Source organism: Amblyomma maculatum, chromosome 11 (assembly GCF_055883805.1).
Source record: "Amblyomma maculatum isolate TAMU_Amacu chromosome 11, ASM5588380v1, whole genome shotgun sequence".
Lineage (NCBI taxonomy): Eukaryota > Metazoa > Arthropoda > Arachnida > Ixodida > Ixodidae > Amblyomma > Amblyomma maculatum.
Genome location: NC_139354.1, coordinates 10,302,033 through 10,417,591, shown reverse-complemented (window position 1 = coordinate 10,417,591; position 115,559 = coordinate 10,302,033). Strand labels below are relative to the sequence as shown.

At 43.7% G+C, this 115,559-nt stretch overlaps 5 protein-coding genes across 6 annotated transcripts; all 5 read right to left on the bottom strand.

Moving 5' to 3' along the window:
• Positions 1-32,351: 32,351 nt before the first annotated feature.
• Positions 32,352-33,053, bottom strand: LOC146172843 (uncharacterized). Its single transcript, XM_084584411.1, has 2 exons — positions 32,879-33,053; positions 32,352-32,431 (listed from the first exon to the last, which is right to left on the bottom strand). The coding sequence occupies exons 1-2, from the start codon at positions 33,051-33,053 to the stop codon at positions 32,352-32,354; spliced, it is 255 nt and encodes an 84-aa protein (XP_084440537.1).
• Positions 33,054-45,001: 11,948 nt separating this feature from the next.
• On the bottom strand, positions 45,002-56,040 carry LOC146172842 (uncharacterized). Its single transcript, XM_084584410.1, has 4 exons — positions 55,983-56,040; positions 53,568-53,754; positions 46,667-46,808; positions 45,002-45,176 (listed from the first exon to the last, which is right to left on the bottom strand). The coding sequence occupies exons 1-4, from the start codon at positions 56,038-56,040 to the stop codon at positions 45,090-45,092; spliced, it is 474 nt and encodes a 157-aa protein (XP_084440536.1). The 3' UTR covers positions 45,002-45,089.
• Positions 56,041-69,748: 13,708 nt separating this feature from the next.
• Positions 69,749-83,139, bottom strand: LOC146172841 (uncharacterized). Of its 2 annotated transcripts, none has more exons than XM_084583380.1 (4): positions 82,834-83,138; positions 80,908-81,061; positions 78,111-78,243; positions 69,749-72,513 (listed from the first exon to the last, which is right to left on the bottom strand). In XM_084583380.1, exons 1-4 carry the CDS (start codon positions 82,976-82,978, stop codon positions 72,439-72,441), a joined length of 507 nt encoding a protein of 168 aa, XP_084439506.1. In that variant the 5' UTR covers positions 82,979-83,138; the 3' UTR covers positions 69,749-72,438. The 2 variants fall into 2 exon arrangements, with proteins under 2 accessions (XP_084439506.1, XP_084439507.1); XM_084583381.1 differs by lacking the exon at positions 69,749-72,513 and adding an exon at positions 74,170-74,244 and having other exon boundaries at positions 82,834-83,139.
• A 9,527-nt stretch (positions 83,140-92,666) lies between these two features.
• Positions 92,667-101,183, bottom strand: LOC146172840 (uncharacterized). The gene is made up of 4 exons (XM_084585086.1): positions 101,090-101,183; positions 95,548-95,731; positions 93,988-94,135; positions 92,667-92,802 (listed from the first exon to the last, which is right to left on the bottom strand). Exons 1-4 carry the CDS (start codon positions 101,181-101,183, stop codon positions 92,713-92,715), a joined length of 516 nt encoding a protein of 171 aa, XP_084441212.1. The 3' UTR covers positions 92,667-92,712.
• Positions 101,184-105,880: 4,697 nt separating this feature from the next.
• On the bottom strand, positions 105,881-114,593 carry LOC146172839 (uncharacterized). Its single transcript, XM_084584409.1, has 4 exons — positions 114,506-114,593; positions 113,663-113,846; positions 108,221-108,368; positions 105,881-105,970 (listed from the first exon to the last, which is right to left on the bottom strand). Exons 1-4 carry the CDS (start codon positions 114,591-114,593, stop codon positions 105,881-105,883), a joined length of 510 nt encoding a protein of 169 aa, XP_084440535.1.
• Between the last annotated feature and the right edge of the window lie 966 nt (positions 114,594-115,559).

Below are 115,559 nucleotides of genomic sequence, written 5' to 3'. Positions count from 1 at the left end.
TTCGACCGCCTGGGAATCTGCCATGCACTGGCATCTACAGTACACGGACACTTATCCGATTTGTTTCCGTCGGAAAGCAGCCGTCAGTGAGCGGGTCACATTAACCAATTTACAAATGAAGTGTAGATGTCCACTGAAAAGTGAGACAATGTCTTTGCCCCAAAACAAACCTATGTATTAAATTACGCGAAAAATCTCAGAATGAAGATGCTGTGTTACAGACGCAAAAACGTCTATTAAGGCGAAGGCTGAGCGATCCTCATGGTGAAAATTGCGTGGGTGAGATCTGTCCGCGAGATTCCGCGTGAATAGGCGGAGTTCCTTTAACCTTTAAGAAAAATAGTGACAGTCAGCGATGGTAAAGACATTTAGTAATGATGAGAATAGGGATAATGACGATGGCAGTGACAATTTATGATTACAGTGGTGGTGGTGAGAATAATGACCATGACAATGATGACAATGCGACTTTGCCCGACAGTCTCGCTCTACATAGAAAGAGACTCCCCTTCTCTCCCTCGAGGAATCAGGGGTGTTCCAAGCATTGCAGGAGTGCGGGTGACCAAAGTGTTTCCCTGATTTTTTTACTTATGCTTTCTTTTAAGGCTTTGACAGTAACGTAAGTTACTGAGTGCTACACATGGCGAAGCGCTGCAGCTCAAAGCATGGTACGTGACGCAAACATTTGCTCTGCTAGTTAAAGTCGTACGCAGTGAAGGAATGAACGAGACGACACGAGCCCCATGAAGCAGCGATTGTACTGTTTTTCTGAAGCTATATCTTCTGATCCTGGACCGAAGTTTGAAGAAAGAAGACAAACTGATCCTGGAGAGTGCAAATGAAAATGCGGTACCAAGTCGTCGCGAACGGTTAAGCGGACAGGCGAAGAAAAATGCGCAGAGAGCGAAGTGGTTGTTACCTGGGGCCATTCAAGCTCTCGCTAGTTAGCCGTCCCTGTGTGATTTTTGTTTGCGAGACTAGGCAGCAGCTTCTCAAGCGGCGGTTGCTGTGCGGACAACTTCAAGTCGCAGCCCTGCTATGCATGATGTCAGGAAGGATGCCTCTGAGCCATGGAGGAAGGAAAGAACTTAGGAGAGGTCCTGACGTCATTTTTTTGAAGTCGACGCGGCCGCGCCGCGACCGGACGCTGCAACGTCTCTCCTCCTCGTTTACCCTCCGCATTCTCTTTCTCCGCGACGCTCACGTACCTAGGGCTCTTAGCGACGCTGTTGCTAGTGGCCCGAGTTTTCATAGCAACAGCGTCGCCGTTGCTAATGGCCCGACTTGGATAACCCTAAATTTTGACGTCACTTCCGCCACACTTTCTCTAATGCATTGGGAATGGCAAGGGCCTCTCCTAAGTTGTTTCCTTCCTCCGTGCCCTGAGCACTGTGTCGCCAAGAAGCTCTCGCCGCTTGTTTTCTTACCACTAGACCGTATATGCGATTGCGAGTTTTGCAACTGTGCCAGCATCTTTGCTGACGCGGGCGGCGCCGGAGCGGCTTGTTTAAAGACTTCTCGAATTATTCAAGTCATGTGCCCGCATTGCTTTACTTGCTTTCCTGTGAATACAATAAAAATAATAAAAAGAAATGGAATTGCTCTTCTAAACTGTAATGATTAGAATTTCGCTCTGTATGCGTTGTTCCGTGTTCTTACTTGAGCACCACTTGAAAGAAGCGTTGCACTTCCCTGGTCGGGTTTGCAGTCAATATTTAGAGATTATGCTTTTCGTCTGCGATGGGAACAAAGCTTCCGTTTTGGCGTTGCTATAAGTCTGCATTGTATTAAACGAAATAGCATTTCATTATAGCGCCGAACATTTTGATCTGCCTTTGCTAAAACTGACTTTAGATTATTTGTGTGTGTGTGGGGGGGAGGGGGGAGGGGGGGAGGTGGTGCTATGAATGTACTGGGTACAAATAATTCGCTTTGTAGAATAATGAAACCTAGACCCATTCACCTCAAATCGCGTATTGTTCAGGCCTGCGGCTTGCAAAATTGCAACATTAAACTGGTAAGCCTTACTGGTAAAAAGCACGGAACTGGCGAGTACAGTGACATATAAAAGGTAACATTTTGTTTGCAAAAACACGGTAACTAACTTGTAATATGTGTAAAAGAATACAGCGTAGTGCAGTATACTCTTCTGAAATAATTTGAAAACTAATCTTGTATTTTTTTTTTGTAAAGATAACACATATCTTGTTCTAATGTGAACATTTTTTATGTATAAGATAGCTTACAATATACAAGTACCAAACCCATAGGAAGGTGCATGAAGCCCTCGACGCTGCTGTGTAGTTCTGAAGATATCCGCCGGAAAAAACATTGCTTGAGAACAAAAAAAAAGAAAAAAAAAAAAGCAATGCTTTTGTATGCCGTTGCTCATATCCAATCTGAGCCGATTATTCGTGACCTTTCGAGCGTTTGAAATACACGAGAAAATAAATATTTTGAATTAAATCTTCCATTATTGTGCGGTATTCAGTTCGTATGCGAAGTTTTCGAATATTGGCGTAATAGCGCTAAAATCCGGTTCTTCAGCAAATTCGACATGATTGGCGTTGTCGAAGTTGTGAGCGAAAACTCATGAGCATGCCAGTCGCAGGGGTAGTTGGCTTGTGACATCACTGGCCATTGGGTTGTGTGGCATCAGCAGAACACATGACGAGGCCGAGTGGGCAAGAATTGCCAACCTGTGCATCTACTTTGAGATCTGGGATGGTTAACTGGGAATTATGCACGCCCCTTCTAATACGCGCAGACCTTTCGTATGCCTTGGTTCAAGCGGGGCTTGTGCCTATGTTAGGTGATTTAATTTAACGAATTTAAATCACGCCTTCTGCACCGCAGATAAGAAAACAATACTTGTTCAAGTGAGGGGGAACTGGCATCTACTACCGGCTCGCATATACCATTACTGCGAATTTCAATTCTGCAATCCGTGCAAAATTTTAGAGGGAAATACCGTGCTCCGTTTGCGTTTGTCCGCACCGGTATGCGAACTATACTTAAGGGGATCCTTCTTAATTAACGCTGTCTCGCCAAGCACACCCTGAAATGTGCAGTTTAGGTGTCCCCCAAAATTTTGCATGGGGATTCTTTTTTCTTCTTTTATTTATCGCAGATTTGTAATGCAGTGCTTTAAACTGAGAAGTAGTACCAGAACAGCATAAAAACGCCCGAAAGATGCAAGAAGAGTAAACAAAAAATGTACAGAAAAAGCAACGAGAAAGTTTTACCGTTTAGTAGCATAATGTCAACATGCAACCGTTGTACTTATTGCCAATCCCACCAGAGTGCTTTTATGTGATTTTGTGATATGTTCGCGTTCTTACATGTGCGCAAGACTGGAATCGCTGGAATCGTAGCGAGAAAACAAACTGAAATGGTGCTTGTTTACGAAAATACCTTCCTCTAAAGTACCACCCGTAAGAAACTTGCAGAGTCAGCAACGTTTCTATATCCACCTTGAGCCATCTTTGTTTCACTCCGAAAAGGTATCGTCTTCGGATCACGGAGCTACCATCACTGAAACTTTCAAGTCGGTGGCTTAAGGAGCACGGTTTGTTTTGAAAACCGGGCTTGCTTGAAATGCTTTAGAATAACACGCCTCGTGGAAAGACTGCATAAATGCATTATCATAGCAGATATTCGCTAGGAAGTGGAACACGTGTATCTTGAGCCACGCTTAGGCGCATCGCAGGAAATCGTTACGTATACGTGCGTAAATATTTCTACTGGATCCTTCATGTCTTCTCTGTGAGTTCGTAAAGGTGACCCTAAATGCGTATTTGTGAACGAGGGAAGTTGCTTGCGGGCTGTGAAAGTTCGTTTTGCTCTTGAATCATTATTTACCGAGAGTGCGCAAACAGAGAAGGCGTGCTTTGCGTACTTTTTTTCTCTTTGTTTCACATTTCTCTGTAGTGCCCTCCCAGTGTGCGCATCAACATACCCCTCTTTGCAGCGGACGGGGGTTTCATAACTCCGGGGCAAAGTTGCTACCATGATAATTACTCGTGGTTTAACCTTGAATGTACCGTCAAATCCACACGAAAGCATGTAGTTCGTAGGTCAAAGGTGAAACCAGAGATCAAAAGTAATTTCCTCTATTGTGGGCAAGGTCCCGCCTATTAACTATAGGTGATGGGCAGGAGGTGTACCATGATACGCAGTTGGCGACGGGTAGACTGAAACTATGCGAAGTTTCACCAAGGACGCCCTCAAGGCCAAGTGTCGCACTAGATTCAAGATCAGGTCTCACCGTGTGGAGTATGCTTCCGCACGGAAATCACAGCCGATCTCGCCGTGGCCAGTACGTGGAAGCATGAGATGAATTGTAGGAAAGGCGTACCTCGCTCAAGGGCACCTTAGTTCGGCTTGGGCACGTCGCCATGACAACGCATTTGCGGCGTACACAGAGAAGTGACATAGTTTTGAGTCCTTCAGTTTTGCGAAAGGTTTCCTATAGGTTTGCCTTTGTATCGATGATGTGTTTGAGTTGTTCATTGAATAGAACCTTTGCGCCTTTTCACAGTTGCGCGGCGAAGCTGGAGTGAATCAAAGGAAACTATGCTGAGCCACAAAATCGTTGACGGAATTTCCTTGTTCGGGGTAGGACCACTGGATGAGTTCATTAGAAGTGATACGGCACAAGAACGAAAGACGCTCAGAGCGCCAGATGCATGAGTACGACCTCAATAGGCGTGACCCATAGAAAGCAATTTTTTTGTGAGGTCTGAATGTTATTCATGTATTTGTACCTAGCTTCCGCACCTTCCACCACTCTTTTCTCACTAAATTTCAAAATCAACATGCGGAAAGGCTTTGCGTAGACTCGGTGCTCTCGCTGGGATTTTATTTTTTTTTAGTAAACCCCGTATTGGCGCTCCTCTCGTGCCCTTATTTGTGATCGTCTTTGTCCTATCAGCCTTTAATTCTTACCACCACCTGCCAACAAGCAATAATTACCTCTTTAGTTTGGTTTGCTGGTGTTCATTGTAATCGTTCTTTGCCACCTGTTCTTTTGAGCGGGCCGCGTAACAAGGAACAAAATAACAAAACTATTTTCAACAGTAATAGGATAACGAGGACTCGTGCATCGCATCGTTAATGCGCATTGAAGGCAGGTACATTTACACTAGCTGAAAACCTTGGTTATTTGTTTAAAGAGCACTTCTAACGAATTTTGTACTCAGAAAAATCGCATTTGGGCTTTATGTGGCTTGGATGACGGACTTTCGGCGAAAAAGGGAAACCATCGGTTTCCAAATAGCACAAAGTGGGCTATGAAGGGGGGGCCCGCGCTCGGCTCATGGGTGCAGCCCGGGTCCCATGCGGGATTTGAAACTCGTGCAAAAGGGGCCCTACATGGGCTGCCCGATTCTGCAACGATTGGTCCCAATTCGTACCCGTGTGGGCAGTCTCAATAGGTCGGCCTGCTTTCATCCCAGGCAGCCAAACGTGGTTAGCATACCAAAATCACTAATGGGTCCTACGTTTGTACGGTGTCTGCCGCTCCACTGATCAACTTTTAAGTGCTAATGTTCGTTAATCCCTCCAGTACCCGAATTGTACCGACGCGGGTTTTACGGAGGCCAGTCCGATTTGGGCTGGTCCACTTGTTGCCCTCATGGGTTAAAGTTGGTATTTTGGGGGCTGACCAAGTACCATAATCTATAACCTGTGAGACATTCAGTGCTATTCTTTACCTGGCATTCTATCCTCAGTAACATAGGAGAAATTAATTCCGAACTCTATAATAATGTTGGCTAGCCCAAATTTTCCGCAAAATATAAGGTTCAAAATTTATTTCAGCGCTCTGTGCCGCATAATAATGGCGCAGGGAAGATTCGAGTGTAGTTCAGTAAATACTCGTACAGCGGAACAGTTACTGCTGCGTATTTTCTGCCAATAATGCATAATTAACATAATTGCCTGAGCAAGAAAATAATGCTGAGAACAGTTATGTTAAAGCTCCAGCAGAGGCAATTACCGGCGCGTGTAATATGAATTACATAATTAAAATGGCACCCTTAAAGATACGATAGAGAAGTTTCGGAGTGCGAAGCCCCCCGACGGCCAATTTGGTGCACACTGCGGTCTTCCATGGGCAGCCCCATTTTTTTTTGTACGCAAGCTTGCCATAAGAAATATTATAGAAACTCATGTAAATGGTTTTCCGTGAGGAACCGGAGCAGGCTCTCGCTCTTAGCGTTGTCGGTGAGCCATTTAAAAAAGTCCTCTTCCCTTGTTGTGGTTAGTCCCACTTCGTGCAGAATCTGTGTCCTTGATGCCCTTGTCCCTGCACAAGTCCATAGCAGGTGGCGAACATCCACTTCTACAGCTGGTGTGGAACACTTCGGGCATGTGGTTGGTCCGATGGTAAAAATAAGATGAGCCCCAATTGGGCTCATCTTATTTTTACCATATATAGAATGAGAATGCATCTTGAATTTGCCTGAAAATACCCCAAACAGGGTCCGTGTGTGTAGCCTAGGGACATGCCTGTTTTTCAGCCCGGCCACGACCCACGCGGGACCAATTCGGTTTTTCAGAGGGCAGCCCCATTTGCGCTAGCCCATATTCTATTTGCTTATTTATTTATTTATTTATTTATTTATTTATTTATTTATTTATTTATTTATTTATTTATTTATTTATTTATTTATTTATTTATTTATTTATTTATTTATTTATTTATTTATTTATTTATTTATTTATTTATTTATTTATTTATTTATTTATTTATTTATTTATTTATTTATTTATTTATTTATTTATTTATTTATTTATTTATACTGCTATCTTGTTTCTAAGACCTCGGCAGGGTGGACACAGACTGACAAAAAAAAAAAACGAAGTACACAAAATGCAGCAAAATGATTTAGACCCACATTTGCGTTGCATCTGCCTGTAGGGTGCACCGTAAGAGGCCAATGTGGGCAGAAGCGGGTAGAAGCACTTTTCAGTGCCGCCACAGCCCATGTGGGAAATATCGTGTTTTTTTGGTGGGCAGCCCCATTTGTGGTAGCTCAGGAGTTTTCTGCATGAAGCCCACAGTTCCATCGGACCACTCCTCGAGTATCCTTTAAGGGACCCACGTAGGCAATGTGTGGGCGTGCCCGTTTTAGTCCAGCTTTGGCCCGTGCGAGACCTATTGGGCTTTTGGGTGGGAAGCCCCATTTAGGTTAGCCCAGGCTTTTTCTACATAAAGCCCAAATTTGCTTTGCATCGGCCCTAAAATTCCCCTTGATGGCCGGATGTGGGAATATGCTCTAACATATGCTTATTTGCTGACGATTGTGTTGTGTACCGTCCTATAATTACTCACAGTGATCGCCTGCTTCTTTAATCCGACATAGATCGCATTTTACCTTGGTGCAGTATATAGCTAATGTCTCTTAACGTGAAAGAAAACTTCTTTACTTTCGTTTTACAGGCGGCCCTCTGAACCATCTTCAAAGTACCTAATTGTTCCCTTAGAAATTGTAGCTGTAATTGTACTTAACACATAACACATGATATTTAGTGGACATATCACGTAATACAAATTTCTAAACAAGCAAATTGAGTTTTGGGGTATTTTCGGTGAACAGCACCACCATCGTTAAAATCACTAGCCTATGTAACATTTGCAAGGCCCAAACTAGAATATGCATGCGCTATTTGGGACAGCAACTTAATCGTTATGACATGCTAGAAGCAATACAAAACCACGCCGCTAGGTTCAGCTTCTCTGCCTATTCTTATCATGAATGTGTCACCAAACTAAAATGCTATGCTCATCTATCAAATTTAGCTAACCGGCGTAGCATCTATTTCATAAATTCTATTATCATGCTCCGCACGAATCTGTTATCATCCCTGCATACCGCACCTCAAGCCGCACGAACCACGGAAAGACTGCCCATCATCCGCAAGCCGGTACATCTGCGCATCTATATTCATTTTTCGTGCGCACAGTAAAAGACTGGAATGACTTGCCTGCTGACGTCGTGCTCGAAATCATCACTCGAAGCAATATTATGCCGTGAAACCCACTCCCTCATGTAATGCACCTTAAATGAGGCATTTGAGGTTGTTATTAATAAATAAATAAATAAATAAATAAATAAATAAATAAATAAATAAATAAATAAATAAATAAATAAATAAATAAATAAATAAATAAATAAATAAATAAATAAATAAATAAATAAATAAATATTTATTAATAAATAAATTTACTCAGTTCTGGCCACGCATATATGATGCCCAAATGGGGAAAACATGGGACTGCCTGATTTGGGCTCGCCCGCTTGGTCCCTTAAAGGGTTCTCAAGAATATTATTTTGGTTGCCCCAGCCCAACTTTCCCATACGAGTCTCAGGGGTGCTCCGTATTGCGTGCTACTGGTTGGTGAGAAATTTGCAGTTCAAAATCAAACATTTTTAAACACCCGCTAGGAAAAAAAGTCTGTAAGTGAATGGCGATATGATTAAGCCTCAGAGATCCGGAGCAAAACGTTATTTGACGTCATCGTATCTCGCGTATGAGAACAGCCGGGGGTGACGACATATTCGTTTTATCTTCGGGCCTTTCTGTGCGGGAAGAGTTTGGTTTTTAGCGAACGCTAGCTCTGTGTCACCAACGATACAGGTTTCTTGTCTTTGTAAGCGTACGGTATAAACAGAGATAATGACCGAAAAATAAAACAGGTGCGATAATCACGCAGGCCATTGAGTACTGAAAGATAACTATCTTCGTTAGAATTTGTTCCATTGGACAATGACGATTAAACAATACTGAATGAATTAGTGTGGCAAGATATTTAGGTCATATTTTATAAGCGATTCAGAAACCTTGAAATAAAATGCTGACCATAGAGACATCAGTGTGAGCCTGCATATGGCGCGTTCCACTCCGTTGTGTCGTATAAGATTGGGAACAAGATGCCTGTCCTTTTGGTCTTCACTTTGCTACTGGTGCTCAATGTGAGGAAGCGGCTTTGAGCGGTCCCTATACGACTGCATGTAACCATAGCATATGCCGTATCTCCTAACGCCTCCCACACTGATGAACAACCCAATAAAGAAGAAAGACCCGAGACAAACAAAGGAGCGTTCCGTGTGCAAAACACGACACGAAACTCTCCGGATTCCCGATGAACGCGCTAGCATTCATTGATACGTGATGCCATCCGCTGTGCAGTGCTGAAAAAATACACCGCATGGTAACAAAGGAAGACAGTGTTGCGCCTGGCTCGCTGGATACGTTGTGCTGGCTTTATGGTTGGCGGTGCGTTTGATGCTACGCACGTGAACCAACTTGACATAGAATCAGTTTGGAAGGATGGCCGGTCAATGTTTCGAGGCTAACTAAAGAACCTGAGCAGGCGGGGATAGAGGACAAGCAGCGTCTGGTAGAGGAAATTCGAACCAATTCGAAGAGCAAACTTGAGCTAATCTTAGTTCCTTTGAGTAAAGCATGGTACCGGGCTGCTAGTTGGTTTAGCATCTTGTAAAATTGGAAAAATAAACACCCTGCATAAGAACAATGAATACACCCAAAAGAGAGACGACGAGACAATGGATGTCAGTTGTCCCGTAGCCACTATTTTGGGTGTGCTAATTTTTTTGCGCCAGGGTGTTTATTTTCCCAATTTTACAAGCTTAATTCAACTGAAACAAAAAATAACAGATGGGCTGGCACAGGGAAATTAATGAGAAGAAAATATACTTATAATATCCTCCAAAGACAGCTGAATGAACTGAAATTGGAAGGAAGCGTTGCTGCAGAGGTCAAAATACCTAAAGCAGGGGCTAGTTGTTTAGCCACGGTAAACTTGAAAAACACTATTTGCAAAAAGAGGACAGTATGGGCGGAAAAAACAGAAACTGGAAGAAGCGCTGCTCTCGGGTGTCCATAGCAACGAATAGAAGATGTAGGTATGCCGAGGTGTGACAATCTGGTAATATTGTGACTGCTACTGGTTCAGAACTGGGCTGATTGGAATCAAGTGCAGGAGGTTGTCCTCCGCAGTGAAGACAATCTGGTGTACATACTGCTGCTCCTGTTAAGGTGATGAAATATTGAATTCTTGGTGGAGTGATGTGACAGGTGTGTAGGAAACAATCAGTAAAAAATAAATGTGCTTTCATGCAAAGTATCAACACTGTATTTCTCCAGTAACACCGGAGTCAGCATTAGTCGTTACTGAGTGACTAGGCTTCTCAACAAACATGATGTCTCAGTATTTGAAATATCACGACGCACAATAGGAACTCGTAAGCTCCAAGCACGCCTTACGACTTAGAGATACATGACGGACGCTTTGGAAATAAGAAAGTGTATTACGCTGAAAAAGACTTGTATTAGATATTTACTGGACGCCGTCTGTACGCGGTAAAGTTGAGTGCTTTGATGATTGTACTGTAGAATACTACTTGCACGAAAGCCATTTATACGAAGTATTCAGTTGTACAAAGTTTCTTAAATCTCCCATCGAAGCCCCATTAAGCGCTATGGAAACGTCTTTAATTTCAACAAATTTCACTTATTGCTCATTTCAGTTAAACAAAAAAATTCCGCTGAGTCATTCTGTGTTTTTTCACATAGTATGGGGCACTCAACAAGTATAACCCGCACTTTTAGTTTCATATTTTAACGCTGAACCACGTTTCATTACCGCGTGACGAAAATTATCCGTCATTTAGCTTTAGACTGAATTCGCTATCTAAAGAAGCCAATCCATAGCTAGCTTTGCATGCTTAATGGGCTCCACAGCCATAGGCAGAGATTCAGCCCTACTAGGCATTTTAAATCCAAGAAAGGCGTACGCAGCATGCTGGTTAACCATTATACCCTGAAGCAATGATCTGATTGGACAAAGGGAAGGCCTTCGCTGCCCAGCACACCGTTGCGCCGGATAAGGTTCACGAGATCTTGGGCATGGTGACTAACATTTCGAAACCACTGCAGTCCTAAGTTCAAAAGGATATGCTTAAGGTTGCATTCATCGTTTGAAAATGAGCGCAGTGACAAATGAATGGGTTGGGATATGATTTGAACATCCATTGTTTCTTGGAGCTAATTAAAAGAAGCTTCCACTCAGTTATTTCGTTTCAGCAAACTTTCACTTCAACGTTTTTCCTAAGCTCCTTTGAAGTTCATTGGCGTGAAGTTCCACTGTGTTTGGTTGCCCACCTTGGTAACTGAATAACCACTATGTTTATGGTGAGGTCCCACAGAGTGCAACGTGACAGAAAGTAATTCAGAACAACCGTTGAAGAGCAACCAACCTTCATTTATTAGCTCTTGGATTGTTCTAAAGGAGGTGGAATTAATGGTCTCTCTTAGCAACAACCTTATTCGTACGCTGTTATGTATTGGTCTCAAAGGCGGCCACGTTTAAGGCCATTTTTTTTTTTCTAAAAAATTCTTTCTCCTTGTTTTTTCTTTTTGCTGAAATATTTGCTAAGAACCTACAACAGGTATACAAATTTCCTGAAGCTTAGCTGCACTGACGTTTTGGTCTGACTTTATGCAATCTTGGGGATATTCACCAGAAAGAAACTAGAGCTGTTTGAAGTTTAGTGACCAACTACTTTGGCACCGCATTTGCGAGCCGGCGTATAATTCTCCCAATTAAAAGCCCGGCGCATGTCATCATTGTTAGACGACTCAAATTCTCCCCGTTCCCTTTTGACAAGAGAAGCAGGCATTTGCATGCGGGTTCAGTAGCAGGATGCATAGCCTTGAACTGAGGTGTCCAGGGCGGGTGGTTTCATTCTCAGCTGTAGAGCGGAAGACTTATGGCGTCCCTGAAAAATCTTCTAAGGAATGGTTAATATACAAGTAATCATGTTCTAATATTTATTATTTTATGTTCGGATTTATTCAATATAAGCGTGTAAGGCTATCATGCACCGAAGATGAGGGTAATTGTGTTTGCCTCGTGGAAGCTGATGTAGTGAAATTCCGCCTTTGAGACGCTCCAGCTCCTTTTACCTTTCGGTTTTAGATGCTCAAGCAAAATTCAAGTTGACTGAAAAAAAGTAAATTAGTTTTGATTTCAATCAAGTTCACTTAGAGCGAGCGCCGCATTGTGGAACACCACAGCTCACTTTCGCCCACTATTTTATTTGACTTATTTTCGGCGAAACATAATTCTAGAAATACCTTTTTTGTGGGGCCTGAAATTGAAAAAAGTGCGAAAACATATTAGTAGTGAACCTTCTCGGAGATTCGGCGCGTCGAGCCATGTACGACACCGTGTTTACCGATTGGGGCTAAAGGGATTTTCACTACCGAACTTATTTCGCAACGACCATAGAGCCAAATATCAGGATGTAACTCAAAGTTTTTTGCCCCTGATTCCCCCCCCCCCCCCCCCCCCCCCCTTTCAACTCCCCTCTTCCAACACACACTTTTTTTGCCGCTGAGCTCAGAGCAACAAAATGTTTCAAGTTCTTTTTTGATGCCTCTTTATTTCATTTTCCACACCTCGCTTTTCTCTAGGTTCCTGGCGTGAACTACGCTAGCTTTCTTGCTGAGGCAACCACACAGCGAACCGCTTTGTTTACATAAAGCGTCTTAGCTTCCTAAATCTTTACTCTGCGTCACCGGAGTTGAGAGCTTAGGGCATAATCGGCTTTCATTCTGTCGAACCCGACCGCGCCGCGTAACCAGGTTTCAATGCTGAACAGTTGGCTTTTTATTTCTTTTCACCTCTTCACGCCCACTTACACCATACTGGTACGATTCGAAGTTGTCAGTGAGAACATTTCTTTAATAAAATAATTTTTGCTCGCCCACTTACCTCTGATTCTACTATGCTTATGATCATGAGAGCGTGTACTACTTGGAAACATTCTGCCTCTTTCCTCTCTCCTCTTCCCCGAAGAAATAATAAAATATCGAGAGTTGTTACGCAAAACAAGTAACCTTTCTTGAAGGTTAAGACCATGTCGTGAGATGGCAGTGAAAAAAAGAAATGGAGATACATTATTTTTTGTTTCTACATACTGTAACCTTACACGAGTCTACGTAATTGTAACATGTGTTTGAGGGGAATGCTTGTATGTACGTGACACTTGCAATTGCAAGCTGGAAGCCTGAAATCAGCATTTTTCCTCACATTGGTCTGATCTGACATTTCGTTCATATCGAGCTTACTGGAGAATACATTTGTGCTGGAGACCATTTGGAATTTAAGTGAGATTGCTTTTCTGTACGGAATTAGGGCATGCATGGACTGAAGTTGTTTATTTATTTGGCTTTGCTGTACGGATTAATCGAGACAGCGCGGAGGAGTTTCACTTTTCATAACCTGATGCGCACAGAAGACTTTTGTAGAGTGTGATAGAAAAAGCCGTGCTTCTTGTAATTGTCTAGAAATGAAAAAGAAAAAAAATGAGAAAGCTGCTGAGAAGCTTTTGGGCCAGAGAGTGTTGTTGTTCAGATCAATGCAGGAATGAAAAAGACACCTCTTAGATGCCGCTCTTTTATTGAAAGCTCTATTGTTATTATATTTTTTATACACAACCCCGCAGCGACTCTGTTTGCGTCAGTAACGCTAAGAAGCTGCCCAAAAACCTTTCTGTTTCTATAAACAGCTGTTTCAGATTCAGGATTACATTGACGTCGTAAAATGGCCTAGCTTTAATTTTCCATCTATATATCTTTTTTTGTTGGTTTCTGGCATTTGGAACGCACAGATATCCTCCAGAAATATGTTACATTAGTGTTTGTAGCTTTCGAAATTGTTCCCCCTTGTGTATTTTATTTTTCTTGCCTCTGGTCTTGACACTCGCTTTCCAGAGTACAAGTCTCAACGTCCCAAAGCAACTCAGGCTATGAGAGACGCCGTAGTGGAGGACTCCGGAAATTTCGACCACCTGGGGTTCTTTAACGTGCACTGACATCACACAGTACACGGGCGCCTTGCTTTTCGCCTCCATAGAAAAGCGGCTGCCGAGGCCGGGATTCGATCCCGCATTCTTGGGAACAGTAGTCGAGCGCCGTAACCACTGCGCCACCCCGGCGGGTTTGAAACGATCTTACCTTGACGTTTCCCTGGTGAGTGGAATATGGCAGTTCCCTCTAACATGGCAATGAAGAAAACATCTTATCTTGACGTTTTCTTCATTGCCATGCTAGTGGGAACTGCCACATTCCACTCACCAGGGCTTCAAACGCTCTTTCCTTCATCTCCGCTTACCATTAATGAGAAGTGTGCGATGTATATACTTTGTTCCAGAACACATATTTGCAGTCATCGTAAACGACTACATTTCATCGTTTCTGGCGCGTCATCTACCCTCGGTCAATTGCAACCGCGATTTCATTATAATCCGCGAATGGTAATGACTGCGAAACTGGGAAATTACGTCATTATTTCACTCTAAGGCATATTAAAAGTATGGTGCTCACACATTGTCGTTTGCACTGCAGAATCTGCGTTGTTCTGGCACTTTTTTCATTCTTCACGGCGATGATCGCCATGCCCAAAACATATCGAAACTCAGATATAACGAGAACGTTCGTTCGCTAAATCATCACGGACAGACTGCTGCTGATGTTGCCGCCTAGTTAATCCCCTTTAGTCAAACTGTCGAAAATTGGAGGCGTCTTTGAGATGGTCACAGATCACAGAAGATGGCAGCTGACGTGAGCAAGTCACTAAATGCTGCACAGGATTCGGGATATGTTGTATTCTTGAGAAACCTACTATACGCCGCAAGGAACAAAGTAAGGAGCAAAGTCGTAGAAAAGACAGGATGGAGGCAAGGCGACAACACGGGGTGGTGCTGACAGCCATCGACGGTATTTTCATAGCCTTCATGACTATTAAACAACACTTATCGAAGTGTAGAATCTTGCGATCACGTTGGATATTTTTCGGTCGCTTGAGCTGTATAAAGGGTCCACCGCATAGGATTCGGGAATAGGATTGGATTGTGTTCTCTTGTCCCGTTTATCGCGCTGTAGATATGGAACATCGTCACCAACTCGCCCAACAACTGACCTTGATTCGGGAACATTATTTTCGCAGCGGGAGGTATAGTGCTGTGATCTAGAGGATTTACAGTAGTCCGTTTGTATAATAGCTATTAGTCGGCCTCGACCCCAGTACCCTCTAACCAAGGTCGTAACATTGTTCAACCTTCGAAAACAGGTTCAGGGTTACTCCGCTTATCCCCGAGAAAACTTGGCAGCCTCATGCCCCGGACCTCACGGCCGAAGGCTTCGTTGTGCGCATGAAGGACACGTGGCGCGCGCGGGGGGCCGTTTGGCACGACCCAAGGGCCGACCCCGTGACCCTTGAGCTATACTCATCGTTGTGCGCTTTTCCCCGAACCCATTCTCCCTCACCCTCGACCAGGACGCACGACTGAACCTCTTTCCACAGGCACATGCATAGCGGACACACACGGACGCAAACCGCAGCTTGTCCCATCACGGCATTCGTTCCCTGCTTCGGCCCTCGCGCTTGTGCCCCAGGGCTCCCCGCCACCACGCCCGAAGACGAAGAAGCTAAAGCGACACCAACGGGCAGTCATTAAAACTTGGCCTCCAAGATTTATGACCCCCAAAAAAACCACACTCGCGTCACGGGTCCGAATCACGCGACACGGTCGGCACAGTAGGAGGAGGAAGTGCACGCCGCGTTTATGCGCGAGGGCGTCTGGGAGGGAAGTCCCCCCTCTTGGGCTGCGGAGATGGCGATGACGCTGGGATGTGCGTTAATGACCCGGAGTCATGCGAGTCGATCGCCGTTGAGACGGACGCCCGGCAGCGTCCGAAGGAAAGCTTTCTAGCGCTGCTTCAAGGGGGGAGGGGGCATCCGGCTGCGAGTGGCCTAGAGCAGGAACGAGAACTAGGGGAACAGAACATGGCCGCGGGCGGCTGCGGAGAGCCGACGGACGTGAAAAACTGGGAAGAAGCCTTATCGCAAAACAAACTTATGATACCGGGTCGGAAAGGTAAAAATAAGCGAGGAGTTTGGGTACTTTTTAATTACTGCAAATTTGCACGCCTTCATTAGAAATCAGCAGATGAACAGAGACTCTGCAGGCATGCATTTAACGGTTCATGCGATTCAAACACCATGGATTAAAACGAAGCGGTTAGCCGCTACGCCCGGTACACACAAACCAATTGATATGATTAGAAAAAGAAAATATTACACTTTCCCCACCAGCGCCACCTTTCCCCTGTTCATCCTGTCGCATCACGGGTCCGAATCTTTCATTCTGTATTCCACCTCCATGCTCAACAGCTAAGTCATTACCTGAAATTTTTTTCTCTGAGACAGCCATTTTTAGTGGCGAGTTGCGAATGAAATATCCCTTAAGATTCAACATTGTATGAGTAGAGGTGTATACGTAACACGCATGAACACGCATCCTCTTGTTTTTGTCTGTGGTTGTTGCGGACATCTTTCTTTCTTTCAGTGCTCCCAACGTTCTCCCTCGAAGATGCGCATTTTCCCCGATTCTTCTTATAGCAGATAGAAGTCCTCGCAGAGAGTGAGATTTGAGGCTGGCAAATTTTCAATGATCTTTTTGAGGATAGAGCGGTAAATGGAAGCGTCCACAAGCAACTTCAGGTATTCACTAAAGTTGCTCGGATTTACTCAATAACGATTGGCTTCAGATTACGAGACCGAACTTCGTTTTTGCCAGAGCTACGTCTCCAGAGCTTTATTCTAATTTCAGCCATGCATACACAATTATCGGCACTGCACATGTAGTCGGCCTATTTACTTCTCTGATAATGACTAGCAAATTCCCCAGAATTAGTGTCCTCGTCCGTGCTTATGACGCACGCTTGTAGTTCGCCAAACACGACTCTTTCTTTTACTGCGCCTTCAGCTGCCCTTTGGTGTAGCCCGGTGCGTTTATGACACCGGTGGATGCACCGAGCGGTGTCAGCGCTGCATTGCCTCATGACACTGGTTCAGTGTCATTACGTACCACATAAGCTGCGCTTATTGAAGTCATGATAACTGAGTTGGTCAGTTCAGTTCAGTTCAGTCGTTCAGTCGTGTCCGACTCTTCGTGATCCTATTGACCATGTCACGCCACGATTTCCGGTCTCTCACTATCTTCCTAACATCACATAAATTCATCTGCAGTGCCTCGAGGGTGCCATCTAACCATCGCGTTCGCTGCCTACCCCTGAGTTGGTCACTTATAGAAATACATACATCTAGAGCATGCGTCACCACGCAGATAGCGACAGGATTCAGGCTAAGGCGAGGCCCCCAAAATTTCTCAATAGACAGACCTCATGCTTTCAGAAAGTATTCGATAAGGAACTTGTGATGAACTCTTCTTTGAGTCATGTTTTTTTTTTTCTTCACCACAGGTTCTAGCCACGTCCCTAAACTCGGCTCCATGTATTCGTCAGAGCAATTCAATGCGTAAAGCTCTTACCTACAGGGCAAAAAATCATATCTTAAACTTTTTTATTCAAGCTTAATTATCTCAACCGCCTTAGCTCCGCAGAACTCGATATGACACGACACGACAAACGTTTCTTGTGGGTCGCTGGTTTATCTGTATTAAATGGCCACACACATACCAGTGAATTCTCCGTTGTGTTCATCTACGGCACAGTACCACGAAGACTCGAAGCTATTTGGATAGAAAATCATTTGGGGCTCTTGATTTTATGTTATAAGGGAGTAATTTCTCACTGACAGCTACCCAAGGGTGGCCATATCGCCACAAAGGAAAGCTATAAAGCTTTTTCAGAAACATTGTAATTAAATAAAATTCGTCCTGGTCCGGGGATTGAACCAGGGACCACCTCCTTTCCGGGTAGTTACGGGTAATTACTCGCTTATTATAAATCTACTCCGTCTTCGGGGATTTTCCTAAATATTTGACGAAGAATTTCTTGTGGTTGCATACACCTGCAGCACCACGTATGGGGGAAAGTATGTTGATCATAGCTCATTGTAAATGGATATAGGAGTTCAACTACTGCGTAAAGTAATGTCGAGGCAGCTGTGTAGTCGTTGCGTAATCATAGCCGAAACGACCGACGCTTTCGTAGAACAGCTGAACCTTACTTGAGACTTGTTCATAAACAGAATCACTTGTTGTACAGATGAGCATTTAACGCTCACACATTGGATGCTCTGCCAAAGCAAAATGCGTCGAATCTTACCTGAAAAAGTCTGGTTATCGCATTTACGTATACACAAGTCCGCTCTCAAAACAGAAGCGAAACCCAGCTAAGACTTGATGGTCATATTAACGAACAAATTATGTTTTATTAAGAATCGTTATGGTAAAAACTCATTACACAAACATAAAACACTGCGCTGAGTCACCAGGAAAGAGAGAGAGGAGGGAGCGAACTACAATAAGTTTCATAAGAAAGATAGGAAATAACAATCTTCTCAGTCTGTGTTCTCATACATTTGTTCTGATAAAAAGGCGACTGCAACAAAGCCATATGCATTATTTTAGCGCATTGAAGCTGGCGACCGCAGAAACGCAGTGTGGTTACTGACCAGCGATACAGCTTGTAGTTATGCCACCGTAATACTTTCGACGTGATTGCGAAGTGTAGGGAATCCCAAATTCTTAGAAAAATATAAAGGGGGCTTTCATGACCATTTTTTTTATCCTGCGGGCAACACAGGGCGCAGTGAAGATAACGGGATCACTGCAAATACCCTCCGTGTGAAAAGATCCTATGACCTGATTAAAGAAATGCTAGCACAGTTTTATCGAATTCTTATGTGTGGCAGCAAACTCCAGGCAGCTGAAGTACGCCATATAAGTAGAAGAAGCTGAAGGCAGGCCGTCCTTAATTGGGGATTATTAGACTTTTCACTGGAGCCTCACTGCAATTTACTAATGATAGCACGTAGCTCGCTAACCTGCGCAATCCCTTGGTTAAAATTCGTATGCTTTTTTGGCATCCAGTGCGCTAAGCCCTCTTGAAGCAGTCGAAGAGTGAAGTTTAATGGTTCCACAAAGCCATTGTCATTATTGAGCCGGTTTTAACATGAGTGCAAATACGCTGAGAACAAATTAAAACATCGAAGTAAGTTGTAGGTTTTAAAACATACAAAGGTAAAAAACTCTGGACGCCGCTGGAACCCATACTGAAAAAAGGAGAAACGGTGGTGCCCTGGACTACATTTATATAATACGTTTTTTCAGTTAAGATTTTTTAATATTTGCTGTTTACATGACGTCCTCTAACCGACCCTGAACAACGCTGGTGCCCGCCTTGGCTTCAACTAACCGCGAAAAGAAGACAAAATAATGTGAAAAATGCTGTAGAGCTGTATATTCTTAGATAAGGGCTGCCAGAGTATTGTCTACTGTTCTTTCTTAATTAGACGAAGAGGCAATGACAAATTCATCTCAGGTAAGGAGGATGTCCGATAAAAATGACAATAATATAAATATATCGTGAGCTGGGAGGCCGAGCTTTAATGGCACAGCCAACAATGGTGTCGAGGAACGAACATAAGGCGCGTTGAGGATGATGATTCAAAAATGAGGATGAAGTTCCTTGAAACGAAGGGTGATGGTGAGTAATCACAGATGTGGATCAAGTTCACGATAAGGGCCCACACTCCCCACCGTTTGCTGCAAGACTTGTGATTATGCTAGTAAAGCAGTCCGCTCTACATTTTAAAGCTGGCAAGTTCGCAGCGCAGTCGAGATTTCGCCAATAGCGAAGTATCGTTGACCCGCTCGATTAGCGGGCGGCAGTACGAGTCCGCTTGCTGAGCGAAAGCCAAATCAGGCTGTATGTCGGACAAGGTGACAATCGACGCGGTATCCACTACCTGGTCGGACAAATAATTTGTACGTGCGGGGAAGGAAATACTCAGAGAAGCACCAGATGACTGAGAGACAAGGGGGAATCGGCATCTAGATGCTTCTTGCCAGATTTGTAAGTGATTGTGAACTGAAATTCTTGAACTCGGAGAATCCAGCGCCCGAGCCGCCCTGTTAAACTTTTCAGGGATGAGAGCCAGCACAAAGCGTGATGGTCAGTGACTACCATGGAAAGTCGACCGTAAATGTAAGGATTAAAGTTTTGAACAGCACATAATATCAATTGATATTATGTGCTGTTATGTTAACATAATATTAATATTACATAATAGCTCACAATATTATCATTTCCTATTCTTTTACTCATGATTTAGTCGAAAAAAACTACAGAACTGTGCCAAAAATACGACAAAACATCTTGTAGTTTTGTCGTAACCATTAAAATTTTCTGTAGTTCTGTAGTACTTTTCTGTAGTTCTGTAGTTTTTCTGTAGTATATTTCTGTTGTCTGTAGTTCTGTAGCACTTTTCTGTTGTAACTACAAAAATATCTGATGTTACTACAGAATGTTCTGTTGTCACAACAGCTTTCCCGTCAAAAACCGCACAGAAATTCTGTCGTAACATCAGAAAAATTTCTGTAGTTTTTTTCCGACTGGGCGACGTCTTTACCATTCATTAGTACAACGACGCTACCCCTCTCCTTCACATTATCTGCCATTCTGCGCAGATGAAGGTGAAGCCGTAGAATTGAAAGATTTAGTGTGCCAGCTCAGCTCCTTTCAGAAAAAGAAAAGTGGGAGCAGGGGAGTAGGCAGACCACTTAAAGGACAAGTGAATTCAACGCTTGCAGTTCGTACCTCAGCAACACACGCTGAAATTCCATAGTAGAGACCAGAATATATTGATTTTTTATGTGCAAAACAAGACTTCAAGCTGTACCACTGAATGGCCCGAAAGCGACATTAAGTGTTCCACCTTAGTTCCAGCTGGACCCCTCATGAGAGAGCACTTGTGAATGGTTTCAGAGTTGATTTTTATATTCCTGCTGTTCGACCTGCCACCTTTCTATATCATTTTGCTATTGCTAGACTCTATTATTTAAGAATAGTGCGTGGTTTATTTGCTGAATGATATTGTAGTGATACCAGCACAAAATAAATACAGCGCTAGTCCAGCCATTCAACAGGTGCGGAAAGGCGCAAACTTTAGAACAAAAAAGAATGAAAGTTATCGCTTCAGGAGGTAAAGCGCAAACACACCGGAAGTTAACATCTACTGCTTTATTGTGGGATGGCGATGGATTGTGATCGTGCCAAGGCAGCTTTGACCAACTAGCGCCATGAGACAAGTATTTTTTCTTTACACGAGTTGGAGCTCAGGACACATTTTACGGGCACTTTACTCCTGCTAAAACATACAAGGCCAGGGAAATGTTGGCATCCTTTACTCACATGCGGATACTGGGCTGCAGGTTGTTCAAATTAACCCCGTACTTACATTGCATATTAGAGGCGGGTGCCACGAAACCACCGCCACCGCCGACCGGTTTATTTTCCGGATCTTTCGAGAATCTTGCAAAAAAAAAAAAAAACATTCTAAATAGCATAAAAAACTATTAGGTGCTAACAGCATCCATGTATAAGAGATTGTTCTCAAAGACGATTCTTAGATTTTGTTTTTTATGCTTATCAATACGGGGTCCAGATTTATTTTTCTTGACTGCATTTGGCGCATCATTTTATGCAGACGCTCTAATGATTCTTTAAAGACCGCCCTCATTCAAGGGCTTCATTCAGTGGGTTCCGAGTTTTGTTTGACGCATGTTTTTTTCAATACCTTCAGTTTTAAATCTAGGCCGTGGGAAGTCTTCCTTTAGAAAGACGGTTTTGCGGAGTCATTTGAAGTTAAAATGATAAAATATGCTCCCTTTGACAGTAGTTTGCGAGGGATTGCTGAAAAGCATTTTTAATGTGGTGTAGCACGCCATTTCTATATTTTGGTCGTTTCCATGTGAATTGGAAACGAACAGCCGTTGGAACAGCGCTCCCATGAATGCAGAAAAAGAAGCTATTTGATGAAAAAGCTGAAAGGATGCTTGGTTTGCGAAATACAGATGCGGATTTGATGACTTTCGAGCGTTAAAATGCGGAACGAAAATCTCCATTCATTTCTTTCATCCGTTATTACATGCCGTCTTACGGACTTAGGAAATAAGCATTGCTTAAAAAATAACACGTAAAATGTTTCTACGGTTAATAAAGAAAGCAGAACGGGCTTAATGTCAAGGGCAGATCCGTGAAAATGGCAGGAAACAAACTTAAGCGTTAGTGGGAGTAAGTTTAACTCGACGGAGAACGTTGTTGAAAGGAGTATTTAGAGAGTGCGATTCTATGGCGTAAGAAAACAACCGCAAATCTAATCTCGCCAGAAGCTTGTAGAAGCCTCTCAACCTAAACTGCAGCTTTAGTATCATACAACTTAGAAGAAGAGTTGTTAACTATGGGCAGTGATCTTCGGCGTGCGTAATACGGCGCTGAACAGTAAACAGAATAAAATTTTGATATTTGACTGTACCACACAAGCTAGAGGCCTCAAAATTCATGAGCCTTTAATGTGGCTTAATAGTTTGCGTTTAGGTACCCAGAAAAGATCCCAAGGGAAGGAAAGCGCAGTAGGGGCCGGCAGAAAGTTAGGTGGGCGGATGAGATTAAGAAATTCGCAGGGGTCAAGTGGATGCAGCTAGCACAGAACCGGGTTAAGTGGAGAAATATAGGAGAGGCCTTCGCCCTGCAGTGGGTATAGTCAGGTTGATGATGATGATAATGATGATCCAAAAAAGCCATAGCAGCGAACTGTATGAAATGTGTGTGGCTGTTACTTCAGACTTAAGTTGTATCCGGCTATAACCATGTAGCATGACACATCAGAATCGGCTAAGATTGGTGCCGTCCTGCTGATTTAGTGCTGCTGAAGCATGGTTCATTCAAAGCAAACTACTAAATCTCCTGTTGCAGTCTCACAAGCAATGCTGCTTTGTTTGGAATGCATATGCTCATATTACTGCACGCAGTTTATTTTAGCGATGACTAGGGGTTTATACTTCGTACATTATGAAAGCTTCACCTCTGGCGATACCTTGTTTTCCTTGCATTTTTAAGACGAGTTAAAATACAGAGAGAACAAGGCAACATTATTCGTTGATCTTTTCTTTTTCGGCGATCGGATGATCGCCGAAAGCGTACAGAAGCAGAAATTTAGGCATCTTCGGGCAACTGTTTAGGACGTCCCCATGTGAACATGTATCTGCCGTATCGTCTTGTGTCGCCGTTTTACCCAAGGTAATTCGGGATAATGTTTGTCCTTCAGCAGTAACTGCGTTCGGTATTATTTTCGCTCTAAGAATGTTCGTGACAGCGTTCGTTATATCAAATTGGTACTGTACCCCGTTCTCAAAAATGTTTTTCACGTTTATTTCGTCTTTATTGGAGACAAACCGCGTGAAAATAGATGATTTATGCTCTCTCGAATCTCCTATTGTGCATGCCGCCCTAAATAAATAAAGAACGCCAGAGTAAGTACACGGTTGAAAATTAGAAAGCAACTGATCTACAAGTGTAACGAATAATTGAATGCCAGCCAATATTTCGGACATGTCGTAATGCTGAATCAACGTGAATGCACGGGGTCGTAGGGAAACTGGCAGCTTAAAAAGATAAAACAAATATGCAAGGCGTATCTGTATACACCAAGTAGAGAAAATTTTCTCTATTATAGTGACTAGACAACACATTTAAAGACGTCATGTCCGTATAAGCAAGTTTGGGGCCGTAAACAAATCTCTTATTTTCGCACGATTTGAGGCTTGTTGTACGATTCGGGGATGTGTCAAAGTCGTCGTTTCTGTTGGCATCAGCTGCTCTGTAGAATGTGGGACTCAGCTTGAATACCAAGATGGTGGTGGGAATATTTGCACACAGATGAGTGGCGCATTTACTCTAGGGCTTGATTGCTGAGTTCCTCTGCCTTGGATAGCTCTACATCGTGCTTCAGGAATTTCATATAATTGCAGCAGCTATTTAAAGGACCGTTCTCGAAATTTCGCACCATAATAGCAATAGTAATAGCAGTAGCAGCATAGTAGCCAAAGAAAGTTTCAGCAACTTGCTTTCGCACCATACTAAAATTCTAGCAAAAATTATCTGCACCCTGTGTTCGGTGAAACCAATTGTAAGGTTACGTGACGTAATCAGCTTCTATAAGCAGCTGTAGCTGCAGAAAAAAAGAAAGAAAACAGCCCGTTCTTTCGCACGATAATTGGTTTAACAGAGATAACTCCTGCCAGATTTTTCATCGTTCTATTCTTCCTAAGTGATCTGGAGAATACAACCCAGTTTTCGCTGTGTCCGTGAAGATATAGCGTAAACAATACGCGACGGCCTTATCCAATACCCATGCAAGTTTTCACTACGATTGCCACCATGGACAGCTCTACTGCGCAGACTCAAACGTGTAGCTGCCAACATCTGACATCGAGACCCTAGAATGCATTATTGCTGTAAAAGAGAAGCGGGAGCAAGGAGAGCTAGTGGAAACTGCTTGAGAAGTACTGCAGTTTTGCTTTCGTCTAACAGTTCCGCGTATTTTGGTGCATAGATTTCTTGTTATCGCTTTTGGCGATCACATCGTGCGAAAACATTTTGCATGGTTGGTGGAATTAAAACGGGAACCGCAGTTTGATGGAAGTCGAGCTAATGGCAACTAGGGTAATAACATTTTATATCTAACAGCAATATATGACCTAGAGAGAACACCCACACGCCGCGATGGTGCAGTGGTTAGGGCGCTAGACTGCTGTTCTCAAGGATGCGGGACCGAATCCCTCATACGCGGCGGCCGTTCTTGATGAAGGCGAAAAGCAAGACGCCTGTGTGCGGTGCAACATCAGTGAACGTTAAAAAAACCCAGGTGTTAGAAATTTCCGAAGCCCTCCACTATGAACCAAATCAAACAAGAGCGACCACTCCTTCCCTGGCCACCGCATTGCGAGAAACTTTAACCATGGCTAACTACAATCACCCCCATATGACTGCGCAACGGAATTCATACGCTTTCGGAGTTAATCCTTGTTTCAGAAATAATCAGTTTCGACCTCCTTCTGCAGTGAACAAAGCATCAATAATTTTAAAATATATAGCGTTTTTTTCTCATTAACTTAAAATACTTCGATAACAAGTGCACTAAAAGCTGCATGGATGAGGACTTTGCAAGGAATATCCGTTTTTTTGCCGATATATTTTTTGATAAAAAAGTGCGAAATTGCATTCTTCTAATGGGACTAGGCTGCTCGTTAAGCTCCTTTCCGCACATTTTATTCGCGCTAAGTATGTCGCGGATGAGGTTTGTATTTAAATTTCGTCTTTCTTCTTTAAGCTTATTCTCCAGAAATTATGACAGTGCTTTGTTTATTAAGATCAAGAACAGTGTTATTTTAATTGTGGGTGTAAAATAAGCAGAATAATGAATGTACTACACGATCAGTAACTGGAATGCAAGGTGATGGTTGGGCCTGCTCTTATGTCTCGCTTCCTGCATGCCAAAAGATACAGACTGTCGAAAAACTTGATTGACGCATGCCACCAGGCTTTTGTTGAGGAGGAGCAATGAGTTAAAAGCTTGCATTTTCCAAGTATTCTTCCCTGTACGCGCTTTCCCGGCAATGCCTTTCCAAGATCAATGACAACTACGATCAATGACAAGATCAACAAGAAAAGGTTTTCCTGGACACATGTGAACGGAACATTGCCGTGTACAGTGCTCGCATCTATAGAACCAAACAATTTGAATGTCAAGACGTGTGCGCCTGCATGAGACAGATATCAAAATCATCGCACGGGGACTTAGCTGGCATTAAATACGGATCCAATATGGATCGAACACTAAAGAAAAATAGAAATCCGAGGACAGCGTGATAGACGAGGCTTCTTGTCTTGTGGGGCGGAGCATCCTCGATGTTTGGCCAAGGGCTCGAGCTACTATAGAATGGCTGAAATATTGCATCGAACATTTCTATCTTTGCCAGGCGCAGTGGGCTCTTGTCCGAATATTATTCTTTTTCTCCCAAAGCACCTCCGTACCGACATGTACGTGGCTCAAGCGACGAGACTTTTTAGGTTGCATCAAGCATAGATGCAGGATGTTCAGCACATACTTTAGTACACGGCTCGGGGCGTCATATAAGGGTATTGCGTCAAGTGTACAACAGACGCTTTATTGTGTGCACAGGCCATATTGAGCGAGGGAACAGGCACATCTTTAAATGGTGGTATCGAACTCTGTGACCTGTGATCGAATACGGCAGCCAACGCACGTGTCCTTAGGGTGATCATAAATAGCTTGCGTGTGCACCCATCATATATGTAGTGCAAATAAATATTGGGTAACGGAGTCTCCATGCAGCGCAAGGAGTGGCACTGTTTGTACAGGAGCGCTTAGGATAGAGAGGACGATGTCCAAGAGGTCAACAACCTTTTTTCGCTTGCCCAGACTGCTGCAGGCCTTCTAGATGATCTTTTCTTGCCAATTTTATTTTACCGCCTTTGAACATCCTTTTTTTTTCTAGAATAAATATGTGCCATCCATTGTAAGTATCAAGCGTCATACTTTCGGATGTCATCGAATGCTGGTCCAGAATCTGTGGAAAGGAAGGAGCGCTCTAGCGTTATGACCTCATGAGTCTTAACCATGAAGAACGAGAAGTTGTTTTGTCGCATCTGCGCCAAGTAATAATCAAAATATGATTGATTCTTATATTACTATTTCCTACCTCCAAATAATCTAAAAAAATGCTAGACAATGTAATAAACGTACATAGCTAGAGCACAATTGGCGGCACAAAGAAGACCCCCCCCCCCCCTTATACCACACCGCCTAAAATATTAAAATCGAGATGCTTGATTTCTTTTTTGGGACAATGCTGCTGAGGGTGCACTTAGGAGAAATTAAATATCTCGATGGGGAAATCTGACCCATTTCAATTAATCGCTAAACATCGTTCCTTCCAAGCATATTATTAAGCTTTCATCCAATCTGGTCACTAAATGGTGAGATGGAGTCCAAAGTCAGACTCCTCCTGCACCACTAATGTATCACGGTTAGAGAAAGATGAGCCAATCGACGTCATAAATGAACAGTTAATTTGAACAATAGTTTTTGAATAGAAGTGATTAAATAAAATGTGGGAATAAATACAATTAGCCATCTAATAAAATTTAGTGTTCAGTCAGCGCCATGTTGTATGTCTTCTGTGTGCCATCCGACTCGGTCTAAATTTGGGAGTCATGAACATACTCAAGTGGGCATGGGATGGCAGCGGTGACAATGGTCGCTCAAAACCATTTCTGCTTATTCGTCCAGGCTACAGTGATCGCCGCGTGCCTTCCTGTCTTCGCCTTGGTACCGTTGCCTATCTGCGTTGAAGCATCTACACAACGGCTCTAGACTGACGTGTGCCTGGCTCGGGACGGTGCCCAGTCCTGCGAACCTGGTCATTTGGCTCGGCCCTATCTACAGTACAGCGCGACGCGAGAATTTGTTGGGACAGCCACATCAACATCACCAACCTTTCCATCGTGCTATAAATTCACACTCCGAACCTTTGCGCCCTTCAGTGGGCATGGGATGGTAGCGGTGACAATGGTCGCTCAAAACCATTTCTCTTTATTCGTCCAGGTCAGTGAAATTCCACCCCTTTTGTCTAAGCGTTCTGACATTTTTTTGCTGCTATTCCCATGCCTAAGTATTGTGGTTCCTACTGCCGCCGAGTGTGTTCATGTTACAAAAATGCTTCTGCTAAGTGGAGACATGGAACTTAATGCCGGCCTAAACAATGATTGCAGCAAGAACCACAGTGAAATGTTAACTGCTATTCAGAATCTAACCGTGCATCTTGACGAGCGACACGACAAACTGATAACTTGTATCGACGAAATAAAATAAAATCGAAGACAGTTGGATAGCAAAGTATCCGTGCTAACGGAAAGACTTGCTACGCTGGAAGAAAAGGTGCACTGATTTGAAAGTACATGCGATGAAACGCATTTGGAAAATTTGATTACAACTGTAACTATAAGCGAAAGTGTCGCTCTTCAATCACGGCTAGATGTATATGAAGACCGGTCCCGCAGGGACAACCTAGTGCTTTACGGGATTTCTGATTTTGTATCGGAGACTTGGGCTGCCTCTGAAGAAAATCTTCGAGAAATAATTGCCAAGTTGTTTGATTTGCAGTTAGCCGACGACGCTATTTCTTGTGCACATAGATTAGGTGCATTCGTCCAGGACAGGCGCCGCCCTGTCGTATAGTTTGTTTTTTATCGTTTAAAACTAAAGACGCTATCTTGTCACAAAGGTCGAAACTGCGAGATACCGGCATTTCAATCAGCGAAGACTTCTGCAGAGCCACAAGAGCCACCCGCAAAAAGCTGATTGATTTTGCCAAATCTTCCGGGAAGAAATGGTTGGTTTGGCTGGTTTGTGGGGTTTAACGTCCCAAAGCAACTCAGGCTATGAGAGACGCCGTAGTGAAGGACTCCGGAAATTTCGACCACCTGGGGTTCTTTAACGTGCACTGACATCCCACAATACACGGGCGCCTTGCTTTTCGCCTCCATTGAAAAGCGGCCGATGAGGCCGGGATTCGATCCCGCGTACTTGGGAATAGTAGTTGAACGCCGTAACCGCTGCGCCAACCGGGCGGGGTGCTAAAATACAATAGAGTGGTTATAAACGGCAATAGCTATGTGTACTGTCCTGTCACTGACCGCGTTTCTGAAGCTGAACCAAGCCGCGAGCACTCTCCAGATCTGTCCCGACCGTCATCTTCTAAATACGGATGTCACGCCTTCCCCTTCATAGCCACAAGCTAGATCACATCTGCGCTCTTCGCTACAAAGAACTTTCTTTTTTGCTTTGCAACATTCGAAGCGTCGTAAACAAACGCGAATCTTTGTCAGCTTTTATAGACACATGCTCATCTGAAGTTGTTGCCTCAAGTGAAACCTGGCTATCCACGGACATAAAAGACTGCGAAATTTTAGGCTTCCAAAAGACGTACAACATCTATCGATGCGAACGGGATAGTCTGCCTGGCGGCTGCGTTTTGGTGGCAGTCTCCGATACACGTGTTTCTTTTCACGTTCACTTGGTTTCTACACTTGAAATTGTTTGTGTCAGGGTACGTTTCAATCACAAGGAATTCCTTTTATGGGCCTGCTATTGTTCCCCCAGTTCTCCCATCGACTTCTCTATTGACTTTCATGATGCTTTGAATACCTTGCATCAGAAGTTTCCTCGGTTCCCCATCTTTGTCCTAGGTGACTTCAATTTTCCAAACATCAACTGGTTTCTATCTGATCCTGCACCTACTGTTAATTCTTCAGAATATAATTATTTCATTAACGTATGTTCTGACTTTAATCTATCTCAGCTTGTTAAAAGTCCAAATCGCGTTACTCAGTCTAGTGCAACTATTTTGGATCTAGTGCTAACCACACACCCAGATTTTGTTCATTCCCTTTCCGTTTTACCAGATCTGAGCGATCACTCAGTCGTTGTTTTTAATGTGTCTACCACCTCACCTCGTAAGCAAAACAGGTTGAAACTAATTAGGGATTATGCAAGAACGGACTATTCATCAATTAATATCGAACTTCAGGATTTGATAAATGAATTTCTTGAGATGTTCTCCAAGCGATCGGTTGTTGACAACTGGCTCATTTTTAAATCCAAAATTGCTGAACTGACTAACAAATATGTGCCCCTGCGTAGGATACAAAACCGTACAAGCTTGCCACAGTTTACGCTTACACTGAAATGGCTGTTGAACAAAAAGAAGCGCATTTTTAGACGTTCAAGGCTCACAATGAGTGTGGGAAGGTGGCCCGCTTATCACCGTGTGGCAGATGAATACACAAATGCATTATCTGTCGCCAAACACGCTTTCTTCAATAAAACACTTCCATATTTTTCCAAACACAGCAGCCCCCGCAGGTTTTGGAACATTATTAATGGGAACAGAAAAAAAAACAACAACCCATAGACCTTACATCTGATGACAATCTGACTATTTCAAGAAATCATTGTTGTACTTTCTTAAACTTTATTTTTTCGTTGTCATTTTGTACTATTGTGTCATGTTCATTTCCTACTTTACCTGTTTGCAATTTTTCAATTGTAGTTGACTGGGTTGGCATTAGCAAATTACTGGAGAATTACTTCTCCTGGTGAAGATGGAATAAACCCAAAATTAAAAAAAAAATACTTCATATATCTTTCAGTGATACTATCAACAATTTTTTCGCAGTCTTTGAAATCATGTGTTCTCCCTGATCACTGGAAGTCCCTCGTAATTTTTTTAAACAAGTTGTAGCTGATATTGAGGGGCCTGGAGTTGATGCTTCGTATGTCCTGCAATACAGCTTCATTGCATGGCCGAGGCGCACGCAATGGCGCGTTGAAAAGGGCGGCCACGTGCTAGCGTTGTACAACTGGTCATCAAACCTGTTCCACACACAAGCGAAAACGCTATCGATTCGTGCTGCACCTAATTTTTCCCGCTGCAAAAAAAAAAAAAAAAAAAAAAAAAGCTGCAGATGCTTTCTTTGAGTATGCTGCGGTACATCAAGCATTACTTCAGTACGCTTTTCTTACTGGTACTGCCGGTAGAATCCGATTAATTGAAAGAGTTTGTGAATGCCGTTCTAAATTTTCTTAGCTTCATAAATTTCCTTCTATTACGAAAGAAGAAAGCCAGGCAATGGTATAACCTAATTCTTGAGAACATTCTTGGAGGACAGCTCTCTGCAGGAATGTATTCACGCTGTTCTCGCCTACCGCGTGCGTTCTTATAACGCCGTGTGGATTGAAGAGAATCCTCAGAAGTTCTTCAGGAGACACTGCGAGTTGAGTCTTCTATACAGCCCTGCGAAGTTCAGAGAACTTGGAGGCTTGACGTCTTGCAGGACATCAAAATGAGAAAGCAGACAGAGTGAATCAAAAGAATGTCGTGCATTTTATTTCACGTCGGGCTGCAAAGGCCCAAAGACATCGATGTACAAAAATATAAGTTACGTGTTAGTAAAGTTACAGGAGGTCACACAAACAGCAAGTTGAGTATATACTAGCTAATAAAATGATGATTGCATTGTACCACGCCACTAAGACGCTGATAAGAGGGCGCTATAATTGTAGCGGCTTTATATACAGGTGGTCCGTAATGTGCTTCAAAATGTGCTCCCGTGTCTCGGTGCTATCACAAGACATCTGGATATGGATTGTGCACTTTGAACTGTGAAAACTAAAGGTGCTCTGGGCACAAAGTGCCCGCCGTGAAGGTCCATCTCCGGTTTCGCCGTTTCTCTTGGAATTCCTAAGAGAAAGGAGGCAGGAAACGAATAAGAAAGACTAGCACTGTTGATAAATATGATGCCTAAGAAACAGGCAGGCTTCAGCAAACTACACAAGGCTGCGTTCGGGGAGCTAAGTGATAGCCGACGAGTTGTACTCCTGAGTGGTATAGTGGGACTTCCCCCCCCCCCCCCCCCCCCTTTCTCCTTCCATAGACCAAAAGTGTGGAAACGGGTTCTCCTCATACACCGAACTGAAAATTCAAGGGGTACCACAGTTGTCCCGTTATACGTCTAAGAAGAGAGCAACATCCTCGGCTTCGCTGCTTTTGGTACGGCCGGTATACGGGATAAGTAAACTTGCCGACAACCTTTCCTAACTAATGACTAATGACTAATTTAAAAGTGGCCTACGTAGATAAATTGCCACGTTTTTATAAGGAAAGTCACCTATCACTGAGGCCGAATATTTTTATTGCTATAATTGGTCAGAAAGTAACAAACCGTTGGCAAAATTGGTGACCTTTTTCGCATGTCAACAGCGATACCGCCAATAGAGCAATTTTTTTGCGCGTATCTTTGATACTAGATTACACAGTCCTGCGCTTTCAAATTCCGATCACGAAATCCTATTTGATCTCGCCGTTAAAACCATCAATAGATTGTCAAGAAATAAATATTTTCTCAAGTTAAAGATTATAGCTAATAAATCCTCTTTGCTCCATGACAATAGCCTAGCCACAAAGAACCAAAAAATAATAAAATTTTGCTCACAACAATATATTTTGGCACTCTTATCCTCAACGAACATACGAGGCGTCTTGCTTTCGTAAAAAATAATATCGGAATGCAACATCTCGCAACGCTCCGTGGATTCCGATGGCGTGATTTGCCTCAGCCCGAATAGGTATAGAAGAGGGCGTAAAGACAAACCTTGGGAATTATCTTAGAAAGAAGCCCTCCCTATAAGCGTGTAACTGAGCACATTGGCCTTATGCGTTTCTTACTCAGTCGTATGTCGGCGCTATCGCATGATGAAATCACGCCTATCACATCAGTTGATCGATGACCAAAAACTATCGGGGTGAAAGACAACGGTATTTATAGGAAACAGCATCCTTACGTGCCGAGGGACGTTGGCTTGGTCAGCAGTACTCAATGAAGAGGGACGGCTTGCACGGCTTGTAGCAGCAGGTGTTGGCGAACTCACGGAGGGTCGCACCAGCTGCAAAGAAAAGACGACATCGCAGCACTGACATTAGAATCCTTTGTGGTGACCTGCTTGTTTATTAGTGTTCTGCCGGTTATGCGTGAATTTAGGTAGACTTGCGGACTAAGTATAGGGTCAGTGTAAGCAAGCATGTTTGAGGTTGTAAGCTTGTTTTACGAGCAGCTGTATAGTTTTTTGTCCTTGCATCCATTGTTATAGCGAACTATGCAGTGACCACAAAGATGTTACAAAGATAGACACGCCGCACTGGCTGTCTCGAACACACAGGTCCTTATTGTCTATGCTTTGGAGCAATGAAATGATGAGCATGTGTACTAAATATTTATACACTGCGCTACTTGGCGAAACGTTTGATGCGGAGAAGGGTGGAGGTGGTTGTATTCAGCGGTTTCAGGCAGACCACACACTCTCGGGTGAAGAAGCAGCAGAGGATATATTTACGGCTAAAGCTCCTCCTTTTGCGACGGCTGGCTAGAGTCATGGGTGTTTGGCAGACTTTGCTGATGACGTCCAGCAGCATTTGGCCCGAACATATCTCCACCGGCTTGTTGAGATCAATCTGTGCGGCCTGTGCGGCCACGATCAGGACGAGGACAGCTGCTACGGCTAGCCGCATCTGCAAGGGGGGGGGGGGGGGGGGGGGGATGTATGGAATCATTAGCAAGCACGCGTATAGTCGGTGGCTTACTCGTAAAGTGTCACTTGTACAGCAGTCGTTAAAATTAGCATGAAGATCTTTAGGTATCATGAGGCCTAGGTGTACTGTGCGGACTCCATTTTCATACATTTTTCCGTAAGTTCAGACCACGCCATGAACTGGCCTTTGTACACTTCACTGCTTGTTAATAAAACAGTCCCGCTTTCTGTGCGACCCATTTTGCCCACGCAGTTTTTCACTATGAATCAGTACCGACTCGCTCAAATCACAACCTTAATTAATATGACAAAATAAAGTTTTGTTCTCTAGTGCCGTTTTCCTGTTTATGCATGTGTAGTTTTGGTGCTTTATGCTCCCTTAGTTAGGGCACACCAACTAGTCCAGTCTTCCGCTCTACTTATAGAGCTGAAAGCAGCTGCTATGATTTGTGAAAATGAGAAAACCATATTCAACAATGATGGATTTTGGTTCCTTCTATAACTGCGTGTTGTTGCTGTTATATTATGTGTGCAGTAATATTCCATGTTGTATTGAATATTGAAAGTGTGATGCCGGTGAATTTTTACCGCTTTTATTTTCCATGGTACAGAACAGCAGAAAAGAACATAGCATTGTCCGCACTGAGATTTGCGCTTTGCTTGGGTGTGTAATTCTCCTATATATTACTTAAAAAAATATAAAGTTGGAAAAACACGAAAATATCGCAGTGTCACGCCAGATCAATCAGCCACTAATTAAGGCTTATATATTCATCATCGTCATCAACCTGACTACACACACTGCACTGTAAAGGTCTCTACCACACCTTTCCATTTAATCCATGCCTGTGCGAGATTCTTACATTTAATCAAAAATAAACCTAATGATGCTTTAATTAATAATAAATTTAAAGATGCTATTTTAGACAGGTTATGTTGATGTAAGTTCTTAGGTATTCACTTCGAGGAACATTTCAGCTGGATGCCTCATATGAACATATACACGTGAACGTTACTAAATCCGTTGGCATGCTGCTCAAAATTAGACACTTAATCCCTGTATGGTTCAAGCGACAGTTGTACTCCGGCCTTATCCAGCCTCACCATAACTACTACATACTAGTTTGGGGCTTTGGCACTAAGACCACTATTGACAGACCCGTTATTCTCCACAAATGAGCATGAGATGCATTAAAACGCTTGAGCGGTCGGGACACGCGGCCTCGGTATTTCAAAGGCACAATGTGTTTAAGGTTCACCAGTCATACTAGTTTAAACTTGCAAAGCACATTAGAAATCTAACTGTACGAGGTCCATCTAGCATATCTGTCTTGCGCTTGCCCAGCTCTACACGGTACAAGAGACACAGCTTCTACAAACTGCCCGCTGTGAGAACGAATGCCCTGAATCTGATGTACTTAATACCTAACTTTCTGAACTCCCGTTCATCCTTCCCAGATGTCATGCAGAAATTTAGGTCACCTAGGAACTTTAAAGAAGTTTCGGAATTAGTATTATGTCCTATTTAATGCCGTGAGTATTTTCTTTCTTATTCTGTGCCAAAAGTGCATACATGTCCAAACGGTGCCTAATTGCGTTGCTGGTGTTTTATGGCGTTTTCAATACCGTTTATTTAGTTTAGCATGTGTATTTATATAATGTTGCAGTCCATCTGCAGACCTGTGTTTAGCCCTGCTGGCCAAGACCAATTGTGTCTGAAGGAAAGTTCCAAATAAAAAGTTTCGAGAACACTGCAGAATCTGCAGTGGAGAAATGTGGCAGCCTTAGGGTGCGGTCTCGCTCCCGCCCCTGTACTTGTCACCTCTCCACCCAGACCCTTCTCATCAAATTCCTTTATTTTAATCCCATATTCCCTCCCTTGGTGCAACGGCGGTGACTCCCTCAACCTCGAGGAGACAGTTGAACGCGCCGAGTTCCCCCTTCCTTCATTATCATCAAGAACAACAGCATCCATGACAGCCTGAGCATTGCTGCTGCCCACGGTACATCGCGCGCCCATTGTCGAACACAACCAGCGTTCTGTTGCAGGCATCAAAGTTCATCGCCGTTCTATAATTGGTTTACAGGAAAGGAAAGGCGAAGTATCTGTGACTCGCGGAATATCGCTGACACGTCTCACGAACAAATCTTGCCGACGTGAGATTTTGACACTCCTTTTACCCTTCTGACCACTATCGCGCATTTTTATGGCTCGTTAAGTCAGAAACACATCCGGCTGGCTTGACGCCACATCCCTTGGATGTCGACATTACTCGTATGGCTATTTTGACGCTCGATTGATTTTACTTTTACATTTTTGGCTCCAATTAATTAACTACTCATGCTAATGACATACTTTTTATACAGCATCCTCACATTACCCTCTATCGATCACAGTCATACGTTCGATTCTAACTCTTCTGGGAACGACATAGCGGTTGCGGACACGTTATGTACACAGGACCCTGTCGACATAGCCTAGAAAAGCTTTCACCTTAATAAAATAAATCCTCTTCCGCAAGCATTCTGATCTCATCCGCCCACCGCATTTTTTGTCGCCAACTGCTACATTTACCTTCTCTTAGAATGTAGTTTATTACTCTTGACGACCATGAGCAACTTGAGCGATCGACAACTTAAGCAACTTAAGGCTACTTTAGGAAGTGAAATTTTAGTGCTGGAATCAACAGCTTTGTCAAGCGCACTGAAAAGGCACTGATGACAACACCAACCAATTACTGTTCTGAGGAGAACAATAGTTATCTGCCTCTTTCTGGTTATGCTGATTTGTCTCCACCAGGAATAATAATAATGTAAGGAAAATGACCTCGTGAACAGATGTCCGTGGTGCGATGAAAAACCCAAACTATATACATCACATGGGCCTGCCGAAACATAGACGTGGTCTCCGAAATTCGAAACCCGAGTGCGGAGCAATTGGAGACTCTGCTGTCCAGCGACCGTTGCGAAGACCAGCAAGGTCTAGCACAACGAGCTCAACGGGCGGCAGTGGCCAGCGGACTTGGACTGAGGGCAAGCGACCATAGTGTACAGGGTCTTGAATATTTGGGGGCTGGGATTAAAAAAATTCCTATGCAAATCTACTACCCCATTCGAGCTGAAATAACGTTCACAAAGTAGCAAAATATCGTCTACGTGATCTGATAAGTGATTCAACATCGGTACTTGCCTAGATTTTCCGAAATCGAGAAAAAACTGTTCTCGGCGGCGTGCACAATTTTCGCAGAAGAGAGTCGGAAAGCTATTTTGACATGATACGTCATCTGTCGAGCAGTGAGACAAGGTCCATCCCGGCCGTTGGTGCGCTTGCCTCGCTGCCCGACAGATGACGCGCCATGTCAAAATAGCTTTTTGACTCTCTTCTGCGAAAATTGTGCACGCCGCCGAGAACAGTTTTTTCTCGATTTCGGAAAATCTAGGCAAGTACCGATGTTGAATCACTTATCAGATCACGTAGACGATATTTTGCTACTTTGTGAACGTAATTTAAGCTCGAATGGGGCAGTCGATTTTGCATAGGAATTTTTTAAATCCCAGCCCTTAAATATTCAAGACCCTGTGGAAGTAGACGAGGTCGACGGAGAAGACTGTTGTGGATGCAACAAGCAGACATCTCTGAAGACGTACCAAAAACCGCCAAAATAATATAGGGCTAAATGAAAATTTTCCTTCCTGCCTTTCTTCTTGACGCCAGCGTGCCGGCACGAGACGCGCGCTCCAGCTGTTCGAGCCAGCACCTGCAAGCGCCTACCTCGACCTAGCCCTAACAAACGAGCTGGCCTTACAATAAAGCGCTGGCTCCAGGTCCATCTTCTTCTTTACAATAATAATAACTGGTTCGCAGGAAAGGGAAGGCACAGTCTCTGTCACACTTGTTCTGTGGACACCTGACACGCGCCATAAGGTAAGGGAGGAAGATGGGAGTGAAAGGGGAAAGACAGACAGAGGATCATTTTAAACCAGCCAAAGGACGAGACAAAGGGAAGAGAACAGGACAAGGCTGGACTAACAACTGAATGTTTATCGAAGGAAAGAAGACAACGAAGACTCGTTCTTCGTTGTCTCGTCCTTCGGCTGGTTTAAAATGAACCGTTACCAACTCGCCCGGTCGTCAACCTAGTTGAATTTTAGACAGAGGGGTCGTAGTGCAGGACTACGGAGTAATTTCGATCACCTGGGGATCTTTAACGTGCGCTGACATCGCACAGCACACGGACGCTTCTCCGTTTCGCCTCCATCAAAACGCAGCAGCCGGCGATCAGGAAAAACGCTTTTACAGTACAAAGGACTATTTCGAAATTGTTGAGGTTGCGACTGCAGGAAGAACGAAACGAAAACGCATGGGCCAGCTACTATCTATCCGACATCAAGATGCCGATCGATTAGGCTCCAGCTTTCCTGCTTACTAGCCGTTATGGTAAGATTAAATGCTAGAGTGATTGTTCTGGGCTGGATTCTGTAGCGCCATGTACATCACAGATTAAGCATGTTTTTCTTCTTGAATAATTATAATTTTCGAGGAGGCATTGCTGCTTTCCTTTGGTCAGATATAGCAGAACATATATGACTCTTGATTAGTAATTATGTTCTGAGTTGATTCAACATTAAATCCCAATTTTCTCTGCCGTTTACCTTTTCACATCTAGATCTGAGAAGTAGCAGTGGCAATGCTTGAGGTTTGCTGTAGTAGTACGAAATCAAAATGGTTCCTAATAACCGGACTTAGTCTTAACGCTTTATAAGTGATTTATTACCTGTAATAAAGCAAGTTTTTATACCAGCATTTTTTTTTCTGAAGAACAATCAAGTTAGAGTATGTTAGTACTACTAGTAATGTTTAACATTTATTTTCTTGGAAACAAGCTGTAAACTTTCAGATCTTGAATTGGTGGGAAAGCGCTTGCGTAACATGGAATGCCTGCGGGTTACGGCGATAATGGTGGGGCTGCGCAGAGAATGCGCTTGCACAATTGTCAGCACATGAAAGACTGAGCCTGCTGTGTTTGACGGGTCTTTCGTTCTGCGCTTGGCATTTCAGCACTATATGGCACAGCGGAATGCCAAATTTAGTGAGGGGTATAGCTTTGTTGACGTTCAGTTCAGTTCAGTCGTTCAGTCGTGTCCGACTCTTCGTGACCCTATGGACCATGTCACGCCACGCTTTCCGGTCTCTCACTATCTTCTTAACATCACATAGCTTCATCTGCAATGCCTCGAGAATGCCATCTAACCATCGCGTTCGCTGCCTACCCCTTCTCCGGCGACCCTCAAACTTTCCCAACATCAAATCTTTCTCCAGCGACTCCTCTCTTCTCATCAGATGACCAAAGTAGCTGAGCTTTAACTTTAGAATTTGACCCTCCAATGAGCAGTCAGGGTTTATGGTCGACAATATCGACTGATTTGAGCTTCTGGCAGTCCAAGGAACTCTCAAGAGTCTCCGCCAGCGCCACAATTCAAACGCGTCAATTATTCGGCGGTCTGCCTTCTTCATAGTCCTACTCTCGCATCCATCGCGTTTTGCGTAACTTCGCGATGGTGTACAATGTATTTTGTATGCAAAGCACAGGAATTTTCTGCGGCGTGTACGTTGACATATTCTGTAATATATAACCAGTGATGCTTTCAGAAGTAAGGAGCAATATCTCCGAACAAAAATGGCAAAATAGTAACTAAAGGTGAATTGACCCACGTCAGTGGTGCAACAAACAACAGATCAACGAAGCCGCACCACATAATCCTCGTCTGTGCAGATTTATGCTTTGATGGTTCAAAATTATGGAAAATAAGTTTATATTATTATATTAAATTTCTTCCGTTATTATTAGGCTATAAAATGGGCATAATTAGCCAGTGATATCAGTTAATTTTACAGGAGACAACTGTAATTGCAATTGGTTACTTTGTTTCTGCAATCTGAGAAGGACCGTTAACAGCACAGTGCTTTCACATGTCCGTTTTGCTACTTGAGAGTGATCTGAAAATCTAAACTACAGATTGCGTATATTTTACCTTCATTTCTTGTCCCTGAATGCACGTCCGATGAGTCTGGGCTTGATTGAAGATGTCGGAAGTCCCTGAGTTCTGGACCACTCAAGGAGCGCCGAAGGAATTCTCAGCTGGTGCTGTCCTTGGTACGCGAGCACGGACAGTACAGGAGGGGAAGCTGTAGAAATGGCGACAGATCGGGAGACAGTCGGCGGTTATATAGAGGAGGGAGAAGCTTGTGCTTTTTCTTTTGGATGTGAGACTGCGACAGACGGTGCGGGTACGCCTCAGCGGGAGGGCGCCACCGGCGTGGAGGTCACTGGCGGTCAAGACCACGCGATGCAGGCTCCAAACCCTGGTCGGCTGCTGGCCGACGACCGCAGCTCTTGTCTGGAGGGGCAGCTGAAACGAGACAAGCAGGCACGGGTTCGAGCCTTCGACACCATGCTGCGTGTAGCTTTTCGCCAGATAGGCTCTAGAGGGTATTCGCGCCATGTCTTTGAGGCTCTCTCGAATTCGGCATTGAGGTTCTGCTGCATTTGTAGCCGCCCGTATTTTCCCGCACCTGTTGGCATGATTGTGCGAGCAAGGCAACAAAGCAGTTTTCCGGGTTAGGCTTAAACCTTTTACTGGCTGCTTACAAATCGCGCTTTTAAACAAACACGGCGTAACAACATTCTTGTTGTCTTAGCATGTTGAGGTGGTTGGATTAAGAGTATGTGCGGGAATTGCATAGGCGCAGCTGGCTAATCTCAGTAGGTGATACTGTTTATTTTGCGGTGAAATGTTGAAGGAGGGTGCATGCTGCAATGATTGCAGCTGGTATTACGACTCAAATCGCGCACCATGGGTATGGACGACTGTGGGCAAGCACACGGATTACCCATTCTGGGTTTATATAATAGCAGACTGATAGTGCCGTGCGCTCAAGAAGAATCAAAAATTAAAACAAAGGCGCCCAGTAAAAAAAAAAAAAAACTACAGAACTGTGTCAAAAATACGACAAAATATCCTGTAGTTCTGTCGTAACCATCAGACTTTTCTGTAGTACTTTTCTGTAGTTCTGTAGTTTTTCTGTAGTATACTTCAGTTGTCTGCAGTTCTGTAGCACTTTTCTGTTGTAACTACAGAAATTTCTGATGTTACGACAGAATGTTCTGTTGTCACAACAGGTTTCCCGTCAAAACCCGCACAGAAATTCTGTTGTACCATCAGAAAATTTTCTGTAGCTTTTTCCGACTGGGTACCACCATATCGTTTTACAATGTGGGCTATCACCTTTTCCTTCTTTGCTGACTGCAGTACATCACACTGCGTTTTAAATCCCACGCATTATTTGTTCAGTATCAAAACAATTAGTGACGGCCCGGTTAAGAATAATGTGATCATGTTCATACTCTAACGAAGCATTGCGATAATTCACAGTGTGGCCAGCGCGCATGCACCATATATTGTCATGCGAGTATGGCCCATTGTTGCCGAGCGTTGGTGAAGTCGCTCTCGGGAAGAAAAAGGACTGGGCTTAACATTATCAAAAAACTAGACGTGACGAGCTACGGCTAATGCGAGGATTTTGATGTTTGATTGAGGACACAGAGGTGAATTTTACAATGCAGCTTCTTTTTAACGTGCCCAAACATATTTTATTTCGCATTTATGTTGTATCCAGGCAATAGAAGCAACCTCAGGTTTTCCTTCGCTATTTGAGTGTCGATCAAGTACAGAATTCCAGATGTAGCCAGAGGAGGGACTATTAGTTCCAGTGTAGAAGAATTCTGCAAAGCTCGGTCTTGGATATCATTTGCGGTACCGCCGAAAGGAAACAAAACACTGGTTGGTTCCGAGCTACAGAAAGCAAGGTTGCGCTCGTCTACGGAGCCTATTTACCTCGGTATCCCTTGTTTCGAAGCTTGAGTGTGCGGAGGATACTGAATTTGAAGGCACCACTGTTTTACTTTGTAGATGTTTCTTCTGTCATGTGGACCTTGACCGATAGCGAGCGGTAGCGAAAGTTTATGGGTAATGAATTTACTTTGACGCAATTTTCATTATCATTCATTTATGAACGCCAAGAGAGAACGCACGCCGATAGGACAAAACAACGTTTGACTGAAGCGCTCTGTGGTATTAAACGTTTATTAAAGCAGTATGGCCTAGGTACTTTCTTTATGTGGGCATATCATGTAAGTAAATGTGAAAGCCTTTTGTGCTTATTGCTAGTAATAACGCGAGCTTGAAACTAAGCAAGAAGCTGCAGTATCTTCCGTTTAGGCGAGCAATATCGGCGATTCGTTACTCACTTTGAAGACTTAGTCGGCGCTCCCACGATGAAGGCTCCCTACCTAGCTTTGACGTTCGGCCTGGTGCCTCGCTTGACAACAGACCGGGAGCTTTGGGCCTGGTGAGCTCGAGTGGAACAGTTCTTTCCTCGACTGAGCGCTCTACGGCCCGTGTCCGGCTTTCAAGTGCACCAGGCCTCTCGAACCCCTTGGTTTTTCTTGCCTGCCAAAATGCGTTTTGCACCCGACACTGCGTCCCTCTCCTCTACCCTCTCACAGTGAAAGTGAGACCAGAAACTGCGGAAAGCCAAAACCTCGTTGTGCTCTGTGGCAATGCTCGCTGTGCACGAGAGAGGGAGACGCTGGTTTCAGTGAAGCCTTAGCACGTACTGGCGTGTGAGGCGTGTTTTTTTACAAAACACCGAGGATGCTTAGGATGCCGGCCATAGCGTCCAAGGCGACTGCTACCTGCTCGTTCTTGGAGCTTTTCTTGTCGAGAGAGTGTTTTGTTTATTTTTTATTTGTTCAATCATGCGCCCAATAAGGCGTGAGCAACCGATACTGCTCTTTACAATGCCCAGAGCACGTGGGCATTCGAACTGCGCGCAATTGACGAAAGGACGTGCCTGATAGGCAGCGTTCCTTCTCATGCTGTTGTTCTTTTTATTCCTGCACCGTCGTGGTCTCTCGTACTTGGAACGACTGTAAGGGAATACCAGCGAAACGAAGGCGACGAGGAAACCGAAGAGCTGCCAAAGCCTTCACTCGAGGAATTAACGTGATTCACGGCTTTTTAGGATGGCGTCCGTCTTGACTAAGGATCGCAAATTCTTGGTTGATATATATTACGCATACCTAAGGAGTGTAGGGGATGCCTCGCGGAAAAGAAAAACATAACTCAAGGAAGAATACCTGGGCCGCGTGCATTGCGAAGATGCTACTTACCGTTCACAATCACATCACTTAATTCTCTCGAGTCACTGGCCAGCGTGTTTAATTTGATATGTATTTGGAGGAATCTGCGTGCATATATTCAACTTCATAAACTTGAGAAATTCGCAACAATCACTTCCGACGAAGAAAGTCATGCTACAGGAATCTTCGAACACAGCTCGTCGCCAACGACAGCAATTCATTGGTACTACGAACGCTTCCTGAACGACTGAGCCGTGTTTGCGGGCCGCCTAAAATTTGTAGCGGTTGTATGAATCCAAGTTTATTTCATTCCAGTCTTTTTTTTTATTATAATTTAAAGCTTCAAACTCCTACAGTCCCATAACACATAACAAAGTGACTTGCTCAAGGTGTGCCATTTTTAGGCGCCGTCTGAACCCAGCGTTTGGTATGGCACACACTAAAGGCCGGGTAGACTGTGCTGTCTACCAAACATCAGCCTTATATATGAGGAGAAGGATAAACTTCAATGTTGTCAACAAAAATAAGATTGTTTCAGAAATAAATCGCACATGTACATGATCTTAAATATATTTCACGCAAGGCTGTTTCTGCACTCTCTACATGTTTCAACATTTCTCACTATTATTTGCCCTCTAGGAAAACACGAGACGTAAAACACCACATGGAGGTTTAGGTGCGTGCTTTCAAAACCCAGTACGAAGGGCAAGAAGTGCTGACATTTTGACAGTTGCGGATCACCGCGATCTGTTTATAATTTCTGCATTTATGAAATGTCAGCATACTGCAAGGGAATGATGCGCGTAAACTGTCCACCTTTTGGCCAGGTACCGGAAGCGTCCTTGGAGAAATTGTAACGGTGAGATGATGTTCATCACATATCGATTCTTGACAGGAAGACGGCCTTCTTCGTAGAGCCTATGATCTTGGCAACAGCATTACGAATATCATTCAGCAGCGCCGAATGGTGTACACCCAATGAATGCATCAGCATCATTTGCCAGTCTTTTCGCTTCTTGTCACACGGCCCGAACAAGCTCGGATGACGCAGCAACGCGTCGCGTGACAGCCGGAAAGCTAGACACCGAGATAACAATCAGTTGTGAGAATTACTGTAACAAAGATTTGAACCAGACGCACCAGCAAAGTGGTAACTACGAGACAATCATTGCTTGTCGTATCAAATGAACAATAACTAAGTGAGAGGGTACATTTTCCTAATATATTTGAAGCAGTTTCAGAAGGATACAATTGCACCTACATGCCCAATGAAATAATAGCTGCAATATACCAAATAAAAAAAAAACAGCGCATGTTTCCTTAAACTTAGAAAAATATCGTTCATCTGAAATGGAGTCACTAACATGCCTGTACTTTCGGCTACACCCCTGCGGTTGTCCATAACGTAATAGGCTAAATGCAGTGCCAGTATAGTTTGGGTATTTTCCAGGTATTTCTAACTGAAAATAATATTCTAGCTCGTAAAATTTTGCAACGAAGTTAAATTACTTTTATTTATCACAGGTAAATTTATTTTAGGAACAAATTTTGCTATGTAAGGAAAAAACTCACACCTCATCCATTTTAACAGTAAAGGTCATTACTACTACCGTAAGTGAAGGAGGTTGAAAAGCTGACCAGCGCTCTCATTGCGGCGCAATGCTACAATGATCACATTAAGTATTATGGTGTCGCAGCGCTGGCAGACGAGGACAACAGGACGAGAGATACACAAAACTTGACAATGCTTGACAACCACCACCAACTAGCCCCGCAATATACCTCACATGAAGCGTTTGAGTTGCTACAAAACAAATATTGGATACCGCCTGTATACAACGAAATTGCGACGATTTGTTGTGTTTTCACTCGTTTACGTGCACATTCGCTTGGGTGATAAATGAGTAAAAACTGATTATTGAAGGTGGAGGGATTATTGCCCATTACCAACGCACTCTGTTCATTTTGGTAGGTGAAATATATCTCAAGGACACTTTTTTATTCGACTGTTTGGATTTGTTTATGGGGCTTAACATCTGAAGCAACAGTGGCTAGGAGGGACCCGTAATAAAAGACTGAAGATAATTCAGACTGCTAGCGATTTTTTAACGTGCGCTGACATCGCACAATACGTGAACGCCTTACGTTTCGCCCACAGTAAAACGTAACCGCCGTGAATGGCGTTTGATCCGGGAGTCCCGGCTCGGTAGCCGAGAGTCATAAGCATTATTACACCTCAGCGGGGGCTCTCTTTGGTTGCGATCAGTAAAGCACGCTTTGAGCTTTCAGCGTGAACTGATTGGGCAGACAGTTTTGATACAGAAATTCGTGTTTGGTGATAAAATCTGCGCTTATTTTAAACTTAGTGGCAATTTGACGGTACATTAGGGCAATCTAATTTCAGCGGTAAGCATTTCAAGCACAACTCTTACCGAGAAAATAGCGTATATGCTTCAACACGTCGCCTACTGACCTAAAGTTTCCTGAGGACTATCACCATGGCAACGTCCTAGAACGCAGCAGAAAACCTACATCTGTTTTCATTCAGAGGTGTAAAGACAGCCGGAGGATGATGGACAGGCCTGACCTTTTGGAAGGGCAGCAGTCTCAAAAAATATTAGCGGACATTTTATTGTTTTATTTTACAACGGCGAATTTCGCATGCTGACAGATCAGGCATACATTTATTATGACGGCGAATATTTTTAGCAACCCGGCTCAAAAACTTCAAGCGGTGAAGGCTTCCGTTCGATAATCCAACGCCGTGAAATATCGTCAGCCAGTCCAAACCGTGCGGCCCGAGAAAATAAAAGCTACACTTTCACGGCTACGTCGAATTCTTGGCAGGCGACTACCTTGCCTCCATTGATCAATTCACCCCGAAAATGCAGGCGTCCATCCTGAAAATGAGAATAGAGAGGATCTTATAAACTCCCAGTCTCATGGCCCCAGTTAGTGCGAATAAACACAAACATTCTTTCATTACACAATTGTTAATTCAGAACAGGAAAATTACTAAAATCTTGAGGATCCAGGTAGAACGAGAGGAAAAAGATGGATAACACGGTATGAAAGAGCACTGGACAAGGGTAGAGTGGGAAAAAGCCTCAGCTCGCAGGTCGAGCCAATGTTTCGACAAGTGGACTTGTCTTCGTCTGGGCATAGCGATCATCACTGGCAAGGGTTTAAATGCGCTTTTGCTTCCCAAGAAGAAAAGATGTGGAGGGGTGGGTGGGTGAGAAGAAAGTAGGTCAAGGAATGAAAAAAGTAATGATAATAATAAAAAATATTAGAGAAACATTTATTATTATTATTATTATTATTATTATTATTATTATTATTATTATTATTATTATTATTATTATTATTATTATTATTATTATTATTATTATTATTATTATTATTATTAAACTCCTTGACCTACTTTCTTCTCACGGACCCATTCCCTCTCCAGCTTTTCTTTGGAAGCAAAAGCGTATTTAAACACCTGCCAGTGATGATCGCTCTGTCCAGACGAAGACAAGTGGACTTGTCGAAACGTTGGCTCGACCTGCGAACTGAGGTTTCCCCCATCTACCCTTGTTGAATGCTGTCTCTTATAAGGCCTTGAGCGTCACAGGAGTTTTTTTTTTTTTCAGGTGTATATTATTCAGACTGATCTTCGTACTGATTGCATGTATATTTTTCTTACTTTAGAGCTGATGTCGGCTTGTTTGAGTTAAGAAGCATAGGATTTCGCATTAAAGTCGGGTTGCTACCCTGAACGCGCAAGAACATGTTTTTCCTGCGTAGCTTTCCTCGATTCTTGGTTGTAGGGGTATCCAAACAAAGTATTATGACGCGTATTAAGTTGGATACATAATTAGCACAGGGAAACATGAAAGTGGTTTGAGCGGCGAGAGGTAGGGTAGTTGATATAAAGAAGCCAGCCAGGTGATAAAGCACTCAAATCAACAGTGATTAGCCTTTTGAATGACACTGCCTCCACATGACGCTGTCACTGCATGTGTCGGTCTTACATGTACATGTTTCTAAAGGGTAGATTCGCTTGGAGAATGTCGGCATTGCGGAGGGCGAGCTTCACACTTAACAGCTTAATCGCATCGGCTTCAACAGGCAGTGAAGAGTGAAGCAGCAGCACGTGATCACAATACATAGCGTTGGCCTACTGTCTCTGACATTAAGTTCTGTTTAGTTAGAACTCTCGGAAGTAGAATCCGTGGACTGTAGGGTCCGAATTTAGACTGAGGAAATGTGTAAAAGGTGCCCAGGTGGTCTGAAATGTCAGTGCATATTAAGGAATATTCGTAGCCACCCACTACAATGCCATTGATGGCCCATGTCATATATCTTGGCAGAAAACCATCCGTAAACTAATAAAAGCACTCACCCCGATGGCTACTCTTGCAATCGGTGGTATGTACAAACCCGAGGTTTTCTTGTACTCCTTGGCCGCGATGGGGCATTTGCTGTCCCAAGAACCGGACAGAAATTTCTCCATTGGCGAGACGCCGTTGCACATCTTGTACATACTGTGGTAGAGAGAAAGATGGGAGAAAATAATAAAGGAGGAAAAAGTGAATGAAGATAAGAAAGAATGGAAGGAAAGTACGCAAAAAGTGTAAGAAAAAAAGGCGGGAAGAAAGCAAAAGTTACCGAGTAGAAAAGACAGGAAGAAATGAAGTAAGAAGGAAAGAAAGAAAGAGAGAGAGAGAGAGGAAGACAAAAAGAAAGAAAAAGAAAATGAATGAAAGAATGAATGAACGAAAAAAAAACAACAAGGAAAGCCAGCTGGATCCAGCAGTGAAACTTCCGTGATGGCTTGACTCTATCATCCCCCCCATAGTGCCTTCTACTTAGTAGTAACAAAAAAGTAAGACCAGTCGGGCCCTTAGACTCTCGTGCACGTTGAAGACTTTCTTGTAGTAAATAGGGATAACTCGGAGTACCTCAATGGGGCGCTTACCACTACATAGAGTGTACCTGGAATAAGGATGTAGAATATTAATTACTTTAAAGTAAACATTTGGCTTTTGATGCAAAATAGTTGGTACGTCGGTCTCAGTCCTTTTTCCGCGTTCGGCATCTGTAACAGATACTTTTTCTCTGTAAATATTTAAGTGGACAGCGACAAAGAATAGCGACTGAATGCTGAAATATAAATTACTTTCCCCAAGAACGCCCGTGGCAACAGGGACAGGAGCAGTTTCAAGACTAAATTTTAAAAAAGTGCAAAAGAGTATCGGTGTAGAAAACGCAACTGGATTGTGTTATTCAAACAAAGTTGTGCAACTGCCTTTTTTTTTGCATATGAGAATCTTTGTATGAAACTTTTTCTGTGAACCCTTACTTGCCTTGAGGACAGCTGGCCACGCAACGTAGTTCATTCATGCCAAGTGCCCCAGATCTGTAAAAGTTTGTTCTTGCGGAAAAGACCTCATTTTTTAAGTTTCGTCTGAGTTGCCTCAGCAACAACGAAAAGAGTTCGCCGACCAGAAGGTCGGGTCAAGCGCCGCTGTTCAAACATTCCAGCCACTCTGCTTGTTTCCAGCTACCGTGTTTTGTTTAGAAATGCTTCAAACGTTGCGTTATGCGAGCCAAAAGCACTTCGTTTTCGACGTTTTTTTTTTTTTCCGCGATGCCTCACGAGGTGCTTTGCTCTGCAAACCGATAACACAATACAACATGTGGTTTGTCAAGCATTGTTGACAGAGCGAGTGTTACAAAGAAACGGCTACACGGTGTACTCTTCTGTCAGCGTTGAGTGAGTCACGGGTGACACCTCCACTCCTGGCTTTTCTCCTCTCAAACTTCACGCATGTGAAAAACCATAACGAATGTTCTTAATTTGAAGACACACAGCGGTACTCTACTCTTCTCTTCATATGATGCGCTTTGCTGGCCTCCTGAGTGTTGAAAGAAAGGGACCACTTGTCGAGAGAATTACACTGTCTTTCGTTAACTCTAAATGAATGTTTTATTTTCATTTCGTTTCTATAAGCCAGTGATATTAGGTAAGGTTCGTGAGCATGCATCATTCATTTAGTGTAACGGGAAAAGAGCTCATGGCAGCACAAATGGAAAGCTTTATTGACTGAAGGAAACACAGCAGGGACGTACGAATGTTCAAAATTTTCGAACTGTGGGCCGAATATCCTCGTATTAGATAATTGTAACGAATCAAATAGTGTAATTTGAAAATTATCCGAGTCGAATTGGACGTGTTATGGACTTTTCGAATATGTTTAAATCATTTACGTGAAGTTCGAGTAAAGCTCGCTACGGTATTTTTCATGAACGACCTTTCACAAAACAAGGCCTACGTCGACGTTGCTATGCTAACCTGCAACGACCAGTGTTCGCGGGAAAAAAAGAGTTCATTGCCATTCGGTAGTCAATTTGTGTGGAAGTGTTTATGATGCTCATACATGGCCTCTCGGACTGCACAAAGCGGTAAGGCTCAGGCAAATTTACTAGTGAGGGTCAAGTTTTAGAAAATATCTAATAGCTCATTGAGCACTCTTGTATTCGATTCACCGGAAGAATTAAGTAGTACACGTTTAAAATTATTCGGAACATATCGAATTCATACCGAAGTTTTCGAAAACTTTGTCGATTAATGCCATGGAGTTAGATTGAGGCCCACCATATGTTTTTGTGACTATCCCTTACACGCTATATATCATCCTATCGCGGTCGATATCGGCGGGATATAAAGTCTGGCGCCGCGGTGCAGTGCACTGGCGTGCCGGCTTTCGTAATACGAATGCATGCTATAAGAGTTTGGAAAGCTAGAACACCAGCAAGCTCATTGAATCAGGCCTTGTATGAGGCCCAGTCTTAAAGGTAATGGCTCATAAATAGCTATTACCCGTCTCATTTTCTGCAATGTGCTCTTAGTTTAATCATACAGGGTTTTCCCTCGGCTTCCTTTCACTCCCTCATGGCAAAATAAACCTTTTGTATGTATGTATGTATGTATGTATGTATGTATGTATGTATGTATGTATGTATGTATGTATGTATGTATGTATGTATGTATGTATGTATGTATGTATGTATGTATGTATGTATGTATGTATGTATGTATGTATGTATGTATGTATGTATGTATGTATGTATGTATGTATGTATGTATGTATGTATGTATGTATGTATGTATGTATGTATGTATGTATGTATGTATGTATGTATGTATGTATGTATGTATGTATGTATGTATGTATGTATGTATGTATGTATGTATGTATGTATGTATGTATGTATGTATGTATGTATGTATGTATGTATGTACGTACGTATGTATACTTTGTCATGCATATAACTCGACAATAATGAAATTGAAATTCCGCAGAGGCGGAAAGTCGCACTTACATGTGAAAATGCGGAGGTACAACTTCTACAGCTTACATTACTATACTTCGCAAAGTGCTAAGTGACGCTGCGTTGCACAAGACCATGAGCCAAAAGCCATGAATATGACTGCGCGTCATGGTTATGCCTAATGTACTGGCTCCAAGGTGTATTCTCATGAATTTTCGAGGTTGCGCGTTGCTTCAGGCAGTGAGGGGGTGGCAAGGATACCAGTGCGTTCGATTCCCATCTGCACTTTCTGTATGAAAGGAGCTGCCCGAGTTGACAGATCCTTTCAAATCGACACATGCCATCTAGCCTCTTTACATCACGCAACCCACTGATCACATAGCACCCGGCCATTTGACTTGCCGATAACCGCCTGTCAAAGGAATGTCGTAAATATAAAGTCCCGCTTTTACCAAGCCGCAATAAAGTGCCTATATGACTAGAAGTAGCGTGAATCCAGTTAGAACGAAAGGAAGAAGATGGTTTGCACGGTATGAAGAAGAACTAAAGAAGGATAAATGGGGTACGCCTCAGTTCGCAGATGAGCCAACGTTTCGACAAGTGGACTTGCCTTCGTCCGATTTACACAAGGTCACAGAGTTCTTGTGGATTCAATTCCAACCTAGCCCTCCCATCTCAAATAAAAGAATTGGCAGCTCTCACCATGTCATGTGGCTTGGTGACATCATACATCCTGCCAAGTCAGTGTCTGGCCATGTCACCTGCCAACTACCGCCTGCCAGATGCATGCTCGTGATTTTCGTTCTATGGACGCCGCCACCGGCAGCTTTTGGCGAAAGCGTTTAAACGCTCATATTCACTGTGACCATCCCGTCGTTACATCCAAAGGCTCGAGGAAGAAGAACAGCTGGTGATAATAACAACAACACGGTGAATGCCACCCTGGTAGAGAGGAACGACAACAGCGAGTTGTTAGGCAGACAGGAAAATGGCGCACATCCACCTCGCTCCTGTGTGAGAGGTGGCGGCGCTGAAGCGCATGCGCAACTGTGTACAGCAGCAGTGACGTCACCTGCACCGGCAGGCGGAGAGAGTACGCGCTGCGACGGCGCTCCTTTGCCAGATGTGTCCTTGGAGTCGAGTGAGTGAGGGCTCCCAAGCGGCCCAGTGATTCCGCACCAAGCGGTTCGGATAAGTGCAGGAAGGCGAATTTCCCCAACAGAAAACGTTGGTGTAGCCGACGAAGCCCGAGAGCTGTTAACGAACACGGTCTTTATTCAAGCCCGGCATAAGCCTAACTGCGCAGCACTAGCCGCACACGTCAACCGAGCGGCGGGTATCGTGGACCCAGGCAGTGCCAGGGACAGATTACTCACATACAACGAGATTACGCTCCACTACCGCGCCCAAAGAATGTACTATCCTCCACCTCATCACTCACTTACTAAATTAGAACAGGTCACATGGAGACAACTCCAGGCTCGCACGTTCCTCTCACCAGCACTACTCGCCCTATTCCACCCGACACAATATCAACCCGAATGCTCCCTCTGCGGGGCCCCGAGGGCTACATTCGAGCACATCATGTTTATCTGTAGAGAATTTCAACCTCCGGCCCAATGGGGCTTAACGGACCACGAGGGATGGGAGGTCGCGGTCTCCAGCTCGGACCCGGCTAGCCAAAAAAGGCTGGTCGACTGGGCGGGAAAGGTCGCCGTCAGGCACCACCTGCCGGCCACCTGCCGTGATCAAGAGTCGGCCCAGACCTAGTGCTTCACCTTGTCGACTCATAAATAAAGTTTGTACCACCACCACCACCGCACCCAAGCTGCTGCTAGCTTCCGCGAGCGCATAGCAGCGTCCCCCAGGCTATCGAAGACTAGCCACTGCAAGTGGCTACTGCCAGTACAACACCAACAATGCGTGCTTAATGACTGTCGCCGCACAAGCGTTGCCGACTGAAGGAACACAAGTGTAATGTGCATGCAGTGAACAGAGGCACCCTGCAGTCCATTGCTGCAAATTGGGCTGCGTTCCTCATTGTGCGCTGCAGTTCTATCGCTGCCAGATGTTATAATCAGGCACCCTGATTCAAAGAGGAGGGGAATTCGCGCTTTTAATTTTTAACATGCGGTCGAGTCTTGGCAGAATGAAGCGTCTTAGATATACTACCCTGCAAGTGACTCTGTCAGTGGCCCTTGCGTGTCTCTAACAAGCATTAAAATGCGGGTACTGCTTACCAAGGTCCGAAAAAGTAGATATATGTTGCGCCTGCATTGCCTCTGGCTGTGTTCGGGGTTTCTTTGCTGATTTTAGCAGTCAAGAGGTGGCGGAATATTGAGTGAACGTAGATTGGATATAAACTTATTTGCAAGGCTGCTCGTTTATTGAGTTAGTTTTATATCACAGATTATGCTTGACGTTTCAGGATTAGATGTGTATGTTGAACTACCCTTAGCTATCTTAGCTTGAGTTTTGTAGAAGCCGCCCTGATCCGTTGTACACCCCAGTTTCTCTTTTTTAAAGTATAATGCTTGCATTGCACAAGTCTGTTACATTTGTCTCCCATTATCTGCTGGCGCTTATGAATATTTTTTGGTATTATTTATGAATGAAATTAGAGCATGTATCATTTGTATTAAGGTACGGCGCTTATGAGCATTGTGTTTGCTTCTTGCTTTCTGCAACTGGATTTGTGTGAGAAAACAGCCCTCGACTGAGATTTATTGCTTTCCTACCGGTGTTTTTGTACAAGAAATATTTAATTCGCGGATTTTCGATAATTTACTTTATCGACCTTACCAGCTCCTGAAGTACTCCTTACTAATTGACATGAATACATGGTGTTATCAATGTAAAAAGGTGCACCTAAAACACGAAAATACGAAGAGAACAGGACGAAGCGCTCTTGTCTGTGTTGTTCTCTGTGTTTTTTTTTTTCGTATTTTATGTGCGCCGTTTTTACATGAATCATTAAAAACTGGCTAAACTGTCTGCGCCATAAGTGAAAACATCGCGGTTTAATTTTTTTCGGAGAGAACATGGGTCTTTTTTATGATATCGCATCTGCAATAAAATCGCTCCTCTAACAATAGGACTGGACAGCCTTCGAATCTCATAGAAACATGTGCAGACATCACCTGCTGAGATTATGCGATATTTGAGAGCGTGACGCTGTTCTAGTGTACTGAAATACTGATTTGTGCACTCGAGGGGAATTTTTTCAGTCTGCCCTATCTTCGGAGGCGGATCCAGTAATGATAACGCATAAAGGAAAGGTTAATAGCGCAAAAAGACACTCACAAATAGGCACAAATAGACACACTGGACCGGCGCTGTTAAAGTATTTGTGTGTGTCTTTTTGCGCTATTAACCTTTCCTTTATGTGACTATGCATCAACTAGCCCAGCAATCAGTTTTCATGCTAACGCATCTGCGTCATGCGTCAAAATTTCGTAGAAAGCGACTCTGCTGTAAAACGTAATTTCTTTGCGTCCAGAGGGCGCTACTTAAGGTTGATTTATACATTTTGCAAAGTACACAACGCATAAACAAAGTTAAAGTAGCGCCCTACAGAAAATTTTCTGTTGGCACAACAGAATTCCGGTGACACTTTTGACAGTGAGCCGGTTGTGACCGTATAAATTTCCGTAGTTACATTAGAGTTTACCTTTGCTAAAGTAAAAAAAGTACTAGAGAACAGCAGATGGCAGAAAAGTACGACACGAAAACTATAGAGAGCTAGAAAAATGGGTATAAAGATATACTGAAAAGCCTCACATTCTAAAAGAAGCTTGTTAGTATTTTTGACGCGGTTCTGTAGATTTTTTATTTTGGGGGGTCATAATATTTCGAGCTGCATGGTATCCATTTATGGCCTTAATTGTTTTTCGTTCCCATTGCCATGAATAAATTTGCGTGCATCTGCAGAAACTACAGGTACGCGCCGTCATGCAGCGTCCTCATACCAGGAGCCAATGTTGAAGGCGCACGGCAGCTTGATGTGGTTCGACGTGAATATGGATAGATTGAGCTTTGGGTCTGAGTTAATCTCCTTGTGGAATACTACGGTCACGTCGACACTGAACGTCTTGCCCACTTCCAGGTCGCGAGCGACGGCACTTTTCACTTCCACATCCTTCGCATTGGGGTGGTCTGGAAAAATAATGAAGACGACCCTAAGAATGGCTAATTACTGAAGCTATACGAAGGTGGATGGATTAACGCACCCAGCGCTCACTTAGATGCATAAAATATTTCAGGAGCATTTCAGTTTCCTAAAGGTAAAGACATCGTTCGCTTGCCGCCTTTCTTAGCCGGCTGCACAAGGCTCGAAGAGCTCGACTTTGTGGCTTTTAGTTGTGTTCACTGATTTACAATATTGCAAGGCAGTCTTGGCGTAATACGGGGGGACCAAGATATAAAGCAACTAGGAACATCATTAAAAAAAGTGCTATACTACAATATCGGTTCTCAACTCTTTAGTGATTCCTTTAGAAGAAATAGTGTGCGTTCGCCTGAGAAGTTTTCTTCAAGGTATAATATCTTTTATTGCCCCCAGGCAATCAAAACGTGAACTCTAACAATGAGCGGTCAGACCGTTATGCTCAGTATTGGTATTTTACTTTCTTTAGGCACCTTTTCGGCTAACTTGAGGATATGAAGGATAGAATTAGAATTTACTAGGCTCCTGCAAAGTGCACACGCATGGAAAGGATTATTTCATGCATGACCAAATACTCTATTTTTATTTCCTAGCAAAATCAGTTATATGCAGAGTGTGCATAATATCTTCAGTGCTTGCTACAAGTGGTTTCAACCTAGTTGTTGCTCGTGTTTTCAGCACATTTTTGAAGACAAGTTTGCAAGATCCTTGTTCTGCCAGGCACTATGCGCGTAACTTTAATTAGCATTGTAATAGTTGGTATACATTGGCAACTGTACTGCACGGATCAACGGAGAAGCCTCTTGGGTTTGTGGTATACGCACTGTTGGGCTGATGTCGGGAAAGTGGAAAGGTGCTCACCGTCCTCGTGACATGCGCAGCACGTAATTTTCTTTCAAAACGTTTTTAAACTGCAGAAATAGCTTCTGGGCTCAAGAAAGCAGTTCATATTGTCATCGCGGTTGTCTGTATGTCATAGTGGTACGGATGACTTTGTTTTTCATTACTTCAGAGATTTGGCGTGCCATGAATAAGACCTCAGTTGCCCTACGTTGTTCCCAGATGCAAACATGGCTTTTATTAACACTGAAAAAAGTTGGCGAGTTTTTGTAATGACCGTATCTTTATAAAAGCGCTTCTATGCTGAGCTAGAACTACATTTATTCGCTAATTTATTACTTCGTTCTTGCATGCAGGGGGGCTTACGTGTTTCCGAAGACCGCCGGGTCATGGTGAACCATTTTGGTTTCCTAACTTGCACACCAAACTCAGTTCCTACACTCTAAGCACGAATACCGCCATAAGGGAGTAAAAATGAAGCTACGTGTTCACTAGTGCACTTCCTATAGAAGCAGAGTATTCTTTTCAAACCTCGGGGAAGATTTTCATACACTAAACTTGCAGAATTCTATACTGTTGGCAACAGCAATTAGCAATCGCAGAAGTCATTTAAGCTGGGCACTAGAATTCTTAAGTTGGCATTTAGAGGAGATCGAAATCTGGGGTAAATATCTGTAACCGCGAGAGCTTCTACTTCATTTATCGACCATAGCTATTTTGCATTTTTAAGAATGCAAATGAATGCCAGGCTTGGGCAGCATGCCCTGCTTCTAATAGCGAGTGCGTAACAAGACATGATACTACCTTTTACTCCTTTATAGGGTTATTTGTGTTTAGGGTGTAGGTGTTTTCTCATTTCGTCTTCATTAACAGCCATGCACTACGTCCGTTTTTGAGTGCGCAAATACAGAAGCATAGCGCTATATTCAAGAAGCAACCGCGACAAGAGTTCAAATTTCTGTCTACATGTTTGCAGTACGCAGTACTGCCATGGTAAAAAATATCTAGGCCACAAGTTTTCCCTTTGCTCAGGCTCTTGCGGCGGTTGTGAAGCTATGAAAGTAAATAATTTTTGGGACAAGACCTTCATACTTTACGGGATATAGGCTGGGTGATAAAAGAGACCTTTAGCAGAGCGTAGACGTATATCGCTTTACCGGGCACCCACTAGGCACGCATTTCGGGAACGCTGCGTTAATTCGCGGCCACGGTGGGTGCTTAGTACTAGTAGGGGTTCGGCAAAGCGGTTATGTCTACGCTAGTACGTTTCCGGAATGCTAAATCTCTCTAACGACTCAACAACATGTCTCAAGGGCAAACGACATATAATAAACACTTCTGAACAATGCCGCATAAGACGTATGAAAGGTCAACTGACCTGAGCAAGTCTTAAACTGGATGTTCTGACTGTTGCCCGAAGTATGCTTGACAACCATACAGAGGACCAAAGCAACCCAAATGCTTCCAAAATGCCAGCGTCGTTGGTGCCCATGCGGCCAAGGCCTTCCAGTAAGCATGGCGCTGACGACAGCACTCTGCGAAGTTCACTCGACAGTCTGAGCTCGTGGCTCAATATAGGTACGGCATAGTTGCTAAAGAAAAATGAGCAGCAAGCTGCCAAGCGGCTGCATGCAGCAAATATGCTATCATTTTTTTTTCCGGGCCCGCTTAGACTGACAGGTTACGCGGAACTCAAGCTTCACTACGGATCATTCAATCTATGCCAGGGAGCCAATAGCCTATGTACTGAGTTGTTTGTTGTACTTCGGATGCCTTTTTAGCCGTTCGACAGTCGCATAAACACAAACACTCGTCTGAACCTTTCATGCCGCACTCCTCTACCTTCGATGACGTCGACTTGTACAGGAGAAACCTGATGTAGTGAAGTTCGGTATACGCGGCTGTCATGACTAGCGAACTCGTCCCGGCATACGAGGAGTCATTCTTTCGGAATGTATAGGTCTTCTTTGAACTGTTTTTAGGAGTGAAAAAAAAAGCATTTGCAAAACTGTTGAGTGGGTGCTGCGCAGATGCGACAGCAGGTGGCGTTCCAATCCTGTCGGGTTCTCAAACCACTACCGCACTAAGAAAAGAAAAATATCTAAGGGAGCGGAAAGCGGAAGAGCGCGTTCCTCAGAAAGGAAGAGCAGAGCACTTGAACGGAGTTCTTGTGTCACGGCGATAATGGCGCTCCTAAGCACTTCGCGCTAAGGCGCTTCCTCCTCCCCCTTAGCGAGAAATTTGGCGCGAAACGAATTACGAAAGGAGCGCGGCCTGCCAAATAAGAAGCGTCGTGGATGGCTGTCACTGAGCGAGGACGCGGCGCGAGCCCGGAGTCGTTGGAATCGATCTACGGGTCTACACCCACATAGACCTCGAATCATTTTCTTTTTGGTGACGTGTACCAGTTACGAGTGTCAATCAACTCAGCTCTACATTTGCCGGGAAGGCAGTTGCTGAAGGGGAAAAAAAAAAGTTCTTGGGGCGATGATTGCATACACGATATATTTTGGTTCATTCCGCCTTCAGAGCACTAGGAACAACTGAATGCCACGATACAGAGCTCAATCATCGCCCTCTTTAGATTGTAGGAACTCCAGCGAGGCATTTAGCTCTCGACAGCTAATATTTTGCATTTTTCATCCCTTTATGAAGGCTTTCTCAAAAAAAAGAGCTCTGTGCTGTAAGTCTAGGAATTCTCAATGTTGTAAATCATTATGCACGTTGATTTCACGAGCCTAGATCCTTCGGAGTTAACATAGCGTACAGAAATCTTATGGAACACTATCCGCCAGCTTGTGTCTAAGGCCAGATTTTCTTAGTGCAGCACGCATTGTTTTGATACACTAAAATAATAAAAACATTTTCGCGAGTTGTGTAAAATGATTTAATGTCTAAGTGGCATATCTTTTAGGTTGAGCTGAAAATGTTTACATAAATCATGTTTTCCATGTTCTTTCTCCGATAATTGAAATAGGCAAACGCAAGTTGAGGTAGACGAAAAAGAGTGAGAAATAAATGCAGTTGCTCAATTTTGTTTTTTGACAAAATGTGCGTATTCTCGGCCCTATCACCGACATTAGAACGAGTTGGCTGAACACTGGGTTATTATTGGCTTTTGAAGTGGCTGCTTATTTGTACGCAGGTTCAGTCATTTTAGGCTTCACTCCCCGTAACAATACCCATTCAATGCTTTAACGCTTCATTACTCTGATATATGCCAACCACGGCAAGTTACTGTCAAGACTACAATGTTGCCTTACCTGTCCCATTATTACAATGTGTTACATGCACTAGACAATTTTATATGTGCCCTTTCTGCAATAATCTCAATACGATTGCAGTATCTGTTAATAAATAAAGTAGCGTTTGCTCTACATCAAAAAAAAAAAAAAAGTACAACGCTGCTTTTACACCTCGGCAACCTCATACGCGCCATCAAATTTACGACGGTATTCAGAGAAGAAATAATGGCTTGAACGGTGCGCACGTCGCTTGCCACAAGAAGATGACCAATAAAATATGTCTGATGCTGCCTACGGCAGCTGTGAATTTCACAAGGGCGCGCAGAGACTACTGTGTCGACGGGTGCAGCTAATCGGCGCTGATCGAGCATATAATAAAAGTTTTAGTTCGGCAACAAGAGATCATTGACAACTTTAATCCCAAGAGAAAGTGTGGTCTTTCTTTACTACTTTTACTTTTACGGCCTATGTTTAAAGATGAGTTATACGTTTAAGCGTCCGCTTCGTGTATGCGGATATCCGCGCCCGAGAAGCTCGGTGCCCGTAAATGAGTATTGGGGGTAAGCTTTTTCCTATCTTGATGCTACGCATGGAAATGTTTGGAAAACGGATATTTCATCCCACCAGAGCCCACCTAAAGTGTCTCGCGGTTCATACATAGTTAGAAAGTTTAGTTTGAAAATGGCTGTCTATTAAAATAAAAACCCCACATATTTGTGTACTTGCTAAGCATTTTAGGTATTGTGCACACGGGGACAGATTTTATTGCAGATATTTTATTAACGTCTGGATTCCAGATTTGTTCTTTTCGAGGATTCGAATAAAGAGCGCTGTTTGGAAATCATTCGCTCGTATAATAGAAGGCATGCATACCCTCGTTTGAAAGGCAATTCTTCAATTATAGGCAGCACGTGCAGACTTCAAAGCATTGACCCTTTTGGGAAAAACGCTCTGAACGCCTGTTTTTGGTTAGGAATGATAAGCTACCGTTGTGCGGGCCTGCCAGCCATCTTTAGGCTGTCATAAATTCGGAGAGCAGGTTTCTATTGTGTTGAAACGTTTTTGTAACATACCGCATGGCTTGCAAACCGAAATACGTTTCTCCAAGTGGCAGCTATTGACACGCAGTGGGCGAGAGAGGTAGCTGGTGTCAAAATATGGGGTTATTTTCAAAGAAATAGTGCCCTCGTTGGACATATTCACAATAGGTTTGTTAACGAGCAAGGGGCTGAGAAAGAAAAATTTCGCAGGAAATCTGAAAATAGGCGCTCGGCTTAAGACGGAACGAAGCCTACAAAATAGTTGCCATATATAACTTACACTCCCATACTTCCAAACTGAATTAAAGAAAATAACGTGTAAAAAGGGGTGTTCGGGCAGAATATAGTTTATGCATTATAAAGCTAGGTTCTACGAACAATATGTCTACGAAAAGACATTTGGTGGAACTCTTAGGCAAATTTGCTTCCCGTCCCGGGCTAAAAACAGCCGCTCGGCGTAAGATGGAACGGAGTCTAGAAAATAATTGCAGCGTAACTAATACCCTCGTTCTCCGAAAATCAATAAAAATATATAGTGAAAGGAAGTTTGTTAAATGTTACTGCAGTTATGGATTTTAAAGCTAAGCTCTACGAAGAATTTGTTTCGAAAAGGCATGCAGTGAAACTCTTCAACAGCCTTGCTTCCCACTCGATGCTAAAAATAGCCGCTCGATCGGCCTAAGATGCAACAGAGTCCAGAACATAGCTGCAGCCTAATTCACGCCTCCGCCCTTCAAAAATAAATTAATATAAAGAGTGAAAAATAGGCGTCGTGACAGTGCACTGTCTATGCATTATAATGTTTGGGTCTACGAAGAATATGCAAGCGAAGAACGCATTTAGTGAAACCCTTCAGCAAATTTCCTTCCTCTTCGAAGCTGAGGATTACCCAAAAAAAGACGTAGCAGAGGAAAAGCATCATAACACAACTTAGCAACCAAGCTCAGTTGTCCGATAATATCTATGCAGTATCATGATCTGTCTTATATTTTATCGCTTCTTTCCTTTCTCGCATTCAATGCGTAAGAGTCATTGCGGAATTCTGCCGTTCTGAACTTTTCGAATTTTGTGGTCCTCATCATTAATAATATTATAAAGTTGTATTCGGAACAATTACGGCGCCAAAAACATACTTAAATGAAACGCGTTTATTCTGAAAGAAAATAAAACATTTGTGTTGGTGCGTTGTTCACAAAGGAGGCGATCTTAGATGATCACAAACGATTACTTCTTCGTTAGAGTTCATCCTCAACTTTGTACTTTCAACGTTCACATTTGAAACATGCGAAATTGTGTCCTGAATGCGCTATGAGAGCATGCCAACAGCTGGACATGTAGCGTTCTGTACGCCAGTGCCACAGGCTTGAATTCGATGATGTGGTAACAAACTTGGCTGCGCACTAACATCGACAAGTCGGTGTTTTTTCGGTGCCATGGTTCGGATATATCACGCGCTTTATTGCCAAGCGCAATACCGCGGTTGTGCAGGGGTTAAGGCGCTTGACTTCTTTGTAGCAGGATGTGGGATCAAATCCCGCGGGCCGCGGTGACCATTTTTCGATGGAGGCGAAAAACAAAGCACCCGTGTCTGTGCCATATCAATGTACGTTTCAATAAACCGAGGTGGTAGAAATTTCCTGTGCCCTCCACTACGGCGTCACTCATTGCCTGAATCGCTTGGGAGCATTAAACACTATGTACAAAATTTAACTTTATTACTGATCATAAATTTTCCTTCATTCTTTTTTCGACCATCCTCATAACCAGCATACTTTTACCCCAGCCTCCGACATCTCCGAACTGATATACCGGACACGAAGTTCATCGAGGATATCTTGGTCGGAGCCGGGGTGCTGATGATCTACGAGGGAAATGCGGTCCTATTGGAATGCTTTGCTACAGGTCTGGGCTAAAAGGCAGCGGAGAAGTTGGCAGCTCCGGGCTAGCCCGAGCAGGCCACGCATGTCGTCGCAAATTTCGCCCCGTTGCTGGGAAGTCAAGACGAAAGTGTGAGCCTCGATCTGTTGGTCTATATGAGCTATTGGATGCCGAAGCCTTCTATTGTAGCGTTGCTTCTTCCAGTGGTTTTGCATGGTTTCGTGGGCCTGCTCGGCTGCTGAACCACCTTTTCAATCCGCAATTTTTATACTTTTAATAATTGGTTCACAGGAAAGAAAAGGCTCGGCATCTCCACACATTTTTGTGGACATGTGAACCGCACTGCCAGAGAGAGAAAGAAGGTGGGATTGATATTGAAAAGAGAGAAAGAGGTGCCGTAGTGGAGGGCTGCGAGGTTTCGAACACCGGAGGTTCTTGAACTTGAACTGACATTGCACAGCTCACGCATGTCACTCTGTTTCGCCTCCAACGAAACTCAGTCGCCAGCAATTGGGTTTGAATCCGGCACTCGAGTAGAGTATGGATTGAATTGGATTGTAGGGCATAGCGTGCCAAAGCAACTCAGGCTACGAATCCCGGCCCGGCGGCTGCGTTTCGATGGAGGCGAAACGAAGTGGCGTCCGTGTGCTGTGCGATGTCAGCGCACGTTAAAGATCCCCAGGTGATCGAAATTACTCCGTAGCCCTCCACTACGCCCCCCCCCCCCCCCTTTCGCTCTATCCACTTTTACTCCCACCTTCATCCCTTCCCTTACGGCGCGGTTCAGGTGTCCACAGAGCAAGTGTGACAGATATTGCGCCTTTCCCTTCCTATGAACCAACCAACTATGAGAGATGCTGTAGTAGAGGCTTCCGGAAATTTCGACCACCTGCAGTTCTTTAAAGTGCTCTCACATCGCTCTGCACACGAGCACCTTGCTTTTCGCCTCCATCGAAAAGCGGCCACCGCAGCCGGGATTCGATCCCGCATACGTCCGCTCACACAGAGGCGATCACCTTCGGGTAGAATAGTCGGACATTTTGACAACTGAGCCACCACGGCAGGTGCAAAGAATTGGATGTACATATATAATCGTGTCGGATCTCTGCTGCACATTAGCTTCTAAATTGACTAGCTTGACGTTTGACTAAATTGACTAAATTGACTTTTCAGCTTTGTCCTTTATCTCATTAGCCTACCCTATTCAATACTGTTCACTGTCCCTGTTAGCCATAAGCGGAACTCCCAAGTACATATCTGGTGTCGTCGTCCAGGGTACACAGGCAAACCGTTCAAGCGTAGATGGCCACCTTCCATGCCAAAGTCCGAGGCATTTCGACCAGTTAACTCCACTACCGGGGACGTGACTGAATTCGCGCACACATTTCACAGCTTCGCATATGCCCCTCTCGTCATCGGTAAAAATAGCGATATCGTCTGCACACGCTAACAGCTTTACTAAGGCTTCTTGTACCTTGAATCCCTGAATGCTGTTATTTTTCAGTATTTTCAAACAAAGAGTTTTTATATAGATACAAAATAAAAACGAGCTGAGGGGACAGCCCTGGCGTACGGAATGCTATACGCTGGTGGGGGCCCCTAAACATTTGTTTACGATCAATCTCGTCCTGCAGCTCCGGTACGCTAAAGCCACGCCCTCACGGATAACAGAACCGACACTCAAAGAATGTTTCGTGAGCGGCACAGTCAAACACCTTTGCTAAGTCAATCTGCAGAAAGGTCACCCGACCATTACTGTCATCACAGTGTTCTAGTACACCTGAGCTGCGCCGTAAGGGAAATTATATAGCTGGAAGTGAAAACACAAAGAAAGACGGGTGGTAGTGGAGGGCTTAGGACTAATTTCGACCACCTGGAGATCTTTTAACACCCACTGACATTGCAGTGCACACGGATCCCCGCCGCGGGGGCGCAGAGGGTAAGGTGCCCAGCTACTGATTCGGAGTACCCCTGTTGGAACCCGACCACCGGTGACAGCGCTTCGGTGGGGGCGGAACGGAGAGGCGTCGGTCTGCTGTACGATATCCGCGCACATTAAAGATCGAAAGTGGTAGAAATTAATTCGCAGAACATCCCTCTATGTCACATCTTTATCTCAGACGCCTTTGCGTTTCGCATCCACCTATACACGGCCGCCGCGGCCAGCTTCGAAACAGGGTACTCCAGTTCGGAATCAGAGCGTCTTAAACTTGATGTTATAACGGTGGGTTTGGTATTACTTCCTACTCACGGCCCTCATGAAGCAAGAAAGGCTTTCGCCCAAAGCATTATAGGAAACAACTGGGAAAGACAGAATAGAAAAGTGGGCTGAAGGAATAAATAATGCCCCTGGCACGAATCTTCAATATTAAAAAAATGCACGTCAGCGTTGTTCTGTATACTAGAGTAATCATTCAAATTTTTTTCTTTTGCTTGCACCAAATGTAGCTTAAACAGCATATAATGCTATCTAAAAGGAGAACTGATTGAATTCAGCACAATGTGCAGCATTCGACACGAAGCCTATTTGCAGGATGTTTCTCCAATTCTCAGCCTTGATAAAACAGAGAAGCCATTTTTGAGCAGAATCAGTTTCTTTTCTGCCATCACCGCAGCATTAGAATTTGTAGCCTTTTTGTCTAAACTTGAGCCCGTGTAAATCTGTGTTTTAAAATGAAAAAAAAAAAATAATTGGTAAAGTTCAAGCCTGATATGTTTTTGTTGATTTTCGTTCAGAAAACGAACTTGACTGGAGAGCAAATGATTATGGTATTTCACACACTTGATTCCAGTTGCATCCAGAATAAGCCAGGCCGTCTATCGTGCAGGAAATTTATGAAGCATACTTAAATTCTCAACGTCTCTGAGCCCAAAATGGCAATATAGACATCGAAGTGCATATCATGTTTTGCCATAATTTGCCGATTCGAGATAATAGTGATCGTACAGCGAGACCCCTCTGGCTTGAGCGGGTTCAGAAAGTCAAAGAAGAAACCTGATAAGTACAAAGAATAGTTCATTTTTTTTTTGTTGTTAGCTTTCTCGTTTTGCCACCAGCTATTTTTTCTCCTTCTTTACCGTTTGCCCGAAATACGCTGCAACCATTCTCGTCATAATAGAGAAAGCCCATTTCTGCTGCGAAAGGCTCATAATTTGAAAATCCTCTGTATGCAAAGAAGTTTGTTATTTGGGGTTGACAGTTTCGGTTCGGGGTCATATCCTTCTCCCTTTAAAACCCCTAAAACCCCCGTTAGAAAATTAATGATGGAGTCGTTTTCCTTCTGCACTTTGCAGACCTTTTTCTTGAAATTTCATGTGTGCAGGGGAGAGTGGCTGATAACTTTCCTGAACCTCTACACACTTGAAGCGCTGTAGTATTACTTATAAGAACAGAGTTTGCTCAACAAACGTTTCATAACAGGCCTCTGCAGCTGCATGTTGTGAAACGTCTATTACTTTGCTTTTATTTTGAGAAAACGACCATACAACAGCTGTTTTATTATTGTTAGACTAGCAAAGCCTTGCGTGAACCTCTAGAGCTGGTTTGCTTTAATGGCTTCCGAAACGTTGCTTTTTATTTTTCGAAATCAAACAAACAGGGTAAAGCTTTCTATTGCAGCAAGTTTTTACCAACTGGTACACCTGAAATAAAGGCGGATGGCTCACCGCTGTGTAATTTCTAACTTTGAATTGTAGTCATTCTTCGAGCTTAATGACTGCTATCCACTGCTTGAGCAAAGCTCGAATCCGAAGAAAGTTATTAGTATGAAAATAAACAAGAAGACAGATCGTTCACTCTCCATAAATTAAACGCACGACAATGCTCGATTAACTTGCACTACTCAATTCGCAGACTTTTATAGGGGCAACCTTTTCGATGTATACATTCCTCTCATTCATTTAGTGTCAACGCCAGCAAGTGACAGTGGGAAAGTGGGCATCTCTTGGTGACGGCCTTTTTCGAAGTTGAAAGTTTATTTGCAACCAGTAGTTGCGAGGAAGTCAGGAAAAAAGCTGCATAAACAGCTTGAGGGGACCCGACTTTCTCTTTACAGAGCAGCTGCGTTAACAAAAGTGGGCCGGTAGAGAAAAAAATGATATTAAATGATTCTATGCTGAAGTTAGAGAATATGAAAAGTGCATACACCTGCTCCATGTTAGGTACATGTTACAAAATAAATACCCAAGAGGAGTGGAGGGAGGAGGTAATCAAACTATGAAGAGACACTAGTGGGCTATAATGGCTACAGCAACAGAAACTGCAATGCGAACATTTCGCGAAGTTACTTGAAAGCCAGTGATGGCAGAAAAAGATTATCATGGCAGAAAAGTTCGTTTAAGAGTGTCGGTAACATGTGCTGCATCATTTGTTGGCCATAATTGGCACGGCATTTATGAACATTCCAAGGCTTTGCTTTTCGGATATTATACATTGTTTTGTTTTATTCTAACTCAGCGAGTCCGATCAGGGTGTCATCGTTTTTCATTATGGGAAGTTTGGATATATAGAACTGTCTAATGTAATATATCAATTCTGTTGGTGGAATGTTTTGCGTCTGCAAAAGACTAGCGGTGTGATGAAAATATGGAACTTTACACGTATGTGTACGACCCGTTTTTGTAAAACAGTCAAGTTGGTTAATTTTTCAACTGTGATTGTCGCCCATGCGAGATAATCGTAGTTAACTATCGACGAGAACAAAGGGTTATAAAGTAGCATGTTAACATACATTGGAAAAATAAAGCAACGACGACGCATGACACCAACCGCTCTAGAACGCTTACTAATTAGGTAAATGATATGGTCATTCCACAGAATATTGTCTGCAAAGTATACACCAAGCGTTTTATAATACGGCATAAATTCTATTCTGGTACTATCTAGTTATATCAAATGTGCCTAAAATAATTATGGAGGGGGGCGGGGGGGGTGAAACAGCACAACATTAATGTTATGACGTTAATTTGTATATATATATATATATATATATATATATATATATATATATATATATATATATATATATATATATATATATATATATATATATATATATATATATATATATATATATATATATCGCTGCTTGCGATCCAAGTAATAATTTAATTTATAGATTTAATCGCTTGACTTGCAAGATCAGTGATTAAAACACACGAGAGAAACACACTGATATTATGTGCATACATTATAAACTTAGCATTGCTATAGACTAGGACAATATTGTTACCATAAAGAACAAAGGGAAGGGGCCCAAAATAGTTTCTTTCGGAACGCAAGAAACAACGTGTTTACTCCGTGAGAATTCAGCAGCAATAAGGTTTTACCTCTGATGCCATAATGATACTTTGTCTAAACAACACAGAATGATTAACTAGGTCGAATGCTTTTGAGAAATCTAGACACAATCTGAGTACCGTGTGTTTGAACTCAAAGTAATGCAGTATGAATTCTTTTTTAAGATGGAGAGCTAATTTTGTCGATATGTTTTTACGGAAATCATATTGAGCATTATTAACAAGGTTATATCGGTCAGCGTCGTTTCAGAATACCTTTTTCTAGGCCTTTAGGGAAAAATGCCAAGATTGATACGGGGCGGTAATTTCAAGTGTCATCTTTGTTCCCTTTCTTAAACATTACGACGACATTCGCTGTTTGCATAAGGGGCGGGAAGACTCCGCATAACAAAGGCACATTGAATATGCAAGCACGGCAAGGGGCAAGGATATCGATAGCTATCTTTACATGATGTATCTGCAAACCTGATGCACCTGTATTTAGAATCTTTCACTGATAGAAATTTAGTTACGACTTCATTTGCGGTAACCGTCTTTGAAATATTGTTACAGGATTTCGGGCACCCACAGTGGGAAAAACAACAACTTATTTACTTGATGTGTCAGCAAAAGAACAGAAATATTTATTAAAAACATCTGCCAGCTCTACCCCCCTGAGTTCTATCTCATCTTGAACTATTTTTAGCGTAAGTTTTCCAGAGCCTCCTGAGGTAGAATTTAAAAGCTTCGATACATTTTCAGATTGACCACGAGCTGTATTAAAACAGTTTAAGAAATTTGCCTATTTAGCGAAAGGAAGGAGTTCAGTGATAAAGTTCCCGAATCAGCGCTTCAGAAGACCTGGTTTGTATAAATAGTTCGCAAAGTTTGTCTCGTTAATTCATTAACTGCAGTATATACTTGTTATTCCAAGGCTTCCTACCTTTGAGCAAGTAAAGTTTTTAAAGGAAATGAGGTATAGTATACGTCAATACATTTTCAAAAATAATTATCAGGGCTGCCTTGCTCACTCCTGTAATAGCCTGCATAGGCTGACAGTATAATAAATAAATGAATGGATGAATGATCGAATCTTCTCAACTAACTGTACGAGGCGCGCCTTGAACTCAGATAATGTGCGACCACTAAAAAGTCGATAAAGAGACGTTCCTTCAACTTTCCGTTGGGAGTTGGAGGTCTGACAGACAGATATAAATATTGGTAAATGTATTTGTAGTTACATAATTTACACTAGGTGCATGGTTGGTGGACAGTCACCACAAATGGGTATACTGCAGGAGTGCCTGCGAAAAAAACAACTGCCCACTATGTTACTTTGAATCAACGCTAAATGCAACGGCTGCGGGCTAGCTAGCCGCCTGAATATATATGTAGTAGCTGTTTGAGGGGGATTAGTATCGCAATAAATGCATGCTATTATATAGTAGAAATTAAGAAGAAGAAATGGACATGGGCAGGATATGTAGTGCGAAGAGAGGATAACCGATGGTCGCTGAGGGTAACAAACTGGATTCCAAAGGAAGGAAAGCGTAGCAGGGGGCGGCAGAAAGTTAGGTGGGCGGATGAGATTAAGAAGTTCGCAGGGGCCAAGTGGATGCAGCTAGCACAGAACCGGGTTGAGTGGAGAAATATGGGAGAGGCCTTCGCCCTGCAGTGGGTATAATCAGGCTGATGATGATGATGATTATTATATAAGGAGATGCCCTGTCACAGTTAAGGAAAGGCTGTGCACATTCCATTTCCAAGTCCCGGAGTACTGCCTGACATGTCTGGGCTTCCGATCTGACAGGAAGTAGTGTTACAGTCACGTGACCTTGCAAGCCGCTGCCATCGTCTGCTTTTGCAGACTATGCCGATTCCATCATTCATCACGGAGCAGTTATTTTGCCGCCGGGCGCACGTTTATCTCCTGATGTGCACGTAATACTAAATATGAATAAAAGAGGTGGGAATCAATCGACGCTTTTCGTGAACGGAGCACGACATACCTGAACGCGAAGCGTTTGACAGAAGTCAGCTTTCCGGGTTTGCTTGCTGTTGCTTCTCGGGACGTTCTTTCAAGGGCTCAACCCACCGCGCTCGAAAGCAGACGAAAGCGTTTGCAAAAGAATTTCGAACAGGCGCTACCTGCTTCAGCACACAGCTGTTCTCTTGCGACGCTTTTAAGCCTGCGCGCTGAAAAGATCGCGAAACCGGTGAAGAGCTCTGTACAACGGGAGACAACAATTCGGGCTCGAGGCCCTGGATGTGTCTGTGCGTAATGAAAATCAAGACAACACAGCGAATGTGCACATTTCAAACAACATACAGCTGCTTAGAGACCACGATGTTTAACGCACGTTATCGTCTGCGGGAGCACGAATACATACGGAGTCTAACTCAACATGCCCACAGCCATTGCACTACTTTCTGGAAGATGTTCCGGTAGGCGGAACTTCTGGTCTGTCCGAAAGAAATTTAACGCCAAGATTCTGTTAGCAAATAGTCCGGAACTGCCCGGGATTGAAGGTCGAATGGGGCCAGTGTGAGAGGAAACTAAATAATCTGCTCAATTCCTTGGTTGATTGAAATCTAGGGTTACCCTGATTCGATTAGCGATTACCGTACTAAATACTTTGTATGTAACGGACAGTGTATACCTGATCAATCTGTAATTTTTCAAGTCCTTAGCGTCGCCTTATGAATTAAGACAAACTTAGCGTTCTTCCACGACTCCGGTACCGTCAATGTCACCAAGAATTGCGTATACAGGGTGGTGAGTTTTTCTAGCACGATATGCCTCTCGTACTCCAAAAATCTGTAGCTACCTGAACCTCCCCAGCTGTTTTCCACCTTTTCGTAGCTTCTAAAGTTTTCTCAACTTCGTACTTTATTACTGGCGGAGCGTCTGACTGTCGTTCACTACTGCCAACCTCGATCATTATTGTCCTGACGACTTCGGCTACCATAAAGGTCTGTATAGAACTCGGCTGCTTTGACTATCGTGTCGATATTAATAATGATATCACCCACCTTGTCTCTTATCCCATGCATCAGATTTTTGCTTATGCCTATTGCTTACGCGTATTGGGCGATAATCGTATTAAATCAGCTCTTATAGTAAACCTGCCTTCCTAGCAATTTCTTAAGGATCATTTGGCTACAGACAGCTGACTTCAGGAGAAGTGGGACTATGTAATGACAGGGCTGGTTTCGAGGGGAGCATAGCGCGCAAGATCGGCCGTTGTCATGAATAGCGTCAGCTCATCCGAAAAGGCACCCGAGCATCAACCTGTCGAGCAGTGGAATCGCTTGAGCACTTATTCTGTTTTCCGGAAAATTTTATCATGACGATGGATTAGTGGGCATGCCTTTGAAGTAAGTTGAGCACATTCAAGCTGATTCAAGCATGCGATTCTTGCGCCCTCTAGGAAGCCCTGCACCAAAAGCATAATTTCCAGTTCACTACTGATCGAGCGATTTCGACAGAACTTCCAAAGACACATCTAAAACATATTGAGACACCACATTGTCGCAATTTTTTTTTTTTTGTGGTGCATAACATGCTTGTAAACGAACTGAAATGAACACAGGTTTAATGGTAAAAGTAATCTACTCACCAACGTTGAAAAAAAAAAAGAACAGCAGATAAAAATTTGTAAAGATATGTAAAGATTATAATAATTAACTTTATTCACTGTAATATTTACAAATTGGTACGGGCACACCAAAGCCAGAAATGTTCTTGTAGGGCGTCGACCGGCAGTAGCGACAATCCATGTGCCCAGCAAATTATTTACAAAAGAAAACAAAAGAGAGAAGGGTGAAAAAATAAAGACCTATGTACAGGTGCACTATTACTCGTTAATTATACCACTAATGATACTACTTGTTATTGTTGTGTTCGAGGTTGTTTCCAATAGACCCCTTTCATAAATGTTAAGTCGGCTTCACCTCTATGCTGCATTCCCCACTAATGGTAGAACTGCAATGTATTGAAACATTGTATTATGGCCATAATTCATATGATTTATGCATCAGAACATATTCGCATAACTGCCCTATTACCACTAAATGCATCTGTGTAGAAGCAATATGCGATTTCAGGTCTATATCGCCGTTTTTCTGGCAGCCAGTGACGCCATGTTTGGGGAAAGAAGCAGCGTGGGAAAGCCTACTTAACAATTTTTGCAAGGGGTCCATTGTGTTATTTCAGCATAGTTTCTTTTCTCCTTTTCCTCTAGCGTCATTTTTGTTGTAACAATAATATTTTAGATAACAATTGGTACAAATGATGTTACCGCTCCTGCCATTTCATAATTAATTTCAATTAGTGTCAAGACCTCCTGCTAGACAGATTTAATTTGAATTGATGTTTATTTGCACCAAGAACTACGTATATGATACAGGAGGCGTGAAGAAGTTCTGCCACAAGGACAGTTTGACAAAGCCTCACGCCACCGGTTTGGTATTTGAGGAGCACAGTCATCAACTTGGCGTCTATACAACATTACAACATTGCAACAGGATATATTTACACGTAAAAAAGATATAAAAACAATTGCAGAGCATACACAGCAGTTACATTTGACACCATAAGAACGCGGATTTTATGACAACTATAGAAAAAAATTAAGGCAAGTAATATCATAATGACGCAAAACATTGAAAAGTTTATAGATATGATTTAAACAATAAGTTGACACATATTACAGAAGCGTTAGAAAAAAAAGGGAAACAGAAAAAGCGATTGCATTCAGCCCGAGCAAGGGCTCTTAATTAAACACTGGTATGAAATTAGATTCGAAAAAGCTACGCAGAGCTCTAAAGGAAAGTTTCTTAAGGTCTATATTGTGGCGCTGAAAACAGTAATATTCTGGGTAGTATGTTTTCCAGCATTTGTTTCCCGTATGTAGTCCTTAATGTTCTCACTTTTCAGGACTCTGTATATCGTGTTGTGTAAACAGAAGTAGTTCTTTATAATTTTCCCAATTCCTTCCAGTACGTAGAACCATTATATACTTCCTACTTATATACTTTACATTGCCGGTAATTATATAGTTCATTACTCCGCAACACATTACACTTCGGGAATAAGTGATATGTATGGAAATAGCATGGAACATTTTCAATAATTCGTAAAAACCATTTCTATAGGACGTGTGAATTTTCTATATTCTGCTGAGTTGTAGATACCCATACTAAAATACAGTGGTTAAGCCTGGAAGAAAAGAGGGTGTTGTATATTAGTAACATAACATTTCGTGGCAGTATTTGGAGGTTTCGGTAAACTACAGCGATGACCTTAGATAATGTGGCCCCTATAGTAACTATGTATACACTCCAGGACAACGTATCTTGGTGGGCAACACCTCTTGTTGTAAAGCTCGATACAAGGGCAATAAAAGTAGATTTAAATAGTGTTGGCTGTTCCAAAGTAGCATTTCTGTTTTTTGCTTCTAAGTAACATTGCTTTTGTTTTACTTGTGTTTGGCCATTGGACCTCATTTTGCATTTATTATATATATAATATTCTGAAGCGTGCAATAAACCTGAACGAGTCTTTATCCTTTCAGGCCCAAAACATTGAACATCGATAATTTCGTGTCTGTTTGTCGCAAGTTCTCTGCTTGGTAGATGGTTCTGAAAGAGGTCCTATGGGCTGGTTTGTTTGGTTCGCCTCCTGACGATTACGCGGATTGCGTTCAATCGAGCTTTGCGACAGATTTATGCCTTTCTTTTAATGCTGTGGCATTGATGTGCCTCTCACACAAAATCTCCGCTGCAGTCAGGTAAAATTCCCTTATTGGATGATATAGCGATGGCGAAATAGAGGATTTGTGATCAAAAAGGAGCCACCACAAGGCACCATCCACACAAGTTTTCTTCTAAAATTATCCCTTGAGCCACCCCAAATATTGAGGTCACGCTTTTTATTTCCCTGAACAGTGCAAAATTATGTCTTTGTCGCAATTGTTTTTGCTATACACGCTTTGGAGACCGAAGCGGGAAGTATTTGCGTCGGAGGTCTTCTTTTTATCGAAGATACGGAGTTCAGAATAAGGTTGAAATGCGTTGGGCTATTTTATATGATGAGATTGGTGAGACATTATGTAAAAGTGATTTTTCTTAATGAGCAATGTTACGACTGCTACGTACCTTGACAAGGTTACACAAAATTAGAGAATACTTAATAACACATTTGCCTGAAAAGTCTTTTGTTTGGTTGCACGGACGGACACTGCTGGAGTCAGGTTTGCTAGTTCCGCAACAATCTTGCTGTTTCTATTAGAAATGCATTGTCTTTTAAGACTTCTACGGCCTTGTGCGAGGTGTCCGTAAGGTTCAGCACCTCGAGGCGGGAGACGTCGTCATTCTTGAAAAGGGTGATGGATCACTTGGCACTGGAGTAGCATCCCACAACTTTTCCTTTATCGACCACCTCTATAAGCAGCTTTATTTTCTTCTCCTGTGTGTATGAGAAAATGGCAAAAGGTAAGTGAGCTGAGTTACTGCCACCGTAAAATAGAAGTGAAATTAAAATAAAATTAACTTCTTATTCAGAAAAAAAAAAAAAAACTCCGAGCCGTGTTTTCTTTTCCTTGCCACATATATGTCACTCGGCACGTTGTCAACTCAAGCTGAGACAGCATATGTTCAGTGTGGGAGCACGCTCTTTGTTTCGGTCACAATCGCGTTTACTTACACTAAGGCGGTGATTGCGGAAGTGTGCCTAGAATTATCGAGGTCTATTCATGCAGGTCAGTTTTGCGTTCTGCACAATTTTGCTGGTGACACAACAAGAATAATTCGTGACACACTGTGAGAGTTCGTGGCTTCATCACGACTTGCGTAACGTGCATTACCCGCTGAATACCAGGCGAGCGCGTCACATGAAATAGTATGAATGAATACGGCATATAAATGGAATTGTGTGCAATTAGAAGAGCAAAAAACAAACCAAATCATATAAAAGCTGCGGGATTAGTCACGCAAGTGCAACAAGATGAATATTTAATAGTAGATAACAAAGACAAAGGATCAATGAAGGCAAACGCAGAAGCGAAATATAAAATGCACCTTTAAGAGCAGTCCGAACTATATGTCGCAACAAAAGGGTAAATAGTAAACATGCGATCAGAGAAAAATCTCAACGACAGTTAAGCTTCGCATTTCATGGTATGAATCATGGCGGATTGTCATTCGTAAATGCAGATTTTGCTATCGGCTTAATCACCAATGAATCGATTTGTGCTCCCCTTGTTTCACACATAGCACAAAGTCGTAAGTTCTGGCCAACTCAGCCATATCACTTGGCCTCGTCACGTCACACAAAGCGTCAAGAAGAAAGTCGATGCCGACATTTGCTTTCAGAACTGGGCCTTTAATGCTACGCCTACATCACAGATCCTGCATAGTAACAATTAAAGGGATAACATTTATTTAAGTTCTGCTGTTATTTTTATAATTGCCAGCAAAACCAAAATATGAGCAAAAATTGACGTTGCACTGTGTTCACGGCCTTTCTATGCAACCATTATTTTTGTTTGAAGTTTTTGTTTATTTTTATAGTTGACCTATGCTGCTAGTGTTTTGTAAAACAACCTGAACATTTAGTACTTGTCAAACGTTTAGAACCCAGGGGGTTTGCTTTTAAGCCGTGAAGTTTGATCCTTTTGCACTTTTTAGAAGTCCTACCCGTTGGAGGCAACAAAGCGAAAAATATTCTTACTTTAAGAAGATTAGGCATGCTGGGGATGCAGTATAAGCCACATGCTAGAGATCAAAAACGAACCCTCTGGGATCTAAACTTTTCATGAATACTGTGCATAATTTGATCTTTCACAGACAACGAGAGAAGTGAGTGCTACAAGTCATGACACTGTATACATTGAAGAGAGGATGTCGCGGATAATTTCTTTCGATGTTTTCAGTTGCGTTACCTGACCCTTCTTTGCGCTGAAATTCCGAAATTGTGGTGAAAATTTCGAAATTGGGTAGCCTAAATAATGTTTTAATAGTCTGAATTATTCAGCGCAAAGATAGAAATAACTTCAGGGGCTGTATTTCTCAGCGCGCAAAAAGACCCCCCCCCCCCCCCCCTTCTAGGCGCCTGCTGTTTGTTGCCGGTAGCCGAGAGACGCAGCTAGTTATTGTAGGGGATGCACAGGTGGATGTGAGACCGCTCTTCATTTGAAGCCTGCGAAGCACAGAGCAAAATATTATTTGAGGAGAAATTAAGAAAAACGAATGAGCAGAGAAGGATTCTTTGGATAACTACAAGCCGGAAATGATATTTTGCGGTAATAGAAAAGGTGTGATAAACTTACGGCATTCTATACACCGGCAAGGACCAGGAAAAGAAAGTCAATTTAAGCGCCAAAAATAGCCGGTGCGTACTAATCAGTGCGAGAAAAACTTCTGTATTCACAACAGAATCTCTGTGCGCTGTTGACCGTGACCCTGTTGGGACGACAAAAATGTCTGCAGTGACATCGGAATTTGGTGCAGTTGCAGCAGAAACGTACTTAAGAAAATTATAATGTTACGTCAGAACTATAGAATATTTTGTCGTATTTTTCACATGGTTGTCGAGGTCAGAAAATATTATAATTAGAAACATGAAAGAGAAACGAGGGTACGACTGCAAGTACACAGAGGCGTGAAAATACATATTTGGGAGAGAGAAGGTATATGAAAAATTAAAAGGAAATGCCCGTTTTCGCAGGCAAGATGTGACCGCATTAGAATCTGCCAACACAGATTAGATCTAAGTACACACAAGGAGATGATATTCGCGAAAAATGCGAGAGCTGCTTTTAGAACATTGAGAATTCTCTTCTAGGCTATAAACTTGACACATTTGGCCATCTAAGAGGTCAGATCAGCTGAGCCCTCCAGAAGGTCTGGGCTATTGGAATACTCAAAGGAAATTCAAAATTGAGAAATAGAGGAGCAGAGGACAAGACAAATCATGGCCAAAACGCACAGCTGGGAAATTGCAGTCGCCTGCAAAAAAACAAAGAAGCTACAGTTTGGAATGATAAAGGAATGGTAAAATAAATTGTACAGGAAATAAAAAAAAATTGCCTTTAAATTCTCTAGGGAATGTAGGACGCGAACTGGGTCCAATTTAAGGGACACGCTTATGAAATCCACGAGTAGGAAAGCGGCTCCTATGTTTCGTTGGCATGTGCGAAAGCAGCTGGTTCAGTTGCCAGTGAACACAACGCTTCGCAGAATGTTTGCCAGGCAGCGCAGCATAGCCGAGCTGCGCTGTTCGAAGTGCGATTAACCATCTAGCAAACATTCACTGCTCTGAAGTTAGTGGTTTTGGTCACAGCGCCGTAGCACAGTGCTCAAAGAGAGAAGCATGCTGTTTCTGGCACACCTGCAACGCTTTTTCAAACCACCTGCTTCAGGTACGTGGCTTGAATTTGTGCGCTGCGTCGTAGCCACACGTTGTCCTACGTCAGATAACTTGGCTATGAAAGCTAGGTAAGAATTACTGTCAGCCAAAACTCTCGCTTGCAAAGGTTCAGCATGTGGTCTCGCGCATGTGACGGCCCTAGCTGCTGGCGACACCACGTTTCGGTTACGCCGACTGTGGCGCAAAGGTCCGCTTGTAGCCTACTTCAGCATGAAGAGTACAACGCGTGTTTCAGCCAGTCTTCCTATGCTCTAGCCATCCTTTTGTTTTAATTATGGGCCGAAATTATGCAGGAAAAGCATAGCAAAAACAACGCGTGATGAGAATCAAACTGCGCGCTGTAAAAATGAAAACTCAAGCAAATGTCACTGAGTTCCAAATGGTAATACCGCATGTTTACGTCTTTCCGGAGGTACTTACATGAGTCTGTACTACATTTTAAACACAAATGAGCTTATATAAGAGTAAAAAGGGAGTAACATCTACTCTAGCGCCATCCAAATCAGAAGCAAGTTTTATTACCCCACTCCTAAGGTAGATTTTCATCCCTAAAAGTGCGAAAAGCCTATGACTGGCAGCAAATGTTCCTCGCTTCAAAACATACGATCCCCTCATGGTTAGTATAATTTATACCTGAGTTTCAATCTCTTTCAGTTGGTAATTTCAGTGTTCTAGTGGCAGTATATAGAATGGCTTCTGCGATTACTAGTTATATCAAGTGAATACTGTTCGAAGTAGGAAAATGTCTATGATGCCAACACTTTCGCCTATTCAGTGGCGAAGATCTACCCCGGGAGAGGGATAGTGGACAGTTTTCGCGCAAATTTTCTCTAAAAATATGACGCAGTAGATAAAGACGTTAAGGCAGTGAAAACACATCACCATGCCATATGACCTTCACTATACTAGCTGGCCGCTTCCTCTGGCTCTGCACCGAAGGCTAGACTGGAAAAGAAATGAGGTAGACCTTTGTCTCCGTCGTGCGGTAGGTATTGTTCCGAGTGCGGGCGGGATCGCGCGTATGGGGAGGTGGAGAGAGGCAGTGAGATCAGTAGTGCTCAGTTAACCCACAGTCTAAAAGATGGGGACAAAGCCTGTCACCTTGCCTTTCTTGACTGGCCTTCAGTGCAGAGCCACAGAGAGTTGTTTGCATGCGTATAGCTCATCATCGCAGCTAAGGGTAAGAATCAGGGAAAATGTAAAACTGGGTCATGTAATCGCATAAGAGTTCAGACACCGGCACAAGCTGTCTCAGCAGTTCTTTGCAATTTGGCCATGAGTGGTATAACCTATCTTCACACTGCTTGCACTAACTTATAGGAATACGCTTGCTCTCCACTGAGACGGTTTCGCGTTTTAACACCTCGAATAGACGTGTTACCTGCTTATGAGCTCATCATTTACCCATAGAACCTAAGAATGCTACTGACTAAAATAACAGCAGCTCCATAAAATTGTAAGGAATTAGAATGGCCAATGTTCTAATGGTTTTTCGATATGGTGCGCTTTTGAAAAAGGGAAAAATCCATTTTCAGTGACAGTCCCCTTGGAATGTTTTTCCCTTTATGTTTGGTGGTTGCGTTGCGCCTGCGTGGGATGCATTTTATTTTCCTCATTCTGCTCACCTCAAGCAATTCAGTGGTATTGTTTTTTTTTTTCGCACTTCACAGGGCACATATTCTGCATGGCGCTCTCACAGCTGTCGGCGCATAACATTTTCCTGGCTAGAGTGGCATCCTATGTGTTTTACTTCTCCAATGTTATATCATTGAGTAAATCAACTTTCCGGCACCACTGCTGCTACTTGATCATATCCTTTCACCGATTAAACGTTCACTCCCATAGCGGCAAGTGAAAGAAAATTAGATAATTAAGAATAAAACGAGGCGACAATTTTTGCGTCGAAAGACGCAGAAGTGGCCGCGTCATAGACTCCATTTGGTCGCGCACAGAGCATGGTGTGGCTGGAAGGCGAGTGTCAGTATAGATTAGCGAGTTTTAATAAAAATCGTTTCTTTTCTTGAATTGTACTATCCGATTATAGCTGTTGAGCCACCTACATAGGACATCCATGCGATGTGGTGAAATAAAATTATCTGGCTCCACTGTCGAACAGCTTTTCGTGGCTCTGCAGCAGAGGTCTGCAGGAAACAAAGGATGTGAGCCTTTGTCTTCATGCTAGAAGTAGTGAATAAGATCATGACCTCAGCTATTCCCGTAGGCAAAAAAGACGCTAAAGCGACAGTGCGAGACAACAGCCACGAAGAGGCAACAGTACGGGATAGAAAAAAAAAAAAAGTTGCTTAGAGATCAAGTGAGGTCCAGCGGCACCTTAGCTGAAACTGATTATACATAGGAAAGGAATACAATACAGAGGACTAACTACTGGTGCTATGATAGTGCTTATAGCGGACAGCAAGGGAAGGAAAACGTTGTTTGTTCGCGCTCTGCACCATATGGAGAGGGAGAAAATGTTTACGTATTCGCTGAAGTATATTTTCTAGAATGAATATTCTACTAGGCAAGGTTTTTTTTTTGTCCTTCAGTATATTGATCAAGCATAATGAGGAAGTTAATGCGCAGTATGTAAAATATTACTTTATTATATTTTTATATTTTCGTTAGTGCGATCTCACCATTGAGGTTATGTAGAAAGAGGCGTATCCGGTAACTTGCAACTCCACGTTGTACACTTTGGGGTCCAGATTACAAGCGCCGGGTGGCTGGTCAACGCTGCCCTCATGCACCAGTTCGCACAGGCTGTATTCACTGGAAAACAAACAAGCAAAAAAAGGAAAACGAGCAGTGAAGATTTAATAACGTGGGCTATTTGTTTTTTACTTTGCTTTTACAATCACACAGTCACAGGCAGAGTAACTTGAACGCATTTGGCCACACTTGTGATTCTCAGCACCAGAAAAAAAAAAAATGCTTCTGGAACTTTTAGGCATGCTTTCAGAGCATTTTGTTCTCGGTTATTTGCGCTCCACGAGCTGATTAGCGCTAACTCAATACTGGCGTGAAAATGTAGGCCTAGGAAATGAGAGAGGACGCTTATGCTCTGTGTAAATTGGGCTCGGCAAGAACGTTTTGGTATTCTTGTGGTAATGAATGTACGACGTTATCAATGAAAAATGTCGATTTCACCTTACAAGTGTCTTTAGAAAGCTCCAAACACAATATAAATCATGCAAGGAAATAAGAAACAGTCAAAATAATTTATCCCGGGGTGGTTACGCTATAATCGCAAAATCATTTGGGCAAGTGGTTTAAATTTGACCTAAATGACCCTATCTAATTCCAGGTTACCATTTTTGGACGACCGCTGATAGAGTTTAGAGAAATAGACCGATACCATTATCGCGAAAGCCATGCTTGAAGTTAGGGTTACACCTATTCACATGCTATTCTTTCGCTTGCATCAGACGATGCTCGCAGGGACATCCGCAGGAGTGTAAGGGCTTAAGGTAAGTTGCGACATGAAGGTACAAACAGGTTCGATCTACCTTGGCTCTAGGCTGTGCCTAGCGTGCTATCAACATCGATGCCTTTGTTTTAGAGCGCAGCTCTTTGGCTCTCGTTCCTGCGTTTCGCGGCGTCACCATTGTCTTTCGTAACCAGCTGCACAGCGAGCGTCGTAGTTGAGCTAAATAAGGAAATGAACCCTGTCTCCAGCGGGAATCGAAACTTGGATCCCTTGGATCCTCAGCCGAGCGCTTTAACTAACGGCGCCGCACCCGGGATCGCGAAACGTGAATCATAATTTTCCTTGTCTGCCGTCAGGATGATAGTAGTGATGACAAAGACGTTGCAATTAGTATGATGACAATGATGGCATTAGCAAATGAGGGCGCAGTTGATAATGATAATGGCAGCAAACGTGATGCAACGTGGGCACCAGCTTTAGCATTTCTCTAGTGTAGGTTTCGCGTGGGCATGACTTTCTCAGCTCTGTAAAAGAGGAACTTGGCTGATTTTGAGGTTGGCTGATTTTATGAAGTCCAGAAGTGAGGGATGATGAGGTCACTGCGTCCAAGTGACGTGTAAGGCAGGATTGGTTGCTGAAAGGCCAGCTATGCTCAGGTGCCGGATTCGTTGGTATACCGGAAAAAGATTGGTACCATAGGATACACGGTAATGCTTATGACATGTTAGGGATGTAAAGAGAAAATTCAAGCAGATCATGTGTCTGTTTTCCCTTCCCTCTCGTCCTGTCTGTCAGCGCTGTTTTTTTCGTTCCGTTCACCGTAATATGATAGAGCGTCATGAAAAGATGTTCAAGGGACAAAATGGTTTATGTGGCTTAATTAGATAATTCATTAGAGCCAATAACAATATTAATTGGTTCACAGAGAAGGAAAGGCGCTGTCAAACCTGCTGTGGGGACACCTTACCCGCGCCGTAAAGAAAGGGAGGAAGATGGGAGCGAGAGCGTGAAGACTGAAAGAGGGGCAGAAGTGGAGGGCTCCGTAGTAATTTCGACCACCTGGGAATCTTTAACGTGCACTGACATCGTGCGGCACGCGGATGCATCTTCGTTTCGCTTCCATCTAAACTTAATTAGAGGCAGTTAAATAGTTTACAGGAAAGAAAAGGTCAAGTATCTGTCACTCCCGGAAGAGGAACAAGTTTGTATGGAATATGTTCTAAGGTGCTATAGCGCCCCACTGAAAAAAAAAAAAAAAACTGATTAATTTATAGGAAGGGAAAGGCGCGGTAACTGTCTCACTTGTTTTCTGTGGACGCCACAACCGCGCCGTAAGGGAAGGAAGGAAGGTGGGAGAGAAAGTGGAAAGGGAGAAAGAGGTGTCTGCAACTCCGCACGAGGGAGAAGCGAGGAAGAAGAGGACGCAAGTATGTGGCGCGTGCGGGATAGAACAGAGTGACACGTAAGGGAGAGAACGGAGGAGCAGCGCTGCTGGAGGACGGGTGGCCACGAAGCTGCTGCTGATCGCGTCCCATCTCGCCCCCCCCCCCCCCCCCCCCCCCACTTTCCCGCCTCCGCTTCTCCCTTCCAGTGGTGGCGTTTATGTGATAATCAAGAGATGAGTACGTGCCTTCCCACTCTCACTCTCACTCCCACTTTCACTTTCCACCTCTTTCCTTCAGAGATCGGTGCAAGTAGCAGCAGTATACTGCTTTCAACCAGCGAGAACGTTCTCTCTGCAATATTTACTGAACAGCCATTTAAATTGATCGAATGAAACGCTCACAGGCTTCCTTCGGCAGTTTGAAACAATAAAGCGTTTCGACTAGATTCAAGTCACTTAGGAAACGCCTTATGATTCCTGAACAATTGATGGGTGTTCCGCTTGCTCTGAAGTGGGTTTCAGGGCGCTGCCACTTGAAAAATGAGATATGGGGACGACTAACAGCAGGGAAGAAAAAAGAAAATGATAAAAATAAATGGTGCCACGCTTCGTATATACGTACGGTTGCTGAAGCCTCAACACCTCGTCGTTGATGAGGATTCTGAGCTTCGGATCTTCGAGAGGTCCTTTCACGTTTACGTTGAAGGAGAGGAGGGCCATTCCTCGGTCCATCTGGCTCCTTGCTTGCACATTCTGGATTAGAACCGCTGGGGAAGCTGTACAGCAGGGGTAAGATAGTAATAATAATAATAATTGGTTCACAAGAAGGGAAAAGCGCAGTATCTGTCACACTTGCTTCTGTGGACACCTGAATCGCGCGGTAAGGGAAGGGAGGAAGGTGGGAGTGAAAGCGGATAGAGAGAATCTTGCACAGTAGGGGTGAGGTAGTAATACGCACCAGTTCGAGAGAGGTTGAGAGAATTCGTGTCAACAAATGAGGTTATTTCTCCTCTGGAGTTTCTTTTATTTCTTGATGCAGCTCACTATTTTGTTTGCATGATGAACGGGACCTCGTTAGCGGTGTATAATAGTAAAGAAACAAATGATGGATGTTGCGATAGCTCAGCAACGCTAGTAAAGGAGTTATATGAATCCCCGGTAACCACGGTTCCGCGGCCTGTTCTCTCTAACGCGATACCGGCAGCGATTGTTCATACTTAATTTACGCGCGCCAATCAAACGGTGGGTCTGAGGTGACAAATATTAATTATGGAACAGTGCAGAGCTTCTGGGTAATCTTGACTACATTAATTCTTCCGTACCATTTACCGATGGCCTGAGTAAACCACGCCTTTAAATTTGCAGCTGCCATGCCTATGGCTGAACATACAACGTTTTGCTCAGGAACCGATCGAAATGCGCACAGGGAATGTAAACCTGATAGTTGTAGCGGTGATTCCAAAATTAGAGTTGTAAGAGGTCATTAGCTTATCTGTCATACTGTTTAAAGGTAACGGCTCGATTATAGAGATCAAGGAATCGCCTAATTGTTTTAAAAATAAAGTGTGAATGTCTTTATGAAGCCTTAAAATCATCTTTAAAACAATTAGCGTTTGTAGGCGGGCCACGTAAACACAAGGGAATCACTATAAGCCAGTTACATCACGAGATTCATCGCTGCTAGTGTCGCCATACATAGTGGGGAAGGTGTAATAAGGACAACCTGTTTCTGCACGTTGGCGTGCAAACACTGTGCCCGTAATTCACAAGAAACTGGAAGGACGTGCTACAATGCAGTGATTGATAAGGGCGACACTTTTCAGTGCATTATTCCTCCGTTGATATTGCCGCGAAACCTTCAAAACTGTATTGGTTGTTTTTTTTTTTTTAACAGCCGCCGGTATGCGGCCTTATCACTGTGGTTCTGGCACGCGTGTCAATTCTGTATCCCGTGTTTGTTCATGTTCGTCGCGATACGACGCGTTATTATTTTCTTTGTCGCGAACGATGCGCCGAGGTCTGTCGCGAAGATTCCGATCACTTGCGAATGTTTCTACAATGTTACAGGTTGTACTAGTAGCAGTTTGCGACGTTATCTAGATTGTTCTGAGCAGCGTTTAAATTGAGCGTTGACGAGTGTGACGGGCATTCTCTGTTCGACGATCACGTTTGTTGCTATCACCGCCGCCGAGTTGCTTAGTTCTCTTACCGGCGCAAGTCAGCCCAATAAAGAGTTAACTTCAGTAACATCAAGCCCGTGTCTTCTTTTGGTGTCTACGGCCTTGTCACCACTACGTGACAATATTCCAGACTAAAAAGTCACTAAGTCGAACAGAATTGCCCTGTAAGCTCGTAATGTGCTGTAGCAAATCCTAAAAAAGTTCCGCCAAATCCTGGTCTGTCGCAGACTGTTTGTTCTCCCCACCGGCGAGAGATTAATGAGCTAAACAAAGATTCCGTGTAAATTGAGGTCCGCGATCATACAGCTTTCCGTCAATAGAAAGGATTGCCAAGTCCGGCGGAGAGGGCTTGAATCGGCCATACTTACGTTTGCACGGGGTCACTGTGTAACTCGTGATGGACGGCGCAGCGTAACACGATGACAACATTGAAGCAAGGGCCAACCTTGTGATGGATATCAAGAAGCCACGATAAAAATTGCGGAGATGCGTTGAGGGCTTGATGCAGGCCATGGGAGATGCGTATTCAGTGAAGCAACGGAAAAAAAAGGAGGATTTCCATGGTACGGCACAGCTCGGGCCGCCACAGCACCACCTGCGCTTCGCGCAACAGCGCTCTTGCTATGCGGTGGCTTTGTCTGTCGGTTACCTCGTTACGACGGCGTATGCGCAGCATGAGCCGTTGGGCGGGCAAGCGTCGCTCTATTGTACGGATGATCGCGTCCCTTGATAAAAACACGCGCCCACGCATACGTGGAAGTGGCGGGAGAAAGAGGAGGCGGGCGTCATTAACAACCGAACGGGGCAGATTATACCGGAACAGCTCTGCTTTGCAGAGGGAAACAAACTGAATACATGGGGCCACATTCTAGCCATGATTTTACCAGCTTGTCATTGGTCAGAAAATGATGAACTGGTTACAGTGACAATGCGTACTGCCTGTTGGTTATGACATCACAAGCGAGGCAGGGATCTATGAAGGAAAAACGATCAAGCAACCAGTCGAGTCGAATATATTGCGGCTTCTGATGAGTGCAACATCTGGAATATATACCGGCAGCGTACTTACTCGAGGGGTCTCTTTATTGTGCCATTATAAATGTAGTGAATAGAAATTTCTTTATTTCAGGATAGTAGTAATAGAAGACTTTATTAAATTCCAACACTTGGGCGCCTAATACATCGATGGCCTGCTGGACGACAAGGCGCTGTTCTTGCTCACCCTCAGCATCAAGCCAGTCCACCCAGGTCCAGATAGTATTCGAGGTGGTGGGAAAGAAACCCGATTGCAATGCAATCTGGCATGAAAATAGGCAGTGGGAAAGGTTGGCATACGGGGAATGGCAGTTGGGCATGGTGGATCACGACGGAATTTGTACATACATAACTGTGCAGGGTTTATGAGTTTATTCAGCTGTATCTGCTGAAGGACATGAGCCTCCCGAACGGAGAGATTAGGATGATGGTCGGGATAGAGCTTGCGGTCTAAGCGAGCAGCATTGTAATATTCGCTGATGGTGGCGCGAAGAGACAGACTCGACCCGCCCTCCAAGGACCTTGGCCGGGCCCGGCTACGAGTTTCACGGGCAAGCTGGTTCGCTAGCTCATTGCTGTCAATCCCCGAGTTTCCAGGGATCCATCGGAAGGAGACGGGGCAGGGCTGCAACGCAACAAGTGCGGCCTCGAGCTCCGTGCACAGATGAGGTGTGAGAGCTTTAGATTGAATGGCATGGATAGCCGCCTGGGAGTCAGTGTATATAATATACTGAGGCCCAGGTGGGAGAGAATGGAAACTCTGAATGGTATGAATGATGAAGAGGACCTCAAGCGAGATAATATCCGGAGTGTAGAGAAAGGGGCCAAGTGTGAGTGACAGGGGCAGATATACGAGGATGAAAGAGTACCTAGCTTCCGAATCTGCGAGGAGCCACATAAGAGGCATCCGTGTAAGCGGCTCCATGGGTATTGAAGGACGGACTATGATGACAGGCGGCAGCATGTCGGCGGCCAGCATGCAGGACCGGCGACATACTAGCTGGAAGAGGAAGTATACGGAGGTAAGTAGCCTCTGGCGAGGAAGGAGTTGGCAGAGGGACTGACTGGATGGGTGAAATATTAGCCTGGGTAAGAAGCCAGCGTTTATGAACTGTGCCGGAGAGGCGAGCTACCTATCGGCCGCGGTGAATTGGAAGGAGACTGCGAAAAGGATGAAAAAGCCCACTGGCGTAAAGCCTATCGGTGGAAGTGGTTATGAGAAGACGAAGAGCAGTTTTATAATGGCCGTGAAGAGCTGTGTCAAGTGTGTCTAGCTAGCTCTGGGTGAATGAAAGATATAGAAGCGTTAACCCTTTGCAGCTGTTATCTCGAATGGAAGGTATGTTCAACAAATACAACATTCCAATTCCTTGTCAAAACTTCTCAGTCACCTAGATTTACGAGTATAAAACAGATATCATTTAAGGCACGAGTATAAACACCTCTCATTAGACGCACTTTTTAAGAATGACTAAAATGAGATGAAAGTCTTCTAGATGGCTGAAGGGTGGGCTGCTATTGGAAAATACTGAAAGGAGACAGAATTCAATTAATTAAGAGCAACCTAGCGCTCAATTTGCACTGAAATAGAACAGAACTGTTGTTGTAAATACATTGTTCTAATTCTGAACAATAAATAACAGCGTTTTAAATCGACACAAGAGACAGCATACAAAAAGAAATAATGCTTGACCGTCTTGCTCGGCCTTCAAGCCACGCTTACGGCAGAGACAAAGTAATAAACCGCTAAATGTCTTATGAACGTGCCCAAGCCTTATCGAGTACATTTTTCTTGGCAGAATAATTTCAGCCAATGTAACCAACAACTCAGCTGAAACGTTATACCGAAGGTAATACAGTGTTTTTTTAGCACCTGTAGGTCGATTTTGTGTTTTAAGGTTGCCATTAAAGAAGTCTTGCTTCATTTCGCCGTACTGCACTGTTTTTGTCGAGTTAGCACAGGTGACGCGCTTAGGGAGCAAAGCGAAAAAAAAAAAGGCAGTGGCAAAATGTTCAATGTACGTTGTGGCGCCAGTTGTGGAAAATGGCATCCATCACAAGTGTCCTTGTACGATGCCGCTGCATGCCGCAAACTCGAACACTCTTTGCCAAACGCACCGCTGTCGGGAGGGACGATCTCTTTTATGCACATCGCTCGGCATAAACACATATGAGCAAAGGGCGGAGGGGACAGATTCATGCACCTGCGAAGAAGGAAATGAAGGCTGCATCATGATATTGGGCCTATGCCTCACCAAGGCCCGAAAGAAGCACTGAGCACGTTTTTCTGTGGCTGTACAAATATTAGGGTATTTGCAGCCATTCATCACAACCGCTTGGCGTCATCACCGGGGTCAGCATGCGGGGTCCTCGTAGAGGAAGTACTTTAGACATTACCGTGTTAATCAGATGGTGAATTGTATTATTCTTGACTGCGGAGCTTACAAAAGCTCCTTTATAAAGTGAGTCCATGCGCTTATTCACGCTCCCTAGACGATTGCAATGCAACGTCAGCGCACACCATCTCAGGTGGCTGAAACGACGTGCGTGGGTTGTCTATCACGACAGCAAAGCTTGTAAATAATGGGTTGTCTCTGTTTGCTTGCTTTGCAGGTCCCAATACTAAAATTGTGTCTAGTTAATTTGTCAAAAGAAGTACTTGAATTAGGCGGAAGTCTAGCTAGACAAATGTTTTTTTTTTATCAAGCAAGGTGTTAAAGTAGCCAGTTTGCGGAAAATTGCCATAAGCGGCCACCTGAGTTGCTGGTAGAAGCTGGAATCCAGATTGAGCTTAACTGTGATGCAGTTAACTAAAATCGTGCACGACTAGCAATGTTACGGCAAATATCTAGTGTCGGTAGCTCTGCCACGGAAAAACGTTCTTCAAGAGGCTGCATTCGCTCAGCTGAAGTGTTTTTAAACCAAACTGACAATTGCTCACTGCACCGAAGTTTGTCTAAGTTATACAGCGTGTACGTCGGTACAGTCTATTGCTGATTTGAGTAGCAGATTATCTTTGCCTTTTCCATGCTTGTACGCGCTATTTACTTGCATGACTCTCGCTTCGTTTTTAGCCTGAGTCTATGATTTCAGCCTCAGGAGCATGGTTTGGACTGAGCTGCGCCACAAGTTTTTTTCCGGTTGGTAACTCCAGCTGAGGTTGTATGAAATCGTGAAACTGAAAAAAAGTTCAATTTACTTGAACGTTTTCTTATAATGCACTATACAACACCTGGGAGCACTAATGGTATCCTCTTATTTGAGACCAGCATACCTGTAAATTATACTTATCTTCGCGTTCTACTTACAAAGAATTCAAATGCAGCTCTTAAGCAACCATTGATAACGTAACTGGCCCCGCGGATTTTTATAACGGTGAACTATCATTGTCGCAATAATCGTGCTTCGACGAAGGAGTGTGTGTCATTCCTAATGTCATTTTTAGATAGTAGAAGTAACCTTAAATCTAGAGTGAACACTTGCGGAACCCTGAATGATGCTGATGAAGTCAAGTGTTCTCCATTTACAAGCTTCTTTCTCTTACGTCGGCCCATATTCAAAGGACGATTTATACCAAAAATAATCCGTGCCAAAAAAAAAAAAACGCAGTTATAAAAAAATGTTGCTTGACAGACTTTATTGCATGTCTCGACTTTCACTGCCGCAGTTATTGGCTCTGTTGATCATAGCGTTGTAGAAAAAGCATTAGTATATTCAAGACAATATGCTATAGGAAACCACACTCTTGCTACAAAATCGTACCGTCGCTGCGCCAGCTAACCCCTATCACAGCCATGTAGCCACGGTATTCTCTATTTATCATCGGGAAATGGTATAGTGTGGCCACTTCGACTAACGTGGTATGGAGCAGAATGACAAGACAAAATCTATGTGAGTTGTTTCATCTACTTGGCTATTGGCGTTGGCTAGATGATGTGCTTTTATTATTTGTAGCTCTCCTGATTTCAGGTGATTTGGCTCATACACTTCAGGCCTAACGGCTAATATACACGTGAGGTATTGAGTGCAGGAAATGTATCACTAGTTTTTTTTTTTAAATATGAGTAGAGATTTCCACACGCAAGCTTCAGAACAATAAGTTTGCCTATGCTTCCTGTGTGCCAGGCTGCGTAGGTGAAACTGACAGATCGCTCGTTATTCATCGTTGTCATCCAGGCTTCTCTTTAGTTTTTTACCGGGTTTAGAAGCAAATTTGGCTACATTCATTACTGTACACTGGTATGTTACACTCTCTCGTGCAGGACTCTTTGCATAGTACTGCTTGTTCGTATACGATCTCTTCGGTTTTGCATTTTCTCTGCATTATATTGCACTCTTACTCCCATGCCGCTTTGCAAATTGCCTTATCTGTTTTATGCATGTTTCTCCATCTCTGTGAGAAAGAATATCAGGCACCTATCAGTACGCGTATTGCCGGCTGGTATGCCCATTAAAATGTTCGAACACTGTCCGTACATTTTATTGGACAGTTAGCGATGAAAAATCGCATTTTCAACCTGCACCTAGAACAGAATGTGTGACTGAAATTTCGGTGCTATTTGAGTTCAGTCTGTTTTTGAGGTCCTGCTGAAAAACATCGAGTAAGGGTTTGACTTTTAGGGTTCAATTCGTTCACCTCCATTAATGCGAGAAACAGTTACAAGAGAAACCGAATTGATTTACAGACGGAAACGTTAAGTGTCCTTGCCGTCTAGATGGGTTTGACAAATATGCTGCCGTTTATATGCAGCCCGAAAGGATATCATCTAGGCCACATGTGATGGGCCTCGTTCCACTTCTTGATCGCTCCAGATTTGTTCAAAGCGATCGAAACTCTCGTACACTAAATTCTGTGTCGTAGGAACTGTAGAGGTGGTAGGAGAGCATCACTACGCGGCTTAGATAGAAACCTCTTTTGTGTGTATCCTTGCGAATGGTTTCTGACGCATTAAACTTGTTAAGTACGCGCTAAATATATTAAAAAGAGAATAAACAAACAATGGAATTTAGGGACGCGCTGAGCATTAAAGGTTCTCGATTAAACACACCAGTTTGCTCTTCGAGTCATTTCTGCTAAACCTCAGACACTCCGCTTCTGACTGGAAGGCTCTTGGCTTTATGTGAAGGTTCGTCGACTTGTAAACACCGGTCGCTTTAAGACCGCCATGTCAGCACAATGGTGACTGTGACCGTAATACGTGAGTGTCAAGACGAAACCATGCCTAAACAAAAAAAAAAAAAAAAAAAAAAACGTCTTGTTGAAACTTCCGCTTCTGTCGGCGGGAGCTACACGGGAAGCGCGGCGTCCTACCTCTCTGGCCTGGCTTCTGATGCCCCCCCCCCCCCCCCCCCCCCGCCTCTCTCCTCCTCTTCTCTTTATTTCGACGCATCAAAATAACGTCTTCATGAAGCCGACTGCTTTCATAATTTCTGACAGCGCAAGTAACGGATAGCCGAAAAATACGGTGCACATCAAATATTATTATTGCAACCGATTTGGTTCTAATATAATGTAGATTAAATACAAAACCATATTTCAACTCTTATAAGCATAACAAGCGGATCTTCCTGTCGCCAGCCTCTTGTTTTAGTGTGTCTCTTTCTTAGTCTGGTTCTTGCGCTGCCGACTTTTGAGAGGAAAACATCTGTTTAATTATGTGGTTACCAGAAGAGCCATTTCAACTCCCAACATTACTTGCTTACCATGGCGGTTCTTCCAGAAAGCATGTGTATACCTATTTTTCCCGGAACGTGAGCCTTATATGTGCTCTTTACAAATGGATGAAAAATTATGCACGAACTTCTGTGACGTATGCTAGCAAGCATGGCGTTTAAACTACAGCAATCAACACGATGAAACCCATGCCTAGAGAATAACACTTGGGTTCCTGTGTTTCCTCATCCCCTCCGCTCTAGGCTTGTTACCTCGCTCGAATCCGCTCGACCACATTGCATGGTTGAATGAGCGCCAGGCGTTGCTACACCCTCCCTGCACTGACACTGTCACCCTGAAAACCCAGGGCTGTTCGCTGCAAGAGGCTATTCGACAGGCGGATGCGAAAAAAAAAAAAAAAACGATTAACCTCGTTACCATGACGATGTTGCAAGTGCAAGTGCATGAAAACAGCTGAAACCACTCCGGCATTTAGCCTCGGCTCAGCCATTGCTGAAATCACTCTTTTCACAGCTCCAGTCATTGGTCCTCCCCGTGTACGCCATGTATAAGTAATTTATTTAAGAACGATAACCCAAGACATAATTGAGAATCACAGCCTTCGTTACTAGAAGGCCGCCTCTTGTCTCGTTTTAAGCGTGTCGCTGAGCGTAATCATTTTTTCTAGGGCACTATTCCCAAGAGTTATAACACCTTCTCTCGGTAAAGTAACAAAACTGATATGATTCACTCTTTCATTTCTTCTCTTCCTCACTCACTTGTTAGCAGGGTTTATGGGCGATTGGGGATTCATGAAACATCGCTAGGTAGGAAAAAGGAAATGAGAGAGAGAAATGGGGCCGCTAGGGTCGCGTACAGTGGTATGGTGGCGGCATCTGATGTTGCAGGTCAAAAACACTAGGCATATCCGCTCGGATATTGCATTTACTTGGGATGCACTTGTGCTAGTTTGACAGTTTCGACGGCGGTGCTTCCGCTGATGAAAACGGGCAATCGTCTCTTCTCCAACTGGAGTGTAGCATGTACGTGACTGAGCTACGTCCAACTCAGAGACACCCACAAACATGTCATAAAGGGCCACAAACGTGGTGCTGGCGCCCCCGGACCCTTTGGGCGGCACTCTCAAGGCACAAAACTGGTCGAGATTCACAACATGGCCGTCAAAAGCGCTGATGTTGGCAATTCATGGCATTGGTAGCACGGCAAGAGTTGTCCTTCCTCCAAACATTCCTAGAGATGCTTAGAGAAAAGACGATGAGAAAGCGAGTACGCACAGATAAGAAGTTAAATGGATCAACAAGCCCTGCCGTATATGTGGGTGATGTCAAACGCCGATTCATCCGTGAAGATGACATCTTTGGCAGAAGCAAAAATTGTGGCGGTTGTATATCTTTTTTGAAAATATTTTAAAACGTTATGAAATGGTGTAAACAAAAGGTTAGGAGGACGCCTAAACTTCACCTTACAATAGCGCTTTTACATCGTCTCTTTCTCGCAAAAGTTTGTCGTTGAGAGACTGGCTTTGAGCATGGCGAAGTGTTAAATGCCTGTCTGTGAAAAATCTTTAGTTGGTTAGGGTTTTCGGAGAAAGGAAGGCGCAGTGTCTGTCTTACATCTCTAAGGACACCTAAACCAATGAGTGGAATAAACTGGGGTCGCATATGTCGTTGGTTCAAACTTCTAGCACAAGCTAGCCTCCAACTTGACTAATACGTAAAACCAAAATGGGAAGCGTGAGAGCGTGACAGCACCCTGAACACTGGACAAAGAACGGTTGTGCCATAAATTTAAGGATAAATCATGTGAGTATTTTCATCGACACGTTTTACGTGTAGCGTGCAGCTGCCTACAGTTGTTACCCCGAAAAGCAGTCTCTGTACCCCGGTTTGAGAGGCGGCTTTCAAGGCCAATAGAAAAATAGGCACTATAGCTACCGGCGCAAATATTTGTGCAGCGCCGGCGGTAGGCATGTGACGGCCACCGGAACTGAATACCTGATACGTCTTTGCTAACACAGATGGCGCCTCCGCAAGGACCAGTTGAGAAGCATGCGGAGAAATGATCGACGCCTTGTAAGGCGTGTATATTATATATGTTACGTTATCTGATTGATTGGGTTGGTTGATAGTCTGAATAATTGACTGATTGATTAGCGAGTAGTGATTGGTGAATAGTGAATGTAACCAGAGTGACAGAGACCAGTAATAGTATGTGTGTGCCGCTGAATTTGAACATGTATGATGGACCCTGTGGCTGATACCAGTGCGGCATCGTCGTCTGAGATTGTACCTGATGGTTGTAATAATGTGTGTACTTCGTTTGAGGATGTGTCTTCTTGTAATTGTGGTGCTCGGTGACAGGGAGACTGTAAGACGGATGACGAGAAGGTGGTGAATAATTCTCTCTATCAGGCAGCCAGACGATTGAAGTTAAGGCGGGATTCCGAGGTGCGAGGATTAAAAGGGAGGCACAGACTTCGCACGCTTTAGCGTCTACTCCTAAGCGGAGCTTAAGCGTGCTCCTTTCTTTCAATTCTCGGTTAAGACGATGGATTTTCGACCTAAAAAGGCCTTATCAGACTATCTCGTAATGAAAATAGCTGTCTTTTATTGAAACATGAAAGCACGACTTCTTAAGTTTATGCTCTCAAAATAACCATCATATGATAGTAGGACACTTTCATGAAACGTAGAATATCAATCCAGGCTACCGCAGGCGATTTACATTTTAACTGCTGCGAGGGAACACAGCGTGACGCTGCCGTCTATTATGAGCTGATGCTCTTCAAGAGATTTGAATTTTCAATTTCTGCCTAAACGGCGAGTTATAGCCACGATTGTCGGTATGCGGCATTGCCTATTAGATTATGCCAATTCCGTGTCATCTCATATCAGACAGTCCCTTTATTTTAATTAGGCAAGCTTCTCTGGCTCTCGGTCATCCAACAAGCCAACACCGCTTTAAGTGTTCATTGTTTCGCGTCTGCTTTTCATTGTTCGTATCCAAGTTGCTTCAAAGACAATGCAGTGACATCTGCACTGCACAAAAGCGATATGTAGGTTTTTGATGTAGTACCTGCAACTCCTTGATTGTGAGTGCCTAGCAAAACAAATTGAAACCTTTGTCATAGTGGATGCTAGGCGCAATTAAATATTAATTTCTGTCGCGGTTGAATTGTGAATTGTTCTCTTAACGTCCCGTAATGGTGCACGGAGTGTCCACTTCAGTGGAGCGCTTCGGTATTGTTTTAGGCCACTGTACGCCGACATCGTTCAGCACACGACAGCGTTTTTGTTTTGCGTCTATCAAAACATGACCGCCATGACCGGAACATTTGAAGTTTTGGCGAGTTTTCTCTTAATACTTTGCAAAACTATGATAAAATAAACTTACTTCATTTGTTTAACAAAAACATTGTGGACAGTCAGTGATCAGAAACCGGAAACAGTAAGGTTTGGTTCTGATCAGATACGCTTTATTTAACGTTGAAAATGTATTGCCCGCGGCTGCAGTTTACCCAGCGCCGAGAGGTGGCCTTTCAGCTTTTCTCCACGTAGACTGGAAATGTCACACAGTCAGCCGTCTTTCCGCCGTTTTCGATGAGAAACTTGACGACGAGGTTTCCGTCCTGCAGCGCGTAAACAGACAATACCGGATGGTCCGTGGGGTCTTCAACATCATGAGACGGACTACTCGCATGGCTCCAACTAACGTGGTTCCAACTAACGTGGTTCCAACTTACGTGCCCACCAAACTTTCTGTCGCTCCCTGCTACGCTCGCTTTCGTTTGCAGTCTATTCTGCCATTCAGTAAAACACTTTGCAGGGCATTTTGATTTCAAGCACAACAACGACGGCGCACAGTTGTCGTCTCTCTATCTGTGCACTGTCGCTGTTGCGCTTGAAATTTTGGAAGCTACTCTGTCATTCCTAAGGACTAACGGTTATCTTGCCTTCGCGCTACATGCCCTGCCCAAGATCATTTCTTCTTTTAGATTTATGCTAGATTGTAATTAACTCGCATTTGTTCCCGTGCCAATTCAGCACGCTTCCTGTTTCTTAACGTTACACCTACCATTTTTCTTTCCATAGATCACTGAGCGATCCTCAGTTTAAGCTGGAACTCTTTTCATTAACCTGCATGCTTCTGCCCCAAAGTTGAGTGCTAGCAATATAGAGCTGGGTAGGTTATTGTCGCCTAGAGCGAGATAGGCGATATTTCTTGCGACACTTAAGTGATTCGTACACTGGTAGGCCCAGCACCACACAACTGTGCGCTCACGCTTCGCATTATCCCAAATCATCGAGTTCCGAACAGTCACCAACAAATGTCGCATTTCTGTTCGAAAACATCCATGCGATATATAGTATTTAATACGTTTTTTGAGCGACAGCATACTGGTAGTGTCTTTATGGGGGATACTTTCTGTAGAGCCCGGGACATAACTACCTCCGTGGCCATAACAATAAGAATTGTCACGCCTAACATCCTATTTTGCGATCTGTTCTTAAATCATTTTAAGCCAGGCTGCTTCAAATAGTGATAATAAATGCCGCTGAGAATTGTGACATGCGTCGGTTGACCGAGTATTCTGAGCCTATAATTTGCCCGTCGAAGTTGAACGAAAACCGGGTTAAAATATTTGAAAGAAAAATAAAAAAAACCTCGACACAGTGGCTAACGTTGCGCAAGTACTGCGCGTGTATGCCGCTCGAGTCGGGCCTGGAGGTGACAGTTGGTCATCGTGCACATTTTCGTTGTTTGCCACACCACAACGGTACGTACTACGCAATGACTACCACCTGAAACTTACCCCAATGAACTCCTCTGCGTATTCGCCGTTGAGTATGCGCACAGTCACGTGGGCGGTGTAGTTTCCAGGCGGGATAGGACACTGGTTGTTCCATTCATGATTGAGTAGTATCTCGTCGATCTTCATGCCATTGCAAAGCTTCAGTTCGCTGCGGATGCACATGAAAAAACAAAAGGAAAACAACGACCGCATTGAGGAGAATCCCTACGATGGTAGTGAACACGGATTTTGATGAAAACATGTAATAGCAGGCTCGCGTTGTGCATCAAGGGGGCAGTATACAAATGGTATAGGCAGAGATTTTCACAAGAATAGGGGTGCTCTCTTGAAGGTTCACATATAGGGAACCTGCACTGTCTAGGCGGCGCTGCATTTGTTCAGCAGCGCGCCTTAAAAATGTTGCTGTTAGTCGATTGGTTCGCTGTAGACGACTGAGCATACTCATCACTGTTATAGGTACGCATGTGGCAGATAACATCCTTGCCTAGGCGCTCTCGATGTAGCCCAGTTACCTGCAAAGCTTCGACAAAGCGTACATTCTGATCCCTGTTAACTCATGCAGGTGGCGTGAAAACCAAAACCAAAACAAAACCAGTGGCTCGGTGGTGTTTCTTATGCTTCTAATACTGTGCGCCACTGTTGGCTCTCCCTGCCAATTCGCCCGTGTGATGGGGTTTGGGGCGTCACACAACCCGACATTCAATCAGTGTCCGACCATGCCAGCGGCTAAATATAATCTGGCAAAGGCATTCTCTTGATGTTTCACTAAATACCGATACCGATAACGCCTCCCGTGCCGGTGCCGGATTTTCTCGAGAATGGAGGACTCATTGCTGTTGCATTAAAAGCTTCTTAATGGCACGTCCGACGAACAGAACCTGAAATGTGAAAATTAGACGTGCCGCTTAGCATTGTTCCTCAGGCCCTTATATGTATGCCATTTAACGATACAACGCATTACATTATGAGCATTAGCGTAGTTGCATGTTTTCGATAAACAAGGTGGCTGAAAATTAAAGTCGCTGCAACCGAGTGACTGTGCAGCAACGCACCGCTTTCTCTCAGTGTCTTCTCACTTTGTCTGGTTGTGCGAGCTGCAGCGTTGCATTGTCGTCATCTCGTGCCGTGTTGCGAACTTCACCTTTTGCAACTACCGCATTGTCGTCTTCTTTCTTTCCTGAAATAATTCGAATCACCGTTCTCTGCATTCAGTTTAAAATTCGGCGACTTTAAGTGTAACGAAAGTGGAAGCGGGCAGTGAATAGGTATTATGCTAATTTAGAATCTGCGTGCATTCTTTGATATCGTATTAGCATGACTCCCGCTCCACGTTTCTGGACTGTGATCTGATCATCAATTCCTTTCACACATATATTTTTCTCTCTATCGTAGCAAACGGCAAATCGCATTCAGTCTCATATTAAGCACCAGGAATGCTACAGGTTGGAAAACTGAAGCTAGTAGGTCGCCCTGTTAGGGCAACGCCAGACAGGCGCACCTACCTGGTACAAGAGGGATTCACAAATGAATGCTGTAAAACCGAGTTTCAAATCGGCTCACCAGTTGGAGATATAGTCCGGACAGTCGAGCTGTGTGCCGTTTGGACGAGAGAAATAGACGTACAGAACTGGATCGGAGTCTAGGGGAGCTTTAATCTCGAAGTCAGCATCGATCTTGAGTCTCTTGCCAAGTTGAACGTTTTCGAAAGTAATGTTGCGGATTACTACACTGGGGTCAGTCTCACCTGCGATAGAAAATCAAATGCTCAGATCGAATTAGAAATGATGTGTGCATTTTTCTTTTTAATGTAACAATAATCAATCAATCAATCAATCAATCAATCAATCAATCAATCAATCAATCAATCAATCAATCAATCTTCATTTAATGTGCGCAGGAACAAACGTGTGGTCTTCGTGCTGCAGCACACACACACACACACAAAAAGAGAAAATACACAAGTTTTACACACACAGAGAACACAAAAAAAGTAATAAACTCATGAAATGAAACTGAGACGAAAAGTGTCACGGAAAGAAAGAAATCAATGAGTAACATGTTTTATATACACAGTGAGAGAATTGTTGAGCACATCGCGAAAGGAAAAAAAACAAACAAACAAAAAGGATAGATGGAGAGAAAAAAAAGAATAACTCACATTGATTATTGTAATATAGGAATATACATAAAATGAACAACCATTCCAGGCGCAACAAGTGCGTGGTACATAAAACACAGGCTAGAAATACAGAAAAATACAATAAAGAAATAGCATTGAATGCGGGACAGTAAGATTCAAATATAAAGTTTAAAGTTAAAATATAAATAAGAAATGGATAAAAATCAATTCAAGATACAGACAGCATTGAACAGGAGAAAAAGCAAAAAGTGAAGTAAATGCAATATTTTAGGCTAGACAGTAGGAGTTATATATGATAAAGTACTATTCAGAATACAACGCTACGAACATGCAATATAAATGAACAGAGCGAGTTTTGGAAGATGTCAAGGTGAGGACTAAAAGAGTTAAATAACCACTGCATTCTGTACAGAGGGGAATGGGAATGAAGAGAAACTTGAAATGGTCTGAATTCCCACATGCTCTTTCGCGGAACGCGCAGTAGGATGCACCACGGCCGTTCGATGGAAGTCCATCGAGCGGCCTTGGATGTACTCTAATAGCTGAGGGCACATAATGTGGCCATGAAGGAGTTTGTACAGAAAAATGATATCGACTCTGACACGATGGCAGCGAAGAGAAGGTAATGGAAGGAAGGTTCAGTTGGGTGCTCCTGGTGGAGCGAGAGGAGGAAGTTGTACAAGGAAAGCGATATCGAAATACACGTAAAATGTTTTTTGTACTCTGTCAAAATCTTGCCCAAGCTCTATTTGCAAGTGCCATTCCAAACAACCGACGCGTACTCCAAGAGTGGCAAGCATATGGACAGGTACAGTTTTAAGAACGGAAGTGGAGTACGGAACTTTCTCGAAAGTCTGCAAACGAATCCGAGTGTGCGCATAGCCCGCTGAGCAATGCGTTTAGTATTAGAGGAGAAGCTGAGCGTGCGGTGAAAATGTACACCAAGGTCATTAATTTCACCAACCCTGTCCAACAGCACAGAATTCACAGAATAATTGTAGAGAAAACTGCGTGTTTTACGAGTGAATGAGACAACCCTAGTTTTGGAAGAATTGAGGGTAAGTCGATTCCTCGCACACCAATAAAAAAAAGCAGATATGTCCGATTGCAACAACACGCAATCTTGAAAAGAATGTATGACCTTGAATATTTTTATATCATCAGCATAAAGAAGAAACGAGGAGTTCTTGATCGCCGAGGAAATATCATTAATAAAAACGGAGAAGACAAGCGGGTCTAATACAGAACCTTGAGGAACTCCGCTGGTTGCAGGGTAAACGAAGGAGGTCTGGCCATTGGCACTGAGCAAGCAGGAGCGATCAAGGAATAAATAATAATAATAATAATAATAATAATAATAATAATAATAATAATAATAATAATAATAATAATAATAATAATAATAATAATAATAATAATAATAATAATAATAATAATAATAATAATAATAATAATTGTTATTATTATTATTACATTACACCCACCGGTAAAAATGGGTCAGAGAAAGCAAATACGTTCAGTTGCTGAGTCAGCCAGTCTTGAAAAGAAAGTATTACGGCATTACCCTCAATGTTTTTAGGTTGCCGGCATAAATTAGAAAGAGGCGTTCTTGACCACTGTTATGTTCGGGCTTCTAGCCGTGGTCGCTGCGGATCCTGCAGCGGTCGACGACCGGAGCCGAGCAGGCGCCGACGAGCTCCTGGTGCCCCAGGAAGCCAAGGTGCTGCGCCGCACGGCTTTGCACCGCGACAGAACAGCGAATTGAGACGAGCGTGCTCGCTATCGGGTGTCTTGGCCCACTGACAACACCTGCTTCCGGATTGGACAGTTCAAATGCCGACAGCTTTCTGGCCCGTAAAAAAAAGGCGCTCGGCGGGTGGTCGGGAGAGACTTTTGTGAGCGTCGTCGAGTTCAGCGCTGCTCACCTGTAGTGGACGTGGCGGAGTCTCCCTGGCCCATAGTTTCTTACTCTTATCTAGAGGTAAAGCTGGGGCGCAGCACTTTAGCCACCATGGACGCGCCAAGCACCATTGGTCAGTTGGCTGCTTGGTGCAGGACAGTAGAATTGTTTTCGGGGAAACAGAGTGGCGTTACTAAGATGTTTCATTCTCATCATAATCATCTCCTCCAGGCGCGAACAGATAGCTAAAAGCCATAGTACCGAAAACGCAAAAGCAGACGACGCCAATAGAAGGCTTTTGTTCTCCGAAATGCCACTAAAAAAACTCCCTAAAGTGATTGAGTAACCATATATATTTTAAACCATTTTTTTTTCTTTTTAAGGTATGTCTATAAGATGCTAACTATTGTTTTTTTGTGCTCAATACTTAGCCAATAAGAGAGAGAGAGCTATCGCTTATTTTGAACAAATTTTACAACTACATGCTGTTTTGATCGTTTGTTTTTCAATTTGTAGTCCCAATAGTGAATACTGGACCATTTTTTATTGCAGAACAACATTTATGTTTGCATTACTTTTGGCCAAAAGTTATAGTTCTGCACTCGGTAGCTCTCCGCCCCATGATATTTTGGCGCCCATGGTGGCTGAACTGGTCGTCAGAAAGCTCCATGCAAACTCCCTTAGATGGTGGCATTGTTTTCCCTGTAGTAAGAGTACGAAATTATATGCCCTAGCCGTTGCCTTGCGAAGGCAGTCGCGAGTAGCCAGAAACCGGCTCCAGTGATGATTTTGTTGTGCCTTGTACCAGGACCGTACATAGCGTACAAATTCACCTTTTGTTCATATCATCTTGTGGACTCGGAGATTTGATACCCGGAAACGAACCAGAATAGTGACAACGGGCGAAACGACATAAATAAAAACAGACAAGAAAAGCTGGCCTAATTCAGGAATGAGACTGGTTTCAGGGTAAATGAAGGAGATCAGTCCACTGACACCGATCAAACAGGCACGACCAAGAAGATAGCTGCGTATAGGGGGGCTACGACAGACTTCGATTCCAGGGAGAATCTTTTCGAAAAGTAACGAGTGAGCAAAAACGTCGGAAGCTTAACTAAAATCACAGCACACCAGCGTCAACCTGACCTCCCTAAAGGACTGCAGCAAAGGTATATGTCAGAAACGTGACTAGGTGAGTTGTAGTAGAACGATCCGATATGAAGCCAAGCTGATTGGGTATAATGAAGTATTTGTGCAGGAAGAAAAGTACATTGCGCAAGGCTAATTCAAGAAAATTTGAGGTTGCACGCAGGATACTAATGGGACGATAACTTGAAACATCAGATTTTATTCCTGACTTCAAACGGAGGACAACACGTGCCATTTCCCGCCCGCGAGGAAAGACAGCTTTTACATTTATTAAATATTGCGGCTGAAAACGGCTAGAAAGATATACTGAAGGCTTTTATATGGCGGATGGAATGCCATCTAGTTGAGGGCAGAAAGATGGTCTCAGACGCTTGATGCTCGCAGTTATCAACCATTTGCCACAGAGAATGGAATCAGTTACGCCAAATGGTATAAGTACAGGTTCGCGATGTGACATTTTGTGTACTGAAGTAAAGTGCTGGACAGATCGTTTGGGAACATCCTGAGTCTCAGACTCGTGAGAGTCAGCTAAGTTAATACAAGAACTAGATTTATTGAAACGCTTGAGAACTAATCGCCAGAACTCAACTAATACGATTCGAGGCACTGTTCCGAAAAACATCCCGCTTGTACAGGCATTTACAAAGGAAGCGCAAGAGCAAGAATTTCACCATCATGACATACATGATGATGCCAGCAAAAGCTGCCGTTCAACAGCTTAACCGGGCAACAGGCTCGATTTTGGCAGCACCAGCAAAAGAAAACAAATGACGTAAATATGTTCGCGGATAATGAAACAATGCATGCGTTTATTACATTGCACTGTAGCGCGATATATATATATAAATATGTACCTGGCACACATGCTCGAATGAATAAAAAACTACATAAGCAAAAATACATGAAATGATTCTGGTCGTTTTCGAGTACAATTTAATATTGGCTTTCAATTCTCTTGTAACCGCGCCTGACACCCAGGATGCAAGTGATGGGTTATGCATGCTATTTTGTAAGCGTCTTTCTTGTTCCAGGCGTGGGCAGGACTAATTATATGCGGAGGTGTTTGCGGAATGATAGACTACCATAATGATGAAGATAATTATGTTCAGCGCATCAAAACGCATAGAACTGTCACGCATGAGTGTACAGCTGTGAGTGAATAAGGGTGACTTATATACTGGTAGTAGGTGCTGAGCATCCACAATTGGCTAGTGGCTTGCTACACAGCACACTTATTGAGACAAAAATGTTTGCTAGCGAACTGGCCGCAGTAGATATTCCATGCTCGTGACTTTTCGCTCACAACTCCAACGCCGCTGCCGACGCCATACGATTTTCTCGGGAACGGGTTCTTTAATGCTATCGCGTTAACATTCATGTGGTTTAATTAGGCCATCGGTTGGTTACAAAACGACCTCGTTCAGATCTTGATTAGCCTCACGAGATATATTCTTGCCCTGAACTGTTAATAAAGAGTAGAGTGGTGAATACATGCTTATGTTATATTCCCGATAATAATATGGGTTATGTTATACAGCAGGGTTCCGCGGTGATCTTATTTAAACACCTGTTTTTTAATCCGGTCACACAAAAAAAAGAAAAAAAAACTGGCACTCTTCCTTAAGTATAATGGCTACTCAATTAGCCATTGTTTCACAAATACCGGTTAAATTTGAAGTTTGAAGGCTCCAAAGCGCGACCGGTGAACATGGCGACAGAGGAAGAATATCTGGAACACATCATGTAGCCCTACGGATGTCACGAAAGTTATGCAGCTAATGTCTCCGAGAAATATGGCAATGGTTTCAAACAGCACTTGGTGTTTTTCAATAAACTTGAAGTTACCGCAATCACACTATTCACTAAAACATTCAGCCCTCACAATACAAAAACATAAAGACATATATGGTTACCGGGACACGGTGTCAAAGTCGGGGTTTCTGTTTGAGATGAGCAAGCTGAAAGGTTTAGCACGGAAAACAAGGCGACAAGGGTGATGGCGATCATGCTTCCAAAACAGTTAGGACTGTTTCGCAGAGTAGCAGCCAGTGCGTTTTAAAGTCCAACAGAACGGAAATATGTAGAGGCAAAAACTCTGCAAGAAGGGTTTATCTAAGCTTTTACCACACTATTTTCCAGGAAACTGTCGGTCCATGTAGGGTCTCCTTTAGAGCGTTGACCGCCTAGAAACGAAATACCAGTTCACTGTAAGCGACTGTATTTATTACTGGGCATTTTATATATGCGTTTTATTCGCGTAGGACACGAACAGTTAAGAATAAAACTGATACCACCTGTATTTTTGCCGAAGCAAATAAATTTCACAAACTACAAGCGGATGAAAAGCGGAGCTTCAGGTTTCCGCTGTTCCAACTCGCCTTTTATTATTATTTTGTGTTCTCAGGTCATTCTATCGGTTGACAACTGCCTCGGTAGGGCACGTGCGAAGCACTTATATGGATTCCATGTGTTGTCTACTTTAAACCTCTTTCATATTGACAGCCAAGAAGTTCACAGCATGATGACTTGCTGCTGTCGAGAAAGCTGGAGCTTCATTGGAAGAAAATATTTGCGACATAGTTTTTCCGGACTAACTTTAATCTAACTGATTCGTAGGGTAAAATGATGTTTCAGCGGCACAGAGATTTATCTGTTGCGAAATAAGTAAGTGAATAAATATAGACAAATAAGAATAAATAAATAAATGAAAAGAAAGCACTGCTCAGATTTAAACAAGCCTTGTACTTTTATAACCCTATTATAACTTATGCTGGGTTATTACCGGATAGACTGACGACACGGACCAGTAAGAACAGGGAAGGAACTAGGGTTCTTTCAGTATTGGGCTTTGGTTGCTGTTATGTGCTATGGTCTTTCCAGTTGTGATGTATGGATGCGAGAGTTGGACTGTGAAAAAGGCTGACCGCCGAAGAATTGACGCGTTTGAATTGTGGTGCTGGCGAAGACTCTTAAGAGTTCCTTGGACTGCCAGAAGATCAAATCAGTCGATATTGTCGACCATAAACCCTGACTGCTCATTGGAGGGTCAAATTCTAAAGTTAAAGCTCAGCTACTTTGGTCATCTGATGAGAAGAGAGGAGTCGCTGGAGAAAGATTTGATGTTGGGAAAGGTTGAGGGTCGCCGGAGAAGGGGTAGGCAGCGAACGCGATGGTTAGATGGCATTCTCGAGGCATTGCAGATGAAGCTATGTGATGTTAAGAAGATAGTGAGAGACCGGAAAGCGTGGCGTGACATGGTCCATAGGGTCACAAAGAGTCGGACACGACTGAACGCCTGAACGGAACTGAACTGATGTAGGCGCTGGCTACGAAGCCTTGTTAGCCGACAATATAGAGATATGACGTGTCAGAAAGGGGAGAGGGTGGATTATAGGCGGCGGTTTGTAGGTGTTCAGCTATGCAGATAGGGAGGTTGAGGTGTGGAGGTAGCTGCTGAGTGGTACTTTTATAGTTTAGATGTTGCACTCTCAGAGGCTAGCGTCAAACACCACAGTTTGGCGCTTTGACTGTAGTATCGCTTTCGCAGTGAAAAGCAGCTCATATCCCCTCGCTCAGGAGCCTCATAGAAGACTTTTAAAGAAAAGTAAATTATATTCAATTAGAAGTCATTATTGGAGTCTGGTAGTACATCTACCAGCTTCTCTGGAATTTAGGTGTCATAGGGCATGGCCTCTTTTCTCGGGCCCCATTACCGAAGTTGCGTTCTGGCACAGGTAGCCGCATTTAGTGATATCGACGACCCTTTCTAGATGGCACCTCAACTGGGCAGTCATACGAGGGCTATGACACGACGAGAATTGGGAAACGGAGAAGTAACTTATGAACAATGATGAAATGACGACTTAAAACACTAGTGCGAGGGACTGCTAGTCGGAATACACAACCTGACGGGCTCCGGTGGTAGGTCGTTTCAAGAACATTTTTTATTCGACCTATAGTTGAAAACACCGCAGTTTACAAAAAATACGAAACAGTGGCAAGCGGTGAGGGCGTACATTTTGCTCAGTGCAGGTAACTTCAATAAATTCTGACCAGGGCAGTAAAATAGCTAGGACAACAAGAAGTATTTCGGCAGGCTCTTTGATATAACGGAAGGCAGTCTAATTTTAATGAAATTGCTGAAGAGCAAGTAATATACCACTCGTTTGAGGGCAATGCACCATAAATTTTTAAAGTAAGATCTTTTTTTTTTTCAGGTGAACCCAAGCTTCTGAGGCAGAGTAAAACCACCATTTGCGAACACCAGAAAGCCGATGAAAGAAAATAACAATTAAGCTGGGCGCTCAGTTTTTAATAATTGTTGACTATTACAGTTCTATACCTGGCTATGATTAGAAATATTTGGTTAGTCTCTTGGTATAGTCAGAAGAGTGTTTTGACAACACGGTTACTTTCTGCGCCTTCTGTAAGAAAATTTGGTCATGTCGCACCAAAAGACTCCCTTCCGAATAGCCCGTGTTAAGAGCAGCAATCCTCTTAGAATTTGAAGGCAAATGTGTCAGGTCACCTCCGTCTCGTTTGGCCGGGAGCAGGAAGTAACGGCTGCCATTGTTACCCTTTTCCCCCGTCATTTAAGATAGCCAGCGTGGCAGCAGCGGACGCCGGGAGCATCATTCATACAGCTGGATATTTTGACCATTTCAGCGCTGTGAAAATAGTCGCCCAAAGTTTGCAGTGGCCGGAATGTCCGGACGTGTTCAAGTGCCACACGTCTTCAAGAGGAATTGGTGAAGATGACCGTTCCACGACCTCAGCTCCATCGGTCGCAGCAGCTAGTTTTCCGAAAGCGGCGATACAGAGTGCCGACGTGAGGACGGTGAACGGCGCCACTGAATAGGCGGTGTGAACTGCGATCGGAAGCGGGTGAACCGTTTCGGAGTGTTCACTGTCGCAGCGGCCGGGAACGAGGTGGGCTCCAGGGCTGGTAGTCATGATGTGCCGCCGAAGATTGACCAGAGGGACTTGCATATGGACATGGATGTTGCTCGTATTGCTCCCGACGCTGGCAGTACCGGAGAATGTTCCCACGATGACCACAACGGTAACACACCGGTCGATGATACGTTGGTTCGGGAAAGTCATTAAGGGGAAAGCATTTAATGGCTCATGCTCGCGGCGACGATCACGTTCGTCCGTGCGTACTCTTTAGTTTCATCAGTGGTGTTTTACGTCGTATCTTGAAATAAATGATGACAGCGCTAGTGGTGTAGTATGTCTTCCTTGAGATTAGTGATGACGTCGTCAGTAATGTACGTCGTACCTTGAAATAAGTGATGACGTTATCAGTGGTGTAGTATGCCGTATCTTGAAATTAATGATGACGTCATCAGTGGTGTAGTATGTCATACTTTGAAATTGATGACGTGACTGTCCGTCACCGCCGTCATCGAGAATTCTCCAGTCACCGTACGAACCTACCGCAACGGGCTTCGAGCGAGTAGCCGCGCCAGGTGAGCAGACTCTCCCTCTCACCCCTTGCGTGTGCTTCCCCATTAGGTGGTTTATTTCACCCCCGTACGCGAACGGGACGTTCGTTCGCTACGGCGGTTGTATCTGAGTGTTGTGCCTTGCCGTGTACTCGAGCACAATAAACTCTGTTCGAGTACGTAACTCGGTGTTTGTCCCCTCTGGCCCGAACCCGCCGAGTAGCGACTTCTCGCACCGAGGGTTGGGGGTCACAGCTCCCTCTGTTAGAGCTGCACGTCGGGGCTAGAAGGCGACTGCAGTGTGTAACCGGTATCTCTGTCGTAGATTTCCTTTCAAAGGAATTTTCTGAGTGATGCACTGTCGAAACCAATGTGCGGTAGCGCCTACGTCACAAGGCAGCAAACTGTGTATTCTGGGGCAAGACTGCGATAAAGAAAATACCACCGCTCGCACCAGCAGAACAAAAAAAAATATAAAGGAAAGAAAAGGAAATCGACTCACATGTGCGCAGCAATGTTGGCGCATGAATCTACCGAAAAGCAACCCACGAACTGTTATCATAAAAACTTTTCGTTGTCTTGCTTTTTACCTCCACCACCACTCATGAACAAGGAATGTGCGTGGCACTCTCGTTATCGGTGAGCACGGTTGGAACAGCGCCGCGTGTGGAAATTTTTCGGCTTCGATCGCAAGTCATTCGCGCTAACCTTTTTCCGTAGCAATTGTACATATTAAGTTTTTTACACGTTGGATCAGTGGCTAGTCTGCTGGCCTGCTGAGTCAGAGGACGCTGCGTCAGTCTCGGAAAAAGCGGTAGCATTTCAGTGCAGGCTTGGTTTGTGAGGTTTAGCGTCCCAAAGCAGCTCAGGCTATGAGAGATGCCGTAGTGGATGACTCCGGAAACTTCGACCACCTGAGGTTCTTTAACGTGCACTGACATCGCACAGCACACGGGCGCCTTGCTTTTCGCCTCCATCGAAAAGCGGCTGCCGTGGCCGGGATACGATTCCGCACCCTTGGAAAAAATAGTCGAGTGCAGTAACCACTGCGCCACCTCTGCGGGGTTCGGTAGAGGCGAATAACAAGATGACTGTGTTAGACCGAAACAAATATAAATTTTTGTGCGAAGAAAAAAATGGGAAAGCCGAGCAAGCTTAAAGAAACGGGACTTTATTGGCAACATTTCTTGCTCAACGTTTGAATTAATGTCTCTTTGTGCTACATGGCAAACATTACTGGTAAAACTACATTGTTGCTTAGTCGAGGTCAACAGTGACGGGGAAGGACACGCAGTCTTGAAGATCGCCGCTGTCGACAAGCTTGAGGGTAACCGTAATGGTCCCGTCCTGGAAAGAAACGGGAGGGAATCGAGTGGATTGTGCAGCCGTAATCTTTTTATTCAGTGACTGCAGTGTAAATGCATAGCAGTTCTGAAATAGGTGTTCAAACGATGCCGCACGCTATATAATTTCAGAGGGTCAGCCAAAACTTATTATTTTATTATTATCATTATTATTAATAGTACTATTACTATTTTATTACGCTGGAGTTGAGAGAAGCGCATATTCAAGGAGTTTGAGCTGATGCCGGAATCGGCCCTTTACATTGCAACAGGTGTTTGTCTCAGCGCTAAACAGTGTGCCTACCTCGTGACGTCATGCATACCATGTGATCACAACATAAATAAATACAGAATAATAAATACTTGAAAATTAATAAAATCACGCATTATACCAACAGATGGCGCCACTGATCAGCTTTCATATTTCCGACAGATGGTGCCACATGTTTCGAGCACGAAGTAATGTTGACCGCCATAGAAATCATAGCCAACTACTTCACCAATTATCGCAAGATATTTATGTTGATCCAGCAAAATAAGCACCAGTTATGTGAACGTATTACAAACGTGTCTTCATTTCTAAGACAAGTAAAGCAACAATTTACGCAGCAATGCTGCCATCGAAATGTGTTTCGACGGTGGCGTTTCATGAGCTAACGCTCGATATTCACCTTCGGCGGCGTTGAATGGCTTGAAATGTTTTGGATTACTACAAAAAAAAGGCTTTTGGCATGTCGTATGCTACAGATGTACCACACGGCCACTATGAATTGTTTGGCTTAAAAGATATAACGTCCTAAAGCGACTGATGCCATGCTGGGTGGTGATTAAGTGCTGGTAATTAGGATGAGTCTACTTTATTTAAAGCGCTAAATTCTTTCTGCCCTGGGTTCAAGCTGGACTCGCACAAATATAAAATTTCTATATAGCATATCTTCAAAAATTTAGAGGGTGAACTCTAATGTTTGCATTGTAACGCACGTCATTCACTGGCGCGTTTGACGTTTAGCCGCGGGAGCGGTCAGTGACGACACTCCACGTGACCTGCTGCAGAGAGGCGCATCTGCGGCGCTCGCTTGAAGGCTCTCCATTGTTATACTACGTGACCAGGCGAATGGTTTAACAAGTGTTTCTCCGGAGCTTGGTTGCACAGTCTCGCCATGGATGAGGAGCGTGCCGGTTCTAGTTTGTCAGCGTTTCAGTGCAATCTTCAGGCTGATATGAACAGCCATTCTTATCGGAGCTTGCTCTCGGATAACCAGGTTTAACCAGGATAAACATCCGCAATTTTAATCCATGTGCCCATTTTCACAAATGAAATGAGAAGTAGTGAAAAGTTTCTTTGTAAGCATTAGTTGCAGCGATTAGAAATGACTTCAGCGGTATGTTATTACTGCACATACTGCACGGCAAAAACCGCTAATACTTCCGCAATTAATGCGGTTTTGTGTCAGCTGCGAAGTCCTTAACCAGACTTTATCATCATAATAATAATAATAATAATAATAATAATAATAATAATAATAATAATAATAATAATAATAATAATAATAATAATAATAATAATAATAATAATAATAATAATAATAATAATAATAATAATAATAATAATAATAATAATAATAATAATAATAATAATAATAATCCTGATTATACCCACTGCAGGGCGAAGGCCTCTCCCATATTTCTCCACTTAACCCGGTTCTGTGCTAGCTGCATCCACTTGACCCCTGCGAACTTCTTAATCTCATCATCATCATCATCATCAGCCTGATTATACCCACTGCAGGGCGAAGGCCTCTCCCATATTTCTCCACTTAACCCGGTTCTGTGCTAGCTGCATCCACTTGACCCCCGCGAATTTCTTAACCTCATCCGCCCACCTAACTTTCTGCCGCCCCGTGCTGCGCATTCCTTCCCTTGGAATCTAGTTTGTTACCCTCAGCGACCATCGGTTATCCTCTCTTCGCACTACATGTCCTGCCCATGCCCATTTCTTCTTCTTAATTTCCACTAGAATGTCGGTAACTTGTGTTATTTCTCAAGTTACCGGTGCAGCGGTGGCGTAGCGGTAGGACATCCGCCTCGCATGCAAGAGGACCAGACTTTAACTGGCTTTCAACTACATTTAAACATTGCATTCCTTTTCTGCAGAAAGAAATTAATTTTGGTTCGCTGCAGTAACACATGGACTACAAAAGCTGGCAAGTTGTGCTGCTGTACTGATGAATCTGGAGATCGAATTTATACTCACGCCAAAAAATTCTACAGCCTCTTCATCTTTGGGCAGGTGAAAGGACAAGTGCGCCTTGTAGGTGCCGGGTTGAACGGGGCACTTGTTATTCCAGTCTTCATTCAGCTGTTTCTCGAGACGCGTGGTGCCATCGCACAACTTCAACTCACTGCAAAAATAATAAACGAGGCATTTCCCGGTACAATATTTGAATGAATATGTTTCACTTTCAAGATTTGGTGTAGCGCTTTGCGCTATATAAATTAGCGTTCGCAGAAATGTCAGCATAATAAATTTCATTTCACAAGGAGGCCCATTTTTTGCCTGAAAAATTCTGACGCCACTTTTAGACGGATTATCTTTATCGGGTTAGCGCATACGACGACGACGAGACGAGTGCACAGAGTCTTGTCGGCGCCTAATGCGCTGCACCGATAATGTAAAACCAACATATGCACGAGTGCCCACTTTGCCTTTGCGACAATCTGGTATTCAGTACCCTGCTACTCGGCCACTTTGGTCAGAGCTAAGAATGGTGCTCCATATTACGTGGAGTCGAGACATAGAGATCCCTGGAAACGTTTCCATTAAACACAGCGTTAAACACAGCGAGGCTATCGAAACATTGAATTATTTGCGATAAGGCGTTCATTCGATCTTGGAGCTCTAGAACATGAGCCACAAGCTAATACATGCACAAGTCACGAATATTAAACGGAATTAACATTATACGTCTTATTTCATCTTTGCAAATAATATTGTATAGAATAAAAGCTTAGCCAAGTGAGATTGCACTGGTTATAACTAAATTACTCATTAGTTGCACCGAGGAGTCATTAGAGATAACCTTTAAATGGAGACAAGAAACATCATATGGCAGGGGCTTGCGATTGCGCTCTTTAAGTTCAGACTACTGGTGGCCCTTACATTTTGATTAAACGGAACCTACTAAAGGCTACGAGTGCGCAACACGAAATTATGCAACGCAAGGCGCCTGTGTGCTGTGCAATGTCAGTGCACGTTAAGGAACCTCAGGTGGTCAAAATCCTGAGTACTCCAGTACGGCGACTCTCATAGCCTAAAAAAAAACTGATTGATGGATTTATAGGAAGGGAAAGGCGCGGTAACGGTCTCACTTTTTCTGTGGACACCTCAACCGCGCCGTAAGGGTTGGTTCATGGGAAGGGAAAGGCGCAGTATCTGTCACACTTGCTCTGTGGACACCTGAACCGCGCCGTAAGGGAAGGGATGAAGGTGGGAGAGAAAGTGGATAGAGAGAAAGGGGAGCCGTAGTGGAGGGCTACGGAGTAATTTCGACCACCTGGGGATCTTTAACGTGCGCTGACATCGAAGCGCCGTAAGGGAAGCCAGTAAGATGGGAGTGAAAGTGGAAAGAGAGAAACTCTCATAGCCTAAGTAGCTTTGGAACGTCAAACCGCACAAACCAAATTTTGTCGATTTGTTGAAGTGTGTACATTTCAACGAATTGTCATAACAGTAGAAAACGACTTTTGAGAGGTAGGCTTTGAATTCTTTCTAGCAAAGTAACACAACTGGAAGACAACCGCGACTTGCCACGGACGACAGGGACTTAAAGGAACTTTTTACAGTGCACCAGGTACAGCAGTGATAGACCTAGTGAAATTTTCCATATGATTACCTCCGGGCTTTCTTGTGTTCTCCTGAAAAATACAGGAATGTGGCATCGAACGTAAGATTGGATATAGATATGAAATTCGCCTCTAAAATGCACGGGCTCAATATAAGGAAATTATATGGAAGCTATATGGAAAGTGTATGTGAATGATATGAAGAAGGTATGGAAGTCATATCTAATTTCCATATATTTTTACATCTTCTGTGCTCAATATTCCCATGACTCCATGTGATCGGCCTATACAGAAATTTTCAGCAGGTAGTTAACCGGTAGGTCTGTTTAGAAGCGCTCATTAGCCTGTTTGCATTCCTCCGACCTGGCTTAACATTTTTCCTATTATGCTAGCCACCTTCTGGAGTGTTCTTCTATGGAACCCACCATCCGCGGTGCAGCTTTCGGGTTCCGCAATAACCTTCTTTTCTTATTGTCGACACTCTCCGAGTTATTCCCGTGGCAGGCCCTTCCCAATTGTGCTCTAGTCGGCTCCTGCAATAACCATTTAAGCAACTGGGCCGCCTGTCGCCCTGTCATGCTCTCTCCCTCTCCTTTTTCGCTCGCGCACTTCCCCTCCATCATGCATTTTAGGAAGCGGAAAGGAGGTTTTCCATATCTTCATATAGCTACGTTCAACTGGTGGCATGAGCGATGCACACTTCTTGCCAATGCAAGCAGCGAGGTTCTGAATCTGAGGAAGCGCTAACGCTGTAGAATAAAGGTTGTAGTAAAATTTATTCCTTTTTTCACGAGGCCTTCACTTACACATCAACCGAAGCTACAGGAAGGAAAGTGGCATAATAGAAAGTTAAAGAAAGAAAAGGCTCGCAATGTTTAAGGATACTGGGTCCCAACAGTTTTGCCATGACTACGACAATTGGTATACCAGAGCAGAAAGTCATGGAAGGGGAATTCTGGAAAGGCATAGAAACTGAGCGGATTACTCTTACACACATAAAAATGCTTTCAATAATGGCTTATTTTAGAGGGGATGACCTTTCACGGCTAACTAGCGTCTCGCTCCTGTACAGACCCGGACACCAATGTAAGCTGGCGCGATCTATTTTAAAGCTCTGTATCTTTTGCCAAATTCTTGTCGCTGTAGAAAGTATTAAATGAATTCTTATTCGGGAATATTCGGGAATATTCGGCATGCTGCTGTGTCTGCCTTTGAAATAAATAAGCATTTTGCCCGTATTCTCGTAATATATATTTGCAATAGGTAAACGAGACGAATAACGGTTCCACCTAGAATACAGACTGATTGTGCCAACTACCTAGCGGGCTTGGACGAGTCAGGCCCATCACTAGTCGCCAAATAATTCTGGCTCGTGAGGAGCCCAGGTCGGCGTTTGTTTTCTGGCCCTCTGTGACTGGTCTGCAACTAGTAGGCCCCGCATAGTGCAAATTTTTGTATAGTTGACAAATGCTGATGTGGGCACTTGCAACCGCAAGACAGTTTCGTAAAGCCTTCGTAAGACATTTCGTGAAAAAGTTAATATATGGAGTGCAAATATTTCGTCTAAAATATGTTTGGTCATCTAATTACTGTCAAACAAGTTCAAATCCCCCATCTAATGGGAGTGGACGCTATCCGTGCACCAAAATGGAATGGCAGACATATCACTAAAATGACGCGCGTGTAATGTACAGTCGTTAGAAAAAGTGGTGTAAAACATTCAGAAGGTGGCGGAGCTCAAAATATTAGAGGGCCTCTTAGATATCTTTTAAGAGGAGGATGTCAAAGGCCTACCCTATCTCTCCTATCGTCTCCTGATCATTCTTTGCCTCTTATCGGCGCTCTTTGCAGTGCTACACATGACTAATAACTGGTTAACAGGAAATGAAATGCGCAATATCTATCACCCTTGTTATGGACCCCTGAACCGCGCTGTAAGGGAAGGTGGGAATGAAAGCGGAAAGAGAGAAAGGTGTGCCGTAGTGGAGAGCTCCGCAGTAATTTCTAACACCTGGGAATCTGTAATGTGCCCTGAATAGGGGAGGTGGTGAAGGGTGACTGTTCCTGGCCCTACGGGGCTGGCATGGTAGGTAAACGACACTTGCCGCGGGGTCCAGCCAGTCACCGAAGTTTTTATCTGTTGAAGGCGGCCGTCATTGCACCCGCCACCACTTAGGTGGTGGACGATGGCTGTTGCGGAGCACGTCTTTCTCTCCCTCTTCTTTTTCTTTCTTCTCTACTTTCTCTCCTGTTGTTGTCGTGGCTGTAGGAAGGCCCCGCCGGGGTGGTGCAGTGGTAAGACGCCCGACTACTGTGCCGGAGTACCCGGGTTCGAACCCGACCTCGGCGGTTGCGTTTCGATGGAGGCGAAACGAAGAGGCGTCGTGTGCTGTGCGATGTCAGCGCACGTTAAAGATCCCCAGGTGGTCGAAATTACCCGTAGCCCTCCACTACGGCTCCTCTTTCTCACTTTCCGCTTTCACTCCTATCTTCCTCCCTTCCCTTACGACGCGGTTGCGGTGTCCACAGAAAAACAAGTGAGACAGTTACCGCGCCTTTCCCTTCCTATAAATAAATCAGTTTTAAATCAGTGGCTGTAGGAAGAAGGAAAAGAAAATGCACGGGCCTGCTACTGGCTCTGTAGCTGAGCCACCTCCGCTGCCTCGTGCAGACAGAAGAGAGAAAGTAGAGAAAAAAGAAAAAGAAGAGCTAGAGAAAGACGCGCGCCGTAACAGCCGTCAAACACCACCTAAGCGGTGGCGGGTGCAATGACAGCCTACAACAGATAAAAATTGGTGGCTGGCTAGCCCCCGCCGCAAGCGGCGTTGACCAACCAACCGTCCCAATCCCGCATGGCCAGGAACAGCCACCCTTCACCACCTCTCGCTGTCTGCACGAGGCAATGGAGGCGGTTCAGCTACAGAGCCAGTAGCAGGCCCGTGCATTTTCTTTTCCCTCTTCCTACAGCCATACCAACTGACATCGTACAGCACACGGACGTGTTTCGCCTCCATCGAAACGCAACCACCGGTGGTTGGGATCTGAACCGATTTATTTATAGGAAGGGAAAGGCGCGGTAACTGTCTCACTTGTGTTCTGTGGACACCGCAACCGCGCCGTAAGGGAAGGGAGGAAGATGGGAGTGAAAGTGTTAAGAGAGAAAGAGGAGCCGTAGTGGAGGGCTACGGAGTAATTTCGACCACCTGGGGATCTTTAACGTGCGCTGACATCGCACAGCACACGACGCCTCTTCGTTTCGCCTCCAATCTAACTCGAGTGCTCCGGCACACTAGTCAGGCGTTTTACCACTGCACCACCGCGGCGAGCAAGCTATATATAACTATAACTAGTTTACAAGAAAAGAAAGGTGCAGTATCTGTCACACTTTTGACAGATACTGCACACTTCCTTTCCTGTGAACCAATTAAATGTGCGACAGATACTTCGCCTTTCATTTCTGTAAACCAATTACAGTGCTACATATAACTATAATTGGTTTACAGGAAATGAAAGGCGCAGTATCTGTCACTTTTTTTTAATTGGTTCACAAGAAAGGAAGGGCTCAGTATCTGTCACGCCTGTTACGCGGACACAACCGCGCTGTAAGGTTAAGGTGTCCGCGTAACAGGTGTGACATACGGCGCCCTTGAGTTGTAAGGGAAGGACCTCCGCCGGGGTGGTGCAGTGGTAAGGTGCGCGACTACTGTGCCGGAGTACCGGGGTTATATCAATCAGTTTTTAGTTAGTTGTGGTAATTACATTTGGAAGACGTGTCTTACTTATTGTTTACTGAGAATACGTCACTAGCACATTCGTCTCAAGCCATCTCTGTTTTCTCGGCGTGACCACTTACCATGGCAAGACATCTTCAACGCACGGCAGTTCAGCGCCGTTGGACGAAGAAAAAGAAATGAGCAAGACCGGATTTGTACCAACTTCAGCGTTGGCGCGAACCGTGCCATCAACCTTCACCTTCTTTCCGAGCTTCGCGTCTTCTATAGTGACTTCTAGAATTTCGACGATTGGGTTCTCTACGCCTGGAAAAAGAAAGTATTTGCGCCGCAACAACGATTACAGGCCTGTACATGGGGCAGGGAGAGCAGGAAGGCAGTGACTGGCTCTAAATGTATCACTGTGCATTGTAAATGAGAAAGAGACAGCGAGTACGCAGAAGGCTAGGGTGGTTGCTTACTTTGAATAATTATTGCCGGAGTGGATATAGTAAATATAATAAGGTAGCAATCACTCACTAATCACTCAGCGCAGCCATAGGGCTACAAAGAAAAGCTATACAGCTCTAAGAAAAAATTCGGCCTGGTCCGGGGAATTTTTCTTTAACTACGAGGTTTCTGAGAAAGTTGTATAGCTTTCTCTTGTAGCTATATGGCTGCGTTTGGGTGGACGTCAGAGTGAGAACTCCCTTATTACAAATCTACTCTACCTTGGGGGATTCCAATAAATGTTCTATCAAATAGTAAATATGCTCTTTTGAATAAAGTAGCACTTTTTATTATGAATTTTTACATGCTGGCAATAATAATTTTACTGCTTAGTAGGGTAACCGCCTTTACAGTATTTAAACTGCGAAAAACGTTAGAGAAGGATTATGGGAGAGAGCGTTTTGGGCGGAAAGAGTACAATGCAGCAACCACATGGCATCTATTTAGCAGTGAATAACTGACGGAAGTGGTCTCACCAGCACATTGTGTCAATGGTGGGGTCTGTGTGGTGCCAGCGACCAGCTGAACAATGGCCACAAGGACGACGCAGGCGCTAGCGATCATCTTCGATTTCTTCGCGGAGTGCTATAGGGCTTGGTTTTAAACCCCAAACATTCCGGATATTCTGTACGTCAAAGACAGTTCAAAGACATTTTCAAGCCGGAAGGGAGATCATTTATCGAGGGTCCTCTAAAAACACTCAGCTGACACTGCCGATTAAAATGCTCACGCGTCATCCCCGGAAGTAGGATAAACTCTGTTCGCCATTTAGCAGGATTTAATTGTTCAGCCGGAGGAAATAATGCTCTGCGTTCAGGAGCTCTTGTGGGTGAGCTTTGTATTTTTTGCTGCTCCTACGCTGCCTGATTTCCTGGAACGTGGTCATTGATTTCGACATTCCGCTTTATGATTCCCTTTCGTGCGCCCATTTCAACCACCTTTTGAGGAATTAATACTTTAACCGCACGGACGCGTGTCGGGGGCCTCGACGGTCATTGCTCTGAAATACAGGAATTTAACAGCCAACAGTAACTAGGAAAGACAATAGCATTGGCCGTTTAGGAAGCCGATAAGTCACTGCACTTAATAACCGTATTATATTGGTATCTGGAAGGAAATTATTGATAACTAGCAATTTGACCCTGAGTTTGCCTTACTTAGATCTCGCCAGTAACATGTGGAAATGGTGTTTTCTAGAGTGGGTAAAATATTTCTGTTTTTCGGAATTCGTTAGTACCTGTAAATCCTTGCGTACTAGTTCCTTTTGCATCAGATATAGATGCTGTTCTCAAGAACTTCGCAAGGACACTCAATAAAATTTGGGAACAGTGAAAGCGGGTCGTCATAGCAGCTTTTTGGATGCACTGGTCTTTGCGGGAAACTCTCGAGTGAGTGTGACAGTGCATCTGGTACGAGTTGTGAACAGATCAAGGTGAAGGTGCTTTGATATTCATGTGGGAACGGCGCTAGAACCCTACTGCCAGGATGCAAAAACGTCCGGCCTTAGAAAAAGTCTCTACCAAATTAGTC

Coding starts and splice junctions, on each gene's coding strand:
- LOC146172843 (XM_084584411.1), bottom strand. CDS start 33,053: ATGCGGCTAGCCGTAGCAGCTGTCCTCGTCCTGATCGTGGCCGCACAG. Junction 32,432..32,878: donor CAAAAGGAGGAGCTTTAGCC/GTAAATATATCC, acceptor TTTTCTTTGCAG/CTGGTGCGACCCTCCGTGAG.
- LOC146172842 (XM_084584410.1), bottom strand. CDS start 56,040: ATGGTTGTCAAGCATACTTCGGGCAACAGTCAGAACATCCAGTTTAAG. Junction 53,755..55,982: donor CCAGTTTAAGACTTGCTCAG/GTCAGTTGACCT, acceptor TTATTTTTCCAG/ACCACCCCAATGCGAAGGAT. Junction 46,809..53,567: donor GCCTTCAACATTGGCTCCTG/GTATGAGGACGC, acceptor TCTCTACCACAG/TATGTACAAGATGTGCAACG.
- LOC146172841 (XM_084583380.1), bottom strand. CDS start 82,978: ATGGCCTGCATCAAGCCCTCAACGCATCTCCGCAATTTTTATCGTGGC. Junction 78,244..80,907: donor GTGTTGAGGCTTCAGCAACC/GTACGTATATAC, acceptor TTTGTTTTCCAG/TGAATACAGCCTGTGCGAAC. Junction 72,514..78,110: donor CTTTCTACATAACCTCAATG/GTGAGATCGCAC, acceptor TCATACACACAG/GAGAAGAAAATAAAGCTGCT.
- LOC146172840 (XM_084585086.1), bottom strand. CDS start 101,183: ATGATCGCCATCACCCTTGTCGCCTTGTTTTCCGTGCTAAACCTTTCA. Junction 94,136..95,547: donor CCGGACTATATCTCCAACTG/GTGAGCCGATTT, acceptor GTGCATCCGCAG/CGAACTGAAGCTTTGCAATG. Junction 92,803..93,987: donor ACGCAGAGGAGTTCATTGGG/GTAAGTTTCAGG, acceptor TACGCGCTGCAG/GACGGAAACCTCGTCGTCAA.
- LOC146172839 (XM_084584409.1), bottom strand. CDS start 114,593: ATGATCGCTAGCGCCTGCGTCGTCCTTGTGGCCATTGTTCAGCTGGTC. Junction 113,847..114,505: donor ACCATTGACACAATGTGCTG/GTGAGACCACTT, acceptor TTCTTTTTCCAG/GCGTAGAGAACCCAATCGTC. Junction 108,369..113,662: donor GTTGAAGATGTCTTGCCATG/GTAAGTGGTCAC, acceptor TTATTTTTGCAG/TGAGTTGAAGTTGTGCGATG.